The sequence below is a fragment of the Zonotrichia leucophrys genome, chromosome 25, assembly GCF_028769735.1.
Source record: "Zonotrichia leucophrys gambelii isolate GWCS_2022_RI chromosome 25, RI_Zleu_2.0, whole genome shotgun sequence".
NCBI lineage: Eukaryota > Metazoa > Chordata > Aves > Passeriformes > Passerellidae > Zonotrichia > Zonotrichia leucophrys.
This window is the reverse complement of record NC_088194.1, coordinates 1382809-1496850: the sequence shown is the minus strand read 5'-3', so window position 1 is coordinate 1496850 and position 114042 is coordinate 1382809. Positions and strand designations below refer to the sequence as shown.

Genomic DNA, 114042 nt, shown 5'->3' with positions numbered 1-114042 from the left:
GCTGCAAATCCCTCAGCTGTGGATGAAGAGCCACCACTTGCCCTGAGAATTCCTCCCTGCGCCTGGGGAATCTGCTCCTCCAGCTGCCAGCAGCATCCTCTCCCTCAGCACCAAGCACCACACAGCTGGAGCTGGGCTTGGGGCTCAGCAGGCTCCCCCTGAGCTCTGGGGGCAGTTTCCCCTGCTGCTCCCTGCAGAGCCAAACACCCTCAGCCAAGCCCCTGCTCCCAAAATAGTGCCAGGATGATCTTGCCCTTTTCTATGCCGCCCCCAGGCAGGGGTAAATGTCAGCCCAGGGCCACCAAAACATCCCAAGGAGGAGGCAAATGGGGGATGAGGACTTCATGCCAGTGCTGCACGGACCCAGTTCAACATCCTGAGGAAGCACTCGGGGCACCAGCCAGGGTGTCCCGTTGCACAGGGGGAGGGGGCACCTGGAACAATGCAGGACCCCCTGTCACAGACCTGCTGCTGCTTTTTATAACACCCCAGCTGTCCTGGGGAGCCCAAATAAGGCTGTGACCACCCAGAGCCCCCAGGACACACAATGGGTCCCCAGCACAGACTTTTTGGGAAGGTGGGGAGGCGGCTCAGCCCAAGAAAGGCAAAGCCACCGTGCTGGGCAGAGCTGATAAACGGGCAGTGGGGCACAGGCACCACAGCTGCCCTAGCCACCCATTGTCTGTCTGCATCCCGCTGCCCACCGCTGCCCAACGAGGATGGAGGCCATCAAGAAGAAGATGCAGATGCTGAAGCTGGACAAGGAGAATGCCCTAGATCGGGCAGAGCAGGCAGAGGCTGAGCAGAAGCAGGCGGAGGAGCGGAGCAAGCAGGTAGGGCAGAGAGCCACAGCCCCCAGCCCAGGGGTGGTGGGGGGTGCCTGTGCTGGGTTATGCTGAGCCCAGACCCAACAGAGGCTCTGCCTGGGGTATGAGAGCGTGTTTTACTGCACTAAATAGTTTATTTAGTTGTAAGAGTGTGACAGCTGCCACTATCCCCCAGCTCAAGGGTGCTCTGAGGGTGGGACAGCCCTGGGGTGTGGGAATGGGGTGGACACTCTGGGGCAGAGCTGGCCCCAAGGAAGGGGCAGGAGGGATGCCATGGGGCAGAGCTGAGCCTGGGATGGGGCAAGCAGGGCTCTCTTGGGGTGCAGGGGTTCAGAGTGGTGCCCACCCATGGTGACACCGCTGTCCTTCCAGCTGGAGGATGAGCTAGCTGCCATGCAGAAGAAGCTAAAGGGGACAGAGGATGAACTGGACAAATACTCTGAGGCCCTGAAGGACGCCCAGGAGAAGCTGGAGCTGGCAGAGAAGAAGGCGGCAGACGTATGTATGGGGTGCAGGTGGAAGCTGAATGCTGCCTTGTCCCCCTTCCTGGTGGGACTGCAGCCCTTCCCTATGCCCTGGGGACACAGGAAGGTCCCTGTCCGGCTCAGTGTGCTCCCGGTAAAACCGTGTAGGTGCCTTCGAGCAGAGAACGGCCCTGTGAAGGACAAATCCGGAGGGCAGAGCTGGGCAGTGAGTGCGGGATGCGGGGTCCACGTGTCCCCGGGAAACTCTGAGTCACGGCTGGGGGCGGCGGAGCCGAGCTCCGGGAAGGAGAAGGAGGAGGGGAGAGCCTTCATCCCCCTGCAGGCGGGGGCTCATGGGCAGCGCGAGCATTGCACAGCCCGGCTATTGTTGTCCGCTGTTTCCAGGAAAACAATGGTGCGAGCGGTGCAGGGTTTCAGCCGGCGGCGGCATCGAGACAGGCATGAGGCACCGCTCGTCACCTGTCAGGACCTGGCAGTCCTTGAGAGGCCGGGATGCCTCAGGCTCCGGTGTCAGAGCCTCGCAGCCCGGCTCTGGTGCAGAGAAGGCAGGAGCCGTCCGTGCTCGTGGGGAAGTGCCTGATCCCAGCACGGCGCCTGGGCTGCTCTCACTGGGAGCTCCGGAGCTCTGGAGCTTTGCTGCGGGTCCCTGTGGGCAGCCCTGCGCTGGGACTTGTGTCGAGAGCAGCATTGCAGAGCTCTTCCCACCCTCACACCCTTCTTTCCTCCCTTTGTCCTTGTTGGCATTTTCCCTGCTGTCACCACATTCCCTTATGGATCCCCCTCTGTGCACCTGCAGCCCTTTTTCCCCAGCGTGGCCCATGGGGGTCCTCCAGTTTCCTCCTGGCTCTGGGAATTTTACATCCCGGAGCAGTGAAAGGGCAGAGCTGCTTCCCGGGTACTTCCAGCCCAACAGAGCCCTTTGGATTCTCACTCACCTCGGAAACATGCTGTGCTCCTGCCTGGCTGCCGAGGGTTTCAGGCAGCAGCCCGGAGCCTTTCCCTTCTATCTACACACTAGAAGCATTGACAAATAGGGGAACGAGAGGGGGGAATGAGAGCAGTAACAGGGCTCGGTGATGTGTTTATCGAGCTCTTGGGGGGCTCCATGACCCTCACGCCACGGAGGAACACAGCTCCCAGCTCTGATCTTCGCAGCGTTATCCTCCTGACACGGGAGGGTTCTCACCTCGGGATCTCACACATGGAAGCGCAGCGGGAGCCTGGCGGCCGCAGCCCTACCGCGGCACGGAGGAAGGAGCGGGATGCGCTGCAGGGCTGTGGGCTCCGGGCCCCGCGGGCTCCGGGGGCTCCCCGTGGCGAGGCCGTGCCCGAACCAGCGCCGGGGCCCGGGGCGGGTGTGAGGGGGTTCCGTGGGGCAGGGCCCGTGTGGATCCTCCGGGCCCGGTGAGGCCGTGCCAGCTCCCCGTGACACACGAGGCTAGTCCCGGTGCCCTCACGCCCGTATCGGGCGGGTCCCGCTGGACCCAGGTGCCCGTGGGGCACACCCCGGTGTTCCCCCCGGCCCAGTGCCGGTGTCCCGTTCCCGCCGGTGCCGATGTGTGTCCCCTGCCCCGGGGCTGAGGGCAGTCCGACGGGGGTGTGAGGGGGTTCCGTGGGGCAGAGCCCGTGTGGGCCCGTGTGGATGCTCCGGGCCCGGTGAGGCCGTGCCTGCTCCCCGTGACACACGAGGCCACTCCCGGTGCCCTCAGACCATATCGGGCGGGTCCCGCTGGACCCAGTTGTCCGGGGGGCACATCCTGTGTTCCCTCCCGGCCCGGTGCCAGTGTCCGGTTTCCGTCGGTGCCGATGTGTGTGCCCCATCCAGTGCCAGTGCTTCATTCCCGCTGATGCCGATGTGTCCCCCGCCCGGTGTCCCCATTCCCGCCGGTGCCAATGAGTGTCCCCCCGCCCGGTGCCGGTCCCGGTGCCTCCACCCGGTGACGGTGCCCCGTTCCCGCCGGTGCCGATGTGTGTCCCCCGCCCGGTGATGGTGCCCCATTCCCGCCCGGTGCCCCCATTCCCGCCGGTGCCACTGAGTGCTCCCGGTCCGGTGCCGGTCCCGGTGCCCCGGCCCCGCCCCGGGCGCGGCGGCCGCTCCTCATCTCCCCGGTAACGCGCCCGCGGGGCGGGGCGGAAGTGACGTCACTTCCGTCCGGCCGTTCCGGGCGCGGTCCCGGTGTCTGGGGGTGGCGGGGCTGGAGCGGAGGCACCGAGCATGGCCGGGGCCACCACTATCGAGGCGGTCAAGCGCAAGATCCAGGTGCTGCAGCAGCAGGCGGACGATGCGGAGGAGCGGGCGGAGCGGCTGCAGCGGGAGGTGGAAGCCGAGCGCCGCAACCGCGAGCAGGTACCGCCGGCACCGCCGCCGCGCGGGGGCAGAGCCGGGCGGGCGGCGCGCCCGGAGCCGGGGGTCGCTCCGAGCCGCGGGGATGCCGGCCCGGCCCGATGGGTCCGCCGAGAGCGGCGCTCTCGCTCTGTATCCGTGTCTCCCCCTGGGACCCGCCCGTGGTGCTGAGCGGACACCGGGGCCGGGGAGGGGGGCCTGGCGTTGTTTCGCTGTTCCCGGTGTCCCGGGACAGACGGTAGCGGCGGAGGAGCCGGCCAGGGGGAGGAGGGGGAGGCCCCGGCCATCTTGTGCGGCCCCGAGCCCGGAGCTGCGCGGGTAAGATGGAAGGAAGGAGCGGGTTCCCTCGGGATGCGGCCGGCGCAGGAGCCCTGCCGAGCCCCGCGTCCCGCCCGGCCCGGTGAGCGGGGCTCCCTCACACCGGTACCGGCGGGGGAGAGCCGGGTGGGAGCGCCTCAAAGGGAGGAGGGAGCGGCGACAGCAGGATCTGAGCTGGCAGCGCCGGAAAGGCCGGGACAGGGGCGAGGTGATACGGGCAGGACCTGGCGGTGACACGGACAGGACCCCCAGGTGGCACGGGCAGAACCTGGAGGTGGCTGCCTCCCCTCCCTTGGGTTGGGACACAGGCAGGGCTGGTGGCATTTTGGGGACAGGGATGAGGTGGCACGGGCAGGACCTCGAGGTGATCACCTTCCTGGGCCTGGGACACAGGCAAGGCTGGTGGCATTGTGGGGACAGGACTCGAGGTGGCACGGGCAGGACCTCGAATGGCCGCCTCCCCTCCCCTGGGCCTGGGACACAGGCAAGGCTGGTGGCATTGTGGGGACAGGGATGAAGTGGCACAGGCAGGACCTTGAGTGGCCGCCTCCCTTGGGCTGGGACACAGGCAAAGCTGGCGGCGTTTTGGGGACAGGAATGAGGTGACACGGGGCAGCTCCTTGCTCGAATCTAAGCGTGACTCTCGTTGGGTTTGCAGTGATTTTGCTGCATTTGATGTGAAGCTGAGTGCCCCCCCGAGTGCTGGAGTTGTGTCTGTGACAGAGCTGTGGCACTGCCAGGGATGGGTCAGGTTCTGCTGCCCAGATCCGTGGCAGAAGCTGCTGCCACTCCCAGGCCTCAGCTGGCTCTTTCTTTGCAGCCACATAAGGAATTCTCCTTGCAATAGCAGCATTGTCATGGGCACAGGCATATTTTTCCCAGCTCCCTGAACCTCCTTCGGGGGAGAGAACCAGTGCTCCCAGTATGGTGCCCAGGGCTTGCCTGGCCACGGGTCCTGGGGAGTCCTCTTGACTCTCTTGGGACAGCACTGGTGAATTCTGAAGGCCTGGATGAGCTTCTCCTTTGATTTGCTGAGCTCCAGGTGCTCCTTGCTCAGGGCTGCCTTTGTGAAAGAAGCATGGAATAACAGAAATGTGCCACTTGTACCAGGGGGGTCTGAAAGGGTCACCTGGAAGCGTCACCCAGTGCTCTGGGGAAGCCTGACAGTTTCATCTGTATCTAGAGAGAAGCAGCAGAACAGGAGATGTAAGGGCTCTGCTGCAGCAGGAGACAGGCACTTCCTCAAAATGCAGGGTGGTTTTTGGGTGGTTTTTGAGCACTGCCTGCAGGAAGTCAGGGCTGAGTGGTGCAGTTCAAAGGGTCAAGAAGTGGAGAAGGAAGGAGGAGGTCCTCAGCAGCTGGTAGCCCCTTTAATAGGGCAAAGATTCAGTCAGGCAATCTTCCTGGTTCTGTTTAAGGTATTGCTGTGCTCCTCTTCGGGCAGATCACTTCCCCTTTCAGCAGGGTGGGTGTTGGCTCTGGGCACCACAGGGGTCTGGGCTGATCCAGAGCTGGGTGTACCTGCACGGGAGCTCCTCTGTGCCCTCCCAGCCTGGCCTTGGAACCTGCCAGGGGAGCCTCAGTGGGGGGAAAGCTCAGACAGCCCCTCTGGGAGCTGGGTGCAAGCAGAGTGGGACCCCAGTGTAACACTGGTGCCTTTCATCACTCTGCTCCTCCTCCTCGGCACCGTGTGGCTGGGAGGGTGCTTTGTTATGTGCAGCTGGGGTATTTCTGTTTGTCTGGCATGTGCCTGTGCTGGGGTTTCTGCAGATCACAGAGCTGCACTCCTGCCTGCCTGCCTTTGTAATCCTGTTGGGGAGCAGGATTCTGGATTTCCAGGGGGATGTCAGAGTTCCTAAAGCATCTGGGCTCCCCTGGGCTTTGGCTGGAGTGGATGTGGCTGCAAGCAGGGGCCTCACAGGCAATCAGGCCATGCCTCCAGGGTCCCAAAAAGATTGCAGTGAGTCTCCAGTTGACTGTTTAGTCTGGGTCTGATCCAGAAGAGGAGTGCCACGGAAGGGATTTTCATCCTTGGCCTTGAGGTGCTTTGTTTTCTGCAGCACTGAAGGGCAGTTCCTGTCCTCTGTATCTGCCCTGGCTGTGTTCTGACTCAACGCTGGAGCGAGCCACAGGGTGATGGCAGTGCTGTGTTGCCTTACAGGGTGATGGCAGTGCTGTGTTACCACACGAGTGATGGACTGAGCTCTCTGAGCGTGGTCTGTGCTCCCCAGCACAGCACAGCACTGTGGGGGCTGCCTTGTACCTTGTGGCCTCTGTGGAGGCTGACTAGGACATGGATTGCAGTGCTTGGGGGGTGGGATAGCCTCTGATTTGTGCCACATTTCTGGCAGATGTCTGCAGGCTGTCAGCAGCTCCCAATGTGTGTGAGTGATCCAAGGCAACTCTTGCTGGGGAACAGCCTCCTCAACCTGTCTCAAGGCTGGAGAAGGCTTTTGCTCCTTCTCTGGATTTGCTGGGAGGAAGGAATCCTCAAGCACTGCAGGCTCTCTGTGGGGCTGTGGGCTCTGCAGCAACAAGCCCTGGGGCTGGGCAGCACCCTGTGAGCAGCCCAGCTTGGCAGCAGCACCCAGCAAAGCTTGGCACATCCCTGGACATGTTAATCCTTCTCACCTTGCTGCTGAGAGGGTTTGCCTCAAGCAATGCTCATGTCCAGATCACAGCAGTAAGCTGACTCTGCTAAGTGGCAGCTGTCAGCATGCTCTGGTGTGCTGGATAAACAGGGCTGTGATGAATGAATGACCTGGCAGGATCCTGGCAGCTGCAGAGGCAGCACTTGGTGTAAATCATCTCCTTGGTGTTTATGGCCTGAACTCAGAGCAGTGCAGGCTGGCAGCGGGAAGCCTGCAGAGCTGAGTGTGCTGCTCACCTCTGGGAGAGTGGCTGAAGCACCCTGGGTTTGCTTTGGGTTCCTGAGTGCTGCTGCTGCCCCCGTGGCAGATCTCAGCTGCCAAACCTGCCCGGGCTCAGTGCCCTCCTCTGCTCCCTGCAGGCTGAGGCTGAGGTGGCATCTTTGAATCGCCGGATCCAGCTGGTGGAGGAGGAGTTGGACCGAGCTCAGGAGCGCCTTGCCACAGCTCTGCAGAAGCTGGAAGAGGCAGAGAAGGCAGCAGATGAGAGTGAAAGGTGAGCAAGGACTCCTGCTTGCACTCTGTCAGACACTGAGGGTCTGGTGCCATCAACTTTTTGAGCTTCTCAGAGTGGGGAAGGAGATCCCACACCAAGGCTTGAGGGAGTCAGTGCCTGCTTAGGCAGAGCAGCTAAACCAGTGCTGATGAACCTGAGGCTGCTGATGGCCTTGATTGTCCTGGAACCTGAGGCTGGGGAGTGAGGAAGTGCCACCATGCATCCCCTCTTCCAAAAGAGGAGAAATACACCGGGTCAGGGACACCACTGCCTTGTAAAGGTGGCTGTGGGTGGGGCAGCCTCTCTGCCAGCATCCTCCCTAACTGGCAGATGTCCCCTGACCTGTGATTCAGAGGGGAGTGGCCCACTTCCAGCTGTCTGATGTGCTTCCTCCTGCACACACCGTGAGCAGCCTGCCCCAGCTGCTGGCCTGCCACAGAGAGACTTGGCTCTTCCTTCATTCCAGATGGGGAAGTGCTTGACTTGGCTGGGAGTCCCTAAGAAAGCTGGGCTTGTTCTCAGCAGCACTGCACGCCCCTTGGCCTGGCAACCCAGTGATCTGCTGGGGGAATGTTCCACAGAACAGTTAACTCCAAGCAATTGAGGTGGCTGTATTCACATCAGCCCAGAGGCCTCTGCCTTCTGCATTCAGAGGAATCATGGTTTATTGAGAAGCACTGTGCTTCCAGGGACTGCTGTTAATTCTCTGCAACTCATTGCACTGCTGCCTTGTCCAAGATGGTTTCACACATCTCCCCTCCTTGTGCTTGCTTTTGGGCAGAGGCATGAAAGTCATTGAAAACAGAGCTCTGAAGGATGAGGAGAAGATGGAACTGCAGGAGATCCAGCTCAAGGAAGCCAAGCACATTGCAGAGGAGGCAGACAGAAAGTATGAGGAGGTGAGACCCTTGGGTGCTCTGTACAACTGACCTGGGCCAGGAGACTTGAATCCTCCTCCTGCTGACAGCAAATCTGGCTCTCAGCAGAGCCTCATCAATGCTCTGCTTGGCCAAAAGCTTCCCACAGCTCCAGTGGCTCCTGCAGGCGTTCCTCCCTTCGCTCTGCAGAGCCTGCAAGCACAAAACTCCTCCTTGCTCTTGACTCTGGTTGTCCTTTCCAGGTTGCTCGGAAGCTGGTGATCATTGAGGGGGATCTGGAGCGCACTGAGGAGAGAGCTGAGCTCGCAGAGTCGTGAGTAGTCTGCTTGCATGTACCTGCCAGGTCTGCCTCTGCATGGGCACTAACACTGCATTGCTAACCTTGTTACACAAGGCCTGAAGCACAGGGTGGGTGTAGGGCTGCAAAGGAAAGCAGTGAAAGCACTTCCCTCCACAAAACAGGATTAGTTCCACCTAGGACACGGAGTTTGTGGTGTGATTTGCCTTGGGTGGAGACACTCTGGGCCTTTGCATGGAGTCACTCCCTAGTTGTGGAGGCTGCAGAGCCTTCCTGTGCTCAGCAATCACAGCACTGCTTTGTGTGTGCAGTCACAAGATGGTTCACAGTGCTTGTACTGAAGTAGCAGAGGCCTCTAGGCCAGGGCCTGAAGTGCCATATTTGGTGGCCAAGGGCAGAGCTGTGGCTGAGGCTGCTCTCTGGGCCTCTCCAAGGATTTGCAGTAATACCACCACACCACTACAGGCTTCTGCACTGCTGAGCAGAAATCTGGGCTTCCTCTGCTCAGAGCAGAGACACAAATCCTGGTGTTTGGGCTCCTTTCATGTGTCCAGGTGCTTTAGCTGATCCTTGAGGAGCTGGTCAGGGCCTTTCTGTGCTCTGGGCCTTGTCTAACACAGTTGGTGTGTATGCAGCAGCAGCACTGTGCTTCCCGCCCAGATGTGCATGTTGTGACCATGACTTTTTTGTGTTTCCCTTCCCCACCCTTTTTGGCTCTGTGGTGGTGTGGTTCTGGTGCTCCTTTTGACCTTGCCCCCACCTGGCTTGTGCCCCTGTGTGACCGTCACTAACAGTCATTGCCGGGAGCTGCGGGAGCAGATCAGAGTGATGGACCAGAACTTGAGGTGTCTGTCTGTTGCCGAAGAAAAGGTACTAACCTTTCCCTTCTTGAACCATTAAACCGAAAACTCATGTGGTCTCCTCACTATGCTCCTCCCCTCAGCTTAACTGCGTCTCTCTCTCGCTCTCTCCTGGAACATTCTGTCTTCTCTGCCCATAAATGTCCCTTTTTCAGTGGTGGTGGCTGTCCTTCTGTCCATCAGAACAGCTTCCCTCCATACAGCACACTAAAAGTGAAGCTTCTCCTTGAAGACTCCAAGTCTGGCAGAAACCTGTGTCCACATCTCGCTGCTCAGCTCTGTGCCCCGTGCATGTGCTGGCAGAATATTCCAAACATGAGCTCAGAGGCAAAAAGGGAACTTGCTTTCTGCACAGGTGCCTCAAAGCAGGGTCCTGTCCAGTCTGATCTCAGACAGTCCCCTAAAGAACTTCCTGATCTTCCCTGCACGTGGATTCACTTCTTGTCTCCTGTCTTTCCCTCCCACTTCTTCTTTTCCTTTTTTTTCTCCCCTTTCCTTACAAAACCCCACAGTAAATGTTCCGAGCTGGAGGAGGAGCTGAAGAATGTCACCAACAATCTCAAGTCTCTTGAGGCTCAGGCTGAGAAGGTAGGGCTGCCTGTCCCAGGGCCAGAAACATTGCTGTTGTGCTAGGAGGGTAAACAGCAGAGCACCCACTGAGGTGGAAATGATTCAACTGCAGTCTTAAGCAAGCCAGGAGTGCTGTGCTTGCTCTGCTGGGAGGGCTGAGGTATTTATTTCATTGGAGGGCTTGGAAACTGGGGTGGGGGAAGCCTGGCTGCCCTTCCCTGCCTTGGGGCAGACTCAATCGGCCAGGGTGTTTAAGCTGCTAAAATGTTAAGATGAGAATTTTTCTGCATCCAAGTTTGTGTTCCATGCATGGTGTGAGACTTGCCACCTGCCCCAGTCCTGTTGGGCTTGGGTGAGGATGTGAACAACTCCCAGGTGGAAGGTTTCTGTTGTCATGTGTGCTGCAGTGAGGAGTTGATGCTGCCCTCTGTAGTTGTGGGCTCTCTGGAGAGGGAGGTATCTGGGGCTGCTGACTGCTGACTCCTTTTCCACAGTACTCTCAAAAAGAGGATAAATATGAAGAAGAGATCAAGATTCTGACTGATAAACTCAAAGAGGTGAGTGACCATGTCAGGATGGCCCAGCAGGGTGAGCTTGACTGGGAAGAGATGCAAAGTCCATGTCCTTGGACTGGTCCCTTTCCTGTAGAGCTGTTGCACTCACTGATTTATTTCTGTCTGGCAGGCAGAGACCCGTGCTGAGTTTGCTGAACGCTCTGTAGCCAAGCTGGAGAAGACCATTGATGATCTGGAAGGTACATTCTGGGGCTAGGAAACCAAGCAATGGGTGTTGAGTGAGAAGCTGAGGAGGGCTGTGTCTCAGGTAGCTGCTGTGCTCCTCCTTGCTTGGAGCATTTTCCCACTTGGCCTCCAAGGTGAGGCTTGGCAAGAGCCCTGCTCTGAAAACAGTTCCCCTGTGCTGCAGCAGCTCTCAAGCTCTTGATCCAGACACCTGGCCTTATCTAGATAGCTTCTGTATGTTGGTAGTGATGTCCTCAGGAATGTAGCCAGATCCCTGTGCCCCAGCTTAATCCAATTCTTGTAGGAGTGGCACAGGAAAGAAACACTTGTAAGAATTGGTCACAATAACATACTTGTGTGCACAGCATCATGCACATGCTGGCTGCTGCAGATGGGGTCTTGCAGGAGTCAGTGAGTCTGAAACAGCCCCCATGAAGCCTCAGACTGCCCAGTGTGAGTCCTGAGCCAAGGTTGAATCCCCAGCAGTTCAGCCCATGGGGTAGTCAGCCTGTGCCAAGGGTGGGTTCCTTTCCTCCTCCCATTCCTTCACACAGTCCTTCAGGAGCACTCCTGAGGCCAGCCATTGCAGAACCTTGCCCCAAGCCACAGGAGGAGAAGGTTTCAGCTGCCTCCCTTAAATCTGGGAGTGTGGCCAGATTCTTTTGTGGATTGCTGTGGCTGGAGTGGTGGTGCTGGTAAACCAAAACCCTTACAGGTCTCTTACCTTGACCACAGGTGTGCCTTTGTGGTCTTTTAGTGCTAGCTCTTGGAGATACAAAGCATTATCCTGCTGTCTGGAGTCACTCTGGAGGTTTATTATCTAGAAATAGCAATGGTGTCAGCTGAACTGTTCCAGAACTGCAGCCAAGCAGCAATCTGAGCCACCTCATGGTGCAGGACAAGCTTTTATTTGGAACTGCAAAAAGTCCTCCAAATCCCTGCACGCTCCCCTTGAAACCTGTTGATTGAGAGTTGGCTCTGGTCTACAGCCTTGCTGCTGAGGTGACCTAGTTCATGACAAATGACAAAGTTCCCCAGGCTCTGTGAGGCTCTTAACAGCATGCCCAGCTGTACTGCAGCCCAGCTGCCAGAGCTGGAGCTGTCTGTGCCAGCTCTGCAGGGCTCAGGGATGTGTCAGCACAGTCCCAGGCCCACCCCTCCCTGCAGGCAGAGAGCTGCCTGTCTGCTCCATTATCTGATGGAGAGCACTGGTGTGGCCAGTCTGCTCCCCCACCTCACTGCATCCTGCAGCACTGGAGTTTCCTCTGATGCCCAGCTCCATGACATGACTGACTGCTCCCAAGCCAGTCTTTGCATTGAGACACAGGTGAGAACAAGGCACCTCAATTATCAGTGCTCTCCTTAGGTGTAACAAGCTTCTCCCTGAGTAGATGGAGTTGCCTTTCCCTGCTGCTCCTCCTGACCCTGGTTCCTGCTGACCTAGCTGGACAGCTTGTTTTTACAAAGTGATGTGGTTGAGTGCTTGGCTCTGCTGCCCTTGGAGCTGGATTGTAATCCTGGAAGGCACTTGTGGGTCACTTGGGTCCTCAGGCTGCTGGAACCCTCCTGTTCATTGTTGGGGATGAGCACAGAGTCGTGATGGCTCCACGTGTAACTTCATTTTCTTCAGTTCATGTACACCAGTGTGCCTTTCCCACCCCGGAGTGTTGGAAGAACTCTTTGCCTTCCCTCATTGTTTTCCTTTTGTTCTCCTCCTAAACCTCTTCTAGATGAGCTCTATGCCCAGAAACTGAAGTACAAAGCAATTAGTGAGGAACTGGACCACGCCCTGAATGACATGACTTCCATGTAAATATGAGCTGGCTCTCGCTTCAGCAGCCTGGACTGCCAGTGCTTGCTTGGTTTGCTGTGGTTTCTGTAGTTGGAGAATTGTCCAGGTTACTTCTACAGATCTGCCCAAGGAGCCCCAGCATGCCATCCTCTAACTCTAGGTCCTGGTGGTCTGCATGTGTAACCAAGTGCTGTGCTGGCCTGAAAGGGTTCTGACTTAAATTTGAGTGCAATTCCCATTCCCACTGGGAAGGGCTTTCTCAGGAAATGTGGCTTTGTCATCTGCTGGAGCCACTGGGCCATGGTCTCAGGATTCCTTCTGGAAGAGGCTGTGGATAGTGCTCAGGTGGATTCCTTAGGAATTGCCACAATAGGCTTGAGATGGGCCAGATCATGAACTGATCTGTGGAAGTAGCTGAACTTGTGTGTTTCTGCAACTTTGCTCCTTAGCTTTGTTCAGATCTGCAGTGGGTGCTGCTAACAACTGCTCCATGTGGTCCTTGCACTAACCCAGGAGAGGCCAGGTCCTCACCCCACAGAGAAGAGCCTTAACACGAGTGTCCCAACGTTCCCTAAGCAGAGTTTGCTGTGCACAAACACCGAGGCTTTCCTTAAAATTAGTGTCTCCTTCTGTCTCACACAGATAAGTCTTGTGGTTCCAAACTCCACTTTGGATTTGTCTCTCTGCTTGGTGGCTTGTTCTGCATCTGCACCCGGCATTCACGCTCTCTTCATCTCACTCTGAATTCCAGTACCTTTTTCCAGTTACTGTGCACAGGGCATCCCTGGGAATGGGTGCTGTACAGACACAGAGGCAGCAGCCCCCCAGTTCTGCTGCACTTGCTCCCAAACAAAGCTCCCTCTGTGTGACCTGATGTGCCAGACACAGCCTGCTCTGAGGGGCTGCCCTTTCTGTGCTGGGGGAGCGGGGAGGATGTTGTTCTCATCTGCATATCTTGTGTGGAGCCATAAAAAGCTCTTTTTGTATTTCTCTTGCCTCTTGCTCGAGCATGATGTCACCTTTTTTAAGGAAAACAGTTCCTGTATAAATGGCTGTTGCTTTGGAGAAATGGGTTTCTAGTGACCACTTGCTGCTTTAGAGTAACTGTCTCGGCATTGCCTTCAAACTGGAGTCACTCTCAGTGGAGCACAGACCTCACTTGCACGCTGGATTTTTCTTTGAGGTGTGTCCCTGGCTCCCAGATGTGATGGCAGCTTTGCAGACAGGGTCAAACTGGAGGCTGGGGGTTGCAGCAGGAGGCCCTGGAGCTGTGCCTGACTGAAGACACTCCTCATTCCTGCCTGCTTTGGAGTGCTCAGCAGCACTGGTTGCCAAGCACTGGCTTGCAGTGGGAGGTCCCACACCTGATAGTCGTTAGCCAGGGTTTGGAAGCCAATAAATACTGTGTGAGCTCTGGCTGGTCTCACTGGGGCACAACTGGGTGTGAGGTGCTGCCTGTGCCAAGGGCAAGGATGTGTGGCCTCTTGCTTCAGGAATGAGCAGGGCTGTGAGCATCTGAGCCAGGGAATCTTTTGCAGAGCCCTTCCCTCCCCACACAGGGGCTGGGGGCTGCAGGATCCTTCTAGAAATGTGGCATGGAGCTTCCCACAGAGCACTGGCACTGGGCTGTGAGTGCCTGCTGTGTGTCACTGCTGGAGCTGTTGCTGGTTGATGTGGTATGATAAACACTGCTCACAAAACAGTGTGTGCTGCCTCATGGTGGTTGGTCAAATACTTTTTCCTTTCTGGATCTGTTCATCTGCCCCAGTGCCCGAAGAGCCCTCCGTGAGCAGAGTTCTGGTGACATGGCACACTTCCCGTGGCTTCCTCAGGTTTGTGCCCTTCTGCTCTCCACGTGACAGCACTGGCACTCAGGATAATCCAGGCACACTCACCTGCCCCAGCCTGTCGCACTCTGCATTGGTGGCAGGTGGGGAAGGGAGGGAGCATTCAAGGGATCTCAAAGTGGGGGATGTTGGACTGTGCCCCATGAGCACAAAGCAGGAACCCAGAGCTCTTCAGTAACCCCACTGCAGCTGAGTTGAGGATCTGGATCCTGTGGGAGGGCAGGGCTTCTGTAAATGTGAAGGTTTCCAGTCCAGTGTTCCCCTGTCAGCTCTTAAGACAACAGGGACACCATCATTGTCTGCCAGTATCAAAGGGAGGGTGTCAGAGGAGGGACCAGGTTCTGCTCAGTGGTGCCCAGCAGTAGGACAGGCAAACATGGAAACTGATGCCCAGAAGTCCCACCTGAACATGAGGAACAATTTATTTCCTGTGTTGGTAACTGAGCCCTGAACAGATTGCCCAGATACTGTGTGAAGTCTCCCTCACTCGAGAAATTCCAGAATAATTGGACACAATCCTGTGCCAAGTGCTCTGGGGTGACCCTGCTTGAGCAGGGAGGTTGGACCAGACCCACAGTGGTCCCTTCCAACCTCACCCCTTGTGTGGTTGTCAGTGCTGGGAGGTGGCAGCTCACACCTCACAGGGAGGTCTGGTGGCACCCTGATTCTTGCTGTGGGGAGCTGCTGCCTCTGCTCTGCTCACTGGTGTTCCCAGGAATGTTATCTAAGCCTGGGCTGTGGCACTTTCCCCACTCACCCAGAAGGAATCCCAGGCTCTGGGTGGTGGATGGGGATGTGGGTGGGTGATGCAATGGTTACCCTGGGAGGTTTTGGAGGCATCTGGTCGGACTGGATTGCTGGGCCTGTGCAGGCTGGTTCCTGGCAGCTGTGCTGTGCTGTGGGGGTGCTGCAAACTCAGGTTAACTGACCAGGAGGGGCAGCTCCTGGGGCTCCCCACGTCCTGGGGCTGCCCTGGGGATGGGCAGGGAAAGGAGCAGCCCAAACATGGCGTGGCTGCTGCAGACATGGGCAGGTGTTCCCTGTGCAGAAGCTGTTCCTGAAGTGTGGGAAGTTCAGTCATGCTAAACACTCCAGTCTGCTGCCTTGTGTGGGTGAATCATCAGCTCCCTGCACACAAGCAGGAATGTTTGCTTGAAGCTGGAGCTGTTGCTCCAAGTTCTGCTGAGAACAGTTCACTCTCATCCTCTGCCACTGGGGAGACCCAGGACCAGCCTGGATCTCTCAGGTTTGGGCACAGACATTGGGGCTGCTCAGAGCACCATGGAGCCAGAATCCCTCACAGCAGCAACAGCAGCTTTTGTGCAAGGCATGGGCCAGGATGTACCCTCAACTTCCCCATTGTGGTAGGTCAGAAATCATTGGCTTCTCTGCCTGTGCTTCCCTTGGTGGCTTTAAAGAGGGACAATCAATCAGCATTACTGCCCTCTCCTGCAGAGTGAGGTGCAGTTAAAGGGTCCTGAGGGCTGAGAGAAGCTGAGAGTGAAGCTGAAGTTGAGCTTTCCCCTCTGTATGCAGGTGTTACACTGGAGGGACTGAGCTGAGACTCTGGGGAGGGTGATGTGCTTTGGCTGCTCCATGTAAACCACTCCACTTTCTGGAATTTTACCCAGCTAGGTCTTGTTCAAGAGTAAAATATTCTGAGATTGAAAGCAATGAGGAATGGTGTAGGTCCCCTTCAGGGGGTGCCTGTCACTCTTGCACTGAGCATGACACAGGAACAGGCAGGAGGCAGGATTGTAGAAAGAGCAAAGAAGGTTTTATTCAAGGTTTTATTTTATTTATTAAATAGATATGACAGATTCTGTTTGATTGGCTAACTAACAAAAACATCTTCCTCACACACTGTCTTTGAGAAGAACAGAAAGATGAAGTAGAAAAACACCACCTGCAGATTGTTTATACTTAAAAAGTTACCACATCCTTATAAACTCCCTAAAAATTCTCACAAGCCACTGTGAGAAACAGTGTTTGTGTCTCTCTGTCTGTCCCATGGCATCCACAGGTGCCTGAGAGTTTCAGGACCTCACAGTACAAAGATTAGAGGGAAGACCAAGGCCAAGGCTGTGCTCTGGGCTCACTCTCCAGCAGAGGCATCACACTGGTGTCACTGCAGGTGGTGCTGGTCACTTCTGCCAGGCTGGAAGATGATGTGTAAGGTTTTTTTTCCTGCCTGCAATTCCCCAAAGTGCAGGAATCGGAGCTGTCAGGCTGGGAGGACTCTGCCATGCAAATGAGCGGGAGAGATGCTGAATGTGTTCTCTGTAGTGGCTGGTTGTGGCAGGACATTGCCACCCAGCCCTGGGAAGTGACAGATGTGGAAAGGGACCAAGCATGATGATGAGTGTGAGTGTGGCTGCTGGAACCTCTGTGGGGCTCTGAGGACAGAGCTCTGAAGGATGAGGAATGCCACAAATGCAGTGGCAGCTTGTGCCCTGCTCATGGAGCTGTTCTGGGGCAGATGTAAAACAGGACTCTGTGCTCCAAAGTCCCTCTGTCCTGTACCTGCACAGTTGCTGCCTCCAGTCCTAGCTGGGTTGTTAGTGTGGCACCAGGCATGTTCTCAGAGGAGGGTCCTCCAGGCCAGGGATGTTTTCACTCTTAGTTTTTCTGGTGTGCCTGTCCTGCTGTTCACACCCTGTCATTCCCACTGCAGTGAGGTGTGGCTCCCTCTGGAAGCTGGTTCTGGTACAGCTGTGGCAGGACTCGTTTCTGCAGTGTGCTCCACACTTCAAGCACATCCCACATCTCTGTCCTTGCTGGGGCCCTGCCTGCAGGCTCCTCTTGTGGTGTCTCTTCTTCCTTTCTTTGCCTTTGCACATCTTGGGCAGCACGTTCACTTGGGGAGCACGTTCTGCCCACACTTGGCTTCCTCTGATCTTCCTGGGCTGAAGCACAAGTTAGAGAGAGGCAAACCTTTGGGAATAGCTGGCTGTCCTCAGAAGCACACACTGTGGAGACAGCTTGTTTGATGTGCTCCTCCTGGTGCTCTACTAACCCTCCCTTTCTCTCTTTTTCTCTCTTCCTCTTGTTTCCCTCATCCTGTCGCTGCTGCAGAGCGCCTGTACAGCCAGCTTGAGAAAAACCGCCTGCTCTCTAACGAGCTGAAGTTAATGCTGCATGATCTGTGTGACTGAGAAGGGGCCCACTAATCCCATTAACAGCTCATTGCCACCACCACTGCTGTGGACCACACTGAAATCTGATCATTAACACTGGCAGGCTTGCCAGTTTTATGCAATTGCTGCTTTTTAATGAGGCACTTGGATTTATCCTGTAATTTATTTAAGCTTTTTTTAATACATAAAGATAACTTCTATTCTTGGTGAAGTCACCCCCAGACCTGGCTGTGTTTTAGCCAGTCTTGTTTGCTTGTCCAGGGGGTCCTGCCTGGCTCCTCCGTGGAACCAGAATTGCTGCACCCCCAAATGAGGGTGGGCTGAAGTTAGGCTTATGTCTGCTTGAAGCTGCCTGTCAAGTGCTACAACCTAATTTACTGTTAGCTGAATGACTGTAGGATTTCCTGGTGCATGGAATGATGGCTTCTACCAATAAAGGACTGACCTTGTGGTCTGTGAGACACTGCACACCTGTAGTATGTTCCTATTTAGGGGATCCTGAGAAGTTTTGGGGGCAGCAGTAATTTCCCAGGCCTGACCCCAGTGCAGCTGGAATGGGCTGGGAAAGCTCACAGACATCTTGACAGCCAAAATGCACAGCCTGAAGCTGTGTCCTGGGTGCCTGCAGGGAGTATTGAAATGCTGCTGCTGTTGCTCATGCTCGAGGAGGGCTGTTCTCTCTCTCTGTGCAGTTTCTGGCCCTGGGGAGGTTGGGAGTGGCTTTGGCAACCTGCCTGTACCTAAAGGACATTTTTCCACAGCCTGTCTGCCCAGTGTCCCAGCGTGTGGATGTCTCCAGTGATATGGGTGGGCTCACCTTTGGAATAAAGCCTACTTAGAGCACTAGCTGCTGATCTGCTCTCCTCCTGGCTTAAGGAACATGTGAGAATCGACTGCACAGCTGCCTGCAGTGTTGGGCAGGGTGCAGCTCCCTCACTGCTCACTCTGCCTTGGGGCTGCTGGTCTGCTCCCTGCTGCTGCCCTGTGCTGAGGGGAAGGGGGGCACAACCAGCTGGAGTTCCAGGGGTGTTTTTGCTCTCGGGTGCCTTGCTGGGCCAGTGTGTGTGTGTCAGCTGTGGAGGTGTGGAGCCCTGGGAGGAGCTGGCTGCACTCAGAGACGCCTGCATGTGAAACACTGCCCAGAGCTCTGGCTAAAGGTGCACCGTGGCCATTGTGGGAGCACCAGCAGTGTGAGAGGCGAGGGCTACACTGAGCCAGGTAACCTCAAAAGCTTCCAGCTGCACCCAGCCAGGCACTCCAGCCCCAGGATCGCTGCAGCTGCGTGGGGAAGGGGCTGGCACAAGCTTTCTTTGGCAAAGGACTCTCCCTTCCTTGTCTGGTTTGTAACTCTGGACTCTTGTTCTTGGCAGATAAACTGAAATCCACCAAAGAGGAGCATCTCTGCACGCAAAGAATGCTGGACCAGACCCTGCTAGACCTGAATGAGATGTAAAGGATCCCTGCCACTGCCTGTGCCATGCGGTGCCAGCCCAGCTGCTGCTGCCCTCTAACCCTGGCACCAGAGTTTACTTTCTGTTGCCAACCTGACCAAACACAAATCTCCTTAGTTCCAGGGTTAAAGGCCACCAGGTTGGGCAGAGCTTCAAACAGCATCATTAAGGGAAGTAAACAATGCAATAATGTTTGGAGAGCATGTTTGAGATGTACACATTTTGTAACTACCTTTTTTTGTAGCGACCATTACAAACATTCCAAATAACGTGTGAGGCTGGTGAGCTACACTTCAGAGCTCTTGGCTTTAGAATTTGGTATTAATCTTCTATGAATTGGCTCTGGGCCACCCTGCTTTGGCAGGGCAGGAAACAGATATGATGGTTCTGGCTGTGAGTCAGAGTAGCCAGGCTAGGATGACAGCCTGTTGAGAGAACTTCCTTTTCCAGGAGCTGTTTGCCAAAAGCACAGTTCAGTTTTCAGCTTTAAGGTAGCTCTATGTTGGAAAGGAACAACTTGGGTGAAAGGTGTCCCTTTTTTGGGGGTTGTTGTTTTTTTTTTTCTTAAGCCAAGCCAGTCATCTGAACAATTGAACCTTCACAGGGATTGTGTCCCTTCCCCTCCACACCTGAAGGGCTTAGAGAAGCCACTGTCCCTGTAACCCATTGCTACCCTGGAGCTGACTTTGCCTTCACTAAGTGCTGATGCACCAAGCTTCACTGCTCATCACTGGGTTACACTTAACAACTTAAGTACAACAGCCTTGTGTCCTTGGAGAAGTGTTTTTGCCTACCTGGAGGGAGGGAGCCAAGCCTTTCCTCCTGCCCAGGACTGCTCTTAATTGTCTTAATTGATTCCAAGCCATCTCTGTGTGCATTGCTGATGTGTTGTGTTGTGAGGTGTGAGTGTGGCACTGCCATGCTCGCAGTAACTTGTGGTTGGAGCATGCTGCCTGGTTGTAGCAGTTTTTGGGGCCAATCTGGAGACAAAAAAACATATCCAGTGTTTTGATACTAAATTGAAAAAATTGTGTTACTGTCTTTTGAAATAAAAACTGATCCCTCCACATGGCTGCTGGCTGCTGAGCTTTACTGTGTGGGCTTGTGGGGGATGAAGACTGTTGTCATGTTATTGCCAAAGTTCCATACCCTCTTGGTGATTCCTTCTTCATAGCACCACCAACAAACTCCAGCTCCATTCTCAACTCTTTTATAGCACTGATCCTCACTGGACACAGCTGTGGCCTGTTAAGGGCAGGCCTGTTCCTAATCTTTGGTAATCAGTACAGCTGCAACTCCTCAGGGGTGAGATTGCCTTCTGCACTATCTTTATTTTCTTACATTCTATCCCCCCCAGGAGATTGGTGTCCATGGCCATCCCTTGGGGTGGGACCAGGCACAGGTAAGGAGCACTTCCCAGGGCAGGAGTGCAAAAACAGAACTGATGAGTTCCTCAGTCAGTTTGGAGCCCACTGAGTTGGGTGGAAGTGTTAATCTGCTGGAGGGCTCTGCAGAGCCTGGATCCAGTAGTGCTACAGTCAACAAAGTGCCAGGTACTGTCTTTGGGTCACCACAACCTGCTGCAGTGCTCCAGGCTTAGGGAAAAGTGGCTGCAGAGCTGGAAAACAACCTGGGAGTGCTGGTTGGCAGCAGCTGCACATGAGCTGGTGTGTGCCCAGCCAAGGGCACCTGGCTGGTACCAGGCATGGTGTGGCACTGGGACCAGCAGTGCCCATCCCCTGTGCTGGGCACTGCTGAGGAACCACAAACCCTGGGGTCACTTTTGGGTCCCTCATGACAAGAAAGACCTTGAGGGGCTGGAGTGCATCCAGAGACAAGAACAGAGCTGGAGAGGGGCTGGAGCACCAGGAGTAGCTGAGGGGTCTTAGCCTGGAGAAAAGGAGGCTCAGGGGGGTCCTTGTGGCTCTGCACAGCTCCTGCCAGGAGGGGACAGCCAGGAGGGCTCAGGCTCTGCTCCCAGGGAACAGGGACAGGACAAGAGGAAAGGGCCTCAGGTTGTGCCAGGGGAGGTTTAGATTGGATATTGAGAAAATTTCTTCACTGGAAAGGGTCCAGCCCTGCCCCATCCAACCTGGCTTTGAACACTTCCAGGGATGGGGTAGTCACAGCTGCTCTGGGCAATCTGTGCCAGGGTTTCACCACTCTCACAAGGAAAAATTTCTTCCCAATATCCCTGTATTGGATTTGCATAGCCTGGTTTTTGGTAGCAGGGGGGGCACAGAGGTGGCTCCTGTGGGAAGCTGCTGGAAGTTTCCACCGTGTCCAGCAGAGTCAATCCCTGCTGAAGAATCCTCTGAAGATGGACAGGCTGCTGGCCAAGGCTGGGCCAATGAGAGAGGCTGGTAAGGCTCTGTGATGACATCTTTAAGTATTAAATACTTGGCAGCAGTTTGGGGGGGAATTCACCTTGCAGCAGTTTGGGAGGGCTGTGTGCCCATGGGGGAATTCAGAATTCACCTTGCAGCAGTTTGGGAGGGCTGTGTGCCCATGGGGAGAATTCACCAGCAGGGCTGCTGCTCACAAGAGCAGACTCATGCTGGAGAAATTCCTCACAGGGGAAGGACTCCTCTCCCTGAGCAGAAGAAGAACTTGGCTGATGAACTGACCCCAAACCCCCCATGCCCTGTTTCCCTGCACTGCCAGTGGGAAGGAGGGAGGGGCTGGGGGGAAGAAGGTGTTTTAAGGGCTTATTTCACCTCTCATTATCCTCCTCTAATTCTGTCAGTAATAAATTCACTTTGCAACCCTAAGCTGAGCCTGTTTTGCCCTTGAAGTGTTTTCTCCCAATCCTTATCTCAATTCATTCAACCCTATATTATTTTTTTTTCCTCTCCTCTACCCAGCTGTGGCAAGGGAGGGTGAACCAGTGACTTTCCTGGGTGCCTGGTGTTGGGCAGTGCCAAACCATGGCAATCCCATCTAGCCCTGCCCTCTGGCAGTGGGAATCCATTCCCCCTCATCCTGGCACTCCAGGCCCTTGTCCAAAGCTCCTCTCCAGCTTTGCTGGAGCCCCTTCAGGCACTGGAAAGCTGCATTTTGCTGAGCTGGGGAAGGTTTGGAGAGCAGAAGGGACCATCTTGAAAAAAACCCAAATCTTGAGCTCAGGGTTTTCCCACGGGGGAATGGGCATGGCTGTGAGGCAGGAAGCTCTCACCTGGTTCAGTGGCCTGGCAGTCCAAGAGGCTGCTGCAAATCTAACAGGAGTGGGGCTGAGGGGCTGCTGTGCTGCCTGGTGTCAACACCAAAACCTGGAGCTGAGGCACCATCAGCTGAGGGACAGTCAGAATGAAAAAAAGGTTTTTTACAGAATTAAAACTTGCCCTTAAACATGATGACTTTGAACACTGCTGTCCTCTGTTATGGCACCTTGAGGGTCTCGTGTTCTGCAGAGGTTGGGCAGTGAGGGTGGGCAGTGGGGCTGGCACTGCACCCTCCTCTCTTTGCTCATCAGAGCCCCCTGACACAGAGCTCCAGCTGGATCTGATCTCCCAGTGTGTCCCCATCCTCCTTCCTAGCTGTGACCAATCTGATTTGTAGTAAAAGAGACTGTAAAGGTAAACAGGACATTTTGGAGCCTGATTCCAAGTTTCTCCAAATGCTTCAACTTCCCTGAGTCGTTTCTTGGGTGCTCTGAGGATATCCCTATTTGTAGCCATGATATTTTCTGAAAAATCCCTTTGCCAGGATTTTTCTCCTGAGAAGCTGAGAGGCCTCAGGAACAACATGTAAACATTGATTATCTGCTGCTGTGGAATGCAACAGGTGGATCTATGATTGCTCTCATGTGGTTGTTTCTAATTAATGGCCAATCACATTTAGCTGTCTCAGACTGTGGTCAGTCACAAGATTTTATTATCATTCTTCTATTCCTTTCAAGCCTTCTGATGAAATCCTTTCTTCTATTCTTTTAGTATAGTTTTAATATAATATATATATCATAAAATAATAAATCAGACTTCTGAAACATGGAGTCAGATCCTCATCTCTTCCCATGTCGGGACTGCCTGCAAATTTCCACACCTATTCTGATAAAATGAAAATAAAGAGAGAATTCTTGCACAACAACAAGGATGTTCACATGTTAGCCCATTTGCTCTTCCTAATTGCACTGTGTTGTAGAAGCTGGATTTTTAGGCTAAGTAAGTAAATTATAAACTCAATTATAAATCCCTTATGTTTCCTTTTTCTCCAGGAATATACTTTTTCTTTGTAACAGCATCCATCCCATTGGCAGTGGACAGCTCAGTCTTGGGGCAGAAGCAGCTTGCAAATGCAGTGCTTTGAAATCTGAAGCCGGCATTTCTCCTCTTGATGGGCTTCTCTCTAAATCCCAGCAGCTAACTCGACTGCAGTGGGCCCCAGAGCTGGGAAAGCCTCTGTCAGGATTGCCTTTGTGAGACTTCTCTTCTGCTCGCTGGTTTTTTTCACTGTGGATGTTTGGATTCAGGAATTAGCTGTCAAATGATTTGGATACTTAGAGGATGAAGAATGAGAACGCTTCTGCTTCAGTCCCTGCTTCCAGAAAAGTTTCACAGTGACCATTGTGCCTGTTCCTCACTAAATCTGGGCTCTGGCAACAGCAACATGTGTCTGTTACAGAAATCAGCATTGCTGCCACTCTCACTGCTCTGGGACAAAGCCTAATGCAACTTTCAGCTTTCCAAACCAATTCAGGACTGCTTTCACTATTAATCCCCTGATTAATAATTTTTAAAAATAGAGCTACATTTCTTAATGAAAACCATGTTACCAAGTTGTTGCTGATGGCTCTTGGGAGCAAACCTCGTGTTTTATTTCAGGTTTCACCATCTGCACAGGAGACAGGAGGACGCTGGAAGTGAAGCTGTATCTGGTGGCTATGTGAGTTTATGACACCAAAGTGTATTTATCTGATGGGAATATGTGTTTACTTAACAACGAGCAGCTGCCAAATGGAGTGCTGTGGGTAATTGTGCTACAGATTTTAGCACTAATAAGGCAATAAGAGAGTAAGAAGGAACTTAACCCTCGCTGTGATGTTATCTCAGTCTCTCCCTCACACGCAATTCTATTCCCATATATTCACCAAAAATCCTCTGTGTGACAAACAACTACAGAAATGCAAAATTCTGGGAGTATTTTTGGAAAGTGCGCTGGGTTTTCCTTGGAAGGGAACACACTGTCCACTGATTCTGCCATTTCACAGAACCTGACAGTAACTCACCACTGTAAAACAGAATTGTTTTCTGTTCTGCAGGTAAGAGGCAAAGGTGGTAGTAATATTCTTCAGGTTTTTTCTCTAGTCCCTCAGGCCATATAATAACACTGTTTTTCACATCTGTGTGAAAGAAACTGCTCTGTGCTTCAGGTTATGCCATATTCCATAGAGTTCAAACACTCACAGACTGCTTTGGGCTGGCAGGGACCTTAAAGATGAACCCATCCCACCCCTTTGCCATGGGCAGGGACACCTTCCAATAGACCAGGCTCTTTCAAGTCCCTGAACACTTCCAAGGATGGGGCAGCGTGAGGGTGTTCACGGGGGTTCTTGGATGAGGGAAGAGATGAGGATCTGACTCCATGCTTCAGAAGGCTTGATTTATTGTTTTATTATTTATATTACATTAAAACTATACTAAAAGAATAGAAGAAAAGGTTTCATCAGAAGGCTGGCTAAGAATAGAAAAAGAATGATAACAAAAGTTTCTGTCTCGGTCAGAGCCAGCTGGGCTGTGATTGGCCATTAATTAGAAACAACCACATGAGACCAATCACAGATCCCCCTGTTGCATTCCACAGCAGCAGATAACCATTGTTATCTGCTGTTCCTGAGGCCTCTCAGCTCCTCAGGAGGAAAAATCCTAAGGAAAGGATTTTTCATAAAACATGTCTGCGACCGGGCAGTCACAGCTGCTCTGGGCAACCTGTCCCAGGGCCTCACCAGCCTCACAGGGAAAAATTTCTTCCCAATATCCCACCTAACCCTGCTCCTGGCACTAGGAAGCCAATGAGTGCCTTGTTCAGGCACTCTAGGCACTTGTCCAAAGTCTCTCTCCAGACTTTTGGAGCCCCTTTAGGCCCTGGAAGGGGCTCTGAGGTCTCCCTGGAGCCTTCTCTAAGCTGAGCACCCCCAGCTCTCCCAGCCTGTGCCCAGAGCAGAGGAGCTGCAGAGCCCTCAGATCATCTCTGTGGCCTCCCTGGGCTCACTGCAGCAGCTCCTTGTCCTCCCTGTGCTGGAGGCAGCTCTGCAGGGCAGGGTCTCAGCAGAGCAGAGGGGCAGAATCCCCCCCTTTACCTGCTGCCCATGCTGGGGGCTCAGCCCAGGACAGTGCTGGCTTTCTCTCTAAGGTTTCCACAGACAATTCCTTCTGCACTTCCTGGAGCTGTGAGCTGACTCTGAGAGGTGTCAGAAATGTGAGAAATCAGACACTTGATAGAAAGGCCAAGAAAATTGGAATTACAGCAGCAACTCCTGAGCTTTGCCCTGGCACTGGAGCAGGGGCAGCTCTCACATGAGCCATGGGCAGCACAGCTCCCTCCTCACCTGAGCAGGGGCAGGTCCCTGCTGCACTCCCTCTGTGCCAAGCATTGCTCTTAAAAATGACTTCCAGACAAAGTTTTCAAGTGAAGGAATCCCCAACAGTGAATTAGGTGTAGTTTTTGAAGCTGCTGAAGCTGCTGAGCAAGTTGTTCTGTGCCAACTGGCCTCAGCACCTGGCAATGTAAATTACATGTGTTCAGGAACTCTGAGTTTAGTCACACACTCCTGTCTCTAATTTTATACAAAGCAAGACATTATGGAGGCAATGCAGCATGACACAGTGACAGTTTGATTACCAAAAAGAGAAACAGTGCTTTGATACATGTTTTTTTAAGCTTAGGTTTTTTATGTCCTAAGCCATTGATAGAAATCTTCTCTGCTGTATTTCAGGCCAGTTCAATCTCATATCAAGTGCCTAATTCTGGTGATGGTGTCCATGTTTCAGCAGGGTACAGATAATTTTGCCTAGTTCTGTTGCCTGTCATTGGCTAACAGCTCAGAGCAGGAGCTTTCTCCCTTTGCTGGTTTTTGGGGAAGACTGCTTCCTTTCCCCCCAGCTTTAGGGTGGATCAGTTCAGCTCCCTGTGCCAGGCATCTGTGAACAGCACATGAAGATTTACCTTCCCACCACTCTGTCACTTGTTGTCCTTGCATTTCCACACCATCCCTTGGAACCTTGTATCGATATAAACTTCAGGTGCAGCAGGCTACAGAGGGCTTCTTGGTGTGAGAACAAAGAAGGGAAGTTAGTTAAAAACTTTGAGCCAGCAGAGGCATAAATGAGGAACCTGAGCACTGATTGGGTCAAACCAGTCTCATTTTCCTTCTTTAGTCAATTACTGTCCTTCCCCACTCCTCCCTCCAGCAAACCCCATTTGTTTGGGATAAAGTCACATACCCTTTTCCTTTTTCCAGAGATGCAATGCTCCTGTCCTCAAATGTTCTTCCCCCCAGCCTATGCTTTTTCTCCCTCTTCCTCTCCCATGTCCTTTGTTGCTTTTCTCTGGTCCTAGCCCTGTATTCCCAGATTGTTTGCTGTTCACTCAGCTGGGCAGCTGACAAGTTCACTGGATTTTTGATCTGTTGACAATGATGTGTAAGAGCAGCCAAGAGAGATGCACTTTTCCCCTGTTCTTTCCCAGACTTTGGTCTTCAATCACCTGGGGTAAATGGTCTTCCTGTGTCTAGGCTGGGAAAATGGAGTTTATTTGGGTTTCCTTAGGCTGTAAGACAAGCCTGAATGTAGTTCATTTAACTTCTGACAGTCCACTGCAAGACATTGCACAATTTTGAAAAGTAATTTGAGATGTTCAGCTGTGAGAGTCCCAGAAGTGCTGCTGGGGTTGCTGGGGGTTTTCTTTGTTATTCTTGGTGGCAGGGATGAAACACACACCAGGCAGAGCAGCCATGCCCACACTGCACCACAGACACCTGGCCTGGCTCCCTGGACACTGCTGTGCACAGGTGGCACACACATGTCCCAAATCGTGTCCCCCTTGCCCAGATTCCCCCACAGCCTGTCCCAGGGCCAGCAGGGAGTCACCAGTGACCTCCTCCACCCCTCCATCCCAGCCCAGCCCTGCTCTGGCTGCTGCGAGCTCACTCCGAGAGGTCTCAGCAATGTGAGCAATCAGACACTTGGATAGAAAATTCCAATAGACAATTGGAATTACAGCAGCAACTCTTGAGCTTTTCCCTGGCACTGGAGCAGTGGCAGCTCTCACACAAGCCATGGCTCCCTCCTGCCCTCCAGCCCAGCCCAGCCCTGCTCTGGCTGCTGTGGTGTGAGGCACTTGGATCTCCACAGCCCAGTCTGGGCTTCACCCTTTCACTGCAGGAGACTCCCTCACACACATCCACATTCCAGGATCATACACATTCCAGGAAAATACAGGGAAGGTGGAGATTGGATGCATTAACCTCTGGCAGCCAGCACAAGAAGGTGCTGTGCAGAGAAAGTTGAGTCTCTTCTTTATGTTAGGAAAATTAATGGAGGGGCACCCTCTATGCCCACAGAGCCTCTTCTTTCCAACCTACACCTTCCCTCTGTTTTCCTTCCTGCTGGCACCCTGGGAGCTGGAGGGGACCAGTAACTGTGAGAGGGGAAGACAAAGCCTTGTTGTAGTGAATCATGTATTAAAAGACTTAAAGATTTTAGCTGAGGGTTAGAACCAATTCATCTTGTTAGGAAAATTAATCCGCAAATATCAGAGGTTTATGTCCAAAAAGGAGACAGAGGAGTCCTGTAACTTTAGCTAAATGAAGGGAGAGGCCATCGGGCATTCCCCTGGGGTCTCTCACATTTTTGGAGGATGCAGCCTCCTTTTTATCCTAATTTCCCTTCTCTCTTTCCCCATTTCTGAGGTACTTGAGGGGGACAGACTCCCCAATACACCTGATACCAAAGATTTCCCTCTAATGTATAACCCTCCCATTTAATTTTTAATTCTTGTGGAATTTAGGGGTTTTTCTTCCCCATTGTTTCATCTTTCAATATCTAATTTCATTTATCAGCAAACCTAAAGTTTATTTGTAAAAGCAAATATCTTTTTCCATTCACCAACAGTGGAACCCTTCCCATTGTTTCTTTTATGTCCCAGTGCTGGTTTTATCTACCAGCAGACCCACACTTGTTTGTAAAGACAAATCCATATTCCTCTCAATATTGAAGCTAAATACACCAACGATAAGTTAATGATTATTAGATGCTTAAGCTAAAGCTAATTGTTATATTATGAGCTCATTTGTGGAAGAAAGGAGAGCAAGTGAACCATTATAGGAACATATTGGAACCAGTAGAACAATGCCCAGCACCTTATTAATTAATGATGGATTAATGTGTTAATCCATCATTAAGCAGGGGGCTTTGGATTGTGACAGAGGGTCACAGAGACCTGAGGAAGACCTTCCTGACTTCATCCCTGGGACCACTGACCCAGTTTGAGACCACTGACCCAATTGAAGAGAAGAATTGTGCAAGTGTGAAGGCCTAATAACCTCATTTTAATACAGAGCAGGGATGGGAGGTGCTGGGGTTGTGCATATGCATGTGAAAAATGCCAATCACTTGTTTTTAAAATTTTTAAAGTTTAATGGTAATAAAATGATAATAAAAATAGCAATATTATTAGAGTAATAATAATTTGGACAATTAGGATTAGGACAACATAAGACAATAGAAACAAAGAGTTAAGGACAGTCCAGGTACCTTTTTCTGGGCAACATAAGCCCAAAAAAGGACCCACATTAACAGAGGATTAACCCTTAAAACCTATAGCTTGTTGCATATTCATACACTTCATACATGATGCATAAATTCCATTCAAACACAGGATTCTGTCTGGTCATCGTCAACTTCTTCCTCTTAATCCTAACAGCGTCTTCACGACTGAGCAAGGCAGGAAGAAGTTTGTTTCTTCTGATTATGGAGCAATAAATTCTTTTTCTCAGAAAGATTTAGGTGTCCTGTGGCTGCTACTTCGGTGCAAGTCCTTTCTTTTAAAAAAAGTATCTTACACAGCATAGTTTCTATTTTAACATTATGTTATAACCTAGAATTCTATTTAGCACACTAATTAAGAAAATTAATACAGCATAACTTTCTAACATAACACATACAATATTCATTTTAATATTTACAAAAGGCCAATCATAAAATACACATTTTTCACACTGGGTTTGTAGGGAGCTGTTTGCCTGTTTCCCTGGAGTCTGGAAGGATCGAGGCATTTTTCCTTACAAACAAACTGTGGATCTGCTGGTAGATAAAACCAGCACTGAGAGGAAAAAGAAACAGTGGGAAGGATTCTGCTGATTTGTGAATGGAATGAGAGGGATTTGTCTTTACAAACAAACTGTAGGTCTGCTGATAAATAAAATTGGATACTGAGAGATGAAAGAAACAATGGGAAGAACTATAAATTCCATAGGAATTCCACTGATTGATACACAGAAAAGACAAAGAGGTGGGGGGAAGGGGGTTAAATTAAAAGAGGGTTTTAGGTATCAGGCATATTGGGAAGTCTGTACCTCACAAGTACCTCAGGCAGTGGGGAAAGAGAGAAAGAAATGTGGCCGGGAAATTAGGATAAAAAGGAGGCTGCGTCCTCCAAAAATTTGAGAGACTCCATGGAAAATGGACATGACTTTTCCCTTCATTCGAATAAAGTTACAGGACTCCTCTGTCTCCTTTTTGGACATAAACCTCTGGTGTTTGTGGATTAATTGTCCTCACAGGCCTGACCGCTGGGAGCTCACAACCAGCGCCTGTGGCGCTGAACCACCGGTTTGGGCGGGACCCTCTGCCCGCAGCGTGTTGCTGTGTGCTGGAATCCCGGTCTGCTCCGGTTTTTATGCATTAAAACTGGGTTTAATTCTTTCTTTGTTTCCCGGTTTAATTCTTTCTTTGGTGGGGAGGGCAGGTTAGGATTGGGTCCCCTCACGCGGTCCCCCGTGAGCTCCCGCCCCGGCCGAGCCGCCCCACAGCGCCCCCTGCAGCCGCGGGGGAATCATCGCACCCGCCCGGCCCGCCGGGAGCCTCCCGCGCCCCTGCCGGCCGTGCCCGGAACTGCAGCGCGGGGGAACCGGCTTCGAGGGAAAAAGATGTCAAAAATAGGTTAGAAAGTGTTAGAAATGTTGTGAATAAGAAGCTTGACTAGGCCAATATTCAAGCAGCAATCAATTTATTCATTAATATGGTAAAGTATGAGCAATACAGGGCTGGGTACAGTGGGGGAAGTTTTCCCTCCAACTGCACACCGATAGTTGAGGGTTACAGGTATTTATAGGGGTACTCATCAGTTTTTTCAGCAGTTTCTACTTCCAATCTTTTACTCATCAGCAATTTTTATTCCAAATTATTACATCACAATTCTATACACTATTGTGATTTTCATTTCTCAGGATGTATCTCAAAGGAGTATCCCCAGATGGTGACGGTCCAGTTTCCGAAAGAAGAAAGACGAATCCCATCTGGTGGGGTCCAGCTCCCCAGATGTGTGTCCACCTTTTAATTGCAGAGACTATAAATCTCATAACAGTGATGTCCAGCTTCCCTTGGTCAAAACCATAAACCCTTGAGGTGATGTTCATTTTCCTTTCTCAAACTGTTTTTCTCTGCTTTATTAAGGTGTGAGATAAGCATATTTCCTTTATATATATTCCAAAGCTATAGTTTCCAGGATACAAGTAATATTCTAAAATTATACTTCAAAAGGTTATTATTGCAGAACTCTTTATGGATTAAATGCAAGCAAAAAGCAACATCTTTAACACCTTAATTCCAATGCTCCTAAATCAACCAGGGTAATTGCAAACAAAAGATAGGTTCAAAGGCCTTTTTCCATGCTTTATTCTTCTCAGTTATTATTAGAATTTGCAACTATCCCATTGTCAGTGTCCACACATTTCGCATTCACAAGTACACACATCACCTGTTTTTACCTGACACGAAACACAGCTTTGCATCTCACAGAAAATAGTTAATAATTGTAAAGCATGTACTGTTAGTTTGGTTATTATATTGTAAAAGAGGTTAAAAGGGTAGTTATAAGAAATGCAGTACGCATCTTACTGTATTACACCTAAGTAAAGTGCACCACACTCTAAGGGAAAGGAGCCAGCCTGGACAGAACTGTGATGGCAAATCAAGCGCCTTAAACCTTCATGCAAATGAAGGATCTCAACAAAAACCAGTCCAAAGAGACTAAAAACAGGATAAAAACGGGGCATCTGACCCAGGGAAGCTGTGCTGCTCCACCTGGAACATCAAGGATATCGCTGTTCAAGAAGACCCGGTGCTGGCGCTGTAGCATCCTTGACAGGAACGCTCCTGCTCCGGCCACAAGCCCCTTGCTTTAGGCCTTTTCTTTTTTATAAGAAATGCTGAAATCACTTAGTACAGAAGTGTGGTCCTGTTTTTTAACAAAGAGACTTTATGGGGTTTTCTAGGTTTTTTTGGTGGTGCTGACATTGTTGTTTGTTATAGATACATATTATAATATTGGCTTTTTGCAAACATTAACACAGATTTTATATGTGTGGTGTTGAAATAACTTTGTAATAAAGATGTAGTTTTTATTTCTGTTGTTAATTAAGCTTAGACATAGTAGTGAAATAGCTGATATAAGGATGCTTGTGTTAAAATGCATGCTTGGATGGGATAACATCCAATGAACACAGGATGGGGACACCTGTACAGATCTGCCAACTATCAGCACCCACTGACGAAGACAGTGTGGACCAAGACCCAAAACTGAAGATGATGATAAAAAAGGATTAAAACCACAACCCAGGAATAAGCATACTCTAAAAAGGCAGATCCAAGGAGGAGATATGCTGAACAGTTCTTGGAACATTAAACTAGCTTGGGGAAAAAGTTTACTCTGCATCAGGATCTATGAATATGCAACAGGCTGATGTAAGGGATAAGGTATTTAAGGTGTAAGATAACAGAGTGGTCTTGGCTGAGCGCCAAAATGCACCCTAACATCCTTTTCTCCATAGTCCTTGTCTCCTATTGCCCTTTATTAAACTTTTTAAATTTTCACAGGAGAGTGAACGTGGTTTTCACATTGTTGTTTGCCTAGTTACACATATGTATATTAGTAAAGAAGTGTATGTATCTCACTTTCCCCATATCTTTGCCTGAAAGCCCTTTGATTTCAGAGTTAAAATAATTTGGAGGGAAGGGGGTCACATTTTCCATTGCAGAGGAGGTTTCTGCCTTCCTGGGTGGACACCTGGCTTTCAAAGCAAGACACAGCTTCATTGCAGTCCCTCAGGTCCTTGATTCCATTCTCTGGTTGGGGTGAGCTGTTCCTGTGATCCAGCATTGCAAGATGGGAGGTGGGACAAGCCAGACACGGGGCAGATCTGAAGCTGGAGTGGCTTTTCCTGGATTGGGTGGATTTTTAACTGCTTTGGGTTAGGACTGACAACTGAGGCTGTCAGAAATGCCACTCCCAGGGGTCCATTCATGTCTGCAGAAGGAGGGGCTCAGCACCCATCCCGGGGAGGACTGGCCATCGCTGGCCCTGGCCAGTGGCAAAGCTGGTGCCATGTCACCCAACCCAGCCTCCTCCCTCCCATCCAACCCACTGCTTTGAGAACTGGGTGCTGACCCTCCACCAGGAGGAAGAGGAGGGACAAACAGGGTGAGACTGGCTATGCAGGGACCCTGGAGTGGGATGCAGGGTTGGGAGAGGGACAGTCTGGGGGAAACACTTTTTTTCCCTCTTGGAAACATAATTTTGAGGCTGGATGATTGCATGCTGTAGGCGAAGCTCTGAGTCATTCTGTGTGAAATTTAACTCACCCTCTGCAAACCAGGCACAGAGCTGCTTGGTAAGGGCTTTATTGGGCAAAGCTGGCTCCAGCAGGAGGGGAAGCAAATCCCACCCATTCCCAGGGAGCAGGGCTCAGTGTGTCCTGCTCTTGTTCACCTTCCAGCAGGAGTCTCCTGGTGCAGAGGGTCTGCAGCTGGTTCTGTGTGCCCAGCAAAACCTCCCTATGTCCAGGCAGGGAGAAGGAGCCCAGCAGGATCTGTCAGCTGTCAGGACTCTTGAGGCAGGGCATGAAGGAAGCTCAAACCTATAGGATGCAGGCACTCCATCTCATGGCCTCCTTCAGCCCCAGTGGCGGAGTTTAGCTCTGCTCTCCTTGGAGCGGCTCTCGGGCGTTGGCAGTGCCAGGGAGAGGAGGTTCTCAGGCTCCAGCACAAACATGCTATACAGGTTCCAGAGCAGCATGGCCAGGAGGGGCAGGAAGGTCATGCTGAAGCCAAAGGCACGGAAGGAGCGGCCGATGGCATAGGACATCCAGAAAATCAACCTGGAGAAGGCAGAGAGTGCAGGCTGAGAGCCAGGGTGATGCTGTGGGGCTGGCACTCAGTGGTTCTGACCAGTGAGGATTTGGGGTGATGCTGTGGGGCTGGCACTCAGTGGTTCTGACCAGTGAGGATTTGGGGTGATGCTGTGGGGCTGGCACTCAGTGGTTCTGACCAGTGAGGATTTGGGGCTGGCACTCAGTGGTTCTGACCAGTGAGGATTTGGGGCTGGCACTCAGTGGTTCTGACCAGTGAGGAATTGGGGTGATGCTGTGGGGCTGGCACTCAGTTTCTGACCAGAAATCTGAGGATTTCCCTGCTGGAGGAAGAGGAACCCTTCCTGGCTCTGGTGAGCTGGGTGAGGCGCTGCCAGAGTGGGAGTTTGCTCCAAGGGATGGTGCTGGCACTGACAGAGCCTGGGGTGAAGGAGCCACTTACCTGGAGATGGCGAAGAGCCCTGTGAGCAGTGGGATGAGCTTGAGGAGCTCCTGTGGGAGGTAGGTGGCCAGCACGGCCATGTTGAAGAAGTAGAGGATGAAGAGGTGCACGGACTGGGAGACGTAAGTGCGGTGGATCTCCACCTCCCGCTGGAGCTCTCCAAAGGGCTCCAGGGCAGAGGAGCAGAGGCGGGAGATGCCGCTGACGATCATTCCTGAGGGACAGAGAGAGGTGTTTTGTGGAGACAGCCAAAAACTCCACAACTTTGTGAAAGTTGTGAAGCCGGTATGTTTATTACAGCACCAGACGCATGTGGAGATTGTTCTCCTTTAAAGGCATGCGTACCTCTGGGAACTTCAGGTCCCTTTTTATCCCCCTCTCAAATACATCTGTATACAATTTCACAATAGGTTCATACATATTCATTTTTACGAATTTCACGTGACATTTGCTGCTAGTTTTTCTTTATCAGAAAGAATTCCTAGGTCAGACTGACCTGCTCTCACAACAGTCTCTCTGCCTATCACCCTCTGTCTCCTCCCCTTTATTTCTGTCCTTCACTGAATCAGTTTCCCTGAGCCTAGGCTTTACAGTCAAGCTACATAGCTACATTTTCTAACCACAGACTCAAAGATGTACATTTCACCTAAATCAAAATAGATTTCTACTCTGGAGAATTTCTACTCTGTCTCACAGGGGCTCAGTGAGTGCCCAGAGGAGCCATGGTGGACTTTGGGGAGCACCAGGACAGGAGAAAAGCTCCATCTGCTGCTCCTGGTGGGAGTATCAGATCCACAAAGAGCTCAGCTCCAGGGCTCATGAAGCCTAGACCAGGAGCAAAGTGCTCACAACCCAGCCCATGGCTCACCCAGCACGATGGGGAAGGTGGCAAAGGTGGCACAGCGCAGTGTGTAGACCAGGCGGGCACTGACGGTGGGCAGCAGCGGGGCATCGAAGGGCAGGAAGATGTAGGCTCCATAGATGAGGCAAGGGCAGAGGAGCAGGGCCCCTGCCACCGATGCCACGGCCTTGAGGTTATCAGTGCCACAGTCCCTGGCACACGGGCACTGCGAGCCCTCAGCCAGGGGCTTGGCCATGCGCCCCTCAAAGCCCGGTGGGTTCCTGTAGCGCGAGGGGCCAAGGGGGAGGAAGACCTGCTTGTGGTGAAGGCTGCTGGCTCTGTCACTGGAGGGGACACTGGGGGGAACATCCCCCCTGCCCTCCTCCCGGGGCCATGGGGTCGGGTGCTGCTTCTGCTTGAAGGGGCTCTGCTCGATGCACTGCGGGTCAATGGGCACAAAGACGTGGGATGCCATCACGGGCAGCTGGGGAACTTCCTCATCTTCGGCCTCAGCTGTGGGGCAGGTGGGAACAGCTTCCTCTGGGTCTTCATGGCCTCCCTCAGGACTTGAGCGCTTCTTTGTCTCCACAAGCTCCAGCTGGCCCCGGGCATTGTGCTGACTCTGGTCCCATGGCAGGGTGGCATCAGGGTCTCCCAGGTGCTCATCTGGGGCTGGTGGCACCTTGTCCAGGGCCACCTTGCCCAGCTCCAGCAGAGCCACCTCCTCGGGGGGCAGGACAGGGTCTGCAGCAGCCATGAGAGTGCTCAGTTCCACACTGCCAGGGATGCAGCTGGGGGCTGGTAACACTGCTGCCTGCACTTGGGGTGTTCAGAGGGGACAGAGTTCCTGTCCTTTCTGCTTTCACCCTGGAGAGACAGATCAATTTATATCAGAAATGAAAGGTTTGGGGTCACGTGCACAGCCCCAGTTACAAAGTGGGAGCAAACTGGCACTCCTGGAGCCCTCACCACCCTCCTGTCCTTGCACTAGGAGGGGAAAGCAGTGCCTGGTGTCCCCTGGCAGCGGGGTCAGGTTCTGTCCTGGGAGGGTGAACCCTGGAGCTGCAGGTCTGGCTGGGAACTGCTTCCCCTGCTGAACAAACACTCTGGGAGCTCAGGCTGGGCACAGCCCTGATGATACAGTTGGCTCCTCAGTGGCTCTCTCCTGAGCAAGGACCAGCCAAGCTCTGGGGAGAGGTGACCTGGCTGCTTCCCAAAACCGTGGGGACAGCCAGCATGAGCCAGGTTTGCTGCCTTTTGTAGCTGAGACTGATGTGGGGTGGCAAAAGGGGCTGCTGGTGCCCTTCCATGGGCTCAGGAGGCACAGGCAGAGCTCCCATGTTGTTGTTACCCTTTAGGGGAACCCTGTCTCTTGGCCCATCCCATGTGTCCCGCCTGTCAGAGCAAACTTATCTTAGCAGAATTACAATTGAGAAATACGAAGTAGATTCTCTCTTTCCTCAACAATTTTAAGTTTGTCCAGAAGTTTGACAAGGAGAACACTTGAACAAAACATCTGTTTGAGTGTGCTCAAGTCCAAACTGAAGGAAGGGATTTTTTTCTAGAATTGCTGGGGATAGGGCTAACCAGCCCTAACTAAATACTCTGACAAAAACTGGCAGCCATATGAATTAGATACACACAACTCTCACTGAAGGACATTTCCAGTGGAGGGCTGAGACTTTTTCCCCAATGAACTGCCAATAATCCATAAGCAGATTTTTAACTATCTATATGGGAAAAGATTGGAGCAAAACCAAAGCACTTTCATCCCTGCACCCTCAGGAGCCTACCGGCGTGGGGAAACTGAGGCACAGAGCTTCCTCCGAGCTCCACACACGGAAGCAAGGCTGAAACAACTTCTTAGGCCTCCCACACCTCCAGCACCTCATCCTGGACCCCAGGATGAGCCCCCAGCCCATCCCGGAGCCCCCAGCCCCTCCCCGGCTGCAGCACTCACTCGGGCACGGGGCCATGGGGGATTCCAGCTCCATGGATTCCCAGCTCTGCAGGAGACCCTGCGCGATTCCAGCGCTCTCCCGACCGCCTCCGTCCCTCAAACCTGCCCAACCGGCTCGGGTGGGGCGGGCGGAGGGGCGGGAGCTCCGCCCGGCCCAGCCCGGCCCGGCCCCGCGGGGATCGGCGGAGGGCACGGGGCAGCCCCGGGACCCCCGGTCCCTGTCCGGCCCGTTCCGGGTGTCAAAACGCCAATCGCTTGTTTTTAACATTTTAAAGGTAATAAAATGGTTATAAAAATAGTAATACAATTAGAGTAATAATAAGTTGGATAATTTGAATTAGGGCAATATGAGACAATAGAAACAAAGAGTTATGGATGTCCGGGTACCTTTTTCTGGGCAAAATACGCCTGAAACAGGACACCCGTTAACAGAGGATTAACCCTTAAGAGCAACAGCCTGTTGCATATTCATACACTTCATACATGATGCATAAATTCCATTCAAATACAGGATTCTGTCTGGTCATCATCAACTTCTTCCTCTGAATCCTAACAGCGCATTCGAGGCAGGAAGAAGTTCGTTTCTTCTGATAATGGGGCAATAAATTCTCTTCCTCTGAAAGACTGAGGTGTCCTGTGGCTGCTATCTCACTGCGAGTCCTTTCTTTAAAAAAGTATCCTACATAGCATCATTTGTATTTTAACATTTTTTACAACCTAAAACTCTGTTTAACACGCTACTTAAGAGAATTAATACAGCATTACCCTCCAACACTACACATATAATATTCATTTTAATATTTGCGAAAAGCCAATCATAAAATACGCATTTTCACACAGGTGTGCCAAGTTAAAGAGCTCTCTAAACTCACACACAGTTTAAAAAGGAGACAGGAAAGTCAGACCCTGTTTATCCTGCGACTGTGCAAGGTGGAGTTTTCCACAAATCAAGCACACCAAGGGTAACACGAAGTTTCATCTTTTAAACGGTAAAATTTACATTAACCCGTCTAATACACATCCCTGCCCACCTAAAGAATATTTATGTAGCGTCACCTAACACAATGCTGGAAATACCAAGTATTTTTATTTCATTGAGTGTGAAAAACACCAATCACTTGTTTTTAAAATTTTAGAAGTTTAATAGTAATAAAATGGTTATAAATATAGTAATACAATTAGAGTAATAAATAATACCAAGTATTTTTATTTTATTGAGCAATTTTTATTACAGAAATTAGAAAAAGTTCCGTGCCGGCATAGTTATGTTTACAAAAGGTGAGAAGGTTCAGCTTGAAGACACCACTGGGGGAGAATCCGACGGGTGCCTGGCCGGTCCCTGGGGACCTTCGGCAGAGCGGGATCCAGAGCAGGGAGGGATTTCCGCGCTGTTCGCCCCGCTCCCAGCCCCACACGGGGCGGGCTCTGCTCCAGCCCTCGACTGGGACAAGGGGATCCCGGCCCGCCCTGGCCCTCAGCCCGGCCGTGAGGCGGCGGCCGCCATGTTGCCAGCACTAAGTGCGGGCGGCTCAGCTCTCGCGAGACGAGGTCGCCCCCACCACCGCCCTGCCCGCCCGGCGCGGCGCTGTCGCCGCCGCGGGAAATCTCGCGAGAGCATCGAGGGCCAGGGGGCAGCCATGGCGGCCGAGCGGGCCCGGGGGCGGCGGCGGCGGCGGCGCGGGCGGTGCTGAGGGGCCGCGGGGCCGGGCCGGGCCCGCCGCGGGCGCCATGAGCCAGGGTGGCGGGGCCGCCGGCGAGAGCGGCGAGCCGGAGGCCAAGGTGCTGCACACCAAGCGGCTGTACCGGTGAGCAGAGGGGCCGGAGGGGATGGAGGGGCCGGGAAGGGGAGGGAGCCGGTGCCGGGGCGGCTCCAGATGAGGGTGGGGAGAAGCAGCGCTGAGGGGTCGGGGGTTACTCAGGGAACGGGGAAGGATTTGGGGAGGGAGGGTAACAGGGGGTGCACGAGGAGAGCAGAAGGAGAATGGGGCTGGGGGTGACGGGAGGGGATTGGGGCGGGGAGGTTGGGCCAGGCTGGGGAGGACCAGGGTGAAGGAGTTGGTGAGAGACTGGGAGGATAAAGGAAAGGAGATGGGGGAGTTGTCAGCGAGGATGGAAGGAAAAGAGATGGGGGAGTTGTCAGTGAAGGGTTCGGGGGACTGGGGAAGGACATGGTAGAATTGAGATAACAGCAGGGATGGACGGGGTTGGAGGGGCTCTGGAATCCAGGGGAGACTGGGGGAACGACGGCATAGGGGATCGGAGGGATATTCAGAGACAATGGGGAAAGGAGATGGTGGAAATTAGGGAAGATAGAAGTGAAAGTGTGGGGAAATCCAGGGAAAGGATGCAGTGCAAAGGGAGAGGAGAAGGAGGAGGTTTAGGGAAGACTGGGGAAAAGAGTTGTATGAGATGCAGAGGGGATAAGCAGGACATGGAGGGGTTCTACGGGGAAAAGGAGTCTGGTGGCTCCAGAGCAGATAAATCAGACCAAGGGACTGTGGGAGATGCAGGCCAGGTGGGGGAATGCAGAGATGGGGGGAGGAGATAGGTGGGAGAGTGGCAAGGGGGTCAGGGATAAGGGGACACTGAGGATGATAAGTAAGGACATAAGAGTTGGAAAAAGGAGTTCTGTGGGATTCAGGGAGAATGATGGGGGCTGAGTGGAAAGGAGCTGTTGGGATACAGTGGGATAAGGGTGAGATGTGGGGTCATCCAGGGAGAGGGGGGTTGGAGAGGGTCTCCTGGCTTTGGCAGTAGGCAGGGATTGTGTGAGGAGTGCTGCAGAAGAGGATGTGATGAGCAGGAGTGTGAGCTGGGGCACTTTGCTGCTGTGTGGAGGGCAACACAGCTCCAGCTTTGCAGATCTTTCCAGTTCAGCACTGCCTGGGACTCTGCTCCCACATTTCCACTCCATGCATTGGAAATGGCATCAGAGAACAGGACTGGGGCACTCCTGCTGGCCTTGGTGAGCTCAGGCCCCCTCTGCTCCGCTCCTCACCTGTTTTGTGAGGGCAGCCCAGAAATTGTTCCCTTCTGGCTCAGGTTCCCTGTCAGTACAACAGATCCACAGGAGTTCCAGCAGCAGCTCTCAAAGATGAGCAAAGTGATGGAGACAAGAGATGAATTTTACATGGGGGTCCATTTCTTTGTGTCTTGATGACATTGGCTGTGTCCTTGCATCTTGTGGGACTTCACTGCCCTCCTCTAGAGCAGGGCAGGGTTTTGCCTCCCCAGCAGTAACTGCAGGTGTGGGTGGTGGTTGTTTTGTGCTCAGTGCAAGCACGTTGCTGCACTTTGGGGGTTCAGTGGGTTGGTTTATTGGTGTGATGGAGGTATGGGCTGCACAGTCCTGCTGGGGAGCTCTGTGTGTGCTGCTGCCACGCTGAGACACCTGCAGTGATGTCCAGCACATCAGCTGGAGCAGCAGAGTGTGGCACAGGCCTGCAGAGGATGTTTGTCCTTCTGCCTGCAAAGCAGAATGTGTTTTGTTGGAACCATCCTTGTCGTGGTTCCAGACCTGCTCTGCTTTGTTTTCCTGGTGCTGCTCAGCTCATCTGTCAAGCAGAACCTCACGTTCTGCTGCAGAGAACTGCCTGTGGCCAGAGGAGGGATTGTCATCCTTGCAAGGGAGGGGTTGTTTTCTGTTTCAGTTTTTGTAGCAGAATAAGGTGTGTGGTTGCTCTAGAGGGTTTTTACAGCAGAAAAGGAACCACCCTCCTCCTGCAGGGACAGCTCTTCTTTAGTGGGGAGGAAGCATTGTGATTTTAGCACAGAATTTATAGTGCCTGCAGTGGCCACAAATTTCCGTCTCTGTAGCTGACAGTTCTCTGAGCAGTTCCCACCTTAACAGTCTCCTGTCAGTTCCTCTGTCTCAGCCTGAAGTGGGAGTTTCCTGCCCCCCGTTGTGTGCTGAGCGTGGCCCGAGGGCTCCTGGCTGTCACACTAAGCGGCGCCTTTGAGTCACAGATGCGGGAATGCCACAGCTCTAAACGGCGATCCCATGGGATCAGCCTGTGGGAGCTGAGCTCAGCTCTCCAAGGTCCTTGCCTGTCAGAGTGTCCTTTCAGACCCATTGCTGCCCATAGGATGCACTTTGATCTTTTCTAAATCTTCCCGGATTGGCAGTTCCCAGGTTCCACCTTGGGATGTGGCAGCTGCATTATCATGGGTGTGCTTTTACAATGCCTGTTGTGGCATAAGGTGAGCAGGTTTATTTTACAGGTTTCTGGGTAACCATTAGCTCGTGGACTCAGTGCTGCTGGTGCTGTGTGGAGCCTGTTCCAGGCACTGTGGTTTGTGGACTGACACATGCCACAGCACAGCTAAATGACTTGCAGGTCTTTTCTCTTATTAATGTCTTACTCCTCACACACTGTGGCTCTTAGTGATGTCCTAAATAAAGAAACAGAGGGCACAAATGTCCCTGCTGTCCTGCTCCATCCCAGACTGTTAATGACATGGAGGAGAAGGGACAGATCAGTGTCTGTATGGCATTGGCCTGTTTCCACCCTGCTTGGCACCATGGGCTGTGTTTGTTTCCTTTAATAGACTGGCATCTGATGTGCCTCCTTTGTGGCTCTGATGTGCTGTCTGAAAGCAATGTTTAAACTCAGCAGGTGGAAAAATGGGTCCTGGAACAGGATTTGTGCTCTTAACTGCTGGGCAAAGTTGGGAAAGTTCAACCTGTGGTCTTGGTACAGATGCTAAAGTGCATTTCCAGCAGTGCATGGTCCATAGCTCCTGTGTTGGTGTTTCCCAGCATATCTGGAGTGAGGCTGGCTCCTGTCCCTTTTGTCCTCACTGAATCCTCTTTCCTCAGCAGCACAGATGTGGGATCCTGGCAGGGCATCCCCAGCTGTCACAGATTCTGCTTTGCTCCTGCCTCCTTCTCTTGCAGCAGCACCAGAGGGGCTGTGTGGATTGTGGATGGGGACAAGGCAATGTTCCAGCCCTTAGGGCTCACAAACCACATCCCAGTGTGTCAGACTTGCTGCTCTCTGCTCATCAGCTCTGTTTCATTACAAACACTGAAAGAACAGCAGAAATTCCAAATGTGTGCATGTGCCCATCCATGGACTGTTGTAGAAAATTATGTTGTATGGCAGATGCCCTCTGGGCCACCTTGAGGGGAAGGTGATATCCTTCTGTCCCTGGAAGGAAACATTTCTGTACTTCTCATTTGGCAGGGCACTGGGATCATTCCCCACACTGGCTGTCATGGACATGTGCTCTTGTTTCAGACACACACAGCTGAGATTTGTTACTCACAGAATGTTACTTTACAGCTGTTTTGCTGTCTATGTCAAGAATCAATTATTGTAGTTTATTTGTAGTTCTCTCTGGGAATCAAATGAAGCAGCAATTCCTATTTTCTCTGGTCTCCCTGTGAGAGGAATCCAGTCAGCTCCTGGTGTGTGAAGGGACTTGGAGAGCCACAGGAGAGCAGTCCAGGCTGCAGGAAGATGTGCATTGCCTGTGCTTTGTGGGGTTCTGTTGTGGGGCAGCTAAAGTGGGGTTTTTTTGGATTGTCCCAACCCCAATATGAGCTTGCAGGGATGCTGCACACTCAGTGCCTGTTACCTGTAAACCAAAATGTATTTTACCTGTTTCTTTCCTTGCTATGAAGGTATGAGGCTGTCAGAGTTTGCAAACACCCTCCAGGCCTTATGAGAAAGAGGGCAGTGAGCAGGAGGGGCTGGATGTCAAGATGTAACAGGATTTTTTGTGTGATTCTTACAATCTCCTTGCTTTTCTTCATGATTATTCAGTAGGAAGTTGGTTCAAATCTATGGTGTTCTGCTCTCCCAAGGCATTGCATGAGATGTTTCTATTCCCCACGCTTCCCTTTTCCTGATTCTGTGCTTACTGGAAACAAGTGAGATTTCTCTACCTTGAGTGAGAGGCTTTCTGTGGCATAGCAGGAGATGGGACATTTTCTGTGTGAGCTCTGGAATGTTCTGGGGCTTTTTTAAGAGATGTTCCTTTGGATGTAGTGAGTTTGTGAGGAGATTTGCCTTGCTGGGAATAGGAAACTGTTGGTTACTTTGCAGTAACATCTTTAGTTTTCAAGGAAGATTTTTGTGTGATTCTTACAATCTCCTTGCTTTTCTTCATGATTATTCAGTAAGAGGTTGGTTTGAGTCTATGGTGTTCTGCTCTCCCAAGGTGTGGCATGAGATGCTTCTATTCCCCACACTTCCCTTTTCCTTTTTCTGTGCTTACTGGAAACAAATGAGATTTCTTCACCTTGAGTGAGAGGCTTTCTGTGGCAGGAGATGGGACATTTTCTCTGTGAGCTCTGGAATGTTCTGGGGCTTTTTTCAGGGAGGTTCCTTTGGGTGTAGTGAGTTTGTGAGGAGAGATTTGCCTTGCTGTGAAGGTGCTGGCATAGGAAACCTTTGGTTACTTTGCAGTAACATGTTTAGGTTTCAAGGAAGATTTTTGGTGTGATTCTTACAATCTCCTTGATTTTCTTCATGATTGTTCAGTAGGAAGTTGGTTCAAGTCTATGGTGTTCTGCTCTCCCAAGGCATTGCATGAGATGTTTCTATTCCCCACACTTTCCTTTTCCTGTTTCTGTGCTTACTGGAAACAAGTGAGATTTCTCTACCTTGAGTGAGAGGCTTTCTGTGGCATAGCAGGAGATGGGACATTTTCTGTGTGAGCTCTGGAATGTTCTGGGGCTTTTTTCAGGGAGGTTCCTTTGGATGTAGTGAGTTTGTGAGGAGAGATTTGCCTTGCTGGGAATAGGAAACTGTTGGTTACTTTGCAGTAACATCTTTAGTTTTTAAGGAAGATTTTGAGGAGTGACCATGGGTAGGGTGGATCTGAAGCTGAGGGGGAGAACAAGGACCCCTGGGGTGGGTTTGGTGGCCTCAGATACAGGCAGAGCAAAGGCAGAGGCTGGAGGTGACCCCTTGTGTAGGAAGGGTTGGCTGTTATTGTTATTGTGCTTTTTTGAGCTGTCCCTGAGCTATGGATGAGGTTCAGCACTAATGGTGCTGAAAGTCCTGGGTTTGTTTCACTGCAGTGTTCAGAGCTGTGGTGTGATTTGTTCACAGCTACAAACTTCTCAGTGTTTGAGATTTGCACACAGTGTGGGATTCTTCCTCCAGGAGGGTCTTGGGCAATGATTCACCAAAGTAGTTTTTTGCATGGCTCAGAGGTTTGGAGGTTGCTTGCTCTGTTTTTTGGGGGAGAAAACCTTGGAACAAATTTCCTCTCTCTGTTACCTGTCACTGAGGGAACTTTAGGGGTTCAACCAGTGAATCCCTGTAACAAAGATGGGGAAGTTTTGGCAAATGAGAAACTTGTGTTGCCTTCTTTTGTAGGCAGATTGGTAAGAAAATGGGAGTTGGTGGAGGTTTGAATCTTACACCATTAAAACTTACCCCATCAAAACAGTAGTTTTTAGAATTCAATCAATTTTTTAACCACAGAGTTTAAAACATTTAAATGAATCTGAATGTAGGTATAGCAGGTTTAATTGCTGAGGTTGCCAGCGAGTCCAGAGACATTTCTGATTTTGCAGCTGTAGAAATAATTGATGTATTTGATCAGACAGGCAGAGGTAAATGGTGATTAAACCACTGTTCTGCAGAAAAATGCCTATAATTCTGTATTCCATAACCTTCTTCAGAGTGCAAAAAGGAGGTCAGTGACTGTGGTGTGGTGGTACAGGGCAGTGTGCTGACAGTGGGACTAAATAGGGTTCCTTGCAGCCACCTCTGATCTGCAGTGATCCCAGGTGGCCTCTCCTGAAGCTTTGGTTCTGTGTTCTCTTGCAGGGCAGTGGTTGAGGCCGTGCACAGGCTGGATCTCATCCTTGGCAATAAGGCAGCTTACCAGGATGTGTTCAAGCCAGAGAACATCAGCTTGAGGAACAAGTAAGTTGGGCAGCATGTTTGTGTTTGTGTTTGGCTGGGGGAAATCCGTGTGAAGCAACACGTGGAGCTGTTGAATCTGCAGTTTTAATGTTTATTTGGTTTGTAGTGCACCTGTTGACCTGGGATCCTTCCAGGTTTTGCAAGCAGAGGCTGGGTTCCACACCTGTACTTGAGCAATGCAATCCATGGCTTTCCTGGATATCATTGATACAAATAAATTGTCTTTGTGTTGGCCAATTCTTTCCTTGTAATAAAAACTGTGGGGCAGAAGTTTCTTACACATGTGTAAAATCTTTTATCAGGGGTCAGGGTTGTTGAGCAAGGAAGATTATTCTTATTAATTTTTGAAGCTGTCATTACTGCACTTCAGGAAGTCACTGATGGCCAGCTGAGCCCAGAGGGCACTGCTTTAAGCATGTGGCTTTTCCTGGTGCTCTTGTGTGGGAGTGATCCAGGCAGATGGCAGAGCTCAGCCCTTGTAATGGATTTGGATTTTGCTCTCTGTGCTTCTGTAGTGGCAGCTGTGTTTGAGGCTGCAGGACCCACTGACAATGCTCTGCTCTCTGTCCAGGCTGAGGGAGCTGTGTGTGAAGCTGATGTTCCTGCATCCAGTGGATTATGGAAGAAAAGCAGAAGAACTGCTCTGGAGAAAGGTTTACTATGAAGTTATCCAGCTCATTAAAACAAATAAAAAGGCAGGTATCTATGGCTCTGGCATGAGAAGGTCTCTGTGCAGTGGGTGAGGCAAAGTTGAAAGCTTCATTTGCTTGGAGAAGCTGTGGTGTGAGCCCAGGGTGGGGAGCTGGGCGCTCTCACATTCCTGTGGGGCTGCCCTGTGCCTTTGTGTGGCACTGGGCACTTAAGCACTGATGTGCTGTTGAGAGACCTGATGTTGCAGAGGGCATTCCAACAGAATTTGCTTATTTTTTGTGCTCCCCTCTTCATCAGACAGATCTCTCCAGGTAGAGTGATTGTTTCAAGTGCTTTATCAGTGCTGATTGTTTTTACAAGAGTTGATCACTGGAAGATCCTCAGTGCTCTCCTGGCTTTCCAGGGGTCTGGGTGCATTTAAGGTGCTCCAACCAGATACTTTGATTTTATTGATTTATTTTTACAAGCATTTCTCCTTGATGTTAACCCTTAGTAAATACTACTAGGGGGAGCACTGTGGAGCAGGAGGAGGTACAGAGCTGTGCAAAACCAATGTTTTGCTTCACCCTCAGTGCAGCTGAGCCTGAACTGTGCCCAGGGCTGCATTAACATGTTCCTTTTCCCTCTCCCAGCACATCCACAGCCGCAGCACCCTGGAGTGTGCATACAGGACTCACCTGGTGGCTGGCATAGGATTCTACCAGCACCTCCTGCTCTACATCCAGTCCCACTACCAGCTGGAGCTGCAGTGCTGCATTGACTGGACACACGTGACAGACCCTCTCATAGGTTTGTGCTCAAGGTGTTTGGTTCAGAAATTCACCCCACAGGCGGCTTCCCCTTGCACTAGTCCATATTTGTTTCAGCATTCAAGGGAAATTTTCTCCCCCCTGATTAGCAAGGTCTCTGTTTAGAACAGACTGTCCTGCTTTCTTTTCCATGGCACTTTTTCTTGTAAATAGTACTAAATTAGGGAAGAAGGAAGGGTTTCTAATAGAAAGAAAACAGTGTGAGAAAATTCTTTATTGAAAGTGTCTGGTGATGGCAGATTTTTATGGAAAACTGAAGAGCATTGCTGGCTGTATAGAATGTTTTTAAAAGGTTGCTTAAAACAGACAAACAGGGGAATAGGTTCTTGAAATCAACAGATTTCTGTCAGTACATCCTATCCACTAGATGTAAGACTCTTCCTCCTTTTGGTGCCTCTTCTGTCTGTGCTCTCTTCACTGTGTGGTTTCTGAATCTTGGACTGAGAGCACAGGAAGGCCCCGTAGTTCATGTTAGCTGGCCTGTGTGACCTCTGCAGTTCATGTTAGCTGGCCTGTGTGACCTCTGCATGGCCTTGGCTGCAGGGAAATCTGAGGTGTTGTACCTGTTAGAGGAGGAAGAGTAAGAGTATTTACAGTTCTGAAACAGCTCAAGACTGCCTGTGCATTCACATCTTGGATTGTCTTGGGTTTGCCCAGGGTTGTACTCACTGGCCTCAGGGTGCATGGTTCTGTTGTGGGGGTGTCCAGGTGAGGAATGGAGCCTTGAATTTGTGAGTTGTATTAGCAAAGGTTTAACTGGTGTGCTTAAAGTTGGCAGGGCACAGGGCAGCAGCACCTGGCTAAGGGAAACTGGTGTGTCTTCAACAAAAGGAGGTTTAACTTGCTGGGATGCTACTCATAGTTCTGGGAAATGATGGTGTCACTATTGGCTTCAGAATGTTGGTTTAAAAGGCAGATGTTCTTGGCAGGTGTTGCTTTTCACAAGTGTATCTCAGTACTGCAGCATTAATAAATCCTCAATATGCACATTCCAGGTGGGTTTATACCCTGAGGGATGATTTGATTGCATAGGTGGGTTTATACCCTGAGGGATGATTTGTTTGCATAGGTGGGTTTATACCCTGAGGGGTGGTTGCATAGGTGGGTTTATACCCTGAGGGGTGGTTGCATATGAAAGGCTCCCCTTGTTCAGGTTTCTTGGTGTGTTTGGGCTCTTCATTTAAAAGGATGCTGCAGGTGAGCACATAACTGGAGAGTAGAGATGTAGCTTTTGCCTATCCAGAAAAGATGGATCTGAAAGGATCTCCTGTAAACCACAGATGGGGCAGGGCACAGCTTTATGGTTATATGAATGGGAGCAAGAGGATTCAGAGCAAAAAAAGGGAGGGTGAGTCCAATGGTGTATGTGGTCACAGATTGAAGGCTGTGTATTTGTACAGTATGGCTTGGATAACTCCTCTTGGTAAGTGGGAACAGCTCCTCAGTGGTCACTGCAGCCTCCAGATTCCATGTCCACCCTTTTAGCCTCATCAGGAGGGAAGCAGAGTGCAGACTGGATTGGTCTTCAGAATCTTCTTTGGGGTTCCTGCTTGAGGGAGGTGTCTGTTCCAGAAGGTGTGAGTGAGTCCTTGGCAGCAGCAGGCCTGAGCCAGCCTGGTGGCCCAGCAGCAGCAGCTGCTCTCTGGAGGGGAGGTGCAGGCACAGCAGCCTTTGCCTCCTGGTCTCTGGCTGAACTGTGGCCTGCCTGTTCCCTTCCCAGGAGCTGAGTCACTTACCCAACTGAGTTTGATAAGTTCAGTTAGTTCAGATCAGCTGGCTGCAGCCTTCCTCTGTTGCTCTTGACACTTTCCACTGCTTGAATTGCTCTTTTTTATAAGTTTAGTATAGAATAGACAAGGTTATTTCAGTGGGAAGGGACCTGTGATTGTCCAGTCCAACTGCCTGAGCAGCTCAGGGCTGACCAGGAGTTAAAACATGTTGTCAAGGACATTGTCCAAATGCCTCTTAAACACTGATAGGTCTGGGGCATTGACCAGCTCTCTAGAAAACCCATTCCAGGGTGTGACCATCTTCTACTAAGGAGAGGCTTCCTCATGTCCAATCAAAACCTCTTTTGATGCATCTTTGAACCATTTCCATGTGTCCTACCACTGGATGCCAAGAAGAGGAGACTGGCACCTTCTCCTCCTCAGGAAGCTGCAGAGAGCAGTGGTATCCCCAGCCTGCTCTTCTCCAACTTGGACAAGCCTGAAGTCTGTGGCCTCTCTTCCCAGGCTGTGCCTTCAGTGCTGTCACCAGCTCAGTTGCCTCCTGAACCCACTGCAAACAGGCATTTCTCCCTAACTGACTCTGGCTACAGCACAGATTTCTGTCCTAGTTTTCCCTTGTTTAATTTCTTCCCTTTTTGGCTGATCAGTACTAAATCTACATCTTGGTCCTGAGACAATGAGTTTGTTTCCATCTGCATTGTTGGAGAGAGTCTGTCCCTGTTGTGTGTTGTTGCCCAGTGCTCAGAGTTTGTTCTGCCTTCCAGGGGTGTGTTCCTGCTCCCATGAAGGCCTCATTAGCCATGCTAATGAGATCAGCTGTATTAGTTGTGTTAACATGATCACACAATCCTATAGGCAGGAATTGGCTTTTTTCCTGTCATGTGAGGGCAGATGGAGCCAGGTCTCTGTGGCAGACCTTATGGACATGGTGACACTCATTTATTTATGTCAGTGACTCCCATCATAAGGGAATCCAGGGGGGAGTGGATGAACAGCAGAGTCTGGAAGTATTTTCCTGCATTTTTTTCCCCCACATTTTGGCAAGAGTGACCCAGTGCTGCCCTACAAGCTGGCAGTGAGGTCTGACCATGGGGGATTTGCTTTGGGTGCCTTGGGCAGAGGCGTGGGCAGCTCTGGTGTTTCCCAGCAGCCTCCTGCCAGTGCTCTGAGTGGTTCTGTGTTTGCTTGTAGGCTGCAAGAAACCTGTGTCTGCATCAGAGAAGGAGATGGAGTGGGCACAGATGGCCTGTCACCGGTGTCTGGTCTATCTGGGAGATCTAGGTAAGGACAGATTGCCTCTCAGGGCAGCCTGTACATGGCAAAAAGGTGCTGCCTGTACCCACGTGTGAGGCTGTGCTGTTGGGCACCAGCCAAGGTTACTTGCAGATTCTGTTTCCCTCTGACACCTTTGTCACAGACTGGGATAAGCTGAAATCCTCATGGTTGAACTGCTCTTTTTTATAAGTTGCAAGATGATATAACTTTTTTAAACTGCTGCAAGTTGCAGGAGCTCTGTGTTTGGTCAGGTAGATGAGGAATTTGCTGCTGCTGAGCAGCTGTAGCCATGGCTGTGAGAGTGGAAGCCTTTGCAGTATGAGGGATCAAAAAGAGTTCAGTTCAGACTGCTTAATTGTGACTTACAAAGCCACTTCCATCAGCACTAGTGGCACTGGAAATCAGATTTAGGCAATATTGTGCATCAGTCCAGAGTTGTGCCTCTGCAAAGCCCCAGTGTCATTGTGCTTGGCTGTGGGACCTCCTTTTTATAGCAGCATGACTGTCCCACAGTCACGACCTCCTGAAGTGTGTGGTAAGTGTGTCAGCTTCTTGCTGGTGAACATGTGGGAGTAAAGGCAGGAGAAAGCAGCTGTGTGGAGAGCAGCTCTTGGAAGAGTGGTGCAGGTACCTGTGTCTGACACTGCAGCCTCCAAGCTGCTGAAAGCTGTTTGGCATTAGTGTTGCATGTGAATCAGCCTAAGAATGGCATTGCAAATAAATGTCTTGAGGGGGTAGTAGGAATGACTTACCTGAGTGGTGGGAGAGAAATGAGCTCACCTTTTCATAGTGCTGTCATCTAAAGTTTCCAAAATGCCTACATTTGTCAAAAAAAAAAAAAAAAAGGGAAAAAAATAAATGAATCAAGTTCAGTCTAGCCACAGTCAGGTATTTTATGAAGTCAGCTGACTTGATTTCACACCCTGCTGTTCTAGAATACAGTCTGAGGTACAGGAAAATGTACACAACTCTGAGTTACTTCAAGGATAGGTGACTCAGCACTTAACACATGGAGCAGGAGAAGATTTTCCTTTTGCTCATGTGATGCTGCAAGTGTTGCAGGCTCTGCCCTTGGCTGGAAAGGGCAGGAGTTGTGGTGTGTGGTGTGAGCAGGTGGAAGAAAAATGTTTCAGACCAGCCTGGCAAACCCTGTGTGTTGCAGTGTTTGCCAGGAGCAGTTCTTTGGTGGATTTGTTGGCTTGGCCAGTATTTCAGGTTTTGTGGTATTGCTGATGGGGCAGCTGTGCTGGGTTTGTGATGCAGTGTGTGTGGTTTCCTTGCAGCTCGCTATCAGAATGAGCTGGCAGGTGTGGACACGGAGCTGCTGGCTGAGCGATTTTACTATCAAGCCCTTTCTGTTGCACCACAAGTTGGTGAGTGACTTCCCATGAGTTTATAGTTGTTAAAATCATGTTGCTGCAACGTAAGAACAATATAGTGCTACTGGTATAGTACAATATAGTGATATAAACTGGTTAGGTTTATATCCTGCAGCTGAGAGAGGACTGCTTTTATCCTCTGGTTAAAGTTGCTTCCTTCAATAACTTCTTTTGCTGGGCTTTTAGATTTTTTAATTGGATTTTCTCTGTCTCTGCTGGGAGGTTTTCAGGTGATTTTTTTTTTACTGGCAAGCCAAACAGAGGAGTTAAAGTCACTGCTTTTTGCCAGTTACCTCATTGTACTCATCTGAAAAGCTCAGACTTCCCTGACTGTGGTGATGCTGCACCTCTGGGCTAAGCACAGATCCAGCTCCCCATTGCCAGGAGCAGAGCATTATCAGTCACCTTCCCCTTTTACCCATGAAAAAAAAAATCTCATGTGCTGCTTCCTCCTTCAGAAGTGCCTCCTTCTGGGAACACATCAGTGCTGGAGAAGAGGCTGTGTCATACCTAAAGTGTGTGATTCCAGCCAAATGTCCTCTGCATGCTGTCTATGCAGAGTTCTCACTGAACTGTTTGAAAGGCTGTTCCCAAATAAAAGTGGCAGAAGTTTCTGCACCACAGGAGCTGCAATAGAGCTCTCAGATGCTGATAAGATGATGTTTCTGTCAGGGAATATGGAGTCAAGGCCACATCACTCTTAAAACAAAGGAGGAGGTGTGGTTTGCTCTTCTGTCTTACATAGATAACTGGCACAAGGTGGGTAGGATCTAAAAGCTCTGTAAAATGGAAAACAGACCCTGCATGGTTGAAGGATTGAGTAGTCCAGACTTTTGTACTACAGCTTTACTACTCTTTGTGTCTCCTGGCTTCCCTCCTATGTGGAAATGTAGTGAAAGGGAAAGGATCTATTTTCTAGCCAGGGCCATTGGAGAATTCCAAGTAAATTCCATTGCCCCTCTCCTTCCTGACAGGAATGCCCTTCAACCAGCTGGGGACACTGGCAGGGAGCAAGTACTACAATGTGGAAGCAACCTACTGCTACCTACGCTGGTGAGTTCCTGCAGATCTGTGTGTCCTGAGCAGGGAAGCCATGCCCTGCTGCTGTGGGGCCATTTCCCCTTCTTACTTGGAGCTTGGCACTGGTTTTGGCAAATGAATTTTAGGGGAGGGGAAAGAGATGAGTTTGGTTTGTCCTTGAGTGGGACTAATGAGAGTGAGCCTTGGTCAAACCAAACCAAACCAAACCAAACCAAACCAAACCAAACCAAACCAAACCAAACCAAACCACTGTGCTGGTTACTAATCACCTGTGCAGGGCTGCACCTGGAGGGCTTTCTCCAGGCTGGGAGTGGGTTGGAGGTGCTGAGGGAGGCACCCTATGGTATGAGCAGGGTAGAATTCCTGGCTTGAAGGCACTGATTGGAGAATATGTGTAAGCAGGGCAGGTGGAGGCTGTGAGGCAGCTCAAGTGCAGTTTGCAGCCATTGGAGGGAATTTAGGTGCCCAGCATGTCCAGAAAGCAGCACTGGCTGCCTGTGCTCATCCCTCAATGCCTGAATAACTTGCTAGTGAGTTAAAGCCCTAAAGTGTGAGCAGCCTTGTGGAGAGATAACTTTGGCTGTGTCCTGTTTTGGTGCTTTAGCATCCAGTCTGAAGTGTCCTTTGAGGGTGCCTATGGGAACCTGAAGCGGCTCTATGACAAAGCAGCCAAGATGTACCATCAGCTGAAGAAATGTGAGACCAGGAAGTTGTCTCCAAGCAAGAAAAGGTAAGAAGGGAAGGAAAAGGAGAGGTGCACGCTGAGAGTAATGTCTTTGTGGGAAGTGGAGCTGGTAGATGGGCCATTTCAGCACGGTGATTGTTCCCAAATTTTGAAAGCCCCACTCTAGATCCCAATCTTGCTGTCTTGAGTCATAGTTTCAGGAGCAAAGCTAAATGCTGGCCAGGTGTAGAGTTTGCATTTAGGGATTTTTCTCACTCTTCCCTGGAGTTGGGGACTGTTCATGAGGGTTGGGGCATAGTGGTGAAAGTTGGCAGTGTATAAACTGTCTTCTTTCTCTCCAATTTCATCAGAATGGACTTTTCAGTTGATTTACCTGTTAACAGAGCTCTGTCAGCCCAGCCCTATCTGTGATAGGGCACCTGATTTACAGTGTTTTCTCCTCCATCTTTTTAGAGGAAAAGACATTAAGAGGTTGCTGGTGAGCTTCATGTACCTGCAGAGTCTTTTGCAGCCAAAGAGCAGGTAAGGTTATGGTAAATTGTGTCTTCTATTGACAACTGACAGGAGCAGGCACTCAGAATTGGAAGGGATGGTTTCCTGTAGGATAACAGTGCCTGTGCTGAGGCTTTCTGCCAAAAAGCCTGAGATTTTGCCCTGTCCATACATGGAGCATGAAGACTGTGTTTCCAGGGGAGGCTGAAATACCAAAGGGTTAAATCCTTGGTGACTTGTCTAAATCTAAATCAAGCCAGCCTGAGTGCATGCTGAGCTCCTGGGCCTTGCAGCTGTCTCTGTGCTGTGCTTTGGTGTTTGCTTACCCCCTGCACTCAGCAGATGCTTTTTTCTGGCAAGCCCTGTGTTCAGGCTGATGGGACAGCAGAGAGTTGCTGTCCACACTTGTGTGAGGCTGTTCACTGCACTTGGAAGTCTGTAACCAAACACCTTGTTCAAAGAAACACCAAAACCTGGTTGTGTTGGAATAAATGGGAAGCTTTGTATAGCTGTGTGATTTTGGGCGTTTTGATTTTTTTATTGGATTTTCTCTGTCTCTGCTGGGAGGTTTTCAGGTGATTTTAAATAAACCTCTTGAAACAGAAGAGGTGTTTTAAAGGGCTTAAATACAAGCTGTAGTTAAATTCATTGTTGAATGGTTTAGATTGAAGGGGACTTTTTGGGGCTCTGGTACTTCCCCAAAGTAGTGTTCACTGTGAAAGTAGATGCAGATGTGAAGTTGATGAGCTTGCTCAGAGTTTCATCACACTGAGTTTTGATTGAATCCAAGGACAAAAATCCCACACCTTTCTGGTCCCCTTCCCAGTGTTTGACCACCTTTAGCATAGAATTTTTTTCTCCTTGCATCTGATCTCATTTTTCTTTTCTGTAGTGTACCCATAATTTCTCTTCTTTTTGCTGTGCACCACTAAGGAGAGCCTTATTCCATCCTCTGTAATCACCTGTGTGGCATCTGAAAACAGAAGACAACCCCTCCATGCCTTCTGTCTTTCAGGCTGAACAAACTCAATTCTCTTTGCCTCTTCTCTTACATCATGTTCTCTCTTCCTCTGCTGGACTAAATCCAGTTTGTCAGTGTGTTTTTGTTTGGTGTTTTTATTTGTCCTGTGGACCCAAAGACTGGATACAGTGCTCCAGAGGCCACCTTGTGAGTGCTGGATGGAGAGGAGAACACATCCTCAACCTGCTGGCTCTGCCCTTGTTCATGCAGCCCAGTGTGGGATTGGCTTTCCAATACTGCCTTACACTGAGGTGGAACTACAAGAGTCCTCTAATATCCACTCAACATGTATTTAGAACATAAGAAATTTGGGAATTACTTTAATTTCCCAAGCACACTTTCCCCTGAAAAGGCTTTGCTGGAAATTTCACAAGCCACGTCTGTTTTGTAACTGGGAGGCTCCCACAGCCCATTGGATTGATCTCATGGATGCTTCCTTTGAAGGACTGAATAGCTCTGGAGGATTTTGGAATATTCTGGGCTGCAGGAGAGATATGAGAGGAGGAAAAACTGAGTCCTGTGTGTGCAGCAGTGTGATACTTTTCACTGAGCAGTTCACCTAGCACTTTTGCTCCCTTTAACATTTAAGTGCTTTGTGTATCTTAATGGCCACTGCTGAGCTCCCAGGGGAAAATTAATCTGGTTTTTGGTGACCCTCTCTAGGTATTGTTTGTCTTTAGTTAAGCAGCTTTAAAGAGGAAAACATAATCTGATTAATGTCACTTACTTCCCTGGTGCTTCATCCTGCCTAGTGCTGAAGGACAGCCTAACTGCCAGTTTTGGTTCAGTTTCTGGGCAGACATGCCAGGAGCAGTCTTATTTATTTTTCACTCTTTTTAAGCTCTTTGGATTCTGAGCTGACATCTCTCTGCCAGTCTGTGCTGGAGGATTTCAACCTGTGCTTGTTCTACCTGCCCTCTCCTCCTAACCTGAGCTCAACTAGTGAAGATGAAGAAGAGTATGAGAGTGGCTACTCCTTCCTTCCTGACCTCCTGATCTTTCGCATGGTCATCATCTGCCTTATGAGCGTTCACAGCCTCAAGAGGGCAGGTGAGCAGTGCTTTGTTTGGGAATTTCCTGGTGAGCATCCAGCAGCACAGCCTGGGGATGCTGTCTGAGCTGGTGTAGTGCTCACCTCCTCCATCCCACTGTGCTGTGTGCTTGCAGGTTCCAAGCAGTACAGTGCAGCCATTGCCTTCACGCTGGCTCTCTTCTCTCACCTGATCAATCACGTCAATATTCGCCTCCAGGCTGAGCTAGAGGAAGGGGAAAATCCTGTCCCAGCCTTTCAGAGTGATGGCACAGGTAAGAGAACAGAGATGGCAGCACCTGGGTCTCCCAGGCTGCCTGCCTACAGGGCTGTCTTTCCCCTTTCTCCCATGGGCATGGGTTTTGTAGTGTGTACTGAGGTGTATTGATTTTTAATTTCTGGTCTGGAATCCCCAAAGGTGGTTGATGTGCTGAGTTGTCTCCAGTTGGATGCTCTTTCTGAGTATCTGAATCACTGCAGGATGGACATGTTACTTTCTTTACAAGGAGATTACTTTCTGTGTCTCTTGGCAGCTCGTTCATCATCGTTTATCCCAATCTGAGATTTTATTCTCTGTCTGTGCTGTTGTTTACTGGCTGTTTACTGAGGAGATGATCTTGGGTAAAACACCCAGGCTGAGGGAGGCAGAAGGGGCAGAGTGGGGCTGAAGGAGACAGGCCCTCTCAGCATACCTCAGTTCTGCTCAGGCAAGGGGGTTTTATTGAGCAGTGACTGAAACTGCTAAACCTTTCCCCTGCCAACAGTCCATTGGCAATACCTCACTGAATGCAGGGTGAGGGAGTTTCTGGTAAAAGCAGCAAGGAATGACCCCTCCTCTGCAGGTTTGGAAGCTGTCACAGTGATTCAGGGCTGCTAGAAAAGCTCCATGCATGTTGGTCAGGAAAGGGATTGGTCAGGTCAGTGTAGTTACAGAGCACATGTCCCTGCCCTGCTCTGTGGGTCACTCAGCTCTTTGACAGTAGAAAGTTGGGGAGGAGAGTTAGAATTCAGCTGTGTTCTATTCTGGTTTAGCAGCCTTGAGCACTGAGGCTGCCTGCTAGCAGAATATTATATATATTATATATAGTACTATATATATAGAGTATTATATATATTATATATAGTACTATATATAGAGTGTTATATATATAATATATAGTACTATATAGAGAGTATTATATATATTACATATAGTACTATATATAGAGAGAGTATTATATATATTCTATATAGTACTGCCAGCTTGGGCAGTAGGAATTCTGACTTCCCAGGTGCTTTTAGAAAGTGAATCTTTCTTCTGGGGTTGCCTATTCTGCAGTGGAAGACACTGATGGAGGTGATGGCTGATGTTTGCAGCCCTGGACCCAGGGCTGGCCAGCAGCAGCCTGTGGGACACACTGTGACTGTACCTTTTATTCTCCCTGTAAATGCAGATGAGCAGGAGCCACGGGAGCCTGTGAACTCAATTGAGAAGGAAGCTGAAGCTGAGCTGGCCAATCATCAGCCCAGTGAGGAGCAGAGGAAAAATGATTGCAAGAAAAGCAAGAAATATTCTCGTCTGTCCTGCCTGCGCCGCCGCCGGCACGCCCAGAAGGTGGATGAGAGCGACCTGAGTGAGGGCTTTGACTCTGACTCCAGCCAGAGCTCCATCAAGGGCAGTGATGGCTCAGAGAGTGGCTCAGAGAAGAGTGATGAGGAAGCAGAAGCTGCTTTTGATGTGGAGACAGACTCCGACATGAACAGCCAAGAGTCTCGGTCTGACTTGGAGGACATGGAGGATGAACCGGGTGAGGAAGGAAGCAGCCAAGGCAAAAGTGGGCCCAAAGAGGCCTTAAAAAACTGTGTGGATAGCAGTGGCCTGGGGGACTCCAAGAGCCCAAGCATCTCTAAAAGTGAAGCTGTGGATCCAGCAGTCAATGGGCCAGCTTCCCTGAGCACTAATGATGCAAGCATAGCCAGTAATCTGCAGGCCATGTCCACCCAGCTGTTCCAGACCAAACGCTGCTTTCGCTTGGCTCCCACCTTCAGCAACATCCTCCTGAAACCCAGCAGTGAAGCACCTGCCTTGAAGGATGGCATGGAGAGCAAGCCATGTGTCAATGGAGATCTGGAGAAGCCCAGCTTGGCAGAGCAAGGTGAGGGCCTTGTTATTGCAATTACGTGTAGAAAGCTGCAAAATATAGCAGTCTGTTTGCTAAATTTACCATTTCTCATGGTGCAAGCTCTCTCCTTTGGATAGGTCTGGAGGAGCAGGTTGGCCAGGTAGTGGGCAGGCCTTGGGTTGGACTTTTCCTGACACAGAAGCTTTACTTTTACTGCCCAGCATGCAGGAATATGTGCACTGAGCAAAGGAATCACCTGTGGCCAGACAGGATTACCAGAACTACCATTGTTCTGCACACTAAATGCTGAGCAGCTGTGATAATCACAGGCCCACAGGCTAGTTTGTTTGGAAGGGACTTGAAATTTGAAAGCCCATGTCATTTCATCTCTCTTTCACTAGGCTCCTCCAGACTGCATCCAACCTGGCCTTAAACACTTCAGGAATGGGGCAGCCACAGCTTCTCTTGGCAACCTGTGTCAGAGCTTCACCACCCTCACAGGGAGCAATTTCTTCCTAATACCACATCTAAATTTGCCTTTCTTCAGTTTAAAGCCATTCCCCCTTGTCCTACACAGGACCTTGTCAAAGTCCCTCCCCAGCTCTCTTGGAGTCTCTTTAGGCCCTGGAAGGGGCTCTGAGGTCTCCCTGGAGCCTTCTCTAAGCTGAGCACCCCCAGCTCTCCCAGCCTGTTCCAGAGCAGAGGAGCTGCAGAGCCCTCAGATCATCTCTGTGGCCTCCCTGGGCTCACTGCAGCAGCTCCTTGTCCTCCCTGTGCTGGAGGCAGCTCTGCAGGGCAGGGTCTCAGCAGAGCAGAGGGGCAGAATCCCCCCTCACACGCTGCCCACGCTGCTGGGGATGAGCCCAGGGCAGTGTTGGCTTTCTGGGCTCCCAATGTGCTGAGCTTCTTGTCAGCCCATCCCCCCAAATCCTTCCCAGGGCTGCTCTCCATCTGTTCTCCCCCAGCCTGTTTGTGTTTTGGGGTGCCCCAATGCAGGTACAACATTTCTCCTTGCCCTTGCTGTTCCCTCTGGGCTTGGCACAGACCCAGCTCTCCAGCCTGTCCAGGTTCCTCTGGTGCCATCCCTTCCCTCCAACGTGTGACCCCACCACACACCTCTGTTGTCAGCAAGCTGGCTGAGGGTGCACTTGATCTCAATTTGTGACACCAGCAGAGATGTTAAAACATGTTGGTCCCAAGCCCTGAGGATGCTCCTTGTCACTGCTCTCCACTTGGACATGGAGCTGTTGGCTGCAGCTCTTTACCCATGACTATCCTGCCAAGTCTTTGCTCACTAAGTGATTTATCCATCAAATCCATGTCTGTCCAGTTAAGAGACAAAGATCTTGTACAGGACAGTGGCAAATGCTCTGCACAAACCCAGGTGGGTGAGGTGAGTTGCTCTTCCCTCATCCTCCACTGCTGTAACCCCATTGTAGAAAGCCAATGAATTTTTCAGGTATGATTTGCTATAGTGAAGCCATTTTGGTTCCAGAGGATGATTCCAGCAGGTATTAAAAATTGCCTCTTCCATTTTCCCTTTGTGAAATATCTAATCACACACTTAGTGTTGCTTCTGGTGACAGGGCAGATGGGGGACAGGAGGTTGTCCATGAGATGACAGATGATCAGCCCAATGCTCATGTAGAAGTTAGTGTGGAAGATGTGACCCAGGTGCATGTGAGAGGAGCTGAGGGTGTCTCTGTCACCCCCCAGATGTGCCTCACTGACTGTGCATGCTGAACCCCTGGGAGATGTGCAGCAGGTGGAGCTGCCATGTCTCCATTTCCACTCAACTTACACAACTCAGTGATGTTCTGGGCAAAAACAGCTGGAAAGGGAGATCTGATAAACTACAGGGAATTGTTTGTGTTTCACATAGAACTACATGGGCCTGTTCAGTCTTGTTTTCCATTCCTCCCAGCTTCCCTGGAGCAAGGAAACATTCTGCTGCCAAATCCAGCTGGCCTACAGCACTGGCAACATCCAGGCTTTGCCTGGGCCAGCATTTGAAGGCACAGTATTAGATCATGTTAGTGTTGACTGGCTCCTGGCACTGCTCCATGGCCACATGAAAGAGATGGGGGAAGAAACAAATGGGCTTTGGTCTGTTTAACCCTTTTCCTCAGTGGTTTTCGTGCTGTTGTGTGGCCACAATGCCTTTACAGGTGTAGAAAATGAGAGATGGAATGAGTTCAGTGTGAACTTTTTAGCTTTGAGCTCTCCTCATGTGTGCTGTGTCCAAACTGCTTTTTTAGGGTGTAACACTGTCAGTGGTGGGTTCTGAATAAATAATTTCCTTTCTTGTGACTCTGAGGGTTTATGGGATGCCCACAGCTGTGCTGATGGGAAGCAATGGTAGACTGGAAATGAGGATCTGTAGCAAAATGTGGATGATTCCCACCTTGATCTCAGCTCATTTGTGTCACTTGTGATTCCACTGGCAATGGCTTTGAGATCCTCACCTCTGGAGAGTTAGAAGAGTGAAGAATATGTTCAATATTTAAAATTCTCTGACTCACAGGACAGCCCTGCCATTTCCTGCTCTTGCCTGGCTCCAGGCTGGGAGCATGTTGGCCTCAGGGCTCTGCTCCCTGCAGGAACTGCTCTGGGCCCTGGCACTGCCCCACTCTGTCAGCCTGGAGGCTGCTGCAGAGCTTAGGCATTGGTCAGACCCTCACAGGGAGATTTTAACCCCCTTATCCCAAGGAGAAGGAAATGCAGGGGTGATGCACTCCAGTAACAGCACAAGGGCCAGGGACTGGTTTTGTGAGGATGTGTGGAGGCATCTGCTATTTCAACTCAATTATTACCAGCCCAGTGCTGTTCTGACTTGACATCCAGGGGATTTAACAGCTGCCATCTTGTGCTTGCCTTTGTTTTCCAGATGATGTGTCTGACTCTGAAGAAAGCATTTCAAGTAACAAATCCTGCAGAAATGAGCGATCCCTTCAGGAGAAGTTGGAGATTGTGACCAATGAAGGGCTGCTGCTTACTGTCAAGGTGTTCCTGGACTGGCTGAGGACAAACACAGACCTCATCATTATGTGTGCTCAGGTGGGGATGGTGTCAGGGCTCTCTACAAGGTTGTGGCAGCTTCCCTGGGCTGGTTGCAGTCCTGGGCAGAGGGTGATGTTATGTCCCCCACAGCTGAATTAAGCTAATCTGGGCCTAAGGAGGATGGTGAATTTTACTCTTCATAAAGTATTCCGGGGGTTGTGAGGTGCTGGAAGGCCCAAGCTGCCTAGTTGTTGTATACATCATGATATTTTCTATGGCCTTTTGTGTTCTGTTCCTGCAGAGCTCTCAGAGCCTGTGGAACAGGCTGTCTGTGCTCCTGAACCTTCTGCCTTCTGCTGCAGACCTGCAGGAATCAGGTACTGGAGAAGGAAGTGGCAATGTCATGTTTCACCAAGCCTAGTCATCAGTGATTCCCAGGGTGTGTGAGAGCCCAGGGAGGGAGATTTCCTAGTAGCAGCTTTTATAAGCACAATAGGAAATAAAGCATGCATGTGTTGTTTTTATTTGTTTAACCACCATTCCAGTTAAATACTGTCCCATGGTCTTCAGAATCATATAATCATAGAACATCCTGAGTTGGAAGAGACCCCTCACCTCACTCCAGGATTGAGTTCAACTCCTGGCCCTGACGGGACAACCCCAAAAATCACACACAAAAATGCTGTATTAATGCAAGAATGTGGCTGGCAGCATACTGAAACACTGGCACCAGCATGTGAGAATCCATGTGTGGCCAGCAGGAGTGAAATTCACTGCCAGTAGCAGGAGTAAGGCTGTGATTTTACCGTGGTAATCCTGGAAAATAGTTCCAGAGCTCCAGCTGCTCATGATGTGCTCAGTGCCTCTTCAGGGCTGAGCCTGAAGTTCCCAATGGTTCATGAGCAGCCGAGTTTAAACAGGGCTGCTCATCAATAGGTGGGAAAGCTGTCCCTCCAAACAGGAGATTTCCCAGAGTCCCCTGGCAGATTGTTTGGGAGATTTAACTCTTTATATTGTGGGTGGGCTGGTGGTTCCTCCTTAAGCAGATGCTCACAGATCGTGTTTCATTAACACCTCTGCCCCAACCATTACAGATCATGTGCCTTAAAGCAGTTCCCCTCTTAGCCCCCTCACCAGTTCTGCTCTCCTTCTGTCCTTCCTGTCCAGGGCTGGCCCTGTGTGATGAAGTCAAGGACATGCTGAGTGATGCTGAGCTGCCAGACCTGAAGGCCAACCTGCTGCTCCCTGAGGACGTGGCCCTGCGCAATCTCCCCCCTCTGAAAAATGCACACAAGAGGTTCAACTTCGAGCAGGACCGGCCCATCTTCTCTGCACTCGAGGAGGTCAGTTGGGCTAAATCCTGGAAAAAACCAGATACAGCCTGGATTGTTGTGTTATGTGGTTCCTTTTCCTGGCACTGAAGGCTTGAGCAGAGGTTTATAGAGCAGGTGTGGCAGGGTGCTGCTGATGTTTCCTGAGATTTTCTTGGGTTGAGGAAGCCCCAGACTCGCTGGCACTGTGACCGTGTTCACAGGGGTCTGAGGATGAGGGAAGAGATGAGGATCTGACTCCATGTTTCAGAAGGCTGATTTATTATTTTATTATATATATATTATATTAAAACTATACTAAAAGAATAGAAGAAAGGATTTCATCAGAAAGCTGGCTAAGAATAGAAAAAGAAGGAATCAATAACAAAGGTTTGTGTCTCAGACAGAGTTTGAGCCAGCTGACTGTGATTGGCCATTAATTAGAAGCAACCTCATGAGACCAATCACAGATGCCCCTGTTGCATTCCACAGCAGCAGATAACCATTGTTTCCATTTTGTTCCTGAGGCCTCTCAGCTGAAAAAATCCTAAGGAAAGGATTTTTCAGAAAATATCACAGCTACAATTCACCTTGCAGCAGTTTTGGAAGGGCTGTGTGTCCATGGGGGAATTCACTGTTACGGTGTTCCCAGGGGTCTGAGAATGAGGGAAGAGATGAGGATCTGACTCCATGTTTCAGAAGGCTTGATTTATTATGATATATATTACATTAAAACTATACTAAAAGAATAGAAGAAAAGGTCTCATCAGAAGGCTGGCTAAGAATAGAATGGAGTCATAACAAAGGTTTGTGGCTCAGGCCCTGTGTCCAAGCCAGCTGACTGTGATTGGCCATTAATTAGAAACAACCACATGAGACCAATCCCAGATGCACCTGTTGCATTCCACAGCAGCAGATAACCATTGTTTACATTTTGTTCCTGAGGCCTCTCAGCTTCTCAGGAGGAAAAATCCCAAGGAAAGGATTTTCCATAAAGGATGTCTGCGACACTGGCACCCCTGAACCTTCTGGCCAGCTGCAGCCTTTCCTGCAGTCTCAGAGATCACAGACATCTATCAGAACTGGGAATTTAATATCAGTTCCTGCCTTTTTCATAAGTGTGAGCTGCAGGTGGGCACTGCCTCAGGCTCACCCTGCCTGTGGTGGCTGCTCACTGCTGTTCTTCCTTGCAGTCTGTCGTGCGCATCTGCTGCATCCGGAGCTTCGGCCACTTCATCACCCACCTGCAAGGCAGCATCCTGCAGTTCAACTCAGAGCTTGGCATCTTCATCAGCATAGCACAGTCTGAGCAAGACAACTTGTTGCACCAGGCCCAGGCTCAGTTTCACATGGTGAGTTGGTAGAGGTGAATGAATCCTCTGTATTCTCTGTTTCCTGTAGGTTACTGTTAGGTTGTAACTATAATCACAGATCTTTGGGGGGAGATGAAAGTTCTGTTCCTTAAAGCAGTTCCACTTTTCACTCTGGAAGTGTATATTAGTGTCAGCTGTGTGTTTCCTGCTAACTGATATGGAAGTTTGGTTTTGTAACTAGGCTGCAGAGGAAGCTCGACGGAACAGGCTCATGAGAGACATGGCTCAGCTTCGGCTGCAGGTAGGAGACTCCAGTTCCAGCCTGAAAACCAGCAGGGTAGTGGCTGGAATGTCACAACCAGGGAAGGGAAGGGGGAACTCTGCTCCTGTCCCACACAGAGGCAGTAACTCCATTCTGCATAGATTGAACTGTAGAGTATCTCAGGTTGGAAGGGATCCCATAAGGATCAGGAGTCCCAATTCCCTGCTCCTCACATGAGACTTTAAACTGAATGCCCACGAGTGTAGTTCAGGCACTCCTTGAGTTCTGGCAGGCTTGGTGTGACAGCCACTTTCCTGAGGAGCTTGTTCCTAAATGTTCAGCCTGAACTTGCCCTGATGCAGCAATGAAGCTGGAAATGAAATGTACCATTTCCTCCATCCCATTGCTACTCACTGGAGAGAGGAAGGCAGCACCTCCTGCTTGCTGACCCCTTGAGGAAGGTGTAGGCTGTGATGGAGTGGTCACCCTCAGCCTTCTCTGCCCCAAGCTGAGCAAACTGAGTGACCTCAGCCACCTGAGGCCTTTCACCATCCTGGTTGTCCCACTCTGGACACTCTCTAATATTTCAGTGCCCCTCTTACATCAAGGTGCCCCAAACTGTTCCCAGTACTCAAGGTGGGGCTGCACTGGGCAGTGCAGAGTGAGATCCTCTTCTCTTGCTGACCCTGTGTTGCATCCAGCCCTCTGTTCTGTATGCTTGGAGTTTGGAAGGGCCTGGTGGGGCTTTGCAGGGCAAGTCTTGTCCTGTTTGGTGATTTGTTTCAGCATCAATGTGATGCGAGTGTCTTTGCATGTGTGTTTTCAGCTGGAGGTGTCTCAGCTGGAGGGCAGTCTCCAGCAGCCCAAGGCACAGTCAGCCATGTCTCCTTACCTGGTTCCTGACACCCAGGCCCTCTGCCAGCACCTGGCTCTTGTCAAGCAGCTGGCCACAAGTGGGAGGTTCATCATCATCATCCCTCGAACAGGTATGGGGACTCCACAGCAGGAGACTGCAGGTGGCTGCCCCCTGACCCTTCTGTGCTGGGAGCAGGCCCCAGGGGCCTGGGTGGTGGCTTTCTCTCCTCCTTCACTTCATTTGGAACAGTTGCAGCACCCTTTTGATGTGTTGCTTTTGGGGCCTGTTCTGTGTGTGGCCCATGCTTGGGATTTTGACAGAGTGTGTCAGAAGAGCTGAGAGAGCTCCTGTTCCCTCTATGCCTCTCCTGTGGGAGCTGTGCATTGGGCAGTGTTCTGTGGAATGGGCAGTACTTTACACCTCTGGATTAGTTTGCAGAAGTGGAACTGTAACCAAGATGGTTTTGGGTTTTTGGTGTTTGTTCCTGTTAGTTATCGATGGCCTGGACTTCCTGAAAAAGGAGAACGCCGGTGCTCGGGACAGCATTCGGTATCTGGAGGCAGAATTTAAAAAGGGAAACAGGTGAGAGCAGGACAGGGTGGGATTTTCCTTTGCTTTTGGAATGGGTGGGCTTTGGGTGGGAGCAGGCTGTGGATCCCTTGGAGCAGAATGAGGAGTGGGCCAAGGAAAAGCCAGAGTTCAGGAATGGGAAGGAGCAGATGCAGCAGCTGGTTCTTCAGATGTGCTGGTAGCTGCTGCTCAGCTGTGAAGTGCAGAAGCTTCTGAGCAGTGGTGGGGTTGCATCTCTGTTGTTGTATAAACTGGAGCAGTGACCTTTACCACTGCACTGAGTGCTGGAGGAGCTGAATTGTGCCTGGGTGCTCTGCAGAAACACTGCTGAAAGGACAAACTGCATCTCTGGGGTCCTTATCAGGGCTGGTGGGCTTGAGACATGTGGTGCTGTGTGTGAGAGGCACCATATGGGAATGGTGCTGAGGCAGGGAGGGGATGGAAGGGATTCACAGAGCATTCCTTGCTGAGGATGGACATTTATTTGGGTGTTAAATTTGGGTTGGGGGAAGCCCTGCAGCACCCAGAGGAGCTGCTGACTTCAGCCTGTGTCACACTCTCCATATGAGCTCAGAGACTCTGCTTTCTCCTCAGGTACATTCGTTGCCAGAAAGATGTCGGGAAGAGCTTTGAGAGGCATAAATTGAAGAGACAAGATTTAGATGCCTGGTAAGATTTCAGCATCTGAAGATGTCTGAGCTGGGCTCACAGCAGGCAGGTGGCTTTGGGGAGAGGTGTTAGCACTGGGACCCATTGCAGAGCTTGTTCTATGTGAATAATGATGAAATTCCTTGGAGATAAGGACAGCCACCTGTGCATGTTACACAAAGCACTCTGTGCTCAGAAAGGTCTCAGAAAAGTCCTTAATGACAACAGGAAAGCAGCTCTGCTTTCCATTTATTGTCCTGAGCAGATGTGGCCTTCCTGCTGACCTTCCCCTCTGTTTCTCTGTTCTGGCAGGAATCTCTATAAAATCCTGGACAGCTGCAAGCAGCTGACAGTGTCCCAGGGCAGTGGGGAGGATGACACCACGGGAATGGTCACCATCATCACAGGCTTCCAGCTGGAGGACCCCAGCTCCTTCTCAGTGCCCATGCAGGTCAGTAGCTCTTGTCTGCCTGAGCTGAGCCATTCTGCTTCCTAGCAAGGATATCATGTGATTGATTGGAAAGAGATGTTTTAAAATGTTTTTACTTTGGCTGATCCCCAAAGTTTGGTTTCCCCAAATTTTTATGTTGAGATTCTGTATTCCCTCAAGGCTTCTTGGTTTTGTGATACAGAGTATTCTGGGACAGGTAAAGAATTTAATTCCATGTCTCTGCAGGCCTCTTGTACCAGAGCAATGAGAATTGGGAGGATTTGGCCTTCCAGCTGTGCCAGGCTGCTGGAGAGTCCCCAGGCTGGGAATGGCAGCTGCCTTGCCAGGGCAAGTTAAAAATTACCCACCTTTTTCTGTGTTTAAAAATTAACCACCTGTTCTTCTGTGTTTGCTTTGCAGTCTGCCATCCAGGCAGCCGCCAATGCCAGCATAGAGATAAAAAATGTTCTGGAGTTTTACAAGCAGTGGAAAGAGATGGGCTGATGGTCAGAAAGGCATCGGGTTGGTGAACCTTTCTCTCCCCCTCTCGCAACGTGCAGCGTCTGAACGAAGGAAACAACAATCTGGGCGACACTTAAGACACGAAGAAGCAGCAGCAGCAGCAACAGCAACAAAAATACCTACCCAAATGAATTAAAAAAAAAAAAACAAAAATCCAAAGTGGGCACGCACACTGACACCCTCCACCTGCATCCTGAGCAGACAGGCTGTACAGCTCTGATGGAGCCAGCTGCTCTGAGAGAGGCCCCTCGGAATGGGAACGGCCGGGGCAGAGCTCTGCCCTTCTCCCAGTGGGCAGAGATGGGCGAGAGACAGGCAGTCCTTCATCCCCCTCCTTCCTCCCAAAGCTTGCTTGGCCAGCAGGAGCAGGCTGGTGGTTCAAAGCATGGACTTCACTTCAGCAAAACCAAACCAGTGCAGCAGAAACGGAGCCCTCCGCCGTGGGGAAGAAGATCCAAAGAGTGTTTTGCTCTTGTTTGGCAATCTGGGGACAGGAAAGTGGATAGGATTTCTCCCCCCCCCCCCATCTCCTCCTTTTGAATTAATTATTTTTCAAGGGTTTTTTTCCTTTTAATTTTTAGTTTTTATATATATGAATAATATTAAACAAAAAAAGAAAAAAGAAGAGTTCCTTTGGGGTTTTGGATACTCTTCCAACATCAGAAAGAAAAGGAAACACTCTATTTAAAAGGGGGAAGAAGCTCTTAATATAATTTTTTTTTTTTCTTAGAACAAGCATATTTATTTCCTTTCCCAGGCCCCCATGGAGCAGGCTCAGTGCAAAGGGATGTTGGCCTGTGAGGAGGGAGCAGCCCCACGTTGCACTCCACTCTCCCTGGGAGCTGCACACTTCATGAGCAACACAAGCTCCACCACGCTGCTCCAGGGAGCCCACAGGACTCTGCCTCCATCCCCAGCTTCTCCCACTATGCATTAGACCTTGGAGAAAAGGAGGAATCTGGCAGAACTGCTGAAAGAGAGAGAGAAGAGCCGGGTGGGATTTATGCACCATTAAGGCTCAAATGCTTGGCTTGAGCACTGCAACACTGGGATGGAGCAGATGTCTCCAAAGGACCCAAAGCCTCTTTTTCATCTTTTCTTTTTTTTTCCCTTTTTTTTTCCCCACTAAATCTTTCAATAGGCTGTGGAGGAGGAAGGAGAATCTCAAAGCCATTATCTTCTGCTGGTTGTTCAATGCACCACTGCTGCAATGCTGTGCTAGAGATGGTGACAGAGCTGTGTCCTCTTTTCTCACATCCCTCTGGGCTGGCAGAGGCTGTGCAGGAGATTCACAGACTGCTCCCTGCTTTTGGCATCCCAGACAGGAGGGCTGATGCTACCTGGAAAGGTGCTGGAAGAGCTGGGAGGGATCCTGCAGAGCTCCATCCTGGCAGCATCTCACTCAGCCTGTGTCTGACACGCTGCCACTCGCATGTGAAGCTGCAGGTTGCTCCCAGGGCAGCAGGAGAGGGGCTGGGCAGTCTCTTCCTGCTCCCTTTTCTTGCCTCTGTGTGCCCACAAAGAGGTGTCTCCATCCACATGAACCAGCAGCAGCTATGCAAGTACAAACCACTGGAGTCTTCTATCTGTCTGTGTTCTCACATGGGCCAGCCAGAAACTGCTACAGCCAGAGAGCAAAACATGAGAAGCTGAGTCACATCCTCCACTCTGTGCAGGCTCTGAGCATGGTGTGTTGTACTGCAGGGGCAGGCTGTTCTTGTTTTCAGGTAAAAACTAAAAATACCAGCACAAGTACCAGAGGATTCATTTCTATTCCAGTTCCAGCTCCTTTACAGCACAGCAGAGGGAAATGCCAACCTGCCTGGTCCAGCTGGAGGGACAGGGCTTTCCCTGCAGGATCTTCTCCTGAAACTCACAGTGCTTTGCTTGGATAAGCCAAGAGAAGGCCATGTGCAGGACAGCAGGGCAGAGACTGGCACACCTTGGGGATTCTTGGAGATCTGAGATGGGTTGTGAAGCTCCCAGTCACTCTTCCCCTCCAGTGGTTTTATTTGAAGTCATTTGTTTGTGGAGCTCATTGTTTCTGTTCAATGGGGTGGAAAAAGAAGGGAATCTCCTTGTGGGACTGTTGTTGGGTGAAGCCCTCCTTGTCTGGTGGGGGCACAGGGTTGATGTGCTCTGCTGAAGAAACCCCCCTGATCCTGGGGTCTGGAGGTCCCTGGGGCTGAGCTTGGTGTGTTTGCCCTGAGAGCCTCAGTGTCACCCTTGTGGCTGCTGAAGAGAAGCTTTGCAGGGCTGTGGTCAGAGCAGTGAGGAGCTGGGGGCAGCCTTCAGCTTCAGGCTGAGCTTTCCCTGGGTCCTGGCTGGACCTTGAGGGGAGGGAGGAGCAGTAGAGGCAAAGCAACAGCCCAGAGGGAATTCCTGTCTCGCTGGTGGCAAGTGTTTCACTTGATGGCAAATGTTTTCAGTTCTTGCAGCTCCCACAGCTGTGCAGGGTGGCAGCTGGGAGCCACAGCTGGCCAGGCTGAGGAGGAGCTGTGTGCTGACTCACTGAGGCCTTGGTGGGCACAGATCCAGTTAAGAACAAAGCAAATAAACTCATTTTCTGTAACCAGAGGCAGAGGAGCTGCTGTGAGCCCATGTGGGGCTACATGGCAACAACAGGGGCTGCTCACAGCTCTGCCTTAGTCACTGCTCTGCTCCCTGAGGGGTTGGTTTGATATTCCAAGGTTTTGCATACCTGCAGGGGGGAATCCTGACTGCCCCCATGGCACCTTCCACTCTAGGCTGGATGGGAAGGGATTGTCACCTAAAAAAGGACACCTGAAGGGTCCCTGTGCTACTCTCCTGTGCTTGAGGAGCTGGTGAATGGTTTTAGGATTTGCATCCCCAGTCAGAGACAGCTGGAGCTGAAAACCTGGGAGGCTGCAGAGTGTGGGAGTGTCCTCCAGCAAGCCTGGCCTTCTGAGGGGGCTCAGCACATCATCCCTGGCCTGGGGAAAGCAAAGCACTGCTCTGCCCATCCCAACCCTCAGGGTGAGCTGGAGTTTCCTCCTTGCACAGATCTGCTCTGTCCCAGGGCTGCTGGGTTCTCCCCTGGCGCGTTGTGCTGCTCAGAGTGGCTCTGGGGCTGGGGGCAGAGGGGATGCTGGGCTGTGGAAGGCTCTGTGCAGCCTGTGGCTGCTGTGGTGCTGCACTGGGGGCTCCCTGAGAGCTCCCCCACCCTGGGCATGCCTGTCCAAGCCAGAACTGTGAGCTGCCTCAGCAGAGAGCATCGGGCAGGGTGGAGGCTGCAGGCTCTGGCCGTGGATCCTCCTGCACCAACCCCAGGCTTGCCCTGTCACCCAGTCCAGTGGTGCCTGCTGCGCTGGGAAGGAGAGCAAACAGAAAAACCATCTTGTGGGCTGAAAAACAAGAGTGTTCCTGTGTTCTGGTGTGTTTCTTGGGTTTGGTTTTTCTCTTCATTACCACCCTGTGGAGCGGTTCGGGGTTCCTGGGGTGACCCCACGCTGGGAGGACACAGGGCTGTGGTGGCTGAGGCTGGCTGGGCTGTCCCCAAGCCATGGTGGACACAGTCACTGGTGCTTGTTGGGCTTCTGCTCCATGGTTTCATGGGCTGTTCCAAGCAGCTCCTCTGCTCCCATCCTTGCTTGGCTTGAGGCCACCCGCAAATGCCTCGGATTTTGTCTCACATCTTCAATTTTGGGCTCTTTTCCTTCTGGGTGTGCAGCAGTGGGCAGGGACAGGGTTGTGTTGCTGGCCTGGCCACTGGCAGGGAGGGGATGCAGGTTGGAGGCGAGGGACAATCACCTCTCCCCAGCCCTCGTGTGGCACAGGGGCTTGCAGAGCCAGGGAGGATTGAGGGGATTGGGGCCCAGCTGGGTGACAGGGGCTGGGGCTCCCAGCAAATGTCTGACCATGGTCTGAGCACAGCAACTGGCTTAATAAAATACCAGATGTTTGTACTGTGTGTGTCCTGTGGTCATTCCCACCTTTCCTGAGCAGCTGAGTGCATTTTCCATCTGTAAATGCACCCAAATCTGCTTTGCTGACGAGACTTTCCAGTGAGGGAAGTGCAGGTGGGTCCTTCCTTAGCCCTGTGATGGGAACAGCATTTCCCTTGCTGTCTCTGTGATTTGAGATGATTTCATCCTCTTTTGGGGCTCTGCTGCCACAGGAGCACCCCTGGCCCTGCACCAGGACCTGGCCTAGCTCATTTTTAATGGGGGCAAGGGGATGGAGAAATGTGACACAAGGAAAATATAAATTTTTAAAATGTGTGACTTTCCAGTGTCCATTCAAGGTGCTGGGACAGGGTGGGCTGGGGGCTTCAGGTTGGAGATTGGGCTGTGAGGGTCCCACCATGCCCTGGTGCCAAAGGAGAGAAAATAAATGAATATTCCTGCCCTGAATTCATTGCTGTCAGAGCTCCTGCTCTGCTTCCCCTGGTGGGGAGCATCGAGCGCTGCCATAATTCTCGCTCCCTCTTTGGTTTCTCTTTGGAGAAAGTTTCGGAGGCTGCCACCAGCAGGAAGGTCAGAGGTGTTAAAAGGGAATCCAGCCTCAGTCCCCAGCAGGGAAAGGGGCTGGGGGTGAGCTCTGCCCTGCCCCAGGGCTGAGCTGGCACAAAGGGACTGGCACTGCTCCATCCCACTCTGGGAATGCTTTTCCCTGCTTGGCAGGGCCGTGCCAAGAGGCTGCCAGCCCTGTACCAAGGCCTGAGCCTCCATTGCTGCTCCGTGCAGGATGGTGCTGCTGGGGGGGCTCTGGGGGTGGGGGTTTGTCCCACAGCCCTTCATGGGAACAGACCGAGGTGAAATTGGAGCAGGAAAAGGCCACAGCTCTGGTCAGCTCCTGGTGCTGCTCCTGTGGAGCTGAATCCTGCAGGAGCCCCAGGAGCTGCTGTGTCTGCCCCTGGTTGTTTCTCACTGCCTGTTCCCCTCCCCTCCTGTGCCTCAGCTTCCCACTTCTGCTCCAGACGTGTCATCCCCTGCCTTGAGCATCTCCCTGCCTGGGCTTGCTGTGCCTCGTGGCTTATTTTGGAGGCACCAGGGTCTGCACCCAGTGTGGAGACCCCAAACCCTCCCTGTGGCCTCCTGCCAGCACCCCTGGGGACAGGGGGTGACTTCCCTTGCCTGGGGCCACCAGAGCAGCAGAGCCCAGAGCACCTCGGGCTCCTTGGACAGGCACGTGGGGGTTTTGGGCTGCTCGTGCTGTGCCCAGCACACAAATCCTCTGGGGATCAATAAATCCCCAAAAATTGGGGTTTTGGAAAGCATCTGTCTCCTCTGTTCCCTGAGCTCCACCCAGCTGCAGCCTGGATCTTCTGCTGGCATTTGCCCCACGGGCTGAGCTGGAGCCTCTGCCAGGTTTTGTTTGCCCAAATTTGGTTTCTCCACCTCTTCCCTCCCAGATCTCCTCCTGCAGTGTGACCTGGTGGGTGTTTGAGGCCCCGTGCATGGACCTGCCTTTGTCACCTGCCCTGGCTGTCCCAGCTTGGTGGCATTTCAAGCCCAGAGCTGTGGCCCCTCCAGCTGGAGGCTCCCGTGTGCCCCCATGCACAGTCAGGGTCGTGTCTGCACTGGGAATTTGGGGGGATTTCAGCCAGAGCAAGGCTGTGGCAGGGTTGGGGATGTGAACAGCACAAAGCTGCCTTTGGGCCCCTGCAGAGCCCCATCTGCCCCTCCTGCCAGGGCAAGAGCAGGACCAGACCCCCAGCCCAAGGCAGGGTGAGGAGGGGGCTCTGCAGGTGACCCCCATGGCCAGCACACCCCTGGTGCTTCTCAGCAGCGCTGCTCTGCCTCCTTTGTCCAGATACTTTTGGATCATTTTGGGTTTTCCTTCCTCTCACTGTGTGAGTTTTGGGCTGAGTGGGTGTTTACTTTTTTTCATGGGGAGTCCAGGTGATTCCCTCATCTGAGATGGGAAATCACCTGGACACCCCATGATACTCCCAACCCACCCTGCCTCAGTTTCCCCAGCTCTTGGGCTGCCCTGCTGTCCCCACAGATCTTCTGGGAGGATGGGATCATGTTGGGGTACTGGGACCCCAAGAGCTCTGACTGTGTCCTCAGCTCCTTTCTGGTGGTGAATGAGACAGCCCTGGACACAATTCCTGCTGAGCAGGAGAGGATGGGGACAGGGATGGGGGTGGGAATGGGAATGGGGGTGGAGATGGGAATGGTGATGGGAACAGGGGCAAGGATGGGAGTGATGAAATGATGGGATGGGAATGGGGGCAGGAGTGGTTGTGGAGATGGGAACAGGGATGGGGAGGAGATGGGGACAAAGAAAGGCTGGCAGTGGGGATAGGGATGGGATTAGGGACAGAGATGGGGTTAGGGACATGGACAGGGAGAGGGATGAGGAGGGGATGGAGATGAGGATGGGGACGGGGACAGAGCTCACCTCAGAACCTGCTGTGCCAGCAGGGATTCAGGTGGCACTGCCTGGTGCTCCCATCCTCCCTGGGGGATCTGCTGGGCCCAGCACTGCTCATCTGCCCGCTGCTTGTCTGTCCCTGTCCCTCTGTCCCCAGCTGTGCCCACATCACAGCTCCATGGCAGTGCCTGCCCAGCACATCTGCAGCAGCTGTGACGCTGGACTGGCACAGGGCTGGGCTGGCACGGGGATGGGCTGGCACGGGGATGGGCTGGCACGGGGCTGGGCTGGCACGGGGATGGGCTGGCACGGGGATGGGCTGGCACAGGGATGGGCTGGCACAGGGAGCTGCAGGCCCCCTGACACCGTGTGTCTGTCACAGGCTGCACATTTGCCATGCCAGACTCCTGGTCAGCCCTGTCTGACGCTGCTGCTTTGTCCCTGTGGCTGCTTTGAGCTCCTTCACCTGCACTGGCCTCTCCTGCTGTTCCCAGAGTGTTTGGGATAAGGAAACTGGGGGTGGAGCTTTCCTCCTTCTCAGCTTTTTGCTCCTCTTGCTGATTCCCCCTGCTCAGGATGAAACCCGAGGTTTTGGGGGGTCCTTGCTGTGGGAGCTGGCAGGGGTCTGTGCCCCCTTCACAATTCCCCCAGCTGGAGCATCGCCAGCAGAGCAAGGAGCTGCAGACTTTGGAGTGCCCCTTCCTCTACACCGACCCCCTGCTCCTCTGCCCGGTGAGTCAGGGTGGCCCAGGGCAGGGCTCAGGCGCTCCCACCACCCCAGGGGGCTTCCAGAAGGTTCCCTCTGCTCCTCCCCCTCCTCCCCAGAGCTGCTCTGCTGCTGGGACTGTGCCTGGAGTGGGGCTGAGCTTGGCTGCTGCCACCGGCTCCTCTTTGCAGTGCTCACCGCCTTCCCCTGCCCATCCCCTGCCCAGAGCCTTGTGCTGCTCTGGCTGCACCCCTGAATTCCATGAATTCATCCCATATTCCCAAATTCCATTTTCCAGCAGTCATCCCATGAATTTGGGGTCCCCACACAAGACCCAGCAGTGTAAGCATGTGTGTCTCAAGGTTAATGAGTAATTAAGGTGGTTTGTGATGAAATTCCCGGCCAGGGGTGTGTGGATCAGCCCTGCTGCTCCCCAGTAACCCCAAGTTTGGGAGAAACAATTTTAAATTAAACTGGGATGGTGATGGGGCAGCTCTGGGCTGGCAGCAGCACCTGGGGGTGACAGCACCTCCTCCTTGGAGCCTGGGGGGCACAGGAGGGAACCCAGGATGGACGGGACGGGGTGACACAGAGCACATCCCGAATCCTCCCACCACCCACACCCAGGCTTGGGGAGGAACTGGCTCTACATTTGCATTTATTTCATTCCAGGGCTAACAGAAGGGTGGGAGGGTGCAGTGTAGGGGTGTGGGGCTGACAGGGGGGGTTCCTGGAGCGCTCAGCCCCCTCCCCAGGCAGGGCAGGGCTCACACCAGCCCGTAGTAACGCCGGTACGCCTCCTGCAGCCCGATCTGATCCGCCAGCTCGTCGCAGTCCGGGTTGAGCTCGCACACCTCGCGCTTGGCCTCCAGCGGGTCCGGCGGGGCCCCGGGGCCGCTGCTGGGGACAAAGGGACACAAAGGGACACCCGGGGGGTCTGCGGGGTCCCTGGGCCACCAAACCTCCCCCGGCTGCACCCAGCGATGCTCACCTGCCATGGCCGGCGTTGCGCTTCTGCCTCTGCACCAGCTCGGCGCTGGCGCGTCTGGAGAGGAAGGCTGCAGGGACAGGGGGGTCAGGGGGGTCCTGTCACCTGTCCCCTGTGTGTGTGTCCCCTGTCCCCCGTGTGTGTCCCCTGTGTGTGTCCCCTGTCCCCTGTGTGTGTGTCCCCTGTCCCCCGTGTGTGTCCCCTGTCCCCTGTGTGTCCCCTGTGTGTGTGTCCCCTGTCCCCTGTGTGTGTCCCCTGTGCCCTGTGTGTGTGTCCCCTGTCCCCCGTGTGTGTCCCCTGTCCCCTGTGTGTGTCTCCTGTCCCCCGTGTGTGTCCCCTGTGTGTGTGTCCCCTGTCCCCCGTGTGTGTCCCCCGTGTGTGTCCCCTGTCCCCTGTGTGTGACCTGTCCCCTGTGCCCTGTGTGTGTCCCCTGTCCCCTGTGTGTATGTCCCCTGTGCCCTGTGTGTGTCCCCTGTCCCCTGTGCCCTGTGTGTGTCCCCTGTGTGTGTGTCCCCTGTGTGTGGGTCTCCTGTCCCCCGTGTGTGTGTCCCCTGTCCCCTGTGTGTGTCCCCCGTGTGTGTCCCCTGTCCCCAGGCTCACTCACCTTCGGAGCTGGGCGAGTCCTTGGTGCTGGCAGAGCCATCGGCGGCAGCTGTGGGTGACACGGAGGGGTGGCCGCGCTCACAGGGGGGTCCTGCTCTTCCCTCCCACCCTGCTCTGCTCTCACCCCACTCATTTTGGGGCTCACGTCCGTCCCTGAGTCCCCCCCAGTCTGCTGAAGGATGTCCCGGTCTCTATTTCTCCATTGAACCCCCGTGCCCCCCAAAGCTCAGCAGAGTTTGCCCAGTCCCTTTGCTCCCTCCAGGGCCCTTCCCAGGGCACAGAATCACCCCCAGTGGGCACAGAATCAGCCCCAGTGTCCATAAAATCACTCCCAGTGTCCAGAATAATCCCCAGTGTCCATAAAATCACCCCCAGAGTCCACAGAATCACCTCCAGCGTCCAGAGAGTCATCCCCAGGGCACAGAATCACCCCTGATATCCACAGAATCACCCCAGGGGCACAGAATCACTCCCAGTGTCCAGAATCACCCTCAGTGTGTCCATGGAATCACCCCCAGTGTCCAGAATCACCCCCAGTGCACCAAATCACCCCTAATGTCCACAGAATCACCCCCAGTGGGCACAGAGCCATCCCCAGTGTCCACAGAATCACCCCATGGCATAGAATCTCCCCCAGTGCACATGGAATCACCCCCAATATCCACAGCATCACCCCCAGTGCCCACAGCATCACCCCCAGTGCCCCCAGCATCACCCCCAGGGCACAGAATCACCTCCAGCGGGCACAGAATCACCCCCAATAACCACAGCATCACCCCCAGTGCCCCCAGCAGCCCCGGGCTCCCCGGTACCTCTGCGGCAGAGGCCGAGGGCGAGCAGGGCCAGGAGGGTGAGCAGGAGCAGGGCCCTCATGGTGCCTCCTGAGCTGGGCTGAGCGCAGCCCCGGCTCCTGGGTGCCTTTATAGGGCGCTGGGGCCTCGGCAAGGGGGGCCCGGCCCCACCAGGGTTATTTGCAGCACATCCGCCACGGCCGGAGCTGCTGGCAGAGCTGGCAATTGTGGTTTGGGATGAACCCGGTGCCCTGTGCCCGGCCAGAGCCCACAGAGGGAGGGAGGAGTGGCCCCAGGCCAGGGGGATTTGCTGGTGGGCCCAGCCCTGCCAGGCTGGCAGTGCCCAGGCCCCACGGGATGGCTGAGGGGGCACTGGGGGCTCCTCAATGCCCTGTCCCAGCACCCCAGAATCATCTTCTGCAACACAGGGAGACTTCCCTGCCAAAACCTTGGGGTGTTCCCAAAGGGAGGGTGCTGGCCCAGTTTTGGGGGAGCAGCAGGTGCTGCTTTTGGGCACCCCTGAGGGAGGTGAGAGGTGCCCATGGCCTTGGTCCCTGCACAGCTCCTCCCTGCCACACGCCAGGGGCAGATGCTGCGTGGCCAGGGTGTCACAGACACGTTTTATGGAAAATCCTTTCCTTAGGATTTTTCCCTCCTGAGAAGCTGAAAGGCCTCAGGAACAAAATGTAAACAATGGTTATCTGCTGCTGTGGAATGCAACAGGTGCATCTGGGATTGGTCTCATGTGGATGTTTCTAATTAATGGTCAATAACAGCCCAGCTGGTTTGGACACAGAGCCCGAGCCACAAACCTTTGTTATGACTCCATTCTATTCTTAGCCAGCCTTCTGATGAAACCTTTTCTTCTATTCTTTTAGTATAGTTTTAATGCAATATATATCATAAAATAATAAATCAAGCCTTCTGAAACATGGAGTCAGATCCTTGCCTCTTCCCTCATCCAAGAACCCCTGTGAACACTGTCACAGTGAATTCCCCCATGGACACACAGCCCTTCCAAAACTGCTGCAAGGTGAATTGTAGCCATGATATTTTCTGAAAAATCCTTTCCTTAGGATTTTTCCTCCTGAGAAGCTGAAAGGCCTCAGGAACAAAATGTAAACCATGGTTATCTGTTGCTGTGGAATGCAACAGGTGCATCTGGGATTGGTCTCATGTGGTTGTTTCTAATTAATGGCCAATCACAGTCAGCTGGCTCAGACTTTCTGTCCAAGACACGTCCGAGACAGAGCCTTTGTTATCATTCTTTCTTTTTCTATTCTTAGCTAGTCTTCTGAAGAAATCCTTTCTTTTATTCTTTTAGTATAGTTTTAATGTAATATATGTAATAAAATAATAAATCAGCCTCCTGAAACATGGAGTCAGATCCTCGTCTCTTCCCTCATCCTCAGACCCCTGTGAACACCATCCCAGCCAGGGCACTCAGAGCCCCTGAATAACATTCCTCTTTCACATCCTGACCACTTTTTTTGATCCTGTAAATCCCAGCCCTGCCTTGGGCAGCAGAACCGGAGGCTTTGGGGCAGACAGAGCTGCTGAAGCAGACCTTTTGTCAGACAAAGCCATAAAACACAGAGTACGTGGGCCAAGAGCACAGCAGGAGCCAAGCTGGGAAGAACAGCCCCAGTTTATTGAGGAGATTCCAGCACAGAGAGGGGAGGCAGAGGGGAAACGCTGCAGCCACTCTGCTGCTCTAATTGCTGACAGAGGCTGGGCTGTGGTGCAGCAGCCACTGCCCCATCCCAGCTGGGCACAGGGCAGGGCAGGAACCCTGGAGCTGTGCCCTCAGAACCTCTGCAGGTGCAGGGGACTCTCCTGCCTCCCTGGGCAGCCCCAGCACAGCCTGTCCATGCTGGAGGAACACTCCACTCACAGGTGGGGCTGTGCCAGGGAGATCCCTTGGCTTCCCCAGCCCACAAACAGGAGAGGCAGCAACAGACAGCTCTGGGTGGGGAAAGCCAGTCTGGCTCTGGAAGATTCCACAGGAAAAACATGAAAACCCTGTGCTACAAAGCCACAAAGCGGAGGCAGGGCTGTTCCAACCTCTGCACAGATCCCTGGGAGCGAACCAGGGCCAGAAAATAACTTCAGAAGAGAACAGAAGGAACGGTAACGAGGAACTTGGGGCAGCAGCTGCTGCCACATCTGCAAGGGCAGTGAGCACAGGGACTCAATGAACCTGCAAACAAGGCAGGAGCCTTGGCTGTGACCCCAGCACAGCCTGCCCTGGGGCTTAAGGCACTGAATTTTGTCTAACACACAGCTAAAACAGCTACAAACGCCCAAATGTGGCTTTGGAAATTGGAACCAGGCCTGTCACAGCACTGAGTACAGCAGATGAGAGCACAGACACACTTTGTGACACTCCTCTGTCAGGCTGAGTAGGAAATAGGGAACTGCCACCCATTTCCAAAGATACCAATGTTGGTTTTTTTTGTTTCTTTTGTTGGTTTTTTGTTTTCAATCAACCCATGCCAGCCCAGCAGCTGTTCCAGTCCCTCTGCAGTCTCCAGTGGCCTGATGGGGTGATTCTCAGTGCACACACCTTGTCCCATCAGTGCTGTGGGATGATGAGCTGTCTCAGCAGAGTCTGTGGGACATCACTGGAGCTCCTGGAGTGCCATGATCAGTTCTCGTTGCTCCTTAGTGATTGCCTGGAAGGAACACAACCCACAGAGCTCAGCATGGAGCCTCTCCCACCCTGCCACACTCAGGGTGGAATGTTGGCACACACTGCTGTTCCCTGCACGTGCAGAACACAAAATCCTCCTCACCTCCCCTGGGACCACCCACAGCCCACACCCCACCCACTGCACAGGGAAAAGCACCTGAGAGCTCCAATGTCCACACCTAAAGTTTCAGCAGGACTTGGCTGCTGGGGAGGTCCTGGGGAAGTGGAGGCTTTGAAAGTCATTCCAGAGCCTCGTTCTCCAGGTGCTGTGAGAATGAGGTTGGGCTGGGTTGGTTTGGTTGGTCTGGTTTAGCGTGGGTTGGTCTGGTCTGGGTTGGTTTGGGTTGGTTGGTTTGGGCTGGTCTGGTTTGGGTTGGTGTGGTTTGGTTTAGGTTGGGTTGATTGGTTGGGTTGTTTGGTCTGGTGGTTGGGGTTGGTTTGGCTGGTCTGGGGTTGTGGTTTGGTTTAGGTTGGTTTGTTGGTCTGGTTGGGTTGGTCTGGTCTGTGGTTTGGTTGATGGTTGGTTAGCTTGGTCTGGTTTGGTGGTTGGGTTGGTTGGTTGGGTTGGTTGTTGGTCTGGTTTGGGTTGGTCTGGTTTAGGTTGGGTCTGCTTTGGTCTGGGTTTGTCTGGCTTGGGTTGGTTTGGTCTGGTTTTGGGGTGGTTTGGTCTAGTTTGGGTTGGTTTGGGTCAGTCTGGTCTGGTTTGGGTTGGGTTGGTCCGGTTTGTGTTGGGTTGGTCTAGTCTGGTTTGGTGTTGGTTGGCTTGGTCAGGTCTGGTTTACTTGGTCTTGGTTTGGTCTGGTTTGCTGTGTTGGTTGGTTTTGGTCTGGTTGGGTTGGTTGGTTAGGTTTGGGTTGGTTTGGTTTGGTCTGGTTTGGGTTGGTTTGGTCGTTGGGTTTGGTCTGGTTTTGGGGTGTTTTGGTCTGGTTTGGGTTGGGTTGGTCCGGTTTGGGATGGTTTGGTCTGGTTTTGGGGTGTTTTGGTCTGGTTTGGGTTGGGTTGGTCCGGTTTGGGTTGGTTTGGTCTGGTTTGGGTTGGGTTGGTCCGGTTGGGGTTGGTTTGGTCTGGTTTGGGTTGGTTTGGTCCGGTTGGGGTTGGTTTGGTCCGGTTTTGGGGTGGTTTGGGTCAGTCTGGTCTGGGTTTTCTGGTGTGTTTTACCTGCCAGGCCTCCTGGCGAGCCTGGATCACCTGCTGCAGCTCTGCAATGCTGTCCCTGCCCTTGAGCACCTCCTGGGCCAGGCTGCTGCTCCTGTGCTGCCTCTCCTGCAGCGCCCGGCGCAGGTGGGAGCGGTGGCGCAGCAGGAACGGCACCAGGGCGCTGCGCACGTCCCGCGCCGGGACCCCGCTGGGCCGCCTGCAAGGGAGCACCCAGAACACACAATACACCCTGCCCTGGGCTCTCAGCATCAGGGGGGTGGGACAGCTGCAAAATCAGGGCTCAGAGATAGCAAAAATGTCATTACAGATAAGCAACAGCCATGAGATTGGTCAGCAGGAAAGTTATAAAAGGACAAATAGAAGAATGGTCTGTGTATTGACATGTCGCAGACATCTTTTATGAAAAATCCTTTCCTTGGGATTTTTCCTCCTGAGAAACTGTGAGGCCTCAGGAACAACATGTAAACATTGATTATCTGCTGCTGTGGAATGCAACAGGTGCATCTGTGATTGGTCTCATGTGGTTGTTTCTAATTAATGGCCAATCACAGTCAGCTGGCTCAGACACAGAGCCTGAGCCACAAACCTTTGTTATCATTCTTTTTCTATTCTTAGCTAGAAATCCTTTCTTCTATTCTTTTAGTATAGTTTTAATATAATATATATAATAAAATAATAAACCAATCCTCCTGAAACATGGAGTCAGATCCTCATCTCTTCCCTCAACCCCTGTGAACACGGTCACATTAACAGAGCATTGCACCTGTACTTTTGTAAACTGGGAGGCTGCAGAGTGTGGGAGCAGCCTTGGGGAGACGGCAGGGAGTGTCCTCCAGCAAGCCTGGCCTTCTGAGGGGGCTCAGCACATCATCCCCTGGATTGGGGTAAAGCAAAGCACTGCTCTGCTCCTATCCCAACCCTCAGGGTGAGCTGGAGTTCCCTCCCAGAACAGATCTGCTCTAAGGGCCAGAGCAGATTCACAAAAAAAGAAAAGAAAAGGAAAAAGAAAGAAAAGAAAAGGAAAGGAAAAGAAAAGGAAAAGAGAGAGAGGAGAGGAAGGAAGAAAGGAAAGGGGAAAGAAAGGGGAAGAAAAGGAAAGAAAGGAAAGAGGAAAGGAAAGGAAAGAAAGGGGAAAAGGAAAGGGAAAGGAAAGGGAAAGGAAAAGGGAAAAGGAAAAGGGAAAGAAGGGAAAGGAAAGGGAAAGGAAAAGGGAAAGGAAAGGGAAAGAAAGGGGAAAGGAAAGGGAAAGAAAGGGAAAAAAGGAAAGGAAAGGGGAAAGGAAAGGGGGAAGGAAAGGGAAAAAGGGAAAGGAAAGGGAAAGGAAAGGGGAAAGGAAAGGAAAGAAAGGGAAAGGAAGGGAAAGGAAGGAAGAAAAGAAAGGAAAGGAAAGGAAAGGAAAGGAAAGGAAAGGAAAGAAAGGGAAAGAAAGGAAAGGAGGAGGAAAGGACAAGGAAAGGAATAGGAAGGATAGAAAGGAAAAGGAAACCGGCAAGTAAAGAGAGGAAGGAGAGGAGAGAAGAAAAGGCGAAAAGAAAGAAAAGAAAAGAAAAAAAAAGAAAAGAAAAACTCCCTAAGCTAAATAAAAGTGTATCTACTGAGATATTAGGAAGTTCTAAGCTTAATCATGGGGGGCTCACCATATCATCCCCTGGACTGGGGTAAAGGATGACACCTCTCTGCCCCCATCCCAACACTCAGGATGAGCTGGAGTTTCCTCCTTGAACACATCTGCTCTATCCAACAGCCAGAGCAGATTCACAAGCATATTCTATTTGTCTAGAATAACTCCCTAAACTGCAGAAAAGAATATCTAGTGAGATATTAGGAAGTTCTAGGCTTAATAATGGGGGGCTCATCATATCATCCCTTGGACTGGGGTAAAGCAAGGCACTGCTCCCATCCCAACACTCAGGGTGAGCTGCAGTTTCCTCCTTGCACAGATCTGCTCTAAGGCCCTACAGCAGATTCACAAGCATATTCTACTTGTCTAGAATAACTCCCTAAGCTAAAGAAAAATATATCTAGGGAGATATTATGGAGTTTGAAGCTTAATAATGGAGCTCTGTACATTGTGTTTTAAGGCTTCCAAGCAGGTATTGTATTTGAAATAAGCAAGTATTGTTTAACCAAAGGTACATGTGATTATAGTGGTCAGATGGAACTACTGTCAATGTGCTTTTGCTTTGTGTGATTGGTCAAAAAACTTTTCAAGTGAGTTGTAGCATTAAGTTCTTTGTCTGCTGCCTGGGATGTGAGCTGCTGGCAGCTTCCCACTGTCATCACCATGGAATGAGACTGATGCTGGAAAATAAACAGCTCAAGCAGCAGTCCCATCCTGTTGGTGATTTGTACATAGACCCTGGCCAGAGATGCTGCCCAGCACTGGTCCCACACAGCTGCTGAGCTGCTGCCAGAGTTTCCTCTGGCACAGGGAACCCAGCACAGCCAGAGCCCCACTGGAGGGCACAGGGAGCTCTTCCCCAAGCCTGGCCCTAAGTGGGTGCTTGGAACATGAGGATCTCCTCACCCCCTCAGCACAGACACACAAAATCCTGTGTTTCTGGTCAGTCCCCAGTGTCTCCAGTGTCTGCTGAGGCCCTGAGCCAGGGACACGAAGAGCACACAGGGGGACTCTGCTGTAGGACAGGTGCTGTGCCCAAACCCCCCAGCTCAGTGGCACTGACCTCCCTGCACTAAGGGAGTGGAAATGGATCCTGAACCCAGAGAAGAACAGATTAAACTGATTTTTGTGTGTTTTAGGCCCAGTGACAGTGCTGTAAAGATACAGCAGCTTTCAGACCCTCCCTTGCAGCATGAGGCCAACAGGACACCCAAACCCAGCCCAGGAAGTGCCTGGTGGCCTTGCAGGAACACGACTCCCATCCCAGCCATCCATACCACGCTGGCTCCTCCCGGTCCTTGGCCTCCTCCACGATCTTATCCAGCAAACTGAAGAGTCCCTCCAGATTCCCTTCATTCTTCACCTCCTGGATCTCCTCCTGAGAAGGAAGGACACGAGGTGAGCAAACACAGGCACCACTCTGCTTGTGAGCCTTGGATGGTCAGGGAATCAGGGAATTGTTTGGGTTCAAAGGGACCTTAAAGCACATTTCCTTCCACCTTCCACTATCCCAGGCTGCTCCAAGCCCTGTCCAACCCGGCCTTAAATTCTGCGCACCCTGTGCCAGGGCCTCCCCACCCTCACAGGGAATTCCTTCCCAATATCCCATCTAACTGGGGGAAACCATTCCCCTTGTCCTGTCACTCCATCCCTTATCCAAAGTCCTTCTGGCTTTGCTCTGGATGAAAAGCTGGAACCATGGATGATGAACACCCTGTGAATCACAATTCCTGGGGGTACTTAACAGATGTGTGGATGTGGCACTCAGGGACATGGTTCAGTGGTGGCCTTGGCCGTGCTTTGACTCCATAGTCCCAGTGGTGTTCTCCTGAACGATCCCGCAGCTTTTTCTGGGGAAGGCAGAACTCTGGAGAGCAGCCTCAACTTTCTGCTTTACATTTAGGAAATATATTTGCTGCCCTTAATATCAACCTGCTCAGCATTTTTCCACCGGCCCCCGGGTGGCTCCCTTGCTCACCTTGATGGACGTCTGGAGCTGGGAGATGAACTGATCGTAGATGCTCCTGGTCAGCTGCGGCTGCAGCTTGTAGAAGCAACGGTAGCAGCTGACGAACCTCTGGTAGCTGCAAGGAGGGCAGGATCAGAACCGGAGGCGTGTTAGTGATGGGGCCGGCGGCAGGGCTGCTCCCGGGGATCAGGGCGGGCTCAGAGGCACGGCACGAGTGGGACCGGGCTCACGGTGGGGCCGGGTCGGGCCAGGCTCAGAGCCGGGTCCAGGACTGCTCCCGGGGATCAGGGCGGCCTCAGTGTCACGGCACGGTTGGGACTGGGCTCACGGTTGGGACCGGGTCAGGACCAGGCTCAGGGTCAGAGCCGGCTGCTCCCGTGGATCCGGTGGGCTCAGTGTCACGGCACGAGTGGGACCGGGCTCACGGTTGGGACCGGGTCAGGACCAAGCTCAGACTCAGAGCCGGGTCCGGGGCTGCTCCCGGGGGTCCGGTGAGCTCAGTGTCACGGCACGGTTGGCACCGGGCTCAGGGCTCCCTCCCTGCCCCCGCCTCACCTCCCGGCGGCCACCAGTTTCTCCAGGAACGTGTCCACCACGGTGCTGAACACCTGGGCGCGCCCCGGGGCCGCCGCCGGTGCGGGCTCGTCCCCGCCATCGGCCCCGCCGCCCTCAGCCCCGCCCGCGCCGCCATCGCCGCCCGCCGCCGCCGCCATGGCCCGGGTGCGCCGCCGTCGCCGCCACTGCCCATTGGCCGGGGCGCCGGGCCCCGCCCCTAACGGCCGCCAGCGCGGGAACGGAGGCGGGAAGAACGGAGCGCGGGAAGAATGCGCGCGGCGCGGGCGGGGTTCGCGCCGCTCGGCGGGGCCGCTCCCGGTCCGAACCAAACCACAACAAAAACACCGCGGTGAGAAACTGCCGCCTCCCGGAGCGGGGCTGCGCCCGGTCCGAACCAAACCACAACAAAAACACCGCGGTTTTTGAAGAATCTGCCGCCTCCCGGAGCGGGAAGCCCGGCCCCGAAGCGAAGCAGCGAGACAAACCCGTCCTTCTCTCCCCAGTGCCCGCCCTGCCCCCCAGCGACTTTGAGGGAAATAAAACGATCAAGCCTGAAGAATTCAAGGAGAAAAGAAACAAAGTTCAGCTCGGTTAGAGAATAAAAAAAGCGACATTTCCCATGTAACAGCCAAGCAGGAGCCAGCCCGCGGCTCTGGGTCACGGCTGCTTGCAGGCATTCCAGCGCTCCAGGCGGTTCTCGCTCAGCCACTGAGTTCTCAGGCAGCTCACGTCCCTCTCCTAGTCCAAAGGCTAAGGGTGAAACCCTTCCTGTGACACGACAAAAGCAGCAGCTTCCCCATGCGTGGAGAGTCATGTGCTTTTAAACGCAGGCACCAAACTGAAGGTCTCTCAAGTTTATTAGTTGTCAAGAACGTTGCTGGTTACGAGAGGAACATTAAGTTTGACAGTGTCTCCCCACACTGGTGCTGCCGCCCCTCCGTTCTGCACACTGGGACTGGCCCTGCTGCACCTGGCAGAGGCTGATCGTTATTGTTCCTGTTCATATCAGCGTTAACATCCGGCTGCCTTGTGGTTTGGAGTGCTGTTCTGCTTTTCAGAGCAGAAGCTATTATTAGAGCAAGAGCCGACTGGTGTCAACTTTTAAACAACAAACAGGTGACAGGAGCAGGTGCAGAAGGTGCTGCTCCAACAACTCTACCAGTGGCTCCAGCATCCAGTGCCTTTCTGAGCACTGCAAGAAACAAAACTGGCATGAAGAGGGCTCTACCCACAGCCCCATCACAGCACTGCACCTTAGAACCAAGCAGAGAAGCCTCTCCCACCTCAGCAGCAGCTGCAGAACTCTCCATCTCCAGCAGGCAGGGACATCACTGGGATGAAGGGCAGAGCCACACTTGGTGAGTCCCTCAGGAAGAGACAGCCAAGTGGAGCCCAGCAACAGCCACGGGTCAGCAGGATCAACACCTCAACCAGAATTCCTGGTTATGGCAGAAGGGGAATGGAGGTGCACCCCAAACCCCCCCAGACAAGCACCACGTGTGGGCTGGCAGCATGAAAGGCAAATCTCAACCACCAAGAGCAGCAGAGTGCAGTCAAACAACCCCCTCCCTCCCCAAAAAGCAGCCTCTGGTTTCATCCCCCTGAAGTTTTCACCTGGTAAAATACACAGGCCATAGCTCAGGCTTCTGATCCAGCAATTGTGCAAAACATTATCCTTGCCCTTCCCAAACTGGAAGAGCAGAATTGAAACTCATGAAGTGAACCATCACTTCTTATTCAATATAAACATGCCTGTCAGGTTTGAACTGGATCAAAAGCCAGCACAAGGTTTTTCCTTCCCCACATCCCATCTAATTGTAGCTCAAAGCCCACTCAGTTCTCATCCAGCTGCTGGCAGCACCACGATCAAACACTTCCAAACTGCATTTCTGGGCTTAAACTAACTAAGGTGGGAAGTGGCCACAGCCACTCTGAACATGCAGGATTGACACACTGAACGAGGCCACAGGACAACCATTCAGTACCCCAGAAATCAGAATAAGCTTCCCTAAAATAAAAAAAAAAATTAAATTACAACAGATTAAAAACACAGGTTAGGTGTCAAAACTGCCATCAGCTAATTCCAAACAGCCAGCTCAGCTCCCCACTTGCTGTCAGCCAGCTTGCTGTTTGGAGGATGAGAGACAGGGAACTTTTTCCAAGAATATACAAAACAAGTATGTAGATCTATTCAAAACGCAGGAAATCAGGTCTGAAGTGGTTCCAGGTTACTCTTGTCTCACATCTTCTAGAAATAAAAGCAGATAATTGGAGAAAGTCACTTGTCTGTTTTCTGCTTCCAGCTTCCCACAGCACAACTGCCACTAGAGACATCCCAGCAGAGGGTCCTGCTGCAGGCTGTGAGACTCCTTGGAAGTTTGGCAAAGATGAAAATAATTTAAAGAGAATAAACTGGCTTTTTGCTTAAGCCAGTAAGTCTTTAATTTAAAAAAAAAAAAGGAATTACTAACTTGCCAGGATGCATTCCCACACCTGGAATGGACTGTTCCAGGCAAAGAGCACTGCCAAAGGTCACAGTTGAAGCGAAACCAGCAGCAGAACCATTGCATGACACTCAGATCTAAAGAGGTGAAGTGCAGCTGCTTTTGCATCTGCCTTGTGCTGTGAAACCAGCCGGAGACAAAGGCGCAGCAGCTGCGCGGCATCCCAGGCTCTCCCCTGCAAGAGTCCAAACTCAGAGAGTTCTCAGGAAGGTTCTCCTCCCCCAGCTGCCTCTACCAGTGCCTTGAGTCCACCAGCTCTGGGCGCAGGCTCAGCTTCTTCAGCGTTTCATAGCCCACCACGATGACGATGGTGGAAGGAGTGGCCGAGATGATGCGGGCAGAGAGGCCTTTGGTCAGCCCCCAGGGACCTTCCTCTGCAATCAGCTGTTTGAAGGTGAGAATGATGGAGCTCTTGCCTTCCACCTGCAATGGCAGAACAAACATTGCCAGAGCTGCCAGACTCCATGCTGAGCTGCTCTGGGGCTCTGCTGCAACTGAACACTCTGGAGACAACAGATCAGCCAGTCTGACAGCATTGATCTGATCTCCAGAACTCCCTGAGGAGGGCAGCAAAAAAAGCACAAAGTCCCAAGGAGGCAGCAGGAAGCACCTCTCCCTTTCTGAAGGGAAAGCCTGTCTGAGCAGGCCAGGCTGGCACTGCCAGCCCGGGCTCTTCTTGTTAATGCTGAGGGTTAATTAAGCAGCTGCTACCCAGGATGAAAGGCCCAGGGAGAGAAGGGAAACAGCTCACCTGAAACCACAGAGATGAGAGGGCCCAGGCTGAACCCCACCCTGCTGAGTGCCAAACAGGCTGAGCTCTTACCTGCACCCGAGCCCTCACCACATCCATGGGGTTGGTGAGAGTGGAGGCTGTGGCAGCTGCAAGGGGCCCCGATATTGCTTGCAGAAGGAGGTGGGGACAGTCCTTAGGAGTCAAACTCGAAAGCTGTTCTGGGAACAGGAGAGAGAAAGTTTCAGACTTTCAGCTTATTATTTCCTTAACTCCAGCTGATTTGCAGTGGGCAGAATCTCTGATTTACAGCCTGCAGAATCTCCAAGTGGTGCTTCCTACACCAAGCAGGAAGCTGGCACAGCACAGGGAGCAGGACTCATCACACTGCTGGCTCCAGGACACTCCCCATGCTTTGTGCCACAGCCTCCCACGCCTGTGGGGGAAACTGGACAGAATCAGCTTCCACACCCCCAAAACAGGGCATGAAAATCCCCACCCTCTTTAGAAGGTGGAGGAAGCCTTAAGACAAAGCTCCACTGGAAGGAGTCAGCAGGGATTTGTACAGAAAGCTGTCACTACTGGGCACAGTGTCCAGGAGATACCCTGGTTAGTGCTGATCCCAGATCTCCTCACTCTGCTCCTGCTGCCTGGCCAATAGGATTTGAATCTCCCACACTTTCATTGGCTGAAGTTGGACAGATGAGTGCTCAAAAGCCCCATTTTTGGCCAATGCCTGGCTGGCAGGAGGGACGGAAGCAGCTCTGTTTGAGACTTTGAACACTGACTGGAATCAGGGCCAGCAGTGTCCTTTGAACCCAAGGAGGGTTCAGTGACCCCAGCTGCTGCTCCAGGGACAGAGCACTGGGAAATGCAGCCAGAGCAGATTCACTGACAGCTGGGGTTTATGCTCCCCACCATCTCAATTCCCACTGAGAAGACAGGGAAAGAGCAAACACCTGGAAGCTGAGAGCTCTGGTTTCTCCATACCAACTGCCTTTTCTTACCTGCCCTCCTCTGAGCCCTTTGGGCATGAAAATCTTACAGTTAGTACATTGGGTTTTGGTCTTATGAACAGCTGACAGGGACCCTGATGGCAGCACTCCCACAAAGCACAGACCAACATGCCAGACTGCCACTGCCATTTAAATGCAGCACCAATGCTTCCTCCAGCTACCAGAACTCTGGAAAGCACACAGGACCTTGGAGACATCTGGATTTTGAAGAATCCTCCAAGATGTTCTTTAGGCCTAGTACAGCAAAACCCAAAGTACTCACTGCCACCACCTTTTGGCAAAAATTAGGTAACCAGGCTCCTAAAAACCATGTGCAAAGCTGCAGGGCAGACATCTAAAGGATCATCAGAGGTGGAAATAAACCTCAGCTGGCCAATACCTTTAGCCTTTGGAAACACCCCAAGGAGTACAAGAACTGAGCTAGGGAGAAAGAATTTCCTGCTGAGTGCAGTTTTCCATCAAAAGACTCAGTGCCAATTTTAAAGTTGCCAAAACTGAAGCAAATCCAGCAAACCTGACAGATATCCAGGGAAGATTTAGCCCTTGTTGGTTTTGCCCCGAGATTTGTGGCTCTAAAAGTCCCTTTACCATCTATGAGATTCCTGAGTTCACATGAACTGAAAGATGAACTATACTTACATGGTGGCTCCAAAATTCTGCCTTCCTCACTCCTGTGGAGAAGGCACTACTTGAGATACGTGGGAGAGAAAGTTAAAGCAGATGCATAAAGCCCCACTTGCTTGGAACCATCCAGTTTGGAGTTCTATAGCACCTGGACCCCTTGTTCTGCATGAAACACTGCTGCTTTGTTAAACTTCCACCCAACACCTGCAGAATTCCCACACAGCCAGATGCAGCTCCTTAGCTCAGGGCAGATTCTGCTCCCAGCCCCAGAGAGAAAACAAATCCCGCTGAATCCACGGCATCAAGAGTCCATCCAGGGGCTCCTGCCTCTCCTGGGGTAAGACACATTTCAAACCTCCTTTCACTTACCAGCATAGAAGTGGTAGAAGGGCCACCAGACAGCACTGTTGGGAATATAAGTGAGCAGCGAGGCCACATAACCCCGGTAGAAACCTCGAAAACCGTCAGCCCTGAAAATCTGTACAATGATATCCTTGGTTTGCCCAAAGACCAGCAGCCGCTTGCCATCTTGGTTCTGCACCTTGAACCTGCCCATGCTTTCCCCTTTCCTCTGCATCATGAGGTGCTGGGAGACCACATCGATGGGCACTGTGATGCTCTGGGCCACCAGGGAGGCCGAGCCTCCGGCCACCAGGGATTTGACGGCGTTGTTGTTGTTGTAGCGCGAGACGTATTTGCGCGTCAGCTCGTAGGTGGTGACGTAGCACTGCCCTGAGATCAGCGTGAAGGTGTTCACCAGGAAGCCTCGGTAGAGCCCGGCCGCCCCTTCTGTCCGCAGGATTTTCACAAAGGCATCGAAGGTGCCGTTGTAGAGGCTCTTGCCCTTCTGCACCTGCAGCCGCGTGCGGATGAGCGTGAAGGGGTAAACGCTCACGCGGATCATCATGGTCATGCAAATGCCAAAGACGTAGAATTTCCTTTTGTCCAGGTGCTCCCACTCGATGATGGGGATGTTGCGTTTGTCCTCCATGGCTCCTCGGGGGCAGGCAGGACAGGTCCAGGTTTCCCTCAAAGGTACAGAGCAGATCCAGGCCCAGCCTTCCAGCCTTGAGCAAGCTGACTGCAAGTGCTGGCACCTGAAACGAGAGAGCCCTTGGGTAGAGGACAAAGCCCCACTCTCTATATCCACCCACATCACCTCAACCTTGGCTGACTCTCCTCGAGCACACAGCCATGATATTTTCTGAAAAATCCTTTCCTTAGGATTTTTCCTCCTGAGAAGCTGAGAGGCTTCAGGAACAAAATGCCTTCTGATAAAACCTTTTCTTCTATTCTTTTAGTATAGTTTTAATGCAATATATATCATAAAATAATAAATCAAGCCTTCTGAAACATGGAGTCAGATCCTCATCTCTTCCCTCATTCTCAGACCCCTGGGAACACCGTAACAGTGAATTCCCCCATGGACACACAGCCCTTCCAAAACTGCTGCAAGGTGAATTGTAGCTGTGATATTTTCTGAAAAATCCTTTCCTTAGGATTTTTCCTCCTGAGAAGCTGAGGCGCCTCAGGAACAAATGTAAACCATGATTATCTGTTGCTGTGGAATGCAACAGGTGCATCTGGGATTGGTCTCATGTGGTTGTTTCTAATTAATGGCCAATCACAGTCAGCTGGCTCAGACTCTGTCCGAGACAGAAGTTTTTGTTATCATTCCTTCTTATTCTATTCTTAGCCAGCCTTCTGAGGAAATCCTTTCTTCTATTCTTTTAGTATAGTTTAAATATAATATATATAATAAAATAATAAATCAAGCCTTCTGAAACATGGAGTCAGATCCTCATCTCTTCCCTCATCCTGGTCCCCCTGTGAACATTGTCACACACAAGCCAGCCTTGCACAGCACTGAGTGACTGTAACCTCCAGAGGCAGGGCCCTACCATGTGCCTGATGGTGACACCTTCAGATGTCACTGTGGCTGTTTTCTGGGCTCCAGCAGCAGCTCTCAGCACAGCCCAGGCTGCTCTGGGGAAAAGCAGAGCTCCTGTGCTTTCAGAAGCAGATGAGCAGCACACACACCTTTCAATGGGCACGCAAGATCAGGGATGGCCAAGCAAAGCAGCTTCTCCCCAGTCATTCCAGGTCTGTCGTGCTCCCAGGTGTCAGGACGTCACTTTTCAGTTGCAGGATCTGTACAAAGAAGAAAGTGACAAGTCCGTTTGTGTTCCTGGATTCCCTGCATGAATTAGACCCATTTCTTTGGGCACTTCCATTCTTATCTCCCTAAAGCTGGAGGGTGATGAGAGGAAAAGAACAACAATGGGAAAACAAGGCAAGACAGCCATGTAGAGTCTCCACATTGATGACCAAGATCCTGAAAAGAAAGGGTTAAATCACAGCCCAGGATCTCTCTGTTGAGCTGCTTGGCAGCTACACCAGCAAAGTCCACCCTCCATTCCAACACTCCATCTCTGCTCCTGGGCTGATAACCCCCCTTCCACTGCTGGCTGTGGAATGGGGAGGATGAGGAGGGAGGGGCTGCTTCAGCCTCCCCCAGCCCCAATTGCTGCAGCTCATCACCAGGTCCCAGCAGGCTCCTCGTACTTTCAGCTGCTCTAATTAGTAAATTAACTTGCTGCACGATTAACCAAGCTTGGGCTAAGGGAACCTACACACATGGCCAGGCAGCAGGAGAGGCACAGCTCAGAGAATCACCCAAAACAAGATGGAGCAGTTCACTGCCAGTAAGGACTTACTTTCACATCAAACTTTCAAAAAATGGGGTGTTTGGGTGGCTGAACTTTTGGGAAAGTGTGTGCCAGGGAGCCCTGGTGCCCTCATGCATGTGAGGTTTGTGCTCTTTTGTTGGTCATGCCCCCAGCTCACATCCTCACTGGATTTGTGCAAAACCTGTTTACAAAGAGTAAAGACATGTTGAATTTTGAAAGAAAAGCGTTTGTAGGATTTAATTTGACCCTTCCACTTAACTCCAGATTAAATAATGGAATGACAAAATGATCTGGACTGCAGCTGGATCATAACTTGTATTCCAGGCACTGGCAGTGCACGAGCTGAACAGCTGGGGAGCAGAGCCAGAGCAAGGAACAGGAACAAGGGAGCCAAAACCTTGATCTGAAAACAGATCCAGCAAGTGAGAGCTCAAAGGGATGGGCAGCCAGCAGCACACACTGACCTGGGGGCACTTCACTTTACCATGACACAACATCAGTGCCCAAAGGAGCTCCAAGGGACAGGCATCTGGGACAGGACAGGACACAGAAAATGGCTTTCCATTGTGCAAGAGCAGGGTTAGGGGGGATATTGGGAAGGAATTGTTCCCTCTGAGGTGTTCCCTCTGGCACAGAGCCCCATCCCTGGCAGTGCCCAAGGCCAGGCTGGACAGGGCTTGGAGCAACCTGGATAGCTGAAGGTGTTCCTGCCCATGGGATGAGATGAACTTTAAGGTCCTTCCAACCCAAACCAGTCTGGGATTCTTAGGGAAATGTCTCAACACTTCAGGATTGATGAAGAACTCACCCAGGCCAGAGACATTCTGTTAGAAACACAGTAACAAAACAACTGGAGGTTGTTTACCTCTGGCACAGAGAAGAAATTGCAGTTATGAAATTAAGGCAGAACAGGGGTGGGTGTCCCATTAAGTGACCATTTCATTGCCCATTGGCCAACAAAATATTTGCTGAATAGGAGCAAACAGCATTACAGGCTACCACAGCTCCTGCAGGTGGACAGGGGAGTTAAAAACACCCAAAATTCCACTTTTTTACCATTGTAAAGACAGCTACACTTCACCCTGCCAGCTAAGGCACAACAAACACCCCAGCCTGGATTGCTTTAGTCACAATCACAGCCCTACTGGGTTTGCTAATACTGACATGATTTGACACACAAAGCTTCCTGCACAGGAATTATCTGTGCACAGCACCTATGAAAACACCACTTGGTTCTTGTTAAGAGTCCCTACTAGCTTAATATGTCATTAAAAAAAATTAAAATAGACTCTAGTCAATATGATTCCCTGGTGAAGCCTGAGGGTTTAGTCCATACTCCAAATTCTTCTGCCACCACCATGGAATTTGAGCTCCCCACAAAGGAAAGGGAAGGGCTGCAAAAAACATTCTCATTACTGCAATATGGAAAACAAAACAACAACAACAATAATAATTCCTTGATCTTTATTTAGTTTTATGCGCTCTAGTGCTTTGGGTTCAGAATTTCAGCCACAACTTCTTGAGGAAACAGCTGTACTTTCTTTGGACTCTCACCAATAACTCCTCTCATTCAGGATCTGAATTAGACAAAGCCACTTTAACCCCATGGCTCTGAGGCACTCAAAGTCCCTCCTGTGTGGAAGAAGGAAGGGATCCTGGCAGCTCCAGGGATGAGCAGCATGGCTGCAATTCTTTCTTTGCCAACATAAAAAAACATTCATTTTGCTCAGAGCATTTAATGTTCCAGAAATTTAGACCACGGCCTTGCTCAGGGATCCCATCACACTCATTAAGATTTGATGATCTTTCAAGGAATTTTAGAGAGGCTGATATAAAAGTCATGGTTACATCTCCTGAGAATTGATCTGCCCTCCAAAACAAGTACAAGCACACCACAGCTCACACATCCTTAAACTCTGGAGCAGCTTCTGTGCCAAAACCAGCCCTCAGTGGTTCCTTCCCTCCATGCACAAACAGCATTTCTTGAACTTCTGCCTGGAAATGCAAGCAGGGGGTGCCAAGCAAGGCATCCCTGCTCCTGCTCTCTCATCTGGGCACAGCCTCAGCCTCCCACACACAGAACTCAGTACAAACCCCCCCAGTTCATGTCCTTTAATGCCACCCTGTCAGTCTGGTCCCCAAACCGCTCGTTGCTGCAGCTGGAGCTCAAGATGCTTCTCTGGCAAACACAGACAGGGCTTTGTGTGCCCCGGGCAGGGATGTGCCCTGGCCAGCATGCTAATGCCTCAGCAGCAGCCTGGGAACCTTGTGCAGCCAGCCCTGAGGCTGCCTGGCACCTCCAAGGGCACGGAATCACACAACAGCCTAAGCTGGACAGGGCCCAGCAGGGCCAGCTCTGCAGTGAATGGTTCACTTGGGGATGGAACGCTGGCCTTGGGGTTATCAGCACCACATCAGCTCATGGAGCTCAGGCACCACATCCAGCTCAGCACAACCAGCTCATGGAGCTGAGCTGAGGCACCACATCCAGCTCACCACGTCCAACTCACTGAGTTGAGCTGAAGCACCAGATCCAGCTCATGGAGCTGAGGCACCAGATGCAGTTCACTGAGCTGAGCTGAGGCACCAGATCCAGCTCATGGAGCTGAGTTAAGGCCCCACATCCAGTTTATGGAGCTGAGCTGAGACACCACAACCAGCTCACCATAACCAGCTCACGGAGCTGAGCTGAGGCCCTACATCCAGCTCAGCACATCCAGCTCACTGAGATGAACTGAAGCACCAGATCCAGCTCACCGAGCTGAGCTAAGGCCTCACATGCAGCTCACCGAGCTAAACCCGCCCCTCACACTCACCCCGCGGTAGGAGGGGATCCAGGCCCTCCAGGGAGGCAGTCCTGGCTCTCACCCCAGCCCCGCAGCTCCGGCACAGCTGTGGCTCTGTGAGCGCTGTGGCAGCGGCGCTCTGGGGACAGCACTGCCCTCCCCAGCACCCCCGGCCCGGGGCAGGACCCCCCGATCCCACCCCTGGGTGAGACCCCCACCTCCGTTCCCGGTCACAGCAGCTCGGCCGAGCTCTGGGGCACAGAACAGCGGCACAGCTCGGTCCGGGATCCGCTCAAGGTCACTGCGGGGCCGGACGCGTGCCCAGCCCCGCGGCTCGGTGTCCCCGCTGTCCCCAAGCCGCCGTGGCCCCGCAGCCCCGGGGGGCCCCGGCCGCTCCCCCGCCCAGCCCGGGGAGGGCTTCGGCCTCTGCCCCGAGGACGGTCTTGAACCCTCCAGCTCCTTTCCCCGCGGCCATTCAAGCCCTGTCCCGCCTGCCCCGAGGGTCTCACCGAGGGGGCTCCGGGCCCTCCCCGTCCGCCCCGGGACCCTCCGGGCCTCTCTCCTGGGGTCTTTCAAGGCCAAAGGGTCTCACACCAACCCCCTCCCCGCTTTACGTGCGCCCCTCACCAGCCACCCCCTCTCCTCCACCTGCCGCGTTCCCGCCCAGCCGCGCCGCCTCCACACCTGCCCAGACCTCGCTCGGCCGCCGCCGCCCGCACCGGCGCCGCACCGGGCCGGGCCAAACCACCACCGACAGGCCGTGCCGCACGGCGGCTGGCTTGGTTCAGGCCTCGCCCCGGCCCGGCCCCGGTGCCGGCAGCCGCTCACCTGACGGCGGCGGGAGGGAGCCCCTCGGAGCCCCCGGCCGGGCCGGCCCCGCCGCCCCATGGCCGCTCCCGGGCCGGAAGTGACCGGCGGCGTCAGCACCGGAGAGCCTCCGCCATCTTGGGAGCGGGCAGAGGTCGCACCGGAAGTGCCTACTCGCTTCCGGCCCGCAGTAAAGAGGGCGGCCGGGCCTTAAAGGGACCGCGCCGAATTACGGCTCTTAAAGGGCCAGCGGCTGGAGGGGGAAACAGCACGGGGGCACCCACAGGAGAGAGTGATGGCTGTGAGAGAGCTGTTCCCTGCTCCCCGCTCTCCCTGCGCCTCGTTGCAGGTGGACGCTGCACAGGCGCGTGTGTCCCTGCACACCCACGCATGTCTGTGCACGCCCACGGGTGTCTCTGAATGCCCACACGTGTCCCTGCACACCCACAGGTGTCTCTGAATGCCCACGTGTGTTCCTGCACACCCACGTGTGTCTGTGCACACTCACAGGTGTCCCTGCACCTGTGAGTGTGCACAGGCCACACATGTCTCTGCACACCCATGGATGTCCCTGCACACCCACGCTGAAGTCTCCCTGCACACTCACGTGTCCCTGAATACCCACAGGTGTCCTTGCACGCCCACACATGTCCCTGCACACCCACAGCTGTCCCTGCACACCCACACATGTCCCTGCACACCCACACATGTCCCTGCACCCCCACGTGTGTCCCTGCACACCTACAGGTGTCCCTGCACACCCAATCATGTCCCTGCACACCCACATGTGTCCCTGCACACCCACGTGTGTCTGTGCACACCCACACATGTCCCTGCACACCCACCAGTTCCCTGCACACCCACATGTGTCCCTGCACACCCACGTGTGCCTACACATTCCCCAGGCCCAGCCTCGTACACCCCACAAGCCCCTCGGGGCTGCTCCACAGACCCAGCAATGTCAGGCGTTGAGTTTTCCTTTTTTAATAAAAAAAGCAAAGAGCAGCAAAATGTACAGCTGGCTTGGCTTTGAAAAGGCAGCTCAAGGATGCTGGAAATGGGGTGGGGGGACAGCCAGGGAGCAGTGGGGGCACCCCAGGGACCATGGAGCATTGAGGGGTGGGTGGCAGTGCAGGGTGGGTCCCACGGGGCTGGATTAGGGAGCACATGCAGCACAGCTTGGCCCATGCTGAGGTTTTTGTGGAACTTGTTGTTTTGTCCTGGTGTCAGCATCCACCATTCCCAGCCAGGCCCACCCCATGGTGACATTTCTCCTCTGTGTCACATGCTTTGCCTGTCCCCATGACCTCTCTCCCTGTCCCACTCCCTGTCCCACTCCCTTGCTCCCATTCCACCCCCAGCTCCAGAACGTGAGCCTTAGGTTAAAACAGATGTATTAAATAAAAAAAACCCATGCTGAGGTTTTTATGGAACCTGTTTTTTTTCCTGGTGTCAGCATCCACCATTTCCACCCATGCCCACCCCACGGTGACATCTCTCCTCTCTGCCACATCCATGACCTCTCTCCTCTCCCTGTCCCTTGCTCCCATTCCACCCTCACCCCCAGAACGTGAGCCTTAGGTTAAAACAAGTGTATTAAATAAAACAAAAACAAAACCAAAAAAACCCTTTCACAGTCCCACCCCTCCCCACACCCCCCCTTCCCCAGGGTCTCCCTGACCCACTGCCATTGTCACGCCGTGTCCCCTGCCGGCACGTGCAGCCTGTTGTTGTCCACGTCCACGTCCCCACCGAGCTGGAGGCAGCACGCCTGGGAGCCTTCATCCTCCTCCTCCTCCTCGGTGGCAGCTCCGGGTGCCGGGGGCTCCGCGGTGCCCCCGTTGAGGGGCACCTTCTCCCTCTGGCGTGACGGGGGGCTGTGGGGTGTGCTGCAGCCCCTCACCTTGCTGCGAGCTCTCAGCTGGTCCCGGTAGGCCATGAGGGCCAGGCAGGCGGCCCCGGCCAGCGTCACGGCCAGCAGCACCGTCACCGTGACAAACTGGGACCAGTACGAGCGAGGTGGCGAGCCCACCTCGCCCAGCTGGGCCCCGCCAGAGTCCCTGAGCTGGTAGCGAGCCACGGTCCAGGTGTAGTCGTTCTCTGTGGCCTGGCAGGTGTAGGTGCCAGCCATTCCCTGCTGCATGATGACCACCAGCGTGTGGTCAGGCTGCAGCACCGTGTGCCCCTGGGCACTGCCAGGCTGCTGCCAGCTGTAGGTGGCCAGGGCGGAGCGGCGAGGGCACGGCAGCTGGACCACGGCGTTCAGCGGGGGGCTGAGCCCTGTGGGTGTGGAGAACACAGTGATGTGGTGCACCTGAGGCAGAGGAGAGATTTTTCTAGGGTAGAAATCTAGTTTGATTTAGGTAGAATGTACATCTTGCTGTGCAGTCTAGCTGCAAAAAGCCTAAGTGTCATGGACATCTTTTATGAAAAATCCTTTCCTTAGGATTTTTCCTCCTGAGAAGCTGAGAGGCCTCAGAAATAAAATGTAAACAATGATTATCTGCTGCTGTGGAATGCAACAGGTGGATCTGTGATTGGTCTCATGTGGTTGTTTCTAATTAACGGCCAATCACAGTCAGCTGGCTCAGACTCTCTGCCTGAGACAGAAGCTTTTGTTATCATTCTTTCCTATTCTATTCTTAGCCAGCCTTCTGAGGAAATCCTTTCTTCTATTCTTTTAGTATAGCTTTAATGTAATATATATCATAAAATAATAAATCAAGCCTTCTGAAACATGGAGTCAAATCCTCGTCTCCTCCCTCAACCTCAGACCCCTGTGAACATTATCACACCTAAGCTCAGAGAAACTGCTTCAGTGAAAGACAGAGATAAGGGGGGAGAAGACAGAAAGTGATAGAGAGAGACAGAGACTGCTGTGAGAGCAACTCAACCTGACCTAGGAATTCTTTCTGATAAAGAAGAACTAGCGGCAAATGCCACGCGAAATTCATAAAAATAAACATGTAAATATTTATAAAATATAATGTAAATATTTATAAATATAAATGTAAATATCTATAAAATAAATATTGTAAAATTGTGTGCACATGTATTTGAGACGGGGATAAAAAGGGACCTGAAGCTCCCAGAAGCACGCATGTCATTTTAAGGGAACGATTCCCACATGCGTCTGTAATAAACATCCTGGCTTTACAACTTTCACAAAAGCTGTAGAGTTTTGTTTATCCCCACAAAACACAGCCCATGAGCCCCATCCCACCCCCCATGTACCCCCATACTCAACCCTGCACCGCGGGATCCTCCGGTGCCCCCCAGGAGCGGGGCATGGCCGCGCTCCTCCCGCGGTGGCACACGGCGTCCGGTCTCCCATTCTTAACATCCTGCAGCCACTCGCTCCTGCAGCCAGGAGAGAAGTGTCAGCAGCACCCCAGTGACCCCCAGAGCCCTCCCAGCTCCCACCCTGCTGCTCACTTGTTGTCAGTGGCCAGGTGGGCACGCAGGCAGGCGCCCCTGGGGCTGTGCCAGGCACAGTAGGGGTCCCGTGCCAGCACGCACTCGGCACAGCTCCGGTGCAGGCTGCAGTTGGCCAGCGGGACCTGCAGGACGCCTCTGGAGTAGCCCACATAGAGGATGCCCTGGGGAGGGAGAGGTGCAGGGCTGAGCTTTCCCCCAGTGCTGGTTTTGGGTGGTTGTTGGGTGTCTGGGTGCTCACACCTGCCCTACCTTCCCTGGTGCCAGCAGCAGGTTCTTCACCGGCTCTGGTGCTGCAAAGAGCTGGATGCTCTCCACAATGTGGGCACCCTCCACTCCCTCAAGCTCCACTGCCTTGTGCAGGAAACCCTTGTCTGTGGGGCATGGGGGACATTGCTGAGGCTTTGGAGCCAAGGGGAGGGTGGGATGGGTGACCCTGTGTGCCCCCCATATCACCCCACCTGTGGCCAGGAACATGACACGGCACGGGGTGCCCAGCACATCGTGGGTCTCATGGACTGTGATGCGCGTGTAGGTGACATCTGACTTCACCAGGAGAGGCTGTTTCTGGAAGGGTGACACCTTCCCGTCCATCAGGAAATGATCCTTCATGAAGCTGAGGGCTTTGTCCGAGGAGGCACCCATGGAGCACTGTGGGGGGACAGAGGGGTTTGTGCTGGGGAGGGAAACTGAGACACAGGGAGGGGAGGATGTGCTGCAGAACCACGCTGCCCTGGCCAGCATCAGTGGGGTGCAGAGGGACCCCCTCTCCTTTCCCATCCCACCTGCAAGTGTGGGCACACAGGGATACACAGAGCCCATCTCTTGGGGACCAGCGTTGTCCCCTGGTGGGGAGCACACCCCTGAGTGGGCATCACTCACACTGCCAGGCCGGGGACTCATGTCAGGGCCACTGTAGACTATCCAGCGAGAGCTCTCCTTGTTCAGCTCCTTGTACTTGCCCTCGAAGACCTTCTCCAGATCCTCCTGACTGTAGGCACAGACGGCGGCGCTGCCCGCCCTGCCCGCCTGCCTGCAGGGAGGGACAGTGGGCAGCAGCAGGGCACGGGCCCATGGGCTCCCTGCACAGCCTTGGGCACTCAGCACTGCCAGGTGAATAGCCCTGGGCACTCACCAGTGCGAGGTGAACAGCCCTCGGCACCCACCAGTGTGAGGTGAACAGCCCTGGCACTCAGCCCTGCCAGGTGAACTGCCCTGGGCACTCACACTGCCAGGTGAACAGCCCTGGGCACAAAGCACTGCCAGGTGAACAGCCCTGGGCACCCACCAGTATGAGGTGAACAGCCCCGGGCACTCACCACTGCGAGGTGAACACTGCGTAGAAAACAGTGCGGCCGTCATGGCGGGGCAGAGCAAAGGCGTGGTGGATGACGTTGAAGGGGAAGTGGCCGCTCTCGGAGCACTCCAGCTGTGCCTTCAGGAAAGTTGTCCACTTCTTCTGCAGCACCTTGTCCCCCCCTACATCGCTCTGCAGGAAAGTGCTCATCACCAAGGTGACATGACCCCTTTGTCCCCTGCCATTGTCCCCTATCATCATTGCTATCACAGTACAACTATAATCTCCATTATGGTCTCTTGTGATTGTCCCTGTCCCATTGTCTCCTGTCACATCATCATCATCCCCCACTGTCACTCTGATTTTTTAAGATTTTCTAAGTTTTCTGATATTGACATTCTTGTAGCTAACTTTCTCACACACTTTCTGTAAATAACTCATTGTTTTGCATTCTTTTATGGCCTACTGGGACCAGCTTCTCTTTTATGGAAGAGAAATTTGATAGACTGTTGGATTGTCCAGTGTCATTGGAGAGGTGGCACTGTCACCCTCCAATCCACTGTCACTTTCAGAAAACCATAAATGCTAAAGTCAGAAAACAAACTTCCCTTTTTTCTTCTTCACCTTGAGAGCAGCAGTGTGCGCTCGTGTTCTTTCATGTCCTATAGTGACACCCCATCACTGTGCCCCCACTGCAGCCCACCACCATTCCCTGCTCTCACACCTTGCAGACACGGGCCACCCGTGGCACCAGGAGCTTCTCAAAGAAGTCAAACTCATCTGCTGTCTCCTCGAAGAAGAAGTAAACCTTGTCGTCCCCAGGGAGGCTGAAGGAGGCCACGAAGGCGGCGTCGGCTGCAGGTACAGGTGGGTGAGAAGCTGGAGCCATGGAGGGCTGCAGCACCTCCCCAGGGGCAGCACCTTCCATCTGCTCACCCGAGAGCCAGCGGAGGAAGGCGTCCGTCTTGAGCAGCGTGCGGGTGCCCAGCGAGCGGGAGATGATGGGCTCGTTGCCCTGGAAGTTGTTCATGGTGCCAGCATAGAGCTCTCCGTCTGCCCAGGGACACAGAGGGGGCTGAGCCATGCTGGGGACCCCCCACCCTCGCCCTCCACTCCATGGGAGCCCAGCTGAGAGGCCACTGGCCCCATACTCACCCACCAGCAGGGCTGTGTAAGTGTGCTGGGGATCGAAGGGACACTGGCCCTTCCCGTCCAGGAAGGACTGTCCTCTGCCACTGTCCAGCGTGAAGCTTTCCAGGTGCTGTGCAAAAGGGGAGAAAAATCAGCCAAAGGACCGAAAACAACCCCAAATCTGTAGGGAATAACTGTGGAATAACTTGCAGACATAGGGTGGCCCATGGCTTCAAGGTGGGTGCAGGGATGATGACAGAGGATGCCGGGGGTACCCGGCTCCTGTCACCTTCCCTCATTGTCATTTTGGGGAGCGGCAGTCCCCACCACGTGCTCAGCATGGAGGAGACTGAGGCAGGGACAGAGAGCCTGGAGTCACCTGAGGGGACCCAAAATTGGGGTTTCCCTGCCGGAGGAAGAGTTGCTGGCAGCTGAATGAGAATCACCAAGGGCTCCTTTAGCAGATGGCACACAAGGATGTCCCTTGAGGGGGACACTCAGCACCCCCATCCTGGGCTCTCTTCTGGACTGTATTTTGTAGGTCCTGACAAAGTACAACCCCACAAGCTGCCCAGAGAGCCCCAGAATGCTGCCCTGGGGAGGACACTCACGATGTAGGTGCACGCAGGGCTGAAGGCATAGGTGCCACAGGCGTAGAGGTGGGTCTGGTTCAGGGCCACCAGGACTCGGATGAAGTTGAAGCACTCAGTCTGAGGGGGAAAGAGTTGGGTGCTGAGCACCCCCAGAGCTTTGTGGGGCCCCTGAGCCCCCCACAGGGCCAGCTCACCTCTTTGCTCTTCTTCTTAAAAGTGCATTCAGATGTTTTCACATCTGTGGGTCCCCACCTTATCTATAAAGGAAACAAAGATGTTCCTGGGCTGTCGAGCCTAACCCCACGGGAAAACTGAAACACAGCAGAGGCACCTCCCTCTCCCACCTCCCCAAAAGGGGTGCTGCTCACCGAGGCTTTGGCACGGATGCTGCCAGGGGTGCCAACGGCGAGGGCCAGCAGCCAGTCGCGTGCCCCCACGTAGAGCTGCTCCTCGCTCTCATCCAGCAGGAAGATGTCGTAGTGGGACACGTTGTCCTGGCTGAAGTGGGTGAGGGTCCGCCGGGGGTCCCCTGGCAGGAGCAGAGGGGGTGAGGGGAGCCCAGGGGTCACACACACACCCCCCACCACCCTCCGTGTGCGGATGTGGCAGCAGCTGCCAGCAGAGCAGCTCTGTTTAATCTCACACAGGAAATGGGGTGCAGTTCTTCCCCTTCAGATCTCGTATCAGCATCACCCCTTCACCCTCCAGCTCCCCACTTCCCACTGTCCCCTCCGGCTCCTGCTGCAAGAGCTGGACATCCCCAAGCTGCAGACCCCCAGAAATGGGGTGCATTTCCCCCCCAAGCTGTGCCTGTGATGTTTTGGGGCATCTGTTTGGGGGATGCACTGCCCCAGGGTGCCACCCTGGAGGAGTTACAAACCCCGAAGTGTCAGACTGGGGGTGTCACCAGTCCCCAGGGTGCCCTTGGGCACAGGCAGAGATTGCAGATTCTCATTCATCCCCAGCAGGCACCGAAACTGGGGGATTTTTGCAATTTTGGGCATGGCTGCTCGGGGAAAGGGAAGTGACAGCGCAGTCAGGGCTGGAAAGGCACGACCCTGCCGTGGGGCACAGACCCTGCTGCAGCCTGACTGGCACATCCCAGCCCCCCTAATCCCCTGCTTTGCCCCCATGCCGTGCCCTGTCCCTTCCAGAGGCAGCTTCTCATCCCCTCAGCGTGACCCTGAGCACACCCTGGGTGCCAGCTGGGTGACAAAATCACTGGAGGATCCGGCCCATCGAGTGCTGGGGTGCCAGTAAATGATTCTCTCATCCGCCCCCAACACCACCTGCAGCCACTGGTGCTGTCCCCAACCCTCTGAGGGTCACTCATGGGGCAGGGGGGGCTACACTGGGGGGCACCCCAAGCTTCCTGATGCTGGACACTCAGCCCTGGGGATGGACCCTGCCCCAGGCAGAGGCTGTGCACCCCTCTCCCCAGCTGTGTGCCCCCCTCCCCAGCTGTGTACCCCCCTCCCCAGCTGTGTACCCCCTCCCCAGCTGTGTACCCCCTCCCCAGCTATGTACCCCTCTCCCCAGCTGTGCACCCCCCTCCCCAGCTGTGTGCCCCCCTCCCCAGCTATGTACCCCTCTCCCCAGCTGTGTACCCCCTCCCCAGCTGTGTGCCCCTCTCCCCAGCTATGTACCCCTCTCCCCAGCTGTGTACCCCTCTCCCCAGCTGTGTGCCCCTCTCCCCAGCTGTGTGCCCCCCTCCCCAGCTGTGTACCCCTCTCCCCAGCTGTGTGCCCCCCTCCCCAGCTGTGTGCCCCCCTCCCCAGCCGTGTGCCCCCCTCCCCAGCTGTCCCATGCCGTACTCACCGCTGGGGAAGGCGAGGCGGGGCAGGGGCTCGGCAGAGCAGAGCAGGGCAGCCGGCACCACCACCCCGCAGAGCAGGCGGAGGGCGGCGGGCATGGCTGGGGGCGGCAGGGCTGCGCCCCACGAGAGTCCCACCACCATCCCTGCGGGCAGGGAGGGAGAGGGTCACACGCTGCTGCTGGGCTGGCTGCGTGTCACCGCCCCCGGCGGAAACCAGAGGGGGGAAGCGGTACCCGGGAGAGGGAGGAGGAAGGGGGTGTCTGCAGTGCCTCGAGTCCCCGCGTGGCCCCCCCAGTTTGGGCACGAACTTCCCACTGCCATGCCGGCACCCAGAGAGGTGCCCCCTGGGCTCCTCACCGACATCTTGGCACGGTCAGGATGTCCCCTCACCCTCTGGATTCCAGCACCAACCAACATTTCTGGCACAGAGATGTCCCCTCGTCATGTGGGGTTCCAGCACCACCATCTCTGGCACAGTCAGAGATGTCTCCTCACCCTCTGGGCTCCTCATTAAAATCTCTGGCATAGAGATGTCCCCTCAGCATGTGGAGCTCCTGCACCACAATCTCTGTCACACAGAGATGTCCCCTCGCCATGTGGATTCCAGCACCAACATCTCTAGCACAGTCAGAGACGTGCTTTCACCTTCTGGGGCTCCTCTACCAAAATTTTGGCAGTCAGGAGGTCCCCTTAACCTCTGGGGCTCCTCTACCAAAATTTTGGCACTGTCAGGATGTCCCCATGCCCTCTGGGGCTCCTCCAGCAAAATCTTGGCACAGTCAGAGATGTCCCCTCACCTTCTGGGGCTCCTCATCAAAATCTCTGGCACAGAGATGTCCCCTCAGCATGTGGGGCTCCAGAACCACAATCTCTAGCACAGAGGTGTTCCTTCACCCACTGGGGTTCCTCACCAAAATCTCTGGCACAGTCAGGATGTCCCCTTGCCATGTGGGGCTCCTCACCAACATCTCTGGCACAGAGATGTCCCCTCACCCTCTGAATTCCAGCACCACAATCTCTGGCACACTCAGAGATGTCCCCTCACCCTTCTGAGGCTCCTGCACCACAATCTCTGGCACAGTCAGAGATGCCCCCATGCCCTCTGGGCTCCTGTACCAAAATTTTGGCACAGTCAGGATGTCCCATCACCTTCTGGGGCTCCTGCACCAAAATCTCTGGCATGGTCAGAGATGTCCCCTCACCCTCTGGGTTCCAGCACCACAATCTCTCACATTCAGAGATGTCCCCTCACCCTCTGGGGTTCCTCACCAAAATCTCTAGCACAGTCAGAGACATGCTGTCGCCTTCTGGGGCTCCTGCACCAAAATCTCTCACATTCAGAGATGTCCCCTCACCATGTGGAGCTCCTGCACCACAATCTCTGTCACAGTCAGAGATGTCCCCTCACCCTCTGGGGCTCCTGTACCAAAATTCTGGCACAGTCAGAAATGTTCCCTCATGCTTTGGGGCTCCTCACCAAAATCTCTTGCGCATTCAGAGATGTCTCCTCACCCTTTGGGGCTCCTGCACCAACATCTCTGTCACAGTCAGAGATGTCCCATCACCTTCTGGGTTCCTGCACCACAATCTCTGGCACAAAGATGTCCCCTCGGCCTCTGTGCTCCTGCACCACAATCTCTTGGCACAGTCAAAGATTCCCCCTCACCTTCTGGGCCTCCTGCCCAGGACCCCAGCACAGAGGCATCCAGAGGCTCCTGCCTTTGCCCCCAGAGCTCAGAGCTCATCCCCACCAGCGATTCCTCTGCCTGGCTCCATCAGTGATCACAGCATCCACAAAATGGCGGGGAACACACACAGGAACCCCCTTCCTGCAGCACTGAGGACAGAGCCACATCTGCAGAGGCCGGCGGTGCCCAAACCCCTTTGCCCACGGCCACCGCATCCCCAGCGAGCAGCATTACCTCTCTGGCAGCCCAGGACGGAGCCTCTCACCTGCAGCCCTGGCACGGGAGCCCCGGGCAGGTGCCCGAGCCCCGGGGGCTGCGGCCACGCGTGTCCCGCGGCTCCATGCCCGGCTCGCTCCGAGCTCGCAGCCCGGCTCTGCCGAGCCCGGCCCAGCCCAGCCCAGCCCCGCGTGGCTCCGGGAACCTGAAAGTCCTGCTGGAAGAGGACGAGCCCCGGCAGGTTGGGGCAGTGGGTGCCTGAGCCCGCCTCTCCTGCCTCGCATCCCTGCGGGGAGAGCAGCGGAGCCTGGCGGAGGCGGCCGGGATGGGAACCGGGATGGGAAAAGGGGAGCTCTGCTCCTCCAGCTGGGTGCCCCGGCGGTGGCAAAGTGGGGGACAAGGGTGTGCCCAGGTGCCAGGCTTTGCTCGCTGGGGAAGGCTTTGGGGTGAGGAACATAAATGGCATTTTCCCATTGTGCGGATTGTGCGGGCCAACAGCAGGCCTGAGCATCATCCCCAAAAGAGCCCCATGGGGATAGGCATCACCCAGAAAACCTGCACCCCAAAACAGCCTCATGGGGCACCCTCACAAACAGCCCCATGGGGACAGGTATCCCCCAGAAAACCAGACCCCCTAGGGGGAGGAGTGCTCCCCAAAACAGCCCCATGGAGCACCCCAAAAACCGACCCATGGAGCACCCCAAACAGCCCCACTGGGCACCCCAAAACAGTCCCATGGGGCACCCCACAACCAGTCCCCCATGGAGCACCCCACAAACAGCTCCATGGAGCACCCCAAAACAGTCCAATGGGACACCCACAAACAGACCCCCATGGAGCACCCCCATAAACAACTCCATGGAGCACCCCCACAACAGCCCTGTGTGGCACCCCAAAACAGCCCCACAGGGCAGCCCCACAAAGCTCCCACAGCTGTTCCCCAAACCCATCTTCCCCTGGACATTCCATCCTCAAGCCCAGGCTGCTCTGGGCTGGCTGTGGGCAAGAAACTCCCCAAAAACAGCCCCATGGTGGCAGGCATCACTCAGAAAACCTGCACCCCAAAACAGCCCCATGGGGCACTCCACAAACAGCCCCCTGGGCAACCCCACAAACGGCCCCATGGGACACTCTAGAAAAAACCCCATGGGGCACCCTAGAACAAGCCCCCTGGGGCACCTCAAAACAGCTCCATGGAGCACCCCACAACAGTCCCATGAGGGCTGACATCACCCAGAAAACCAGATCCCCAGAGGGGAGCAGTGCTCCCCAAAACAGCCCGATGGGGCACCCCAAAACAACCCCATAGAGCACCCCCAAACAGCCCCATGGGGCAGCCCCACAAAGCTCCCACAGCTGTTCCCCAAACCCACCTTTCCCTGGACATTCCATCCTCAAGCCCAGGCTGCTCTGGGCTGGCTGTAGGCAAGAAACCCCCCAAAACCAAAGCCCTGGAGTTGCTCACCATCCCCGAGGCACCCCAATATCCCTGAGGACGAGGCTGAGGAGCATCCTGCCCTGCTGGAACCTCCTTACCTGCCTCTGCCATGGCCAGAGCAGCCCAGGGGAGCCCCGGCAGGGCAGCGCTGTGCTCAGCACCTTGCTTGGCTGGGACAGAGGCTCCTTGTGAGCACAGAACGCTGAAAGTAGGTTACTCTGCCCCGGATTTCCCACTTGGCAGGGGCTGCAGGGGGACGGGGCCGCACGGAGCCTCGGACCGGCCCCATTGTTCTGCCCTGGGCTGCAGCCACCGAGGCCGTGGAGGGAGGGGGGGGGATGGAAACGGGAGCAGAGGCTCCTCAGAGAGGCTGGAGATTTGATTTGGCTCCTCAGAGAGGCTGGAGATTTGATTTGGGGCTGTGGTGGGGCTGAGGAAACCGCCGGTGTTACCCAATGTGAGGCAGGGCTGACGCAGGATGTGAGGTGGGAAGCTGGAATCCCCTCTCAGCCTTGTCTCTTCTCTTTTTTTGGGGCCCCGCGTCACGGGGGTGTAATTTGGGGTGTAATTACATCTGGGGATGTAATTTACAGCCTCCTTCTATAGGATTTGGCACATGGGAGGGAGACCAAGGGTCCCTCATCACTGCAGTGCTTCATTTTCCCCCTGGTGCTTCAGCTCACACAGCTGGTTTCATGGTCTGCTCTGTGCCATCTCCTTGGAGGATTCCTCAGACGGTTGGAATGTAATTTCCAGCCCCTCTCTATAGGATTTGGCACATAGGAGGGAGACCAAGGGTCTCTCAACACTTGGACGTTTCAGTTTTCCCCTGGTGCTTTCTGGCTGAGCACAGCTGTGGTTTGTTTCATGGGTCCTGCTCCTGCTTGGATCTGCTCCTGGAGGGTTGGGAATGTAATTTCCAGCCTCTTTCTATAGGATTTGGCACATGGGAGGGAGACCAAGGGTCTCTCACCACTGGGGTGGTTCAGTTTCCCCCTGGTGCTTTCAGGCTCAGCACAGCTGTGGTTTCATGGGTCCTGCTCGTGCTGGCATCTCCTCCTGCAGGATTCCCTCCAAGACAGGGAGCGTTGTGCTGTCAGTGAGCACAGAGCCACAGGATGGAGCCAGGCCCAGCCCTGGTGCTCACCAAGGTGGGCTGTGATGGATGCACTATGGAGCTGTGGCACTGATGTGCCAGCTGCTCAGACATCCCCCGTGCCTCAATTCCCAACAGTTTGTTCCTTCTCTGAAGCTGGGCTGCAATTCCCTGCCCATGCCAGCTCCCAGGAGCATCCCCGTGGTGTGGGGGGTGCAGGAATGATCCCAACACCCAGAGGGGCTGGGGCAGCTGGGCCTGGGGGAGGCCCCGAGATCCAGATGTGAGGGGAAAGCCCCGAGATCCAGATGTGAGGGGGAAGCCCTGAGATCCAGATGTGTGGGAGATGGAAGGCAAGGCAGGAGGGGGTGGGCTAAGGGCACGGGAGGATGAAGGGGAGGAATTTGGGGGTGTACACAAGAGGAAATGGGAGCTGATTGTGCCCATGGGGTTGCTCCATAGCAAGGGTGGGGAGAGCTGGGGGGTGCAGGTAAGGGAGAGGAGGATGCACAGGAGGGAGCTGAGGGGTGCAGGAGGTGTGGAGGGGTGCACAGGACATGGGGGAGAGGGAAATGTGGGAGGAATGTGAAGGGCAGGGGGTGCGGGGGGTACCGGGGGTCTCCCCAGGGCCGGCACCTCATCCTCATCCTCATCCTCATCCTCATCCTCATCCTCATCCTCATCCTCATCCTCATCCTCATCCTCATCCTCTTTGTTGCCGCTTTCAGCATCAGCGCGGGGGGTCCCCCAAGCCCAACCCCACTGTGGCGATTTCCCCCTTTCCCCCTCCACCTCCCGCCCCCGCCGAGCCTCCCCAGAGCCCCCGGGGCCCCCCGGCCGCCCCCGGCCCCGGTGGCGGAGCGGCGGTACCGACCTGCGGCGGGCGGGCGGGAGCGGCATCCCCCGGCCCCGCATCCGGCTCACGTCGCCATGGCTACGGCTGTACCGCGGCCCCCCCCGCACCGACAGACAGACAGACAGACAGACAGACCCGGACGGACTGACGGACGGACACGGGGCCACGGCTGTACCGACAGACAGACCCGGACGGACTGACGGACACGGGGCTGCGGAGCCCAAACCCCCCCGCACAGACAGAGCCGGACGGACGGACTGACGGACATGGGCACGGAGGGGGCTCTGCCTCCCCTCACCCCACACAGCACCGAGCCTGCACCCCCAGGAGGGGCAGGGACACCCCTCTGCCCCCCATGATGTGGGTTACATCCTCTCCTGACGCGTTCCTGTGCCCCCAGAACAACACTGGGGTCCCTCAGCCCAGTTGTGCTCTCAGCTTTTGTCAGTAAGTCCCTGCACCCCCATCTCAACACCCCCAGATCCAGAGCCCCCGGTATCCCACACCACACCCCATATCGGCACCCCCCTACCCACAATCTATCCCTGCATCGCATCCCCACACCCCATCCCTACACCCCATATCTGTACCCCCAAACCCACATCCTATATCTGCACCCCGCCACCGACACCCCATCCCTGCACCCCCATACCCACATCACATCCCTGCACCCCCAGACCCCATCTCTGCACCCCCAAACCCTATTCCTGCATCCCCAGACCCATCTGCCTCCCCACACCCCATCCCTGCACCCCCAAACCCTATTCCTGCACCCCCAGACTCACACCCCATATCTGCACCCCCATACCCCGTATCTGCACACCCAGACCCCATCCGTGTACCCCCAAACCCTATCCCTGCACCCCCAGACCCCCAGACCCCATCCCTACACCTCCCACTTGATTGCTGCTGGCTCTGGCTTCCCATGTTGTGGATTTGGGGGTCCCTGGAGCACTTTGGGGTGCAGCCGTGTCCCCAGGCTCTCTGGGTGTGTCCCCCCCCTGTCCCCAGCACCCACAAATTCTGCTCTGTGGCATTTCCCCCTTGGAATTTCCCCTGCAGGGAGCCCGGCCTGGCTGGAGCCTGCAGCCCTCACTGTGGAACTTTCTCCCTTCCGCTTCCCAAGCTGAGTGAGAACCCCAAAACAGGATCCCAAAGCACCACTTCCTCCCCTCTGCAGCCACCCACCTGCCTGCATGCATGCCCCAAATCAATGCATCCTCCAAAAAACCCTCCAGCATTGCCCTGCATTGGTGCAGCTAGACCCAACCCCGCGCATTGCCTGCAGGCTGGTGCAGCACAGACCCAACTCACATTGCCTACATTGCACATCCCCCAAAACCCTCCAGCATTCCCTGCCAGGGCTGGAGATCATCATCAGCACCCCAAACCCTCCAGCTTGCCCTGCCCAGGTTTGGGAGATCAGCTATCAGCACCCCAAAACCCTGCAGCATTGCCCTGCCAGGCTGGGGTGCAGTATCAGCACCCCAAACCCTCCAGCATTGCCCTGCCAGGTTTTGGGTGCAGCAGCAGCACCCCAAAACCCTGCAGCATTGCCCTGCCAAGGCTGGGGTGCAGGGCAGTATCAGCACCCCAAAACCTCCAGCCTGCAGCATTGCCTGGAGAGCAGCATCTGCACCCCAAAACCTCCAGCATTGCCCTGCCAGGGCTGGGGAGCAGCATCAGCCTCCCAAAACCCTCCAGCCTGCAGCATTGCCTGGGTTGCCAGCCCTGTACCAGCTGGGGAGCAGCATCAGCACCCCAAAACCCTCCAGCATTGCCTTGCCAGGGCTGGGGTGCAGCAGCAGCCCAAAACCCTCCACCCTGCAGCATTGCCCTGCCAGGGCTGCAGAGCAGAGCCGAATGCCCCTGCAGCTGCCAGCTTTGGGAGGCTGGAGCCCTGGGCAGGGATCTGGAAGGAGTTTGTGCCTCGTGCCCAGCAGCACTGGCAGCCTGGCAGGAGCTGGGCACTCCCCAAGGCTGAGCTGCAGCCCCTCGGGGTGCTGGACACCCCCAGGGTGCCCGGGGGGGGCTCTGTGCCCTGCAGCACATTGGGGTGCAGCCCTGGGGGGTGGCAGTGGGCACAGGCTCACATCTCAGTTCCTCCTTTGGGATTAGCAGGGTGGCTTGACCTTAATCTCCCCGGGCATGCAGGGGCCTGGAGGGGCTGCCCTGGGGCTGGCAGGGCCCCCAGCACCCCTGGGCCCTGCCTGGCCAACCCTGGTGCCTTGCCAGGCACTGGAGTCACTCCCAGCCCTGCCCCATCCCAGTCATTGCTCCAAGGCTTCCTGGGCTGGATTTCCCCCAAAAAATTCTGGTGGTTCTCAAACCCCGGTGCTCCTGCCTGCCCAGGGTGCCTCTGAGAGACCCCAGCATGGCCATGGCCCTGCTGTGGGACCCCATCTCCCTCCTCTGAGCCACACTCTCAGGGCTCAGATCCACGGGACAACGGGAGGAGAGGGACAAACCTGACCTCGAGTCGGTGCTTTGGCTGCAGTAGGGCTGGAGATCCACCACAGGCTCCTCTGCAGAGTGTGTGAGGGCCCTGTGGGCTGCAGCTCCCTCTGGGCTGGGCAAGGTCCCCATGGGCTGCATGTGGCTCCACAGGATGTGCAAATGTCCCTGTGGGCTTGTGCAAAGTCCACACCAGGGAGTGCCAGAACCCTGTGGGGAGTGCCTGGGTCCCAAGGGGCTTTGTAAGGAGCCCAAAATGTCAGTACTGTCCTTACAGGGCTCTGCAGTGTCCCTGAGGGCTCTGTAAGGAACCCATCATATCTGTATTGTCCTTAGAAGGCTGTGAAGTGTCCCTGAGGCTGTGCAGGGACCCCATGGGGCTCTGTAAGGAACCCATAACATCTGTATTGTCCCCTAGGGGCTGTGCAGAGCCCCCATGGAGCTCCAGCTCAGCCTTTTCCCAGTGCCAGGACTCTGTGTTCCCCATAGGCGACACGGGGGCGATGCAGGCTGTCAGTTCCCTGTTGCATTTCCCCATGGCAGTTCCCCATGGCAGTCCCCGTGTCTCCTGGCCTGTCTCCTCCCAGGAAGATGCAAGCAGCATGGCTGGCTTCCCCCATCACTCCAGAACGGGCTATTTTGGGCCCAACCTCATGACTTTTGGGGGCAGGAACCCTGGGGAAGGGTTGAATGGAAGGGGACAGGATGCAGCAATGTGTGGGTGGCTGTCCAGCTGGCAGGAATGGGAGGCAAACAGCACAGAGAGGGGGACACTGTGTCCCCTCCCATGCTGTGGGCCTGTCTCACCTCCCTGTGCCCCTGTCCTGGTTCAGAGCAAATTTGGGAGAGAATCCCCAAAGGGGCTACGGTAGGAAAGCAGGAGCAGGAATGTGGAGGAAAAAATAAAAAAACCTGTGCGCTTCTTCTGTCCCCCCTTCACTCTCTGGAACATGTCTTAAAGGTGCAAAACTTATTATTCAGCATAAACAGAACGAGATGATTTGGGATAAAAGCATCATAGAGTCAACTCCACAGAGAGGGGGACACTCTGTTCCCTCCCATGCTGTGGGCCAGTGTCACCTCCCTGTGCCCCTGTCCTGGTTCAGAGCAAATTTGGGAGAGAATCCCCAAAGGGGCTACGGTAGGAAAGCAGGAGCAGGAATGTGGAGGAAAAAAACCCAAACCTGTGCGCTTCTTCTGTCCCCCCCTTCACTCTCTGGAACACTCTTAAAGGTGCAAAACTTATTATTCAGCATAAACAGAATGAGATGATTGGGGATAAAAGCATCATAGAGCCAGCTCCTGGGAGGGGAGGTGGCACCTCGCTCACCTCTCTGGTTCCCCACAGCCTCCCTTGAAGCTGGGAGGTGGCACCAACACCCTGCACCCCCTGGCACCCCCTGTCCCCCGAACCTCAGCCCTGCTGCCCCCAAACCTGGGGTGATGCGACCCCGCACAGCACGGGGGGGCTCAGGTATCCAGCACAGGGGGTACCCCCAGGCTGGGCACCCCTGGCACCTACCTGGCAGTGCCTGCGCCCCGGCCGCCCGCCGGCGTCCCTCGCTCACATCGCGGCTCCGCAGCGCTGTGCCTGGTAAAGCCGATTATGCAGCGGCTTTAGAGCTCCCCTCCCCAGCGTCCTGCCCGGCTGCAGTGCCTGGCACGGCCCGGGGGCACAGGGGGTCCCTTGGCAGAGGGGCAGGAGCAAAGCTCCGCTCAGGTTCTGTGCGCCCCTATCCCAGCCCAGCCTGGGGATTGTTTGGTCTAAAAAACCCCCAAGAGGAATCTCTGAGTCTGTACCTGAAATTCCGGCCCTCCCCAGCCCATCCCAGCCCATCCTGGGGATTGTTGGGTCTAAAAAACCCCAAGAGGAATCTCTGAGTCTTTACCTCAAATTCCAGCCCCCCTCAGCCCATCCTGAAGAATGTTGGGTCCCCAAAACCCCCAAGAGGAATCTCTGGGCCTTACTCAAATTCCAGCCTCCCCTATCCCATCCCATCCCATCCCATCCCATCCCATCCCATCCCATCCCATCCCATCCCAGCCCATCCTGAAGAATGTTGGGTCCCCAAAACCCCCAAGAGGAATCTCTGGGCCTTACTCAAATTCCAGGCCCCCATTTCCCCATCCCAGCCTGGGGATTGTTGGGTCCCCAAAACCCCCAAGAGGAATCTCTGAGTCTTTACCTCAAATTCCAGCCCCCCAGCCCATCCCAGCCCATCCTGGGGATTGTTTGGTCTAAAAAACCTCAAGAGGAATTTCTGGGTCTTCACCTCAAATTCCAGCCTCCTATCCCATCCCATCCCATCCTGGGGATTGTTTGGGTCCCCAAAACCCCCAAGAGGAATCTCTGAGTTCTTTCCTCAAATTCCACCCCCTGGCCCAGCTGTTAGTGACCCACCCTTGTGTAGGGGATCACCCCATTTCCCCCATCCACAGTGGGTGCTGAGCCCCAGCCCTGCCTGTGGGGGTGAAAAGAGATCCTTGGGGGGTCCCTTTGCTGCTGAGGTGCAGCACAGCACCCCCAAATCCCCCTGGAGAGCAATGATGACAGCACACGGCATGGGAAGGGTTCAGCTGTATTTTGACTCTGGAAGAAAGTACAGGCAGTAATACAGAAGCTTTGCAAGCATAGATACATAACAACCACCCCAAAACCCACTGGAGTGGGGGGCTTGTCCTGGCACCTTCTCCAGCCCCACCCCTCTGCTGCCCTTGAGGTCAGGGGGGGCTGCAGGCGTTTCCCAATCCAGGCAAAAAGCCAAGAGATCTTTGCCAAAGGCTGGATGGGCTCCTGCCAAGGGGGAAGCTGCACCTATCAGACCCCAAAATCCACCTCACTCGAACAAAAAGCCTTCCTAGGTGTTTTCCTGGCCAACCAGCTCTGGCCTGGACTGAACATCTTTCTCTTAATCCCTGAAACAGCTCCTGAGCTCTGGCCACCAGAGATGAGCCTGAATGACTGCAGGAGAGGGAAGGTGGGGAAAACCCCTTCAGATGCAAGGGGGGTGAACCCCTCTGATGGGATGAGCCCCTCTGGATGCAGTGGGGTGAACCCCTCTGGGGGATGAACCCCTCTGGATGCAGATGGGGGTGAATCCCTCTGGATGCAGTGGGGATGAACTCCTCTGGATGGATGAATCCCTCTTGGGGGGATGAACCCCTCTAGATCACTGGGGGATGAACCCCTCTGGACAAGTAGGGGATGAACCCCTCTAGGGGATGAATCCCTCTGGATGCAGAGAGGGATGAACCCTCTGAATCAGTGTGGGGTGAACCCCTCTGGGGGGGATGAACCCCTCTGGGGGGTTGAACCCCTCTGAATGCAGGGAGGATGAACCCTTCTGGATGCAGATAGGGGTGAACCCCTCTGGATGCAGATGGGGGTGAACCCCTCTGGATGCAGATGGGGGTTAACCCCTCTGAATGCAGGGAGGATGAACCCCTCTGGAAGCAGATGGGGGTGAACCCCTTTGGGGAATGAACCCCTCTGGATGCAGATGGGGGTGAACCCCTTTGGGGGATGAACCCCTCTGGATGCAGGGGGGATGAACCCCTTTGGGGGATGAACCCCTCTGGATGCAGATGGGGGTGAACCCCTCTGGGGGATGAACCCCTCTGGATGCAGATGGGGGTGAACCCCTCTGGGGGATGAACCCCTCTGGATGCAGTGGCTCTCAAAGAGGGGGCCTGGGGGGCCCTGCTGGGGCTGAGCTCGTGGGACTGAGCTCCATCACCCCAGCTGTCAAATCCATCTGGTCCCAAACACGCAGCTCCGCTGTTTTCACTTGCCCTGCTCCATCTCCGCTCCAGTGGGGCTCCCAGCCCAACCCCTCAGCTAAGGCACAACTTGGCTGATTTAGAAAAAGGGCAAGAGGTGCCTGGGATGGGGAATCAGGGGGATACAGTACACAGAGCAGGGAGGGCAGGCGGGCAGGGGGCTGGGGAGGGGGCAATGGCCACACAGAGACGTGGGCATCGCCCGCGAGCTGCCGGGAGCCCCCGCGCCGGCACCGCCGGGAATCACAACTCAAAAACAAGACAAAAAAAAGGGAATTTTGGCTTCAGATCCCAAGAAAAAAGGGTTGTAAAGGCACTGTGCTCCACTTGAGACAGGACAGCAGGCCCTGTG

General features: G+C 53.3%; 7 protein-coding genes across 25 annotated transcripts; 2 read left to right on the top strand and 5 right to left on the bottom strand.

Moving 5' to 3' along the window:
* Positions 1-704: 704 nt before the first annotated feature.
* On the top strand, positions 705-19762 carry TPM3 (tropomyosin 3). Of its 17 annotated transcripts, none has more exons than XM_064732669.1 (11): positions 705-833; positions 1200-1325; positions 6985-7118; positions 7900-8017; positions 8239-8309; positions 9667-9742; positions 10219-10281; positions 10409-10478; positions 12195-12273; positions 14025-14088; positions 18002-18604. In XM_064732669.1, exons 1-11 carry the CDS (start codon positions 720-722, stop codon positions 18077-18079), a joined length of 993 nt encoding a protein of 330 aa, XP_064588739.1. In that variant the 5' UTR covers positions 705-719; the 3' UTR covers positions 18080-18604. The 17 variants fall into 17 exon arrangements, with proteins under 17 accessions (XP_064588739.1, XP_064588740.1, XP_064588745.1 ...); XM_064732670.1 differs by having other exon boundaries at positions 715-833; positions 17179-18604; XM_064732675.1 differs by lacking the exon at positions 14025-14088 and having other exon boundaries at positions 715-833; positions 17179-18604.
* Positions 19763-32568: 12806 nt separating this feature from the next.
* On the bottom strand, positions 32569-36407 carry TMEM79 (transmembrane protein 79). The gene is made up of 4 exons (XM_064732555.1): positions 36297-36407; positions 34364-35203; positions 33496-33709; positions 32569-33062 (listed from the first exon to the last, which is right to left on the bottom strand). The coding sequence occupies exons 2-4, from the start codon at positions 35091-35093 to the stop codon at positions 32858-32860; spliced, it is 1149 nt and encodes a 382-aa protein (XP_064588625.1). The 5' UTR covers positions 35094-35203; positions 36297-36407; the 3' UTR covers positions 32569-32857.
* Positions 36408-37956: 1549 nt separating this feature from the next.
* On the top strand, positions 37957-69234 carry SMG5 (SMG5 nonsense mediated mRNA decay factor). Its single transcript, XM_064732431.1, has 22 exons — positions 37957-38101; positions 44084-44182; positions 44754-44877; positions 45466-45622; positions 48564-48653; positions 49931-50020; positions 51001-51079; positions 51672-51797; positions 52206-52274; positions 54107-54315; positions 54433-54570; positions 55729-56430; positions 59285-59454; positions 59699-59774; positions 60565-60740; positions 61901-62059; positions 62262-62321; positions 63109-63268; positions 63630-63720; positions 64303-64377; positions 64669-64807; positions 65207-69234. The coding sequence occupies exons 1-22, from the start codon at positions 38025-38027 to the stop codon at positions 65288-65290; spliced, it is 3150 nt and encodes a 1049-aa protein (XP_064588501.1). The 5' UTR covers positions 37957-38024; the 3' UTR covers positions 65291-69234.
* Positions 69235-73023: 3789 nt separating this feature from the next.
* BGLAP (bone gamma-carboxyglutamate protein) lies at positions 73024-77314 on the bottom strand. The gene is given in 6 exon segments (XM_064732298.1): positions 73024-73256; positions 73348-73414; positions 73949-73996; positions 74760-74828; positions 74831-74944; positions 77305-77314. Coding segments are annotated over 6 exon segments (441 nt in total). The 3' UTR covers positions 73024-73123.
* PMF1 (polyamine modulated factor 1) lies at positions 76369-82891 on the bottom strand. Its single transcript, XM_064732297.1, has 5 exons — positions 82734-82891; positions 82188-82293; positions 81487-81587; positions 78589-78784; positions 76369-77413 (listed from the first exon to the last, which is right to left on the bottom strand). The coding sequence occupies exons 1-5, from the start codon at positions 82889-82891 to the stop codon at positions 77360-77362; spliced, it is 615 nt and encodes a 204-aa protein (XP_064588367.1). The 3' UTR covers positions 76369-77359.
* Positions 82892-83572: 681 nt separating this feature from the next.
* SLC25A44 (solute carrier family 25 member 44) lies at positions 83573-94049 on the bottom strand. The gene is made up of 5 exons (XM_064732597.1): positions 93912-94049; positions 89648-89758; positions 87977-88704; positions 86061-86188; positions 83573-85660 (listed from the first exon to the last, which is right to left on the bottom strand). Exons 3-5 carry the CDS (start codon positions 88596-88598, stop codon positions 85469-85471), a joined length of 942 nt encoding a protein of 313 aa, XP_064588667.1. The 5' UTR covers positions 88599-88704; positions 89648-89758; positions 93912-94049; the 3' UTR covers positions 83573-85468.
* Positions 94050-94851: 802 nt separating this feature from the next.
* On the bottom strand, positions 94852-111464 carry SEMA4A (semaphorin 4A). Of its 3 annotated transcripts, none has more exons than XM_064732595.1 (15): positions 111433-111464; positions 102165-102305; positions 100715-100875; positions 100541-100603; positions 100365-100463; positions 99778-99883; positions 99559-99675; positions 99347-99477; positions 98645-98814; positions 98208-98358; positions 97787-97976; positions 97578-97699; positions 97326-97489; positions 97138-97250; positions 94852-96170 (listed from the first exon to the last, which is right to left on the bottom strand). In XM_064732595.1, the coding sequence occupies exons 2-15, from the start codon at positions 102301-102303 to the stop codon at positions 95584-95586; spliced, it is 2313 nt and encodes a 770-aa protein (XP_064588665.1). In that variant the 5' UTR covers positions 102304-102305; positions 111433-111464; the 3' UTR covers positions 94852-95583. The 3 variants fall into 3 exon arrangements, with proteins under 3 accessions (XP_064588665.1, XP_064588664.1, XP_064588663.1); XM_064732594.1 differs by lacking the exon at positions 111433-111464 and adding an exon at positions 107475-107637; XM_064732593.1 differs by lacking the exon at positions 111433-111464 and adding an exon at positions 105603-106145.
* Between the last annotated feature and the right edge of the window lie 2578 nt (positions 111465-114042).

Excerpts from the sequence above, each read along its gene's own strand:
- TPM3 (XM_064732669.1), top strand. The coding sequence starts at position 720 with ATGGAGGCCATCAAGAAGAAGATGCAGATGCTGAAGCTGGACAAGGAG. Across the intron at positions 7,119-7,899 it reads GCAGCAGATGAGAGTGAAAG|AGGCATGAAAGTCATTGAAA; the intron begins GTGAGCAAGGAC and ends GCTTTTGGGCAG. Across the intron at positions 12,274-14,024 it reads CTGAATGACATGACTTCCAT|TGCCCGAAGAGCCCTCCGTG; the intron begins GTAAATATGAGC and ends CATCTGCCCCAG.
- SMG5 (XM_064732431.1), top strand. The coding sequence starts at position 38,025 with ATGAGCCAGGGTGGCGGGGCCGCCGGCGAGAGCGGCGAGCCGGAGGCC. Across the intron at positions 50,021-51,000 it reads TTCTGTTGCACCACAAGTTG|GAATGCCCTTCAACCAGCTG; the intron begins GTGAGTGACTTC and ends CCTTCCTGACAG. Across the intron at positions 64,808-65,206 it reads CCTTCTCAGTGCCCATGCAG|TCTGCCATCCAGGCAGCCGC; the intron begins GTCAGTAGCTCT and ends TTTGCTTTGCAG.
- SEMA4A (XM_064732593.1), bottom strand. Across the intron at positions 100,604-100,714 it reads GCATCCGTGCCAAAGCCTCG|ATAAGGTGGGGACCCACAGA; the intron begins GTGAGCAGCACC and ends TTTCCTTTATAG. Across the intron at positions 97,251-97,325 it reads CACCTGGCCACTGACAACAA|GAGCGAGTGGCTGCAGGATG; the intron begins GTGAGCAGCAGG and ends TCCTGGCTGCAG.
- TMEM79 (XM_064732555.1), bottom strand. The coding sequence starts at position 35,093 with ATGGCTGCTGCAGACCCTGTCCTGCCCCCCGAGGAGGTGGCTCTGCTG. Across the intron at positions 33,710-34,363 it reads CACCTTCCCCATCGTGCTGG|GAATGATCGTCAGCGGCATC; the intron begins GTGAGCCATGGG and ends TCTGTCCCTCAG. Across the intron at positions 33,063-33,495 it reads GGGCTCTTCGCCATCTCCAG|GTTGATTTTCTGGATGTCCT; the intron begins GTAAGTGGCTCC and ends TGCCTTCTCCAG.
- PMF1 (XM_064732297.1), bottom strand. The coding sequence starts at position 82,891 with ATGGCGGCGGCGGCGGGCGGCGATGGCGGCGCGGGCGGGGCTGAGGGC. Across the intron at positions 81,588-82,187 it reads AGCTCCAGACGTCCATCAAG|GAGGAGATCCAGGAGGTGAA; the intron begins GTGAGCAAGGGA and ends CTTCCTTCTCAG. Across the intron at positions 77,414-78,588 it reads CTCGCCAGGAGGCCTGGCAG|GCAATCACTAAGGAGCAACG; the intron begins GTAAAACACACC and ends TGTTCCTTCCAG.
- SLC25A44 (XM_064732597.1), bottom strand. The coding sequence starts at position 88,598 with ATGGAGGACAAACGCAACATCCCCATCATCGAGTGGGAGCACCTGGAC. Across the intron at positions 86,189-87,976 it reads CTTCTACCACTTCTATGCTG|AACAGCTTTCGAGTTTGACT; the intron begins GTAAGTGAAAGG and ends TCCTGTTCCCAG. Across the intron at positions 85,661-86,060 it reads TGGTGAGGGCTCGGGTGCAG|GTGGAAGGCAAGAGCTCCAT; the intron begins GTAAGAGCTCAG and ends CTGCCATTGCAG.